This window comes from Nothobranchius furzeri, chromosome 9 (genome assembly GCF_043380555.1).
Source record: "Nothobranchius furzeri strain GRZ-AD chromosome 9, NfurGRZ-RIMD1, whole genome shotgun sequence".
Lineage (NCBI taxonomy): Eukaryota > Metazoa > Chordata > Actinopteri > Cyprinodontiformes > Nothobranchiidae > Nothobranchius > Nothobranchius furzeri.
In genome coordinates this window covers 38,068,551-38,212,729 of record NC_091749.1, presented here as the reverse complement: position 1 = coordinate 38,212,729, position 144,179 = coordinate 38,068,551, and the positions used below count along the sequence as shown (strand labels likewise).

Sequence of the window (144,179 nt, the reverse complement as noted above, 5' to 3'; positions counted from 1 at the left end):
GTTGCATATCCAATCCTATAAGGCGATAGACTCAAGTGTTTGGTTTTATATTTTTTTTATAAAGTATGCATTTTATATTACTCTTTATCCTAATTTAAGACCTTTTACTACAGGCCATGATAAGCTATTAAGTATTTTAAACCCAAGTAGTTCTTTGTATGAAGTTTTCCTCTAGGTGATCCAGAGAGGCTTGACCTTTGGGTAAGCAACCAAAGAAGAGAGTGCTGGACTCCCAATTCACACTCCCGCTTGTGCAGTGAACAGTTTGAGATTCATCACTTCACCACGGACTCCAGAGTACAAACACATTACTTCATATTTTGGTCAAGATTGAAAAAATTGAAGCATTAGTTGTATAATATACAGATGTTACATTGCTGTGTAACAAAAAAAAATCCCCCTCCCTTGAACTGTCTGTGACTGCTGTGACTGGGGCTGTTTAGATGGGGAAACAATCACATTATTAATTTCCATGTAATTCTATGGATATTTATTCTGATAAACAAATGAATTTTTTGTCAGTCTTTAATGTGTAACTTTATGAATGAATGATGAATGAAAAATATTCATTTTAAACAAAAACGTTAGGCTTTTTTTTTCTTCCGGCGCTGGTGGAACTGGCTGCTGATTGCAATGGCTCTCTCTGCTTTTCTTTCTTTATAGTATTTTATTTTTGCTTTCCTTTCTGTTTCAGTTAAATTTGTAAGTTGCTGATCGACATCTGGTGAATAATGCGCGTCTGTCTTCATGAGAATGTTAAATATAGTAGGGGGCAGCTGCTGGCGCTGTGCAGCGCTGTAGTTTTTCCTAGGGACAGGCATGAGATCGCCACGGGCGTCTTTTGGAATTCTAGGGTGACCAAGGAAGGCCCCGCCTTTCTCACCTCTGATTGGCTAGATGGGCTCTACTACGATTGGCTGAAAATTCGCGGGGGCGGCAGACAACCGTGGCCTTCGAAAGCTGAAAGCTAAGCAAGCAAAGCAACTGATGTGGATATCTGAGCAGGGGTAAATATGTCTTTAAGAGAAAGCTAACATTAGCTTTTCAAAAGCCACGTTAAAAATAATAGGCATGCCCTCAAATGTTCATCTAATCAATTTTTTGCTGATGACATAGCTGCCAGTTCAATATACTTATTCACACACACACACACACATACACACACACACACACACACACGCACACACACACACACACACACACACACACACACACACACACACACACACACACAGTTCTCTGGAGTACCAGTGAGTTTTTGAGATACAGAAATTGACCTTGTCTGATTTGTGTGTGTGTGTATATGTGAATCTCTTATTTTATGTTATTTATTTATTGTTTATTTTAGGGGAGACTTTGCCTGAAGGACACAGCTGTACCTACAATCTTCTCTTCCTTTAAGGTCAAAAAACATCTCCCAAGAAGGAAAGTACAGGCAAGTAGGAATGTCAAGTGACAACCCCATTTGTTTTGTAAATAGTTTTGAGAATGTTGCAGATGTAGACCTGTGCCAGCCTGGCTCTGGATGTGGCCTTGCTGAGTTAACTGTAGCAAGGGCTTGGCTGTCTGGGAGGTGGTCTGAGTTGGTTCTGTGCTCTGTGGTGGCTGCTGGTTTCTTGGTGCTTGGGGTGGTTCCAGAGTGCACCTGATCCTTGGAGGTCTCACAATTCATATCCCAGCGCACGCACAAACACATGCTTGTTGATGTTTGTTGTTCATGGTTTACATGTTTACATTTTCTTGATGATTCTTAGAAATGTTTCTTCACAGGTGCAGCAGCTGGTTGCTGTTTTTTATGTTGGTTTCCTAGTTGTTTTTATTTTCCTCTCTTACTTACTTGTTTGTCCTCTATCAACCCTCTTTATTCTTGATTGGTTCAGCATTTACATGCTAATGTGACGATACATAACCCAAACCAATATTACAATAGGGGAACCTCGTACACTAAAGGCTCCTCTTGATAGAGCAAATCTGTTCAGCACATTCTGACAGACAGACCACCATTCGTCTGTCATGTTGCTGTACATGACAATTTTAGAGTTTTTCTTTTTAAAGATAAATATTATTACATTTAAAGAGCAATACTTTCACATTATCATTTTCCCACACTTTCTGTATACCTGTATTTTGTTGTTTTTCAATAAAGAATGACACGTTATTTAAGTTTATGGGTATTTTTGCACACAAATATCTATCTGTAAAAAATATCTACAAAGCTAATACTTACTTGGATACATAACAAGTATGATTGGGTTTTGCAATACGGCAGCCTCTAAGGTTTGTTTTAGTAAGATTTTTAACCCCCAGAGACCCAAATTTAGAAAACAACTGCAAAATCTTTTTTTAACCTTTCACATGTTGTTCTAGGAGGCCAGATAAACGGGCCTATTTACACATTTTAACAGCCAATAGTGTTGCAGAACTGAACAATAGGACCTATTAGCAATGTAAATGTGGTTTTAAAAAGAAAAAAAATGGGGAAGGTTTAATTTTGTAGACTTAAATCTGATGTTGTATTATTACAACCGTGGGTCTCTGGGGGTTAAACCAAGTAAAGTTAGAAAAGAACACATTTCAATTGGCTGCTAAGAAACTGTTGGACTTAAAATGGGCCTGTTGTAGAAGTAACCTGGCATAAATGATTCTTCCCTCCTTTTTTGTCTTAGCCAAAGAAATTCCAGTAATTGAGCAAAAACATTTATTTTTTTACATCACATTTTATAAAATAAATGGACACAAAGTATCGGAACATTTAAAAAAAAAACTTACAATAATAAAAGGGGCCCAGACAGCTGCAGAGTGAGTGGAACATTGGGTTGTGAAGGAAGAACAGAGTTGTCAACAGTGTTATGGCTATAGATAAATTACATCAACAACAAATTAGCTGTAACAGTCAGGGATATGTTTATCCTGTTTGCCTGAAAATAAATCTGTCCTAAAGGCAAAATTCTAAAGCAGCGAGACTCCCACCTGGAAGTCTTTCACTGCTTTTGGAGCTGGCCATTAAGACAATCGGCAATATTAGTTAAAAAATATCATTTCCCCTATTTGTGAAGTTAACTTTGTCTGACAAAAATATCCCTGGACTGTCATGTCTTATGTGAGGATGCACACCAACTGCACCATTTAAGCTAGAAATAAATGTAGCATAACACTGTTGACAAATCTCCTGGCCTTCTCAATTTTAGCAGGTTTTACACCTGCCCTCCAGCTACACCTTTGGGTGATGGACGACGTGATGATCATCATATGAGGGTGTAGAAGGTAAAGCCGGTGCAGGTCCTCCTTCATCATGTTGACCAGCTTCACACTGCTGACCACCCCCATGTCATTGCCACCACAGTGGATGAGAAGGACATCAGGAGATGCTCTTCCTCACAGGGAGTGGAAAAAGAAGGGGAGAAGGTCTTTCCACCTCAGTCCGCCCCAACCGAACCAGGAGACACGGACGTCAGGGAGGCCAAGGTTGTCTCCGAGGGTCTCTGCAGCTCTCTGGGCACCACGCCTCACGTCGCTGTCTCCAATGATCCAAATGGCTATGGAGAAAAAAATAACAGGTTTGGCCTAGCTGTTTAAAGTACAAAACCATACACGAAGTGGTCAAGACAAGTATTTGGAACTTACATGCTGCGTTGTGTAGCTGATGTTGGAGACACAGGCTGCCATGGTGACCTTTTAACAGATATAAGAAAAAAAATGTAATAAAAGAATGAAACTTAAAAACTCCCAGACCTCATTTCATGATTGCTAATCAGCTATGGATGATTTATTGTTTGGATCACAGTGAGTTACACTAATTCGAATATATTTTGACTTCTATTATACATACATACTTTGTAATAATTATTTTCACATGACTGTTATCAGGCTCTCTTGTTCTGGTTCTTATGATAATTCTGTTTCTTACAGTAAGTCATCTTGTGCTTACTTCATCTGTATAATGTCTCTTTACTTTTGGTAAATTGTACTGAGTCCAGCATAAAGGCTACTTGGCTTTACAAGATACAAACAAGTATTACGTTTTAGAAATATATGAAATGTATCAAGTCACTTAACCTGCTAATTTCTCTCAAATACTAATAACTACGTTAAAAATATTCAAAACTTGCTCCAAGCAAAATATATTTTCAGTAAGGAAATAACTTACCGATTTAATACTTTTTTATTCACAGAAAGATAGTTTTCATGAAAAAGGCCACAAACCTCCACACAAACTCCATGTGAGCTTCAGGTCACTGGTATTCTACAGAGTTAGCTCCGGTTGTAGCTAGGTGGCTACCTCCATTAGTTTTGCTCCCACCTCCACATTAGCTTTGGGTTAGCTTGTAGCTACTTTAGCTTCAGTTCGACCCGGTGTCGTCATTTGATCCCAGCCTTACAGCCCCACCCTCAGCTCCACCTCTCTTCCCTTTTGTGGAATTGTCTGGGCTTGATGGAACCTGTGACACGGTCAAAATGGCGGTGGTGGCCAGCTCCCATTTTACCTCAAAAATGTATTATTGGAGCTATGGAAACCCATTGTCTATATATATATATATATATATATATATATATATATATATATATATATATATATATATATATATATATATATATATATATATATGTATATGTCGATGCTGCAGACGCAGCACCAATCCGCCTGTCGATCTCGCGCTCCATCTTTCCCTCACTCATGAACAAGACCCTTTGGATAAAGGGGCCTTCTGGTTATTAATGCACTAACATTATTAAAGAGGACCTTATTGTAAAATGTTACCAAAAATATCCAAATCATATAATAAATAATACTGCACTCCAGATAAACAAGCTGAAGCTCTCTCTGTTCATGAATGTTTCACTTTTACCTTCTCTGCTAGTCACAACTGGTTTAAGGTCGGACATTTTCACAAGAAGGGTTACATAATATAGGGTTCATAGCTGAACTTAACCCTCTCAGGCTCAAAATAAGTTTTGATAAAAGGACGAACAACTAAGTCCTTCAGGGGTATTTCTGAGTTAAAAAATGCTCAAGAAATACGTGTGTGGAGTAACCAGGTATATTTTAACTGTTGCAAATCTGCAACGCCTGCCTCCAGAGGGTTAATTAGCATTGAACAACACGGGTATGGGTTGATATTGTTTTGTGACATTGGTATGTGTTTAGGCGTCTTTGTCTAGAACCATTTGTGCAAAAGCTTTGGATTACTTCCAGACCTTTTATTTACTTCCAAAGAGACAGACTTTCTAAAGGTTGATAGTTCTTTTGGCTTTCAAAGTTCCTCTTTCTTTATAAAATAGTTTTGATTTTATATGTGTCAAACTGTGCTAGGTTTTCTATTTTTCATGGACTCTTAACAAAGAAATGGGAGCAACTAGTACCTTTGCAGCAAATAGCCCAAAGAGCCAAAATAAGCCTTTTTACCAAGTGTTCTGTTTGGACAACACACAGGTTAACCCTTTGCATTTGTGAGCCTTTTTATACCTGAAAAATATATTATGTATCAAAACGTGGTTGCTTAATACACACAAATACACAAGTATAACACTGGCTTATACTTATCAGCCAGTGTTTTACAGTGTTTTATTTGGACACCGGCTGCTTTTCTACTTAGAAAAGCAGCCGGTGTCCAGATAAAAATTTAAATTCATCCAGAAAACTAAAAGAACAGTTTAGTAAAAAGAAATTAAAACAAAACAAAAAAAAAAAAAAACACAATTATACAAAAATGTCTCCTTTAGTAAATTAGAAGCAGAATCAAGAGGTGACTCAGAACACTTAGGTACACATACAAAATGGCCAGGTCTAGTCCAGCAATGTATCAGTTAAATGCCAACCTTACTCCTACTTTAATGCAGTAGCAGTGGTCTTTAGTATGAATGAATACCTTTTAACTTGTTCTCTGGGGAAACAAAGCTCATGTGCACCTGTTTGGGGACAGAGAGATTAGCTGTAGGAGAACATGGCAACACCTGTATGGCGGGATTTGGAATCTTATTTCCTGATATTGGATATTGAACAGCAACGCGACTCTACCACTGACTTGCAACATTGATGTTTTATCTCCACAAAGAACACAAGCCTGAAGGAGTTCTGCTGTGTGGTGGAGTTGCTAATGCTAATGGGTAGCTTCCAGTAGCCAAGACGTTTTCCCCTAGACGCTAAAACAATAACAGCATTGATCGTTCTGAGTCAAGATGGGTGAGTCCATGAATGTTAAGTGATGGTGTGAGTCAGATCTGTCAGGCTTCTTTAATCCTAAAGTTTCACCACTTGTTTTCTATCAGAAGCTAATGTAGCAGATAGGTTTAGCAGGAGACTGTTTAATGTTCAGCTTGCATGGCAAACTCAGAGTGACCGATTCTAATCAGAAATAATATTAAAAAATGGGATTTTAGCTAAGTTGACCTTTAATAAAGCAGATGGCTTTGTTTATAGCATAAAACTAGCTTACTGGATCATTAGAGACACCTAACCTGTAGAACATGTTGATCAAACGGTTGTCCAAAGGGTTTTGTTGCTGCAGCAAAATATATCTACCAGAAATGTACAATATTCTTCTCAATCAGTTTTTAATTTTACTTTAGTGTCAACAGTGGATTCAGGTTATTTCTGATGCCGTTTTTAATGATATCCAAATTACAGCTTCATTCTGTAGACAGATACATCAAAAAGACGGGTGCAATGATTGATGTAACTGGGGCTCAGCTTGGTGCAACTCGAGCACTGTTAGAATCAGAAGAAATAAAGCTTTAATGTTTTATTACATTATCTGCACACAGAGTTGAAGAAGTTCAGTAATGGCCCACCACATCAGCTCCTTTTGTTCTCTTCAAAAGCAGGAGACTGTTTTCTAATGGGCAGGACGAAGAATGTAGGCCAGCTTCCTGGGAGAGAAAACTAAAGGCAAACAAGACTCGCGGGTCTCCGAAGGATTGCTGGCGATGGATGACTTTTCCTTCATGGCAAAATCTATTTCTTACCTAGTTACTCCCTTAAGATCCCTAAAATTGAGTCATGAAAATTACACCCTTTAGAGTTAGCATATGAATTGAGTGATTATTTGAATTTAAACAGTAAGCAGTGCAGAAAGGTATACAAGTAGCCATAGGCTCCTTTAAAAGTGTGTGGTTTTCTAAATGAATCTTAATGCATCTATCAAATAGAAGTTCTCTCTTCTTTCCTCTTTAATGCTTAATACCAAAATGTGAGCGTTATATCGCTTTCTTCTTGGTCGATCCTTGGCATTGACGGGAGATCAATACAACATGCTTTTCTCCTCTCATGGTGTTAGGAAATCATGTCAGGGTGGAGTGATGGATGGCAGAAGAACAGGCTTAGCAGTGGAGAAAAATGAGCTGGACGGGGAACAACAGGTCAACCAGGCTAATGATGTTGGCTGGGATTATTTGCAGGTATGAATGATTGTAGGTTAATCATTTAGGAGCAGCGCTTGAATGACAGAAGAGGAAAAATTGCAGTAATCAAACTGGAACTGTTTGCTCCATAAAACCTTTTTCTGCTATAGAACAACAGGACGCTAGAGTAAATAACACAGCTGTCCACTCTGCAATGTCTTCCATCAAGAAACCCTTTCATTGTCAGCCGTTTGTCAAAACACAATGGTAAACAAAGTCTAGTTGGCATTTACATGTCACTGACAGAAAATTAGTGACTGATATGTTTTTGTAGCCTGGGGAAAAACTTAAAGGTGGCCATAGCATTCCCTATGGTTGAGATCTTCAACTTATGTCTACTAGATAAAGAGTTGATTGAAATGTTTGTCTTTGTACCTGGTTACTTGCTGCTTGCACATTGATAAGATGGTAAATTGTGTTTGATGAGAAACCTGGTAGGGTTTACAACCCCCAAAGGTGCTTTACTAGTCATTCACTGGCACGCACATGCGCGCACACACACACACACACACACACACACACACACACACACACACACACACACACACACACACTGGTGTGGCCGAGCTACATTGTAGCCACAGTTGCCCTGGATGCGCCACTCTGTCATTTCAGTCCAGTTCAGCTCCAGTTGGGCTGCAGCAGCAATCCGCTCCTGACCTCTCCCACCCCTGCTTGCTGCTACCACAGTAACACTTTTAAAACCAGGGGAAACCCCGAATGTGTACTCACCAAGCAAATACTTTTCTGATGGTCACATATCAAGTTTTTCCTCCTGTCAGACATAAATAGTTCAACTGTTGTCGGTAACTTGTTCAAACAGCAACCGATTCTGGGCTCTGTTTTCTTTTCTCGCCTAGTCCGGCCCTTTCCATTTGCTGATCGTTCTCCCATCTTTTCTGTCTCATGATTAGATTTTTCTTACTGTCAATTTTCGTTATCATCTCTTAAGTCCTTTTTTTCAAGACACACCACACTGGCAAATCAGCATAATATCACTGCAGTTGTGTGTCTTATAAAAACGCCATGCCGGCATGGTATTGCGCAGATTTTGCCACATTCATTCTGCCTAACTTGGTAGTGATATTGCGGTAATTGTCTGTCTTGGAAACAGAGATTGCGCCTCGGCACAACAGAGGGAGGCATCACGATGACGTGGGGAGTTACTGCCGAGCTCTGGCCGGCCACTATATTGAAAATGAAAGTAAACACGGGCCGCAGGTTTTGCTTTTTGAAAAAATAAATAAATAAATAAATAAAGCTGAGACGGCAATCTGGAGTGCTGGAGCTTTTCTCTGTTAGAGCTGGAGCTCTTCATTGGCAAAAAAAAGCAAGTTATTTTCAAGATAAATGGAAGTCCGTGGCAGCACAGAGACCGCCCCCACACCCCCTTATGCTGCCATCGCCTAAGCTTTTATAAAAAGGAAATGAATGCAACACGTTACCGCCATGGTCTGACCACCTATAAAACCACCCAAGGCTCCATGATGCCGCCACACGTTGCAAGTTGACACCATTGTTTTGTAAAAATGCTTTTATTTGTCAATGAAAATGTCGATCAATAATGGTCATAATTTAGTCCCTGCAGACGTATATGTTTTAGCTTTTGTTTTGTTTGAGTCACGAAAAAAATGTTTTTGTCAACAAAATAAGGTGCATGGAATATCAAAATGTTTAACTTTGCCCAACATAGAGTATGTTTAATTTTAGCAGTGACCCAACACTTGTTGGTTAAAATATCTGTGTCCACAAACAAGTACAGATATACACATTTGTATGTAGAGTATCATGGACATGTCGTGTTCAGGTGCTGGACTGGACCAAAGCAGATTACCCAAGGCTCTGATAAGAGGAGATACATATATGTCATTAAGACACACTTGAGAGCCCTAGAAAGCAGCCGATATAGATTTATTGGCTCGGTTTAAATTGCATCTGCACGCACATCTAGAGCCAGATGTCTGTGTGATGCAATCAGCAGGGAATACAGCAGCGCGGAGAATAAGTGGGTGCAGTTCCAGAAGGGTAAACTTTGAGATTACAGCCTGGGTTAAATTTGTGTGTCTAAAACCTGTGTAAGGGTGCAAATTCTTGTATTTTTGGCAGCTTTGACAATACTCAGGATCTGTTTTAACACTGAGAGAAGAGTCCTGTTAAGGATGGTAGAAAGCAAGCATTTGGACTGATATTAATACTTAATAAAGCAGCACTCTCACACCTGCAGGTTTGTGTTGACAGGACTAGGAAGGAAGAAAATTCTGATATGGGGTTACTGTTTAATCCTGGACTTCACTGCATTTATGGTGTTCAATCAAAAATGGAGCAACAGCCGTAAATGCAGAGTGGTTGTGTACGATAATAAACAGCCAGAAGACTGGAGGCTGACTATGTGCAAGGACACAGGTATTCACACCCACTCACATGGAAGAATTCTTCAGCCTGCTGCCATGAGATCAACCTGCACATTATGCATATTTCGTTCGATACCCTTGAGAATCCCATGGTTTATGTTGCAAGCATCAATGGATAAATGGGAGATTGCCTAAGCCATACAAAGTACTCATTTATGTGATTTGTACTGCTTGTGCTGCATCATTGGAATGTTTGTAAATTAAGGATTGTGACAAGGTTTCTTTTTCATAAAACAGATATTTAATCACTCTTACAAGAGGCCTGCTTTTCCTGCCACTAGCCTGTCACTGGGGTAGCTGCACCCAGCGTGAGTCTTGAGCTGATCTATGAAGTGACCTCCCGCCGAGCTGTATGTCTTACACATTTGACACATATTCAACGGGGAAAAGTGGGATTATGAAGTTGAACCAATCACATGTTTCATTCAGTCAATCCCAACATGAGCTGGATGACTGAGCAGTCTGCTAATGGATAGGAAAATGAATCTGGAACAAAAAGGCAACATGCACAGCGAATAGCTGTCAGGGTGAAGAGCAGAAGACACTGCGCACGATGCTTAGTGAATGTGACAGAAGATAACATGTGATTCAGTGGGTAAAACTGATGTTACAGAGAATCTGTTAAAGTCTAACAAAGCCCTCACAGTCTAACCACATTTCACTATTTAAATTCCTCACATCAGTCATTCCATCAACAACAAAGCTTTGCAGGTTTTGTCCATTTTTGGCCATGCAGGCCTATTCACTGCCACCTCTAGTCACGAAGAGGAGTTGTACTTAGGTCTCAAAATGCAGGTGATAGCAGTCACAGGTTGCAGCTAAAAAACACAGATTTATTGAACAATAGCTGGTAGGATGGCACAACAGGAAGATAAGATTAGGATCTTACACAGACCAGCACAAACAGAGGGTTTAAATACACGAGGATAGTCAGGGAAACAGGTGAGTAAGGTAACGAGTAGGGATGAGCGAGTACACCACTATTTGTATCTGTTCAACCAACTATATTATCTGTATTTGTATCTGTACTCAGAGTGGGCGTGGTATAACCCGGAAGTTGGTGTAGTTTAACCGGAAGTGGGTGTGGTTTACATCAATATATTATTTTAAATCTGAAATTGAAACGAATTGATCAGAAGTTGCTATGTGTATTGTTTGTTTGAAAACTATTTACAGAACAGCCTTAGAATTGAGATTAAATATTTTTGATCACAATAGTGCAGGAACTATTACAGAACAAGTTTTTTTTAATAAAATTCGAACATTATTATTTAAGTGCATGGATTAATACATCTGAACTCATGCAGTAGGAACTAGGAAATATGAAATGCAAGAACCAGACACAACTTTATATATATATATTTATTTTAATTTGATTAAACTGTTCTTTCTTAACGTTCTTGGCATTTTCCCACACAAAGTTAAACAAAACAATGTTGATTAAGGTGTGTGTGTGTGTGTGTGTGTGTGTGTGTGTGTGTGTGTGCGCGCGTGTGTGTGTGTGTGTGTGTGTGTGTGTGTGTGTGTGTGTGTGTGTGTGTGTGTGTGTGAGAGAGAGAGAGAGAGAAATAGAGAGGGAGAGAGAGAGAGTAAAAGAAAATTTTAAAACCCAACCGGAGTGAAGGCAGTGACTGACATAGCATGTCAGCTCTGTCTTGTGAAATGTACCACGCAAGTTACGAAAAAAGTAACTTTAAATATTAAACCGAAAAAGAGGCGAGCTGAGGAAAACCTAGGGAAAACTGAAGAAACGTGAGCAACAGTGAAGCAAGCACAGCGAGATCTGCTACTCTCTGTGTGTGCGTGGATGGGCCGGACGGACTGAGCTCCCGGCTGCAGAGTTTTGTGTGTAGGGAGGGGTGAGCGCTCTATGTGACTGGCCAATCACAGAGTGTTAAGACAGTCAGTTAGCCAATGAGGATTTTCCTTCTGCACGATTACAGATATTTACGAGGTTTACTCGTTTCATGCTCGTATTCGTCAAAAATGCTTTATCTATACCGGATACTCGTCTGAAACGAGTATCCGGCTCATCCCTAGTAACGAGGGGCAAGTGAGTTCAATTAACACAAAAAAGGGAGCCGAGACACCATTTTTTTTTTATCTTTTATTTCATTCACAATGTATAAAATAAACACAAACAAATACAACATACATTAACATATTGAAAAAAAAAACATTTGAATGAAAAGGAGCAGATAGAAGAAAAAATCTTATGATTTCTGCCCCTTTTTACGAAATAAAATTATCCGCCAAACAAACACAGTGTAACCTCAGTCACTTTCTAATATTTTCACGTCTAATCTTTGACATTATAATTCTCCTTTTCATAATTACTAAATACATTAGATTTTATACATTTTTTAAATATTGCAAGTGTAGTTGATTCTTTAAATTCCTTGTTAATGGCATTCCACAATCTTACACCATTTACACAAATGTTACATTCCCTCACTTTGGTTCTGAATCTAGGTTTCTCAAAGACATCATTTCCTTTTAACATGTACCCACTTACTCTCTTATGAAAAATTTTCTGAATATTAGTTGGTAGATTACTCGTATTCGCTCTGTACATTATTTGCAATATTTTCCACTCTACCAAGTCAGGAAATTTCAGTATTTTGTATCTAATGAATAATTGATTAGTGTGAGCTCTATAGTTACTGTTATTAATGATTCTCAATGCTCTTTTTTGCAAAATGAACAATGGTTGTGTAAAAGTTTTGCAAGTGGCTCCCCAAATTTCTAAACAATAAAATAAATATGGTTCAATCAGTGAGTGATACAATGTTAACAACCCCGACAAATTTAGTAGAAACTTGACTCTATATAATACACCCATGGCTTTGGCGATTTTCCCCTTTATATAACCTACATGTGATTTCCACGTGAGACTCTCATCGAACATGACTCCAAGAAATTTGGTTTCTTTTACCCTTTGAATTTCCATTCCATCTATCATTAAAGATACATCACAGCTTCTTTTGTTATTAAACAGTATATAGTTTGTTTTGTTCAGGTTCAGTGACAGTCTATTTATATCAAACCTTTTTTTTAACTTTAATCAATTCACTGTTTATCACTTGAGTTACTTCATGTATATTTAATCCTGAATAAAACAATGTAGTATCATCCGCAAATAAAACTGTGCCAAGTAATTTCGACACATTTACCAGGTCATTAATAAACAATATGAACAGTTTAGGTCCGAGGACTGACCCTTGTGGCACACCATAATAAATATCTTTTAATTCAGATTTAGCATTATTTATTTGAACAAACTGTTTTCTATTGCATAAATAACTATTAACCCATTGATGCGCCACCCCTCTTATTCCATAGCGTTGTAATTTAAGAAGTAACCTTGAATGATCAATGACATCAAATGCCTTTTTTAAGTCAATAAAAACACTAATGAAATGGTTTTTATTGTCATTTGCTGATGAAATTTTATCTACTAAATCCATAACTGCCATTGCTGTTGAATGTTTGGTCCTAAAGCCATACTGTTCATGATTTAAAATTGAATTTTCATCAATGAATTTGTCCAACCTTAATGCAAACACTTTTTCTAATATTTTGGAAAACTGTGGAAGCAGTGACACTGGCCTGTAATTAGTGAAACTCTGTTTATCACCACTCTTAAATAATGGAACCACCTTGGCAATTTTCATTAAATCAGGGAAGACTCCTGTAGATAGTGACAGATTACAGATGTAAGTGAATGGTTCAATAACAGATTCAATTATAGCTTTAACAGTCACCATGTCTAGATCATCACAATCAGTTGATCTTTTGCTTCCCCAGTTTTTTACAATGTTTCTTATTTCTTGTTGATCTACTTTGTCAAGCAGAATACTTTTGACATTTCTAGGTATTGTATTCACCATAGGAGGCTACAGCAGATCCTGACACCTCTGACTGCTTTTGAAATAAAAATATTATTCTGCTAATGTTTATGAACATATGCAGTTTTATTTTTATCACTGAGGATGTAAGGTTTGACATCTGAAGTTGAAGCCTTGGATGTTATCTCACAACCTGCAGTCTAAAGGCAAGGAATGAACAAATACGTTTCTATTCAAATCAAGCCAAATGCTTCTAAAATATTGAATATAGTCACCAAATAAATAAATTAATTAATATGAGCAGGTTGTGCTTTCTCAGTGTTTCATACAAGTGGAGGACCAGTTATGGATTTGTTTTTACTACTATTACAGATGAATATAGTATATAGTAAGATCAAGGGAATGAACTGCCCCCTTCTTCCATAACAAGTCTCCTTTTTTGTATCTATGGACCCAACACAATGAGTGTATCTGTGGATAATAGCCATTTTTAAACAATATGCACCTCATTCATAGTTTATAGAACTATAACATATTTTTCAGATAAATATGTTTGTATATTTTGCTCATTTCTCTAAAGTAAAACATTTGTGCTCTAGAAGTAAAATCATCCAAAATATTTAATATGCATAAGTGAACGTTTGTTCTCATCTTCTAGTTTTAAAATACATTAAAGTCTAAACAAAGACAGCATCTCTCTCTCTCTCTCTCTCTCTCTCTCTCTCTCTCTCTCTCTCTCTCTCTCTCTCTCTCTCACACACACACACACACACACACACACACACACACACACACACACACACACACACACACACACAACTTTAAAACCAAGTTTTAAGGGGGTTTCCTTTGTGGGGATCGGTCAAATGTCCCCACAAGGTCAAAGTACCAAAATTGTCCCCAGAAGGTGAGGAATACACACACACACATACACACACACACACACACACACACACACACACACACACACACACACACACACACACACACACACACACACACACACACACACACACACACACACACACACACACACACACTTTTTGGCAGCTTATGCCTGGAACAACAATCAGACGTAACAAGTATTCTCATTAATTTCAGTGCATGTGCTTTGAAACTGTGCATCCTTCAAACACCTGAGATTTTTTCATAACTGTAGTCAGCCAAGGTCAAAGTGAAAAAAGGCTTGTGGAAGAAAAAAATAAAAGAAGTAGCTTGTTTGAATTTGCAGCTATCCTGACACTTCAACATCCCATGGTTCTGCTGTGCTGAATAATTTGTGAAGGCAGGCACACACAGGTAGTATCTCCGCTGCTTCTACAAGCAGGACGGACATTTTAACTTGGTGGCAGGTTGGAATGGACACACAATCAGTGGGCGTGGTCAGCGTTGACATCAGCCTTGACCTGTAATTTACCTATTGTCATTCATAATAAAGGCAGAGCACTCAACAGAATGGAACTACTGAAGACATATTTACTGAATGCAAGCACAGATGTCCTGACTGAATATACTGCAGCTTAATTAATGAGTTAGGTCAGGTGACATGTCAGATTTATTACACACACCGCTGCAATAACCAACGGAATGAATGAAACAAAAATACAAAGTCTTAATGGCAAAAAGTGATCAAATAAAATAAATAAATATTTGGTGTCAAATAAGGTTGAATACATTTAGTTAGGTCTGGATCCGAGTGTTACCCTCCTTCAGATGTTACAATAAAATAATTGCATTTGGGAAATTATTGTCTTTCGTTTTGATTATGATCATTTTAAAATCTAAGAGACCATTGTGTTGATTACAGGCATCAAATACACTCCATACACATTATTTCCTAATTAAAGGACCTGTTGTCGATTAAAAGACTTACTTTTGTCCCTAATTCTCATTTCAATAACGTCCTTGATGCCAAGCAGTTACAATAATTTTGTTTTGTTCAGTTGTTTAAAAATAATTCCAGCACAGAAAATAAAATCATTTTATGGGGCATGTAGAGAAATCTTTTTTATACCACATTATGTGTGTAGGAAGGGTGAACATTTTCTTTTGGGTGATTTTGCTCATTTCACAAGGATCAGAACACCATTATTTTGTACGATGTAACAAAATGTGTTAGAAAAATTCAAGAGCTATGATTTTTAGCATTTTTATAAAATATTCAAACCTTTGATGAAGAGTTGGCCGAGTTCAGAAATACAGCCATAAAACTCCATCACAGCTTATCGCTAAGTGACCCATTGGTTTAGTTTTTATTATTAGTTTAAAAAAGATCAGAGACTGAGGTTTTTTGTTTTTTCCTCCCACATATATTTAAAGGAGACATAACATGCTTTTAAGTTATTCCTTTTTACATCTAAATCCTTCAGTTGGGGGTCTAAATACAGTGGAACTGCAGTTCTTTGGTCTGATTTCCTCATTATTGTTGCTCTACAGACCCTCATCTACCCCTGTTCTGAGGAGAGTCTTGAGAACGAGCCGTTTTGGGGTACTGTCTCTTTAAACTGGAGGAGGAGCTGTAAACTCCGCCCCCCTCCATAGTGCAGTCCTGTACTCTCCTCCCCCAGTCGGACTTTGTAGTTCTATAGAGAAATCATTATTTAGCATAGCAGATTTAGCATAGCATATTAGCATTTTTAAAACACGTGGGGAGAGTAGTTCATCAAGCTGTTTCATGGCTGCTAACTCTCTCATGCATTTGTCTGTAGTCACTCACACACACCCGTCACGGCCGACGGAGGGACAAGCGAGCAGGCACACGCGCGCGCACACACACACACACACACAAGGAATGCTGCTTGCTTATTTCTGTAAAAAATGTTTAAAAAAATGATACAGCTCATTAAAACACCATTCAAAGAATATATTTTATTAAGATCTCTATCTATATACATACATATAATTATAAATAATTTTATAAGTAGTCTTATTTTATATTGGGTGTCTTAATGGCTGAAAATGGATAAAAAGCAGTTACATTTTAATTTAAAGATTTGAGATTCTAGTCAAAAATAAAGAACATTCCTCCAAGTGTTCTTTAATGTCATCATTATAATTCTAATGCTTACAACTTTGTTTTTATTGTCTGCAATGCGTAGCCTATATCTTTATTAAATGTGTTTAGCTGTAAAGTGGTAATTCTCTCTAATGTGTACAGAGAGGTGGACATCAGTGCTGCAGTGAAATTCCCAGGATCAGTCTGCTTTGCTAACAAATATAGTTAAATCTTACCTGCATTCTAAATAAATACTGTTAGGTGAAAACATCAGTAGGCATTGAGTTATTGATACAATCCCTAACAGCCAGAATGGAAGAAGAGCATGCTGGGTCATCCTGGACCTGAGCCTGTTCTGTGTATTTACCTACAGGATGCAATAAATGTCTACAAGGCTGAGTTTGGACCATTACATCTAAAAGAAAGCATACAATCAGTGATTTTTTTTATTGTTTACATTAATATACAAATTTTCTAAGTATTAACCTCACAGTAAATAAGTAGAACAATATAATAAACAGGCTTTAGTAGTTAAAACAGGCGTTGTGCACACAGGTGCTTTGTGTCTCGGTGCTGGTGGTGTCTAGGTCTCAGAGTTCCTGTCCTCCTGCCGTCTTCTGTTGTCCTCAGGATACGGATTGATGTTTCCTGATGATGAGGGAGGGGCAGTATGTGGGCTTCAAACTGGTCCTGGATAACAGTGGGAGACCTCCGTTGTCTGAATACTGAGACCAGAGAGTTGGTGAGATGCAGATCTTCTCTACCTCATCTAGAAACGGAGTTGGTTCAGGGAAAACTTTTCCAAAGACCAGTTCCATGATGTCATCGCCATATTCTGCAATGATAGACAATAACTTTAATGACATATTTTGTTTACAAGCAGCTTTAGGAAAGTTGTTTCTTTAGCTTTCATGTTTATAGTCACGTTTGTGTTTGTTCACAAGTTCACTTTGCTGCAGTGACTTCATATTTTCCTACAAATGTAATAAAATAGTGACACTAAAATTATACAAATGATTCCTTATGAAAGGAAGCTCATTAGAGAGCAGTGCAGACACTTACTACATGCTGCAGCTGTTTTTGTAGGCCAGCTGCTGCTGAATTTGGGGAAAGTTATTCTGCACACATCCAGATCAGATGGTCGATTACAGAAAATAATGTAATTCAATAATTTCTAAACAGACTAAACAAGTAAAACATCAAATAAATCACTCTGCTGTCATCAGACGGAGTGATTCAGGGGGTGAGGTGTTCTTAATGATGAGGGTGGCTGAGGTGTGTCATCACTCACTTTGGTCTGGTCCAGACCGTCTCTTTACTGGTGGGTCTCCTTCCTCAGTAGGTGACGTGAAACGCCAACATCTGAACGTTCTGTGTTCCTTAGAGGAGAAGAAAAGTAACATTAGCAAGCTGGCTAAATTATTTTTTACTAGCATCTCAAGGACTTGGAGAAGCAGATCTTCACTTACCTAAACATCACACCAGTTTGTCCCAGCTGAGCTCATCAGGGCGTTAGTCTGACAGCCTGTCAGTGAAACACGGCTCCAGTCTTCTGGATGTGGACTCTAAAAAGCAAAGGAACATTTTTACTTTGTTTTAATTATTTTACAGCCAATTTTATCAGCTTTCCGACGCTCACGCTCATACAGACGGTGAGCTTTGCTGCGTCTGACTGATGCAGAGTTAGTTTTTATATCTGCAGTGAGACAAAAAACTAACCTCACTTCACTTAGAGATCGTTCTTTAAAACTCTATTAAATCCACTGTGTTGACGCACTTTAATGACTTTGTCACGCTGCATTTTAGCTGATATGGGACTTTATTTACTGGATGCTAAGATTACATCACACTCATGTAGAATAACACACAGGCTCTCTGCTGTTACAATCAGTGGGAGGTTATCATCTGGTGTAAAAGAAGGCGTTGATCAGAAATCACGTTTTATTCCACGAAAATCAGCCAAATCCACATTAATCTGGGTGCTAACTTTACTAGCATACTGTGCTAGCGATAGCAAGCCGGATGCTAACGCTTTAGTGCTGCTAATGCCCGTAAATCTAAAGTAAAGTTTGTCGACATTTTAGAGTGATATGAAGCTTACCGCTCTGCTGCTGTGTCCCGGTGCTGCCAAATTCAGATGGAAATAACTCCTTTTAGATAGATGAAGCCCTCAGTACTTAGCCACTAGCCTGGAGACAGAACGAACGAACCACGCGCGCGCGCGCGCACGCACACACACACACACACAAACAAACAAACGCAAACACACTACTTTTTCTTCTGTGTTTTTTTTAGCAGTAGTGTCATCAGCTCCTGGGTTTAAATACTGCCACACCACCCTTCCTTAAAACGAGGAACAGTTTTGAGCTGTGTGTGGCTAAAATAACCAGACATTCTGCATTTTTCCAATAGGACTACAAAAAAATCTTAGCGAGAAGAAAAAATGGCGGATTGGCTCTGTGTTTAGCCAAGGGCCATTACCATATTTGGTAGTTATCCTCACTAAATTAATTACTGATGTAATAGATAATGTAAAAACTGAACGGGTGGACAAATATGCCCAAAACTTAATTATTAAATATCTAAATAGCAACTCCAGTGAATAATATAAGCCTTTTTGCTCACTTAGACACTTAAAATGTGAAACACACCGTGTTAATGGATAAAAAAGTGGGTTTTTCATGTTATGTCTCCTTTAAGGGTTTCAAGAAATGGCTGCACCTGTTGGAGACAAAATCACAGAAAATAGAGGTGAGCTATTTTCTAAAGTGCACTTTTAAGGCCTATTAAATATACGTCAAAACGGACAGTAAAAGAATGACTCAGGGTTTGTTTCAAGAAGAAAAAGTCTCAAAGCTGTATTTGAAAGACCAATCGAATGTCCGTGTGCTGTGTTTTTTTTTTGTATTAAGTATGAATCTTGATGCTAAAAGATAATAAAAAATTTGAAATGATTGAATTTCTCCACAAAGATCATGGAGGTGAAGTTTTAGCCTAAAGTTTAACACGATGTAAAACATACCGAGTCAATCCTGTAGGAGAGCCAGGATTGCAGGCAGGCATGTACCCCCCCCCCCCCCACACACACACACACACACACATACTCTAACTAATGAAAAGCTGTAAATGAGGAGGTTTGGGTGGTGTTTATCTACGTAGCTCTGAGGGGGCCAAGGTGCCCTCTCACACACAGCAGTGTGTGTTGGAGGCATAATGCTTCACACATCAGCTGCCTCTCACATATGGCTGTCCTCGGCCGGCCCCGGCTCCCGCCCCATCTGCCTTCCCACCTCCATCTCTGAAGTTGCTTCGTCCAGCCAACGACTGGCTGCCTCTGAGCCCTTTTCGTGTTGCCACATCACTTCCTGAGCCAGACATGGTGTGCTTCCATGTCCTCTTTTTGACAGCCGTGTGCACATAATAAGTCTGCTTCTTCTACATTCAGCTACCGCCACCTTATCTCCATAACCTTTCCCCTCGTCCCTCCCCTGAATCAGTGCCCTCACCCTGCCAGGCCTGGCGCAGGGTCACATCTGGAACAGAGAATTGCTGCTGCTGCTCCACACCAGCCCTGCTTTCTGCCTATCTGCAGATGGCCTGTTGATTTGAAGTTCTCCGCTGTATGCCGAGTGGAGCCCATTGGCAAAAGGTGGATGGTTAATTTAGAGGGAAGCCTACTGAGGGCTGAAATATTTCAACTATTTTTCAAACAACAGATGGAAGGACTATGAAATATTTCACACTTTATATTTAAACCAAAGTAATGACATCGTTTGTGACCATGGAAACTGGGCCCCGCTTGGCAAGGCAGACAAACACACTGTTATAGAATATCTGAGCAAGTCCAGGTTAAAATAAACTGGGCGGATGAAACCAAGTATGACCTATTTGGTTGGAAGGGTGATGGTAAACCTTATTTATGCACCGTATGTTGCATTTTTCAAAGATATGGGTTTGCTGCTCTTTATTTTGATGGTTATTGAGTACATCTTATCAAGTACATTGTAGTTCCAAACAGCTCTGTTTTCAAGCAGCTCTTATTAGGCTAAATGTTTATTGTTCAAAAAAAGAGAGTGATGCTTTATTTGTTTTCTGCTCGTAGTCGTGACTGCTTAATAACGTTGAAATAATACAAATGAATACCTGATTATTCTCAGATAGTTTCTACATTTAAAGCACAGTGAATTATTTTGTCTTGCTTTACATTTATTCTTGATGTTGAACTTTTGTAAACATCATTGTATTATTTGTGTTATTTTCATCTTTGCGCTACAGCAGCCCGAGGCTGGTATTTTCCATCCAATCAATTTACGTGCAGAAGAATCTTTGAGCAGCTGGTCGATGCTCTTAGTTGAGAAAGGCGTTTACATCTGCGGTGTTGCTGATTAAATAAAAAAAAACAACAGAGAAAAGTAGATCACAAGACTGGATATGATTTGTCTCATGCTTCTTTGAAGTGAAAACCAAACAAGAGTCAGAATCAGAAATACGTGCTTCAATTCTGACAGAACTTCCAAAACATTCCGGGGGAGGCGGGGGGCATTGAGTCCAAATGGCCCCTATTCCATGCCTCCATTGTTGAGGCGGCCGACGAGGGCTGCAGCCGCAGGGTCATTGGTGCCTGTCTTGGCGGTAACCCCCAAACCCACTGGTGGACACCGGCAGTTAGGGATGCTGTCAAGCTGAAGAAAGAGTTCTAGCAGGTCCTTTTGGCCTGTAGAACCCCAGTGGTGGCTGATTGGTACTGGCAATCCAAGTGGAATGTGGCTCGGGTGGTTGCAGAGGCAAAAACTCAGGCATGAGAGGAGTTTGGTGAGACCATGGAGCCAAGACTACCGCATGGCTTCGAGGAGATTCTGGTCCACCATCCAGTGCCTCAGGAGGGGAAAGCAGTGTGCTACCAACACTGTTTATAGTGGGGACGGTGAGCTGCTGACCTCTACCCAGGACGTTGTGGATCGATGGGCAGAATACTTCGAAGACCTCCTCAATCTCATTGACACGTTTTCCAGTGAGGAAGCAGAGTCCGGTGACTTTGGGTTGGACTCTGCAGTCTCTGGGCCTGAGGTCACTGAGATTGTCAAAAAGCTCTTTGTCAAGGCTCCGGATGTGGATGAAATCTTCCCGAAGTTCCTTAACGCTCTGGATTTCGTAGGGTTGTGTTGGCTAGCGCTGTTCTGCAATATTGCGTGGAAATCAGGGGCTGTTCCACTGTGCTTGCAGACTGGGGTGGTGATCCCCCTATTTATATAGGGGAACTGCAGGGTGTGTTCCAACTACAGAGGGATCACACTCCTGAGCTTCCTTGGTAAAGTTTATTCAGGGGTTCTGGAGAAGAGGGTCTGTCGGATTGTCAAACCTCAGATTCAGGAGGAGCTATGTGGCTCTTGTCCTGGCAGAGGAACACTGGCTCTCAATTTACTAGTCAATCTATGGTCCTACCCTCATGGTCATGAGCTTTGGGTAGTGACCAAAAGAATAAGATCACAGATACAAGCAGCCAAAATTAATTTTCTCTGCAGGGTGGTTGGGCTCCGCCTTAAAGATAGGGTGAGAAGCTCGGTCATCTGGGAGGAGCTCGGAGTAGATCCGCTGCTCCTTCAAATCGAGAAGAGCCAGTTGAGGTGGCTTGGGCATCTGGTTAGGATGCCTGCTGGACGCCTCCCTGGTGATGTTTTCCAGGCAGGTCCAATGGAGATGAGACCTAAAGGAAGACCCAGGACACACTAGAGGGACTATGTTTCTCGCTTGGTCAGGGAACACTTTGGGATTCCTGGCCCAAGTGGATGAGGAGAGGGATGTCTGGGCCTCTCAACTTAGGCTGCTGCCCTCGTGACCCGACTCCAGGATCTAGCATGTAGCATCTTTTAATATGTGAATAAAACCAAATGAACAACAATATACATTTTTCTTAACAATCTACATGTGATTCACACTTTATACTATTATTTACAGGAAGGTGAGACTGCTGCAGCTCCATCAACTTCCTGAAACTGCTTTGTGTGTTTGTAAGCAAGGGGACAGTCAGGAGAGGACAGAGACAAAAAGGAATGTCTTTTGGTGAGCTGAGGAGAAGAGATGTGCTTGACATATCTGAAAATTACAAACTTTACTTCAAATAAATGGTTTATAGAAGAAGAATATTTAAGTTTCAGATTCTGGAGAACAACTTTTCAACTAGGCGCTGTGTTTGCAGAGCTAAATTTGACACAAAGTTGCTTATGTGAATAAAGGCAGAGTTATTTATGCATCAGAAACAACAATGCAGATTTAAGGAGGTTCTATGAAGAATTGTTGTTATGTTTTTGCAAATGAACTTATGACCCTAAACAATAATACCTGCAAGAGCAAGATCTGTTTTTACACAGGAACCGGGGGACTTTTGATCTTTTTTTTTTGCTGTAGCTTCAAAAGGTAAGGGGGTTCCCTGCAAATGATAGATTGGTTTCTGTTTAATGACAACACCCCCCCCCCCCCCCGGACAAACAGGCGAATAGATGTGTTTTTGTTTTTTACTTCTTTTTTTTTTACTTAATAAATCCAAACTGAAATCTCAAGTGTTCAGAATTAAGCTTTGCCTTGCTGTTTATAGATATGAGTTTATTTGAAAATACCTGCGCCATATGCTGCTGCACACATCTATAGCCAACACACCATTACTTTAAAGTGCTCACAGCTGTTCTTGCTCATGGGTTTTCAAATGCAAATTGTTAAAGTCAGAGGGGTGATAGTGACACCAAAGAGGGACTTCCTGAGTGTGGTCAGTTTCCCTATAAGCTTTTTACCTGCTTGGTTAACAGAAAATAATACATTTGTTAATTTAAATAGGGTGAATTGATGTTAAAGCTGAGCAGGAATTTAAAAAATTACGAGACTGTGAAAGTGACAAAACTGGAAAATTTAATTAAATGACCTGGAACAGTTCACTTTGAAAACAATCACAGATGCTCTCTGTAAATAAATAAAACATTTAAAAAATAACAAAAAATATTTCATTAGCTGAAAGGTGACTGTCATTTATTGTTGGAGTGGAACAGATTCATATTTAATTAGTGCTTTTTTATTTTGAAGTGCTTTTATTTTAAACAAGTATGCGGTAGAACTGAGTGTACCTTTAAACAAGACATTTTAAAAAATCTTTATATTTTCTCTCACGTACAAATGATTCAATAGGAATTTCCACTGTGTCAAAGGTAGCAAGGCCCGTATATTTTTTGGTGGGGGAATTTATGACTGGAGAAAGGAAAACAGTCTCATTCCTTAAGTACCACCAAACTGAGACAAGGTGGCAAACACACAGAGTACAGAGTTGATAATAGAGGTGAAAACAAGATGTCTGATAAGGGGCGGTATTATTAGATGACATGTGGTTCTGTGTTTGCATTAAGCCAACTCTGCTTGCAGCTTTTAAGAGCACATTTAAATCCAAGCTCTTGGGTTGGTTGTGTCTAAAATCATGCTTGCCATCTTTCTCATAAAAGCTCTCCCCCTTCACCCCTGCTACTAGCTACAGAGATCTCCCACTTTGTCCCTCGCTGTATAAAGAGAATATTATGGTATTATTAAATGTAACCAGATTTGCTGCTACAACTTGGTGCTGATCTTTCTGGAGAGTTTCTACCTTGGAGGTGTCACAAACTCCTCAGGGAGTTTTCACACTCATTCATTTCCCAAACCTGCTTTATTGTTGTTAGAATCACAGGAAGCTGAAATAAATGGGAAAACCACACCTAACAGCCCCAACTGGGAACACTCATACTGTGAGGCAGCGGGGCTGACTCCCCTTGCCTCCGTGCCCCTGGGCCTTTCACAAGGTGGAAGAATATGTGACACTTACCACAGGTGCATTAAACTGAAGAAATAGTTTTAAATTGGCAGCATCTGACTAAACTGTGAGATTTATTAAAAAGAGGGAGAGGGCTTTTCTTTTCTTGTCTTTCAAAATTGTTGTTAATACCATCGAGACTGCAGTGAAAGAAAAAAATATTTAAAGGTCAACATTTTTTATACATTTGCAGTAGTTTATAGTAGGAATGAATGCCTTGTAAGACAAACTCTGGGGTAAAGACCTGAGGTCTGTTTGAGGACATACAATTCAGCTGCTCGTATGTTCAGACGGCAGGATTTTGAGTCTTAATCCCTGATGTTTTGACATCTAGCCTCTGATTGGCTAAGATCAACGTGACTCTTCTACAAACTGCAGTTGCTTTGCAACACTGATATTTTATCCCCACAGATAAACCTGAAGGTGTTCTGCTGTGTGGTGAAGGTACTAATGCTAATGGTTAGCTTCTACTAACTGAGACGTTCTCTTCTGTTTCCTGGAAGCTAAACCAACCACAGCCTTCCCCATCATGAGCCAATATAAATGAGTCCAAGCAACTGCTTGGCTCAGAGGGGTCAGGCTTTTCCAATCCTAGAGTTTATCTTTTCTTTCAGAAGCTAATGCAGGAAGTGTAGAAGATTATTTTCATGTTCTGCCTGCACGTTATAATCAGAAATAATAAAAAAATGGGTTTTCATGATGACTCATCCAAGTTCTGATAAAGGAAACAGTCGCTGGTTTTGATTAAAATCTCTACAGTTTGTGTGAGGGCTAAAGTAACCTTCTAACAGAGTGCCTGGGTGTTTTTAATTCTCTAGAAATGACCAATTCTATTTTGTGACTGTAGTTTACCCCCATGACATCATCTTCTTCAAAAACTTACTACATCATACATCAGTCATGCCTTCTGCACTCCAATGGAGAATATAAATGCTGCAGGTGGCAAGTGCCAGCTGTATTTATTTATTTATTTATTTATTTTTAATTGCACTGAAACAAGAAAGAATACATTTAAATACAAAATGACCAGATTGTTGTGTTAACCCCATTGTACCTTATTATTGCAAATGTGCATCAAACCTTTTAAAGCAGCCAGATGGAATTGCAAAACCTGCCACATCCAGTCTTGAACATGGTGGAGGATCAACAGGTGGCAAGGGTAAATTTAATTTCTTTATTATTGTTTAATGATGTCCCAATAAAATAAAACCTATTATTACAATTTTACAAAAGTTCTGTTTAAAAAAAAATCTGATTTTTGATCATTATTTTCTTATCATAATTTCGTAGTTCAGGCATAACATTTCTAAATGCTAATAAAGGGGTAAAGCTTTTTAAAAGATACATAAACCTAACATTCAACTGCATCCGCCTGCTGTGCTACAGCAAAGTGTAGCAATTAAAACATTAATTACCAATGAGATGCCATTATTCCATATAAATATGAAATATCAATCTTATTGATCTTTGAATGTTTAATCAGAAGATTCTAGGGTTCTTTGTGTCACAATGGGTGTAGCTAACCTCTGAGTTTTCCTGTTTGCAGGTGGGCGCGCCCGGAGAGCAGCTGCTGTGAATTCCCTCATCAGCTCGCGGGGGATTTAAGGAGCGGTGTGACAACTCACCATTGCCGGTTGATTACTCACATTGGGTAGTTTACACCAGCTTTAGACCTGTTTTCTAGTTGTTCTGCATCCTGTTCTACCTGTTTAAGCCTCGTCATCATTTGTCCCGTTCCTCCGTTCTCCCGCCCAGGTACTCTCATCATCTGCCTGTTACCAGCTCGTCAACCTGCACTCTCACCTGTTACTACAAGGAGCCTCTGGATCTCCTGTCCACCAGCCACACCGCTTCTCCTCTGGCCGCCTGCTCTCCTGCGCTCACCTGCCCGCTTTTGGAACCGGTGCTCAGCTCCCAGCCTCCTCCAGCAGCTACCACTCAGACCTGACACGCCCTCCTCTCCGCGCTCCACTACCTTACTGGAATCCAACGCTGCCAGAACCGTCCTCCTCCGACGTGTCCCCAGCCTCATCAAACTCAATAAATAATATATTATTTTTACTGACCTTGTCTCTTCGTGATTCTGCATGTCGTGGGTCAAAAGACTCGATCACAACATGACACTTTGCTTCTTTAGGGACCATAAACACACTTTGTATTAATTCAGACAGAGTCAGTATATAGTTCATAAAATTAATTTAATTATTTTTTCTAAACTAATAATTTATACATAACAAGACATGAATAATGAGATGTGATGTGAGGTGTTGTGATGGAAGCTAGATGTTGTAGCAACGGTTCTTTGTATCTGAGAGAAAATGTGAAATCTGGGTGTAAAATAATTTGTTTGTTATAAAGAGTTGTTTATCAAAAACAGCATCAGATGCAATCCGTCGTGCCAAGTCTACGCACCCTTGGGGTGGAGGTTCTCGTTTGATCCGGGGGTCGTGCTGGTCACTGCTGGTGGAGTGAACCTCTGATATCAGGAACCTGTAGACGGCTCCGATAGGACCTGTCCGGTCTGTGATCCCTCGAGGGGAAGGCAGGAAGCTGGAATGCTTATTTGCATCTAAAGTTGATGTTTGCTTAGCTCTTAGAGAGCCGGTTGTCTGGTATCAGCCGCAGTGTTGCATAGAGACTTTGACAGGAGGTCAAAGGAGAAGATGGTTTCAAAAATGCTTCTTTCCCAAATTGGCCGGTTCGAGGGTCAGCGAGAAACAGAATTAATCGGGCAGTAATTCTTGTTTTATCAAACTACTTTGTTTGGATTTCTGGCCAAGTTTGGCAAATCAGAATTTGACACGTTTCTGAGTATTTACCAACATCCCTCAGAAAGCCACTCCTTCCTTCAGATGCAAAAGGTTTTTAACACTGTGAATAAGAATCTTTAAAACTCTTATGTGAGGTGAATATTAACCTTAACGAGTATCTTATTGTGATGTGGATGAGTGTAAACAATGATTAACTTGTTAAATCAAACATTTACTGATTTGTGATACAAATGGATCATTGTAAGAATATTCATTTAAAATTAATTGATTCAAGCACAAGTTATTCAAACATTTCATTTAAACATCTTGTTCATTCATCATATATGATTATTGTAAGCTTATGAGTTGTAAAATCATGGAGTCTTCACTTATTCAGAGTGAAGAATGTTGAAGTCTGGCTTTCACGCAGAGTGTGTAGGACCTTGGAAGAGAATGTTTGTCTGGATGTTTTGTCTTCATGCATGCAAACGCACTGAGCAGAACCTTCTGGGTTTGGAAGACCAAACAGAAAGTGGATTTATTTTATTATGTTGGTCAATATATATGTGAAAATTGACCCTTTTGGACGTTACAAAAGTCAGCAAACCTTTAGCCTGCTGCTGTCCATGAATGAAATCGAGTATTTATTTATTTTTTTAATCATGACAGGCTGACTAATGTATTTTCACTATTGTAACTGGAGGTCAGAAGTGCTGATGTACTTCATAAAAAAGCTAAAATATAAAGGAAAATTGGTTTAATAAGCCAGGTCTCCATTATCCTTGCAGTGTCAATTCTACTAAATCCACCATAATGTCATGACTCTCATTTTTCAGCCTTCATTCAGCTCACCTGGTCCCTTCTTCTTCTTCTTCCTTTCCGGTTAAATGGCGGGTGGCAACCAACTTAAGGCGCATTACCGCCACCTACTGTGCAGGAGTGTGAGTCAGAGCGAGGAGAGAAAAATAAATAAATAAATAAATAAAAAAACAAAACAAAAAAAAATATATATATATATACATATATAAGCTCACCTGGTCCCCTCACCAAGCTCCTGACAAGCCCTGTTTCCCTGGCAACCACCATCAACTCCATTCATCTCACCTGTTCCTGTAATCAGCTTCATCCACTTCACCTGCTCCTGACTCCTCAGCTCATCTCACACACCTGCTTCCCCTGCTATAAAAGATCCATTCAGCTACCCAGTCTCTGCCAGATTATTGAAAACATTTGCCAGTAAATTCTCCAGCCATCCACCCTGCCTGATCTCTGCCTCCGGACCTTGTTTTTTCTCCTGACCCCTGCCTTGAACTCTGCCTGCCATCACGACCCTCGCCTGTCTTCCACCACGTCTCCAGCCTGCTCCCTGTACCTGCTTGTGCCGATCTGGTTTTGACTCACGCCTGCCCTCTGACTCTGTCTCCTGCCTCGCCCTCCTCTGGTAACTCCACAAAAAATAAAAGATTATTTTTATATACTTTGTGTTTGGCGTCATTACGGGTCTTCTGAGTTCTGTTCGTGACACATAAATTAGTAAGCTATTGACTGTCTTTGTTCCAGCCAGAAACATGAGGTCCAGGTCTCAGTCTCTTTATGTTATTCATAAGACTTGTTTAAAGTGAGAGTCAAGGCTTAGGTTGAGACGTATTTCAACCAGACTGTTAGAAAAATATCTAGAAAAAAGGCGCTGCCTGGAGGACCGAGAGAGCAGCACTGAGGCAATGACTGGCAGCAGCCCCTTTAACATCCCTCCCCGACAGATGTACGTCACACTCACATTCATGAGCTCACCCATCTTGGCTCGTGAAGAGGAACTCTGTTGTTGTTTTAGCATCCAGGAAACAGCAGAGAACGTCTTGGCTAGTAGAAGCTAACTGTTAGCGTTAGCAACTCCACCACATATAAGAACTCCTTCAGTTTCCGGTTAATCGTGAAAAAACAACACAAAAAAACATCAACGTTGCAAAGCAAACAGTTAGTGGTAAAGTTGTGTTGCTGTTATCCAATCAAGTATGTCCAAATATCAGGAAATAAGAGCGCACATCCAGCTGATCCTGGAAGTGATGCACCGGAGGCCCCCCCCCCCAGATTACGCCATACAAGGCATTCATTCCTACAAGAGACCACTGCAAATGTATTGATTGAATGAGTGTTCAATGCCTTTAGTCCTTCCCTTTTTGTTATATGTTCTAATCCTTTCTGGCTTTTATCTATTACTTTGTGTTTTATTATTACTGTGTTGCACTTTTGTATTACAGTTCCACAGTTTTACCTCATTTTATTGATTTAAGTTTTAATGTTTTAGTTTATTTTTCTGTGCAACCCTTGGAGGTAGCTTAAGTGGCTACAAACATGTTTTATAAATAAACTTGACCTTGACCTAAATTGAGGAATGACTTTTTGACAAACCTTTCACAATAAGAGCCCTATGCTAAAGCACATGCTGCATAACAAAACCAACAATAATGTTTCAACACATTGTCAGTTTTGATGTTGTTTTCATAACATGTTTTATTTAGCTTTAATTACATTTTATTTATTTATTTATTTTTGTTCAGGGTTGCCAGTTTTGCTGCTAGTGAGCAACTCCCCTGGAGACTAAACACAGCTGAAGAGTGGTCCTCAGAGTCTTCATAGTGTCCCTTCTTACACAAGCTGGCTCCTTTTTTAATGGAATCAACTGCCAGAGAAGTCAGGTCTGTGGGCACATTCCTGACCAGTTGTGACCTTGTGGTATGTGACATCATTGTACCATAAAAAAGAAAGATGGAGTCTTTATTCCAGTTAAAGAATGCGCCATCATGGTAAATGATATTGCTACCCTGCATGCCTCTGGAGTCACAATGAATCATGGTCTGTCAAGGAAACAATTTGGTAGTGTTAGAAGTTTATTGAATTTTTCAAAAATATGTTATGTATAAATATAAAGTATAGAATTCATATTTTCTAGAAAAATTGGATGTATCCCAACCTCCGAGACACCATCTATCTTTGGTGGTAGGTAAACTCCAGAATCCTCTCCCTACATCTGCAGGTGTCCTGTTCTCATCAGGAGTTAATTGTATTCAATTTTTGTATAGCTTGGAAATGGAAAAAAAAAAAGTCTTTTTATAATTGGCACACATACAGAAGAAAAACAAGTGAAAAACGGTGTTTCTGGTGTCCTTTTTATTTGTACCTTATGCAGCTTCTTGTTGTTTTTTTAATCAGGCCTATTAAAATAACACAAGGCTGGATCTGAACAGAAGATCGTGCAGTTTCTACAATGCTAAAGAGGCCAATGGAAGAATGTCGCTGGCCTAAATTTGTTTAATTGAAATGCTCGTGAATGCAAAATAACATGCAATGTTTTAAATTTAGTAGTTTAAAGAGGTCTCTTTAATGAAAAAAACAGGCTGAAAGGATGCTGCAGTGGAAAAAATGGTGATGAAAAGAAAAGAGGAAAACATTCTAATTAGAGCAGATGCATCGTAAACAAATAGTGCGTTTCAGCAGCAGAAATCCTACCTAAATCTAATTTTACTCAACATCTAAACAAAGTGAAACATTTGCGAAACACGCTTTGATGGCGTGAGAGAACTGTTTACACTCCACTTCAGTGGTGGTTAGGGAAACAGCAATCTGACTGAATATGCGTCAGAGTCTGAATGAACACAACCCTTTTCCTGAAAAGCCACAATCAGAGTGCAGTTGAGCAAGGCACTAAGCCATCAGCTGTTACACTTAGCTGACAGAAAAGAGCCATAATAACTGGGCTATAGTAGTCTGAGTGGGTGTTAGACTCTAGCTTTTAGATGCCTTTTGTAACTATTACACAAACCCATCCAGTTAAGTCAACATCAGAAAATCTGATAAAAAAAAAGAAAACTGTCTTTTTCTTGAATAATAGACTGTAACAATGAAAGAACATTTTGTTATTCACAAGATCACCTTGCTTCCTTCTTTTTTCTGGATGGAGGAGGATGTGAGCTGACTGCTGATTTGCCTTCATTTTGCCTTTTGAAAGTCACAGTGATTTGTGTTATTATGGCACTGTCAGGCTGATGGAGGCGGGATTGATGGGGCCACAGAACTTTTGCAGAACACGCCAATGAGAATGGAGGTTACAGTGTTTTTCTCATCAACACCTATGGCACAGCGACGAGTGGAGGCTTGTAGTTTTGACTGACAACTAAATGTGGAAGCTTGCTAGATACTTAAATATGGATAAGAGGCAGCATGTGACTAATTTTGGGTGGTGGTGGTGGTGGGGGGGCAATGAAAGAAAAACTCATTGCAATTCATGAGGAGTCAGAGATGAGGATCATGGTGAGAGAAAGAGTTGGAAGAGGAGACATAGAAGTGGAACAGAAGGATATAGTCTAACCCACTACTTCATCGGTGTTCTAGAATGTTCCTCCTTGTTACAGGGATGAATTATGCACAGGAAGAGCCGAAAGCCTAGCACTCATTGATGTATTGAAACTTGACTGCTGCTTTTCATGTCAGACAGTTATGCTAAGATCATCTTCGTAAAAACAGTTTTATAGAAAATTGTGGAATATCTTTTTTTAGTTCATTAAAAATGACAAGATCTCCTTTGCTTTTGGAATATGTTCTACGTGATTGAAATGTCGCTATATATCTGTAAAATCAACTAAGTTGTATCAATCGTGTGATGTTTCTAAAGTCAACTAACTGCATCTTGAATGGGGTTGCTCATCAGATCTTGAATAGAGTGGTTATCTTCTAGGTTTATTTAAAGACCAAGTCCACTCATTTTTTCAACACGTTTGCAGTGGTCTTAAGTGTACATGAATGCCTTGTAAGTTCATCTTTGTGTTAAAAAATAAACAAAGCTCTGGCGCTCCTGTTTCAGGAGCTAGAAATGAGGCAGAGGAGAAGTGAGCAGAACATGTCAGGATTGAGAGTGTATTTTACACTGAAAGCATCAGCGGTACGGAACGTCGCTGCTTCAAATTAAATCCATTTTATTCTACAGAGTGTTTCAAACCAGCGGCAATTTTCAGGTACGTCCCAAAAGTGGCGCCCCACTGCACCACCAAGCATCGGACTGGGTTTTATTTTTGCCACAAACCACTTCTGGGACACGTCAATTTGCCCAGTTAACATAGGGCTAGACAGGAAATCACACATGATTTCAGTGTAAAATCCCTGGTAATTTTCTAAATAAAAGCACTGCAGCAATGCAATTTCATTTGAAGCTTATGTGTGACCTATCGGCTTATGTACTCCCAAGTGCAGTGGTGTGTTTTTCATGGTTTTAATCCTGGCAGTGGAGAAGAACAACATCTTATCTTACATCAAACAGCAACATCAAACATGATTTCCTTCTTTTGGTTTAATAGTGGATTGCATAAACAAACCATGACCTTTGAAGTCTTGAGGGATCTTGTGAGTCAAGTGAGGAGGATGGTGAAGGTCTCGATGGAATTTGTGACCATGCGAGTCCAGCAAGGAAGCCGGCCAAGACTCTCCTGGTGTGTAACAGACCACACTGAAGCTTGTGGGTAAAATGTCCCACACCTCTTGGGTGGTTCCAGGGTGAAATCTGGGTTACTCGTCATTATTATTTCCTGATATTCTGACACCTCACCTCTGACTGGCTAACAGCAACACAACTACCAATGCCTCTGTTTTTTCTGCAACGTTGATGTTTTATCTCCACAAATACCACAAACCTGAATGAGTTCTGCCATGTGGTGGAGGTCCTAATGCTAATGGTTAGCTTCTACTAGCCTCAACTAAACTCAGCCTTTATTTATAAAGCACCTTACAGGCATGAGTGTGCCACCAAGGTGCTGTACAACTAAAGAATAAAACATATAAAAGCAACAGACACAATTAAAACCAACAAGTTAAACCTACAAGTTAAGAACACGTAAAGCAACAATAGCTAGCTCACAGCTTCTACATGCAGAGACATGCTCTGCTGTCTCCTAAACCATCAACAGCCCTCCTCATCACGAGTCATGATGGTTGTGTCCATGAATTGTATTTTTCAGCGTGACTTACTTCTGACTAGCTTATGTAATCCGAGCATTTCCCTGTCTGTCTTTAATCAGCAGCTAAAGCAGAAAATACAGGTAGAAGACTATTTTCACATTTAGCCTGCGTGTGAAACTCAGAGTGACTGATCATGTTTGAAAAATAATAAGTAAAAACCAGTTTCTCAGTGAACTTGGTCTTTAAAATCTGTCTGCTGGTTCATGAGGCATATTGGTAACAGACAAGCATGACTGACTTTAATGATTAATGGCAATAAATAGCTACATTTTGAGGAAATATGCTACACAATACATGGCACTCAGTGTATGTCAGCAAATTTTAGCTCATTTTCTGTAAAAATAGCAGATTTCGTTTTTTTTTTTTTTTTGGGTGAAATCGATTAGTTAGACACTAAACATTAATTAATTCAACATTTGTATCAAATAGTCTTTTTTTAAGTTTATTGAAATTTGACTACTTTATCTAAAACACATGCAGGGAGAGCAGAATTATTAGGCAAATGAGTATTTTGTCCACATCATCCTCTTCATGCATGTTGTCTTACTCCAAGCTGTATAGGCTGGAAAGCCTACTACCAATTAAGCATATTAGGTGATGTGCATCTCTGTAATGAGAAGGGGTGTGGTCTAATGACATCAGCACCCTATATCAGGTGTGCATAATTATTAGGCAACTTCCTTTCCTTTGGCAAAATGGGTCAAAAGAAGGACTTGACAGGCTCAGAAAAGTCAAAAACAGTGAGATACTTGCAGAGGGATGCAGCAGTCTTAAAATTGCAAAGCTTCTGAAGCGTGATCATCGAACAATCAAGTGTTTCATTCAAAATAGTCAACAGGGTCGCAAGAAGCGTGTGGACAAACCAAGGCGCAAAATAACTGCTCATGAACTGAGAAAAGTCAAGCGTGCAGCTGCCAAGATGCCACTTGCCACCAGTTTGGCCATATTTCAGAGCTGCAACATCACTGGAGTGCCCAAAAGCACAAGGTGTGCAATACTCAGAGACATGGCCAAGGTAAGAAAGGCTGAAAGACGACCACCACTGAACAAGACACACAAGCTGAAACGTCAAAACTGGGCCAAGAAATATCTCAAGACTGATTTTTCTAAGGTTTTATGGACTGATGAAATGAGAGTGAGTCTTGATGGGCCAGATGGATGGGCCCGTGGCTGGATTGGTAAAGGGCAGAGAGCTCCAGTCCGACTCAGACGCCAGCAAGGTGGAGGTGGAGTACTGGTTTGGGCTGGTATCATCAAAGATGAGCTTGTGGGGCCTTTTCGGGTTGAGGATGGAGTCAAGCTCAACTCCCAGTCCTACTGCCAGTTTCTGGAAGACACATTCTTCAAGCAGTGGTACAGGAAGAAGTCTGCATCCTTCAAGAAAAACATGATTTCCATGCAGGACAATGCTCCATCACACGCGTCCAAGTACTCCGCAGCATGGCTGGCAAGAAAGGGTATAGAAGAAGAAAAACTAATGACATGGCCTCCTTGTTCACCTGATCTGAACCCCATTGAGAACCTGTGGTCCATCATCAAATGTGAGATTTACAAGGAGGGAAAACGGTACACCTCTCTGAACAGTGTCTGGGAGGCTGTGGTTGCTGCTGCACGCAATGTTGATGGTGAACAGATCAAAACACTGACAGAATCCATGGATGGCAGGCCTTTGAGTGTCCTTGCAAAGAAAGGTGGCTTAATTGGTCGCTGATTTGTTTTTGAATGTCAGAAATGTATATTTGGGAATGTGGAGATGTTATAGTGGTTTCACTGGTAAAAATAAATAATTGAAATGGGTATATATTTGTTTTTTGTTAAGTTGCCTAATAATTATGCACAGTAATAGTCACCTGCACAAACAGATATCCCCCTAAAATAGCTCAAACTAAAAACTACTTCCAAAAACATTCAGCTTTGATATTAATGAGTTTTTTGGGTTAATTGAGAACATGGTTGTTGTTCAATAATAAAATTATTCCTCAAAAATACAAATTGCCTAATAATTCTGCACTCCCTGTACACACACATGCAAAAACATTATTGTCTACCTTTTACTTTTCTGTGATGGCTGCTTTTTGTATTAGCATAGCTTACTTAGGCAGTTGACATCGATGAGAAAAAACAGAGATGGACGATGAAAGTAAAAGAAAAAAGCAGGTGCTAGAAAGGTTTAATCCTTGTATGATCTGAAAAAAAACAGTGGTACATCAGTTAGTAACGTCCATGGAAAATTGGAGACTGTGGCACAAAAAGTGGCTACGTAAAAGCTAACAGCATGCCATTTTTTATTCTAAAGGAAAAAATGGGTAAAGGTTGAAGTTATTTACAGTCGCCACACCGGTTGTTAGCTATGTTGGTCATAAAAAGGAATTGCCAATTTTATAGAAAAAGGGTCCACAGTAGCTTGACCCCTTTCAATGTCGCTCTGTTCATCTGTTCCAGCATCTGTTCAGACAAAACTGCGAGGCAAGAAACAAGATTTGGGACTTGTGGAGTCCTCTGGTTGATTATCTGCCCTCTCACTCTCCCTATCCCTCCAATTTGTTTACATGGTGGGTTTGGGATGACCTCTGTGATTGCGATACAGTAAGATGCTTAATCCAACGAAAGAGGCAGAGGTTACACCAAAAAGCAAGACGGCATATGGTCAACATGATCCCATCACCCTTTAATCTCTTTGCCTCCCTCTCAGTGGAGTTCAGTCCTTTTGCATGGGTGCCTGTATCAACAGTGCCTTCTAAAGCCGACTTCAGCGGGTAGTTTATCTATCTCCACAGCCCTCCTTCATCACAACAGACCACCGGCTGTCAGAAAAGACATCCTTCCAGCCAGCACACTGAGAGGAGAAGAGTTCAGTCCAACTGAGCTGCTCGGGTACATCTGCAGCACATCAAGCCCTCCTAGGAAGTAGGAAGCAGCAGCAAAGGGAGCTTTGCCTCGCTCCCATGGCTCACGCTGTGCAAAGATAGTTATTATCAGCAGAAGGAGGTGAGGGAGCACCTCATGAGGCAATGAGGTGTCGGATGAATGCATTTCTTTCTTTTCTATCCTTTCTTTCCCGTTCTTTGTGTCTACCCTCGCTGTGCTTCTCTGTTCACCTTTCCTCTCTTAATGCCTCCTGCACTGCTCTCGCTGCACACAGCTGACACCAACATAGGTAATTCTGACTAATGTGACAAATAAACTCTTCTAATCTCAACAAAGCGGCTGTTGCTTTCTCCTGTGCATTCATCTGTGTTAAATCAAAGGTTTTATGCAAATGCGGCTTTCTTATGAGCCACTTCTCATCCACGTAAGCAGCTACACCAGGTTGTAAGCCGGACAGGTTTGAATTTACTACGTAAACAAGTGTCAGGCTTCATGTGGAAACGGAAAGAACCCTACCATTTGCCTGTCAAGATCAGAAGTTGTTTTTTTTTTTAAGTTACAGCCCTGCTAATGAAGAAGCAGCTACCAAAGCGACGTTTAAGTTTCCAAACAGGTGATTCACCTTCTTTGCTATTAAGACTGGTGTGACCTTAAACGGCTTAACGCGACATCACCACTTTCCACCACACAGTCTTAGTGTGCATGCAAAGCTTTATGCTGCCAGCTGTTTGGGGTAGATAAATAATACCTGTAAAGGTTGAAGCTCCGTGCATAGAGATGTCAATGTTTTAAGCGCTGTGGAGTCTGATCGGCCACATTCTAATTCCTATCTCCAGAAGTTTTACACTCGCGTTTTAATTTTTTATTTTTCCATTTCAACATCGCATGCTTGTGAGGAAGTACATTACTGGGTTTTTTAGTGAAATGGCAGTGAAAGCATTTAAACATTAACAACAATACATCAGAATATATGCGACCTGTCAGGCCGCATGCTTCGTGTTCGGCTCGGAAGCACATTGCCGAAGCACAGCTGTCTTGTAAGCGAAGTTGGGTTCAGTGCAGCAGAAAGACAAAGCGTCACTCTGCAGTATTTATGAACAGTTTTAGGGGGAGGTGCTGAGTGCTCTCCTTTGTACTCACCAGCAGACACATTCTGGCCTACATAACCTCAGTGCGACAACAAGCAGTTGTCTGTAGAGTGCAGTCTGTTCCCCAAGGGAAAGTCCTTGTAGTCTGTTTAATGTGCCAAAAAATATTTGGCACACAGGTGTGCAATAAAGGTTACAGCTAACGTCAGTTCAGCCACACAGCAAATAAACATAATTCCCACCTTTTAAATGTAGCCATGCAGATATTTTGGGATTGTGTGTGCCAAGAGTAGAGATCTCTGCCAGTGAGAATTATGCTGCCAGCCCCGTTGCTGTGCGGGTTGGTGGAGTTTCGTCGTGCCCACAGCACTGAGTTTACCTCTAAAAAATTTAACAGCACGGCTTTCCAGACGGTGTAGATTATTTTAGGTTGCAGGGTGCATCAATGTGTGTGACTCTGATATCGTTCTGATATCTGACTGTGGTTTCACGGTGGCACACTTGTGTTTTCCCTTAAATCAAGACGAAGGAATTTAAAATATAACAATATTAATATATTTTGGAAGTATTAGAAGCACTAATCTCCTCTGTTTGGTATTTTACAGGAACTAGACTTTTTGCTCCAGGATTTGCTCTGATTTGCCGTTGGGCATCGGCGCCCCTCTGGTCCTGAATGATGCCATCAGGACTGGATGTGGTCTACATACCACACAGGCTTCTCAGTAGCATGCCAGATGCAGCTTCGCCACCCGTGGCACCATCTCAACCTTTGAAATTTAACGGTTCATGTACATCAGGGCTGAACCATCTGGCTCTTTAAAGAGATTTTGCATGTCAAAATGACTTTGGGGTGATAAATGGATAATCTGAGCAGAGCAAATGTTTTTCATACATATTTTATGACATTCAGTCAAAATGTAGTTGTGCTGTATCATAAGTTAATGTGCAGTGCACTAAAAATAGTTTTAACCCCAAATAGAGATGACTTCTGATTGAGTTGTATTTGTTGCATATAAAGCTGTTAAAACACATCTACAGACCAAGCTCAGTCACGTAACGCTCACCCCTCGTCTCGGGTATCTTCCCTGAGACACTTCTGTGAGAACCAGAAACCGGACAAAACGAGACAGTGCTAAACACCAGTTTTCTAGGTCCAAACGGCTTTTGTTGTCCATAACTTCAAAATGTGTTTTTTATTTTTGGGACTCTAGACGTTTGTCTTGAAGTTGAGGTGGTAAGAGCCGCCTGTTACTCCTCTGATATTGAGCCATGAACCTCTCACAACAGTAGCAGATGGCGAGCACTATTAAAATAATGCAAAACGAAAAAGTCACTATAAGGTTAACAGTAACTTATCAACTATATAAAACACCTGGTTAAAACTTTATTAAAAGTTTTACCTAAACTGAAGGTGCTTTAAAAACACAACGAAGTTGATAAAAGTCTAAAAAGTAAAACAGAGTAAACTAAGTTGACATAAACTCAAAGATCCATGTGGATCACACAGAGTTAAAACTTGTGACAGTAAAAACTCTTTTAATCAAAGGGGTTGAAACCAAACGGAGGCCTGGAGGACAGCAAAACCCCTGCACTGCTGCCTCCCAGACTGCTGAAGGCACAGCCTTTTTATCCCAGGTGTGTGTCATCAGGAGGGTTCTGTGCTCCTCAGCAGCCTTAAAGAGAGGAGGAGGAGGGGCGTGTTGGGCTGATCACCAGGGCTGGGTGATCCCGGGTCCTGCATCCCAATGGCCAGGCTGGTAGCTGTAACATTCCTAACTACGTTTTGAGTGGAGGACCCAGGGGAGTGTGGCGAGACTGAGAATCAGATTGTCCAATGGCTGCTTTTGGCCTGAAACGTGTTATTAGTGGAGGCTTTTAGACAAATGTGAGAGAACCACTTCATTATTATTTTTTTTAATTTCTACAATATATGTTGTTAAGAGGCATGAAGAAAATGTTTTAAGCTGTTTTCCAAATTTGCCACTGCAGTTTTAAATGTTTCACATGAGCATGTTTGTGATAACTGGTAATGGATTTCTCACATCATTTTAGAGGTGTCTTGATTTGTGCTTACAGATATATTTTAATTTGCCCACATTGGAGGATTTTTCCAGTATGAAAGGTCTTTCTAGGGTTAAAGGTCAGACAGGCTCTCTGAAGGTTTTCTTGTAGAAAATTCATGTTTCCTCTAATAAGAGCAAGTCATTCAGGTCCTGACAGCAAAGCAGACCCAGATCACCACATCACACTACCACCTCCATGCTTTGACTGTGTCTTAAAGCAGCAATCTGGAGTTTTGCCCCTTTCAGAATTTATGTATGATTTATTTTTGAAAAATCATAAGAATGATAGTCCGACCCTTTACTATGATACAATGTAGGCAATATGTAATGTATGTATTTTTTGTTAGGCCTGTACCCTGCCCCATGTAATTTGAAATGACTAGCATTAGCCAAAAGCGTTAGACATCAACTTACGTACAGATGTCAATCACAGAGGATGCGTAAGGATGTAACTAGACTGATGCAGAGTTAGTGACCTTTCTCATGGACAATTACGTTTTTGAAATGTCTTCATGAATAAACAGCACAACTTGGAAAATAATAATTGTTAAAGAATGTGTTTTATTTTCCCGTTTTTGGACCAAACTTAGCATCGCTAGTGGAACTACATTTATTTATTTTTAAATACCTGGCTAGTAGCTGGTTACGTAATTATTTGAAACAAGGGCAATGCATTGAGCTAGGTCTGTCTGGATAGCTCGCTTCCCTTATTACAAGACTTTTAAAACTGTATTTTGTCTGATACTGAAATTTGTTTGATTTGAAACATTTAAACCAGACCAAAAAATGCAAAAACCCTAAACTGGAGCAAACTTGTTGTTACTGCCTGTGGTAATTTTGTACATGTCTGTGTAACTGAAAAAAAATAAAAATGTAACTATAACATCTGCTGCCTCTTGGCAAGGACTCCCTTGAAAACAGGACCTTCCTGGTTAGATAAAGAATAAATAAATAAAAACATTTTTCCTATCATTGTTTAGACAGCTGTTTAGCACCCCTCTTCCAAAAGCTTTAGATCCTCCAATATCATCATAGTGGCATAAATGCACAAGTACATCCTTCTCACTAAGAGTTTAAAACAAACTCCTTAGATTGTACATGCCCATACATCAGCAGCAGTGTGTTATTATTAATAGTAGTTTCATCCATGGGTTTATGATCTGCAGGGGAACAGTGCATTGTTGGATTTGCCTCCTTTGTGATATAAATCTACCTGCTTCTGGTAGTTGTGGGATAATGGGTCAGATGAATTTTGTGGAGTTGGTTGGAGGCGGGTGGAAACTGATGCAGAATAATAATGATGCTTTCCTGTGTTCTTATTGTTCGGGTGTCTCATTTTTAATGAATCTGCATGCCTGTCATTGGTCAATGAAATATTGATGCGTCTCAGTAGCTAAAGTCGAATAAAAACACATGGTTTTATGAGACCTGGTCTTGATCTTTTTATCAATAGAGTAATCAAGTGAGTAGATTGTTGGTTAAATTGATGCATCCATCCGTCAAGATTTACTGGCACAAAATGCGTCATTAGAGCAGAATAATTTGCCCTGGCACGTATCCCTCCATGCTCAACGTGACACCTCATTGTAAACTGGTGACAGGTACATTGTGTAACGCAGCAGATCTGAGACACCGTCCTTCTGCCAATCAACGGACACTTGAAAGCGGGGTGTTCAGATGTGCAGCGGGCTGTGACCTGAGCTGTAATACTAGCTGGGACGCTCGACACGTACGCAGTTACTCACTCACGTCACGTGCTGATCGTCTGGGTGGTCCACAGGAAGAGGAAGACAAAGAGGGACGGAAAGAGAGTGGTGTATCTGAAGAGTGAAACACTAGAAGGGCATCTCTAATGTTTCCCATTAAGGTAACAAAGATGTGACGCCAGGGATGTTTGACCAGATAAGAAGGGAACAAAACATAAATGGAAACGTACCACTGCTTTCTTTTCTTCTTCTTTCCTTTCTTCCTGCATCACCTCAGGCTAGCATGATTTAACTGTGACTTCAAATGTTTATCTTGAGGCGGTGCTTCAGTGTGAGGTTTGCTTACAACATAAAGATGCATTACTGCCCAAATACAGGTAAAGTATGCGCAGTGAATAATGTATGCTGTGTACCATATCTTGATTTAACATATACAACAGTTTTGTCGTGACACCTCAAACAGAGCAAGGGAGACGGCACATTGTAAAGCTAGAAAAGGGGAATTGTTAGAAGTCATTTCCAAGCTGACGGTTAAGTAAATGTCAGATAACACTGAAAGAAATCAAACACCCAAAGCAGGGAATCTTAGTGGGATATGGCACACATCTCAGGGGAGTGTCTGTTATTTACACCCTCTTATCCTTCCCGGGTTGGAGCCGTGTGGAAGCATCACATTCTCACTTTGTTGTAGATCAGCTTTAGACTGCTTTAACTGTCAGCTGCAGCCCTTTAAATCCCTCGAGGCCCATTTTTATTTGCGGTAGCCATTAGCTGAGGAGAAGACCTCCGCTATCCTACTTATTTAGCAGCTTTTGGTTTGTTTTTCCTCGCTCTGATGCGTGTGACCATTCTGTTTCTCACTCATCACTGAGACAAAAAAAATCATTTGGCGTTATTTAGAAGTTTGGGGAATAGTTGGAGATGACTGAAAGAGGTTTTAAACTCCAAAGGACGGCAGAATCGTAAGCAGGCAAACTGTCAGATGCTTTAATCGTCTTTGTGAGTCGTGTCTCTGAGTTCAAACCGGGGCTGGCGTCCCTTCATGACACCCGTTGCTGTGTTCATATTGCGGATCCATAAACTTTGAAAACAAAGGGTAGGAGGCAGAGGCTCAAAGCTTTGATCCACTAGAGGTTGCCAGTTGCCGTTGTTGCACATACTATATCATGCTAAAGCCAGCGTTTTGTCCACAACAGAGCCTTTGAAAAAATCCCAGCAGACTGTCTCACAGATTTCCACTGGTCAACCAAGTTCCAGGGCTCAAGTCTCCAATCATCAACGTAAAGCTTTTCCTGATCGGAAGCATCAACAAAAAGTGTTTTTTTAAATTAATAGTTATTTTATAAAACCATGAGAATCAAAATCACATCTCCATTTACGTTCACTTAGAACTCTCTGGATTTCTGCTGATGGTATGAGATGCTTTATTCTACAAACAGGAACAGGAACACTGTAACAGCAGCAGCTCTGAAACACCAGACAGCCTCCACTCCGGCACTACATCGTATAATTGCTTGGAAATGTCATTTGTGTTCTTATTATAAAGAAGTAAGCAAATATGATAGATAAAGAGGAAAAGCTATTACGATAAATGTAATAATTTGTCACACTCATTTATTTTTTCCCCTATCGCTGATTTATCATGCAGCCAAAAGTAATTAGCAAGCGTGAAGGCACCAGTAGTTCTCCGTCCCTCTTATATATATATATATATATATATATATATATATATATATATATATATATATATATATATAAACAGAACATGTTGACATGACTATTTGGTAGAGCTAATTTGCTGACGGTGGCTAATTGATGATATTGCATCAGTGGTGCAGCGCTGCTGAAGTCTACCAGCTTCAGTGGGAAGAACTTTGTCCCCAAAGTCATATTCTGTTACGGTACTAATGACCTTCCTGTTCCGTCCTCCCGTTCAGTCAAAAGCACATCCTGTTGTTATCATCTATTTAAGCTATCTGTCTTTTCTTTCACCCAGCACTTCCTTTCTGTGTTGTGGTTTGTGGTAAGCTAATAACAAGCTTTTACCAGCAAATTCTCATGTATTACTAAATATTTTATTCATCATACGTTGGGAGACTTTCCCTCCCAGTCTTCATTTTCATATATTGCAAGTGTTCCTAAACACGTTCAGTGTGTTATTTTTGCTATAAGCTTTGAGTGCTTTGGTAAAAAATCAGATTTTTTTTAATTATTATTTTTACCTTAAAGGGAAAATGTGCTTATGTTAAATTTTGTCAATGCCAAAGTAGATGTCCAAAAATGAAACAGCTATCAAGGAGGTAATCATAAAGAAGCAGTGAAGACACAATCAGCACTCAAGGCACCAAAATAAGTAAACGAATGACCAATTACAGGAGACAAAATAGTTGAATTAAACTGTTTTAAAAGTCTAGGTGGCATTTAGTGAAAGGTCCCCTTAGCACTCAAGTGTCTCACACACAAGACATCGGATATTTATGAATTGATTCGACAGTGTCAGTCAGTCCTGCACTTTGCCTGGGGCACTAATCCATGTGATGGAATTCATATGTCTACTTCATATTAAGTTTCCCGTGCTGCTTATTGACCTTTTCATCTAGTATTTTCCCCCACCGATGTGGACTGGTCCCTTCACAGAAGCTGTCTAGAGCCATTATTTGGTTGCTTTCGATTTTGCTCTGGGTGAAAAACACTTGAACACTCACCACAGTGGTAAGAAGGGCTTAAAAGTGAAAGAGCACTGGCAGTGTGGGACGTGGGTTGCAGCTACAATTGACTTAAATGGCTGTATCTTTTAAATGTGCTAATTTCTGTTCAAACTGTATTCGCCAAAAGACGAGAAAAAGGTCATCACTTTCTCGATAGCTCTTAGTTTTTGTGCCTCGGATGATGGGAGGAACGGCGAAGCGCTCGGTGCTCCGGTTGCCTGTACATGCAATTTAAATCTTACATTTGATTTAATCTGTATTAAATATGTGATATTTGTCAAGGACATCAGACAATAAACAGTTGATCCAAAAAACATAAAAATGAAAACAATAAATTAACTAAAAAATGATGCTGATGAAGACGAAACTGTTAAACACGCATTAAAGCACGATTGTCATGAATACCAGCCGGATTCCTGTTTGTTTTCTCCTTTTGTACACATCTTTGTCTCAATAAAAGGGAAAAAACTAGACTGTTTTTGTTGTGCTTCGCTGGCTAAAGGAAACTATGTTCTCCCAAAATTAAAGTGCAAGTTGGAAGGCTATTTTCAGCCAAAATATTAAATATTCTTCACAGCAGTTTAATAAAACTTTTCATTGCCTTTTCATGAGCTGAGACACAACGACTCCATCTCCGATCGCTCCACGGGATAAACCCTAACCCTAGCCGACGTGGGCTGCGGTGTGAGCAGCGAGGGCTCTGCTCTGTGCATCACTTGAGGTGACCACCAATGGTCGACTCTAGTGCAGGTCGTTTAAGTGTTTGGAGAAGCCTAATTCAGAAAACACTTCAGTTATATTGCAAAATATTTTCTAGAACACTTGCGTTTATCTTTCCAGCAGATTTCATGCCTCTGTCATGCAAACACACACACACACACACACACACACACACACACACACACACACACACACACACACACACACACACACACACACACACACACATACTCCCTGTCACAGTAATACGGCAGGTATCTAATTCGCACTACTTCCTGCACGCTCTCACAAGTGAAAGACAGATCCTCGTCCTTTAACAATGGAGTATGATGAATACCTTCTCCTCTTTATGGTGAAATGATCTTCCCTCCATTTGCCCTTTTAGCCAGCTCTATACAGAACAGTACTTGATTAAATCCCATCAGTGCAGCTATTTGGATCAAGGACCTTGATTAAAATGCTGAAATATGATTTTCCCATCTACCGTTAAGCTCAGATCTGCACCTCATTTTGCCAGAGACTCAACAACTTAACGTGGGATGGACTTATAGTTGTTTACATCCTGGAACTTCATGCAAAATTTGTATTTTCATGAATAAACATGCATACCGCATGCAGTGTTGTCATCATGATTACATCAGATCCTGTTTCATGTGTTTATTAGATTTATTCTCTGAAGTGGAGTGTGTGTGGGGGTGTCTCCCTGTGTGTGCTTTACCTCCTGTTCACATTATGCATTTGTTGCTTTTACCTACCTTGTAGTTCACCACATCTTTTTACTATTCTGCACTTTCTTGCAGTTTCCTTAATGAGTTGTGTGATCTGTAAAGTTCTTGATTGAGGGTGAAGGACACGTGCAGGAAGGCAGGCCGTTATTTGCTTGAAGGTATGCTGTGGGTTTATGAAAACCCTGACCAGCGGCCATAACGATTCAGCTGTGCACAAACCTGCTGCGCTTCTTGAAGTGCTGTTTTTATGTAAGCCTGCCTGGGCTATCTTTTTAATTAATATCTGCCTTGAGGGGACTAGTTGGATACAAACAGAAAAAAAGAAAAAAAACAACCCTGGTGCATACCAATAGTCTGCAAATCCAGCAAGGGGTAAAACATTCTCTCCGTGGTTGAAATAAAAATTTATTTCAAGGGGTTTTCTTCAAATTATAAATTATTCCATGAATAATTTGACTTGATATTGTTAAATGAGTGCCTTCGCCTCTGGATTTTGTTATTTTATACAGAAAGTATCAACTTTTGCAATTAATTTTAGTATATTACAACAACTCCAATACAAATATTAGTTATACAGATTTAAGTGGCACTAATATGTTACAAATCACTACAAGTTTTTGACTTTATTTCTTATCTAAAGTGATAGAGATTTAGAGGGTTATGTGCAGTGTTCAGTAGGTTTAAGCTCAGGTATGAGGCCCTGATTTTTACTGTTGTCTATTAGGTTTGTGTAACAGACACCGTTTAGAAAGAAAAGATCAAATTGATTCTGCAATCGTCCATCCATCCATTGTCTGACCTCGCTTGTCCACGTAGGGTCGTGCGGGGGGGTGGGGGTGTGCCTATCTCCAGCGGTCAGTGGGCAATCAGGCGGGGAACACCCTGGACAGATTGCTAGTCCATCGCAGGATTCTGCCATCATGTTTTTTAAATTTTTAAGAAAACTTTAAGTTTTAAAGCAAAATTATTCTGACTAATGCATGGCAGGTATGCATAGTTTATTTTATATGAGCTGAAAAAGGATACACATCCAGAAATGTTTCCCCTTTCTCTCCTGAGACCAAAGCCTTTGATGGTGTTTGGTTTTATTTTCATCTGGGATTAGGATTGTGATTGGCAGAACCTCATAAATGTAAATAAACCTTTTAAACATGAATTGATAAATTTAAACATGAAATGGTAATAACATTTACCTTAAAAGTACATGAAGTAAGAATGACATCATGTGGTCATTTGTGGGTACTGCTGTCCATGTAACAAACAAGTCCGCTCTGAGCAACTGCGGCCATTTAAGAAACAGCGCCAGCAGATTCTGAATGACGGGTGAAGATGATGGTGAAGACAGATAAATTTCACTTAAGATTAACTTAATGGTTATTGACGAAAAGCAGCGTAACATTGTTTTTGAGGTTAGCGTTAGCTTTGTTAGCTCAGTATTATTTTCTAGCCTGTTTCACCCGATGTTAGAGTAAAAAAATATATATGTCGTGGCTTCTTAGAGGTACAACAAATAACTGCTGGGTTACTTCTTTAATTGGCTAAGATCATTCCCACAACATCGCTGCTCTTTGCTGATCGATGTCAAAATACAAATGCTGGGGGATCGAAGTTTGCCGGGCCAGACTTGGGCACCCCGTGTCCTCCAATAAGTTTGGCTCTGGAACCAGGAAGTAAGGAGGCAGGACGCACTGTAAACAAAGACTACATCCCTCTTTGGCCTTTCAAAAGGAGAAAAACTGACAACCCCCCAGCCGGCCTAAGGAAATCTGTTTTAATGTAACATTCTTTCCAAAATAGTTCAGACATTAGACTATTTAGTGATTATTTCACCATAAAATGCCTACTTTGTGTACTTTTCTTCTATTTATTATCTTAAGTGTATGTGCTGTTGTTACAAGTCAATTTCCCCACTGTGGGATCAATAAAGTCTATTCTATTTTATTCGTAAATTAAATGAAACTTATTTTTGCCCTTAAAATTAGACCAGTAATTTGAACAGATCTAGGACAAATAAACTATTATAGACAGTAGATACTTGGTCTCAAAAACAACACAAACTCTCAAATAACAAAAGGAGAATTGAAGTAAATTATTTCTATTTGTGTATTTTTGGGCTTTCAAGTCTAACAAAAAAAGTCACAATATTTGTAAGTAGTGTAAAAACTGAATATGTAGAATAAGTTTTCACAAAAGGATATCAAATGTACTTGTTACTATTTTCATTTCACCAGTTTTATGTTCAAATGACACCCCATCAAGCACTTAAACATTGTCTAAAACTGTTTTTGTATATATTTGCATCATAATTAGGTCTGAAGTGCTTTTAAAGCCACTGTATTCTAATACTGGACATTCCTAAGGGTACATTAAACAATTATAATATTATTTCTTTTCCCTTTGGTAGTTTAGCTGAAAACTTTCCACTTTCCATCATTTTTCCCCTTTCAGCTTTAATGTCCAAACTGTGGAATTATATTTGGAGTTGAGGATAAACAAAATAAAGAAAACAACTTTATGCATAATTCTTCAATTAGGCAAAATGATCAAATTAACCTCCAACGTTTATGTCCATTAAATGTCATTATATTTGTAAGCTACACTAAAAAAGTAATTAGAAACTCATTTGAAAGCACCCGTCGTTGCTAAAAGTTAGTTTCCTCCTTCCTCTTGAGAAAAGAAACATTTCGAGGAAGGTCACACTCTGAGTGTCTTCCAGCGTTGAGCATCTACCACCTTTAAACATGAATTAAGCTTTAAAAAGAAGCCAGATTTGACTCAGCAGAGGCTCGAACACTCAAAGCTAAGTGTTGAAGAGACTTCAAATTGGCCTCTGAAAGGAAATCTTGCTAAAGGGTAAAATGCTAAATCTTATCTGGGAAGCATTAGCGCACATAATTTTAAACGCCAATTTATTTGTCTCTGAGCAATCAGAGAGAGAGAGGGGGAGAGAAAAGAGCAGCAATCTTTCGTGTGACGAAAATATAAACTAATGTGTTGAATAGAGAATCATTTGCCCAAAGCAGTGAATGTGTGTGTGTGTGTTTTCATCTGTGCATCTGCAACAGAAAACATTTCCAGTCATGCTTTTACCTCTTTAAACAGAAAACCCTGCCCTCAGAAAATCTACACACTCCTATACTGACGTGGATATTAGGAACACGAGGTCATCTCTCAAATGAAATCAAAGCCATGACTAAAGTGATGCTCGACCAACCCACACAAGGACAAGAGCAAACGTCATCAGTTATTTCCTTTTTATTTGATCTTTTGATGTTTTTATTTTTTCTTCAGATAGATCACAATGAACACAGCCTTTAGACAATAGCAGTTGAAATATTCATACAAATAAAAATGTCTGGTCTTTTCACCAGCTGCCCCGCGGTAGGGAGGAGCCCTATGCTGTCAGTGTGGGCCCGAGGGCAGAGAGACAACACTGACATCATCGGGTGCTTGTTTAAACCAACCAAAAAGGCATATTGTCCGTATAAATAGCATGTGTGTGTTTGAGTGTGTGTCGCAGTGACTGTCTTGAGTCTGTGTGCACTTGCATCAGTGTGAGTAATAGACCAGAGGTGGTTAGCCACATTCAACAAGGCCCTTTCCTAATAGCTTGGTAAAGCCAACAAGTCTCAAGTGGGCAAAAAAAAAAAATCACACTCTAGGCTTGAGTAGTGCACTGCCAACAGTGTGTGATGCCAGTGTTTAATTAGACAATAATGAGAGACCTCACATTATGCTCAATCTCTTAACTTCTGAGGCCAAACTATGTGTTGGCCTGAACAGTAGCCTCTGCTCTATTAAACAGCAAACAGCCTGAGAAAGGGGCCATGGCTTTAGAGAATTCCTTCTGTTGACTGGGCCCAGCTCATTTCCTTACCCTCAGTTTGAGAGCGTGCAGACGGCGGCCGGGCCCAGAGAACACCATTAGAGGGGACAGTGCTTTGAATCGTGACAGTGACCGTTTGTGGCATCCAGAATCAGAGTTTAGAAACAGAAAAAAATAAAATAAAATAAAAAAACACCAGAATGACCTTTGAACCTGGCTGTAAGTGATGACAAAAAATATCACAACAATAGAGGGTTCATTTAAGGTGGAATTGAAAGGTGACAGAAAGAAGAGAAAATATTCTATATTTTTGTCAAACAATAGGAGCATGAAAAGGAATTAAGTGACGACACACACACACACACACATGCACGCAGAGCAAAGCAAAGTGTCTATTCTAGCATGAAGACTGAGCAAAGTAAGATAAAAAGAAGAAAAATCCATGAAGACAAATATGGAGGAGCCACATTTGTCTTGGTGGTGTTTTGTCTTCTCTTTCAGCCTTTATTTTATTTTCAGAGGTTATGAATTTACATGAAAGGCAGAGCATTGCTTAAACGCATTGGTGTTTTTTTCATGAGCGTGTGCAACGGCATTTCTTTTAGGATCAAAGCAGAAGTGCTGCACTTTTTAACCGTTTGTGCTGTTTGCCTGATGTGAATGAGAAACCTTGCATGATTCATCCAGATATTTCACGATAAAACAAAAAAAACCCCCCTCTCATTTTAAAAAGGAACACAAATATTTTCCCTCCTCCGTCAGAGCCTCTAAGCCTCGTCTAAAAACAGATGCTGCCTTCTCCCACAGAACAAAACAAAACAAAACAAAAAAAAAATAGCGTAAATGTAAACCAAATACTTTTCAGATGAAAGAGCAACACTTACTTTGCCCCTTCGGAGAGAAAGCAAAGCGCTGAAGCAAAGAGATGTAGGCAATGCATAGCAAAATGCAAAACAAGTCAGAGGGATAGAAAAAGAAACTGATAAAACATCCAAACATGCAGCATGAGAAAAGAAGCCGGAAACACGTAAATGTGACAAAACTACATGAAAAAAAGCTGTTTAAATGCTTGTTGAGTCTTATCTAGGAGCCACACGGGTGCAAGTCACTGTTCCCTCTCATGGCTGCAGGTTATATACATTTGGTGATTGTGGTCACGTTTTCCCAAACAATACAAGAAGCCTACTGTTCTGTGTACTTTAACCCAAGGGATTGTTAGAAAAAGTCCCTCCCGCTAATATTTCAGAAAGTGGCCGAAACGTGCCAAAATTTTCAAAAATAAATCTTTTCTTTTCTTTTCATTTTTAATACTAAGAAATCCTGAATGCGAAGACACCTGGTTATAAACCGTGTACCTAGCCAGCTAAGACATCAACTCCAGCGCAACTTCAGAGAGAATTTCAGATGTCAGGTTTTTTTCTATTTTTTCACTGCAAAGTAAGAGACTTCTAACATGTATTGAGAAGGAGAACATACATAAACAACACGGACTGCTGCGAAAGAACCTCTTTTGGTCCTTTAGTAGAAAATGCACATTCTGGTGGACCGGGGCTTTTAGAAGCAGTCACAAAGCTCCACAGATACAACAAGCTCTCTGCAGAGACAGTAAGGCAGTTTCATGATCACCAAGGAAACCACTCCACTTTACATATGGCAGGTTTCTATTCTGTTCTTTTTTTTTGTTTTTGGGAAAAAAAAAGTAGAAACATAATGAACAGAAAATATGCAGACTAGTTATTGTTAAAGAAAATAGCTGCCTTATAAAATGTTTGCTCAGTAAAAATAGTCAAACTGTTTTTCTTGTGGTTGTTGCTTTTTGTAGTTGGTTTGAATTGTATTGTAGATCAGCTGGCTCATTGACGCTTCTTATTAACAGTTATTTGTATCTGATCCAGCTAGATCAGGGTTAAAAAGAGGCGACGTCTCAAAAGCACTGAAGCCAGCCTGCAAAGATGCAGAATTAGAGATTGGAGGGAAAAAAAAAACACCTAACGAAAACCCAAACTAAAGCAAACTCACAGAGTTCGACAGCTACTAAGGCAACTTTTGCCAAATACAATATAAGCCCATGTATATTGCAACACAACAATATATTAATTTAATAAAATACACAATATAGTTTTTGTACACATAACAATTTGGCTCAAATGCACAAAAATTGCAGTAAAATCAATAAAAAATATGTCAGTTTTTTGATGTAAACACATCTAAATTGGATACATATACACACACATAATGATATTATGTATAGTGATAATGTGAAGGGACATTTTCTCGTTTATTCATAGATTTGGATATATTTCTCATCGAAACAATGGCAGTGTCCTTTTGAAGTTCTTTGTCCTCCAGCCACAGGACGCTTTCTGCTGAGATGCCTCATTTCCTCACGTTTAAAACATTTTTTTTTATAAAATGTATAAATATTCTGTTGATATTTGGGCACTATACATGAATTCTTACATACAGTCATCTATATCGTCATATCGATATTGTCTTTTTCACAGTTGAGGAAAAAAATGTCCCTTTTTATACAACTTTTGATCGCCTTACAGCATAGTCACACACATGATAGTTCACTGTACACAAGGGACTAAAAGCTGATGATGTGCATGTAGAAGACGGTTCCACAGATGGGTAGCTGAGTGTTTGTGATGTGTGTGTGTGCGGTGCATGTAAATGCAACACCGTGTGTTTCCGCTAAAGTGTAGTGCACGTGTGTAACGTCGGTGCGTGCGACTACATTGCTCAGCAACATTTAAATAGGGGTGTGAGACAGACACAGCTTACACATGTAGTTACATATGACAGGTGAAACATAATTACACTGTTAGTAATTCTCCTGCAGCAGAGAACCGAAGCAGCTCCAGGTCCGTAACAACCCCGCCCCCACGAGAACACGCCCCCCGATCACGTTTCCTCCGGTACAGCTCTGGTTCCACGCTACACCTACAGTACATTAAACTCAAAACAAGATAAAGGTTTATTGTGTATTTCGGTCTTTCGCTGTCCCGAACAGATTAACCTTTTGTTTCTCTTCATCCGCATCGATTGTCATGTCTGACCAGAAATAGTCCTTTTTCGTTCACTTTCAGTGTCCAGCACACAAGAAACAGATATCCACCTACACACACGTAGATATGCAGGATTTCACGAGAGACTATGAACAACACACGTATGAGCTGGTGGGCACTTAGATAAGAGCTTTGTGAGGTGCCAGAGGCGTAAACCTCTGCCATTTGCTTAACAAAAAGTCTATAAATTCACAAAAAGTCAAGACGTCAGTTCCGTATTTTTGTCTCTTGGTGGTTTGAGCACCAGAGCTGGTGCTACATGACTGACATAATAAAAGTTTTTATTAATTTATTTTTTGGTCCAGTGTTTTTTAGTTTTCTACAACAATTACAGTGACAACGGCCCCCGATCACAGGAGCAATTCAGCCTTCTGAATGTGTTTTGGTGAGAGTTTTGGCATGAAAGCCCTTCGAATGGCGACAAACTCCGCTCTTCACTTCCTCACGATGAGTTCAACTCTGTCACTTTCTGAGCGTGCCAGTGGCCTCGCTGTCTCTGCAATCCTGCAATAGTTTGTCGATGTCTCTCACCACCTGGTCAGCGTCCATTCCATCGCGGCTCGAATCTGGCTCCACCTGCTCCAGGACACACTCCATTTCACCTGCGGCCTCCTGGCTGATCCTGGAGCGGGCCTCTGCGAGCACCTTGGCCACCGGGTCTGAAGAGGGCAAGGGTGGATAGACCCCTTGGTCTCTGGTTTGTTTGGTAGGTGACAGGTACTGACCAACAGGAGGCCCGTAGTGGCCAGAGCAGCTGGCTAGAGGAGGTTTGCCTTCAGCCCCGTCTGCTGGGCCTTTGACTGCAGAGCAGGAAGGCATTGTGGAGCAGCCCTTGGTGGGACTGCTAGAGGCTGAGGGAACCTCTTGGAGCAGCGGGCTGAGGGCGCGTTTTGCTTTTAAGTAGGGCTTGACGTTGGCGACCAGGATGGTGTGATCACGCCTCTCTTTGCCAAAGGTACAGAAGGTTTTCTTGCCATTGGGATTGACAGTCTCATAAGTCTCTGTCTCAGGTACCGTCTCCATCCCGGCTGGCACAAACATGTTGTTACGGTAGTCAACACCTTCTGCCTGGTTTCCACCTGCAGGGAACTGAGGCATCCAGCAACGGTCAGAGTGACCCAGTACTCTGCACTCCTCTGTGCAATTTACACAATCCTCATCTGTAAACAGAAACAAAGGAGGAGGGATGGATAGGGAAGACAGTGATATTAATACCAGCAGTGCCTAAAATAGATTAAAATCACACAGAGAGAGGGTAATGAAGCAATACTGCTTTTGTAAAACTGCAGTGAAGTCAAGAAAGAGTGTAAAGCTTATGTTAGAGAAGTACTGTAAAGAAGAGTAAGTAAAGCATGTCTCTTTCTTAGCACACATAGAAGCAAACGCACATGAGCACACAAACGGGCACACAGCTTTCCAAGGGGAATGGGGGACACCTGCTTGCATTTTCCAAAGCTCTGATCAAGGAGATGGCAGAGCACATGGAAATATGGGAAGGGAGTGAGAAAAAAAAACACAAAAAAGGCAAAAGAAAAAAAAAACCTCAACAACGGTTGAGGTTTGGCAAAGGCATAGTGCCGTTATCATAAATTCATGTCAGTGGGCTTTGAAGCCCTCCCTAGATAGAGACGCTGTGCCAAATGGCTTGTGCTTCTTCCCAGTGTGTTTGTGCCTGTTTCTTTGTGCATGCCTTGTTGTTGACTCCCGTGCACACACACACACACACACACACACACACACACACACACACACACACACACACACACACACACACACACACACACACATACACACACACACTTATGTGTGTTCTTCTCTTTCATCTCTATTCAGAAGGATGCAAACCCTGGCTGATTATGGGAGTGTTCACGCCTGTGTCAAACGGATCCAGAACTTGGTTTAAAAAAATAAATAAAGATAGTACAGAAAACATAAAATAAAAACAGAAGCTGATTTTTCTCCCCCTTCCACTTGGAGGTAAAGTAAAAAACTGTGGGGCATTAAAAAATAAAGGCATCTGCTGTCTGATGGATGCAGAGACAAGATTCTTACGGACAATAAGAAATGACTGCAATTAGTGTGTTGTTTGCACCCCTGTTAACACACACCTAACAGGCTGTAAGCTGTTGGTTAAAATGAACCTTTTTTTAGAAGAAGTGTTAAACCACTGATCTTTTTTCAATGACTTAATAGAAGTTTTGCAACACGACTGAGTTCAAGTCAGGCTAAAATCCCCATTTAATTTATTTATATAGTGCCTATTCACAACAAGACTCGTCTCAAGGCACTTCACAAATTAAACACTCTAATTGAACCTACATATCAGTGCACACTGTTCAGTTCATTATGTCAATTAGTTAATAAGGAAATCCTGCAGATTGCATTTGTCTCTTGGAAAACAATGGCGCCAATTTGTCTCAACGCTGAGCAGACATCAAGATATTTTAGGTAAGTGGTCAGATCGTGGTGGTAATGTGGAGCAATCCTGTCGTTCCTTTTTTTTTTTTACAAAAGATTACACAATATCGGTATACGGGGGTATGGGGATCTGCCACGGACTTATCTTGGATATAAGTTGTTTTTTATTGCGATCGTTATGTTTTTTGACAGGCTGCTCCTAAAGGTGTGTGTTCTGCACAGTCCCCTTGAACTGTGCTGAACTAAGAGTCGGCTCTAATGCGGAGAAGCGACTGGAGCTCTGCATCGTTCCAGTTCATCATCTCAGCTGATTCTGTTTACAAAAGCAAAATTTACTGCCAGTGTTTACTTTCATCTTCAATATAGACAGCCAGAGCTCTGCAGTAACTCCCCACGTCACCATGACACCAACTTCTGTTGCGCCAAGGCAAGTCCGGCATTGCAACAATATTACTATCAAGTGTGGTGCTGTTAATGCCGCAAAATTCCTGCATCGTCATGCCGCTACGGCTCGTTCATGGGACACAGCGTGGCGACATTATTACGCTAATTTGCTGGCATTGTGTCTTCTAAAAGGGCCTACAGAGTCACTGACTTGTTGTGTCTGTAACTTTACAGCTAAGCAAGCACGTAGCGACAGTGGAGAGGAAAACTCCCCTTTTACAGGAACAGAACCTGACTCAGTATGAGCAGCCATCTGCCGCGGCTCCCTTTGAAGCACCAGTTTTATTTTCTAGAAAAAAGAAATACACATTTGTCATAGTGCAGCTGAACCTGAGACAGAAGTGAAGTTACAGCAACAGCAGTGCTATTTCTGTCTGTGAAGCCCTGCAAGAGCAGGTGGCTCACCATTTCACAACAATCTTTTAAGAGATGCATCCATATGTCTTTGCTATGTTCATCACAGTTAGTCCCCCCGCCAACACACACACACACACACACGCCCTCTGATGCCCATTTTGAATAACTTACTTATTGTAATTCTGAACCTAAACCAAAAGTTGCCATTTTGTGGAATTTGTTAACAAAGATTTCAATTATTTCTTCCGCTCTGCTTTGATGGTAACTTTTATTCAAGCGGCGAAGCACTTCTGCGAGCATTCTCAACTAAATGTGGGAGGACAAAATTGCTGTTAGGAGCTGTAAAGCGACCCCCATCAATCCCATTATGCAATGCACGAAGCTCTATCACGTGGTGAGAGTGCAGCTTTAAAGACCACAAACCTGGGACTAATACAATCTCTCGTTGATGCGAATGAGCAAGCAGAGTGGATGTGCTTGAGTGCACTTGGTCTGGCTGTCTTCGCCGTGTTGCGGGTCAGCAGCCTAGAATCCTGAGAGACTGCCCTCCTAAGCTGTAGAGATGAGCTTAACACTTCACAAATGTTTGAAGAAGCCAAAAAGCGCTGGCGAGAGCAGCCTGATATTTCCTGTGTCAAGGCAGTCACCTGAAGAGGAAATGGGGTGAGCTGGAAGAGGGAATGCTAGACCAATATGAATGGACTACATTTAAATGAGTGAATGCATCTTCACACACTGAGGTGTGTGTGTGTGTGTGTGTGTGTGTGTGTGTGTGTGTGTGTGTGTGTGTTTCTGTGTGCCAAAGGGATCTGGGATTTGAGTAAGAAGATATAAGAAACACTTCAAAGCCCAAAGATCGATGATTTGTTAAAAAAAATTGCTCGTAAAAAAAAAACATAAACCTGAATACAATTTCAAACCAGAGAACACTATTACAGTAATCCATCACTGGGACTCAGAATACAGAACCGACATCCAACAATGCGCTCTGGTTGACAAACAGCGCGGCGCACACCCACACGCAGCAGCTCTGCACAAATTCCACACACAAACAATTAACTTTGCCCCTGCGATGTCTTCATGCTCTCGGAGGTGATTGTCCATTCACCATATTAAAGCATAAATAATCCATGCAGACATATTTCTCTCTATTTAGTCGTAAGAAACCTCTGATAGATTATTCATGTCTCTGCTGCACGTACAACCTTGAGGCGTTCTCATATCTATGGCTAACAATATGACATATGAGAGCAAGGGTGACATTCATCTCCCTCTCTCTCTCTCCTTGATTCTTCGCCGGGGCTCCACCAGCTCTCTGGGATGGGCAGCAAAGGCCTCCACCAAGGACACGTTTGCCCATGATGATTTGGTTATTAGGGGCACGCTCTGTTTCGACTTCTCCCGTTCTCCTGCACTGTGCTGTGCACGTCATCTAAACTAATCTGAGTTGATAGATTTACTAAAGCGTCACGATCGTTTGCCAACACTTGATCCACCTTTCATTTAATGATCTGTTTAAATGCAACAATAAGTCACATTTTAGCAAAGTTATTTTAGAGATCTTAGTTATCTACCTGCTAATGGTGGAAGTCTTTTGGGCTTTTCATATCCTCTGCTCCCAAGCAGTGTCCATCCTCCGTCGGGGTAACAAACCATAAAAGGAAACCCTGTGCATGTGCAAAGAGCTCATCCGCGGTACTCATCCCTGTGTGCCACTGGCTGTACAGAGAAACAACAGAGAGGTGTTTCGCTACATTTGTCACAGTGTTTTTATTTTTTATTTTTAAGAAAATGGAGTCTGAAAAGACAAAGCTGCTAAGTTGGCAGTAACGAGGGGAACTGAAGTGTGACGCAGGCTGTTGTGAGAGCGACTTCAAGCAAAAAGCAAAACCGGCAAATAACATCAACATTCTTTAAAGCTGTAATTCAGGGTTTTCTTTAAAAAGATGAAAATTATTTAATGCTCCTTGTTTATTTATTATCAAATGTGAACTGCTTTGCGCTTTTCAGACAATTTAAAGGCACACTTGTCAGTTTTGCCCACTTTTAGCACCCCCTAGTGTCCGTTAATAATTCTCTGTGGTCAAACCGTAAATGAAATCCATCTCCTCGTTGTGCGTTTGTCTTTTTATCACCTTAATCTAACAGCTGACATGTCTCCCAGCTAGGGCTGGGCAATATGGCCTAAAATCAGTATCACAACACATTGAGGATTTCACCTCAATAACAATAAATGGACGATAACTACAGGAATGCGCAGAAACAAAAGTAGTCCACTAGATGGAGCTGTCACATGTATTACGTGACTCAAGGTGGTACAGCTTCTTAAAGGGACAGGAACGTTCCCAACCCACACACATCTTTTAAATTTTTTATTATCAAATTTATTGACATGGGAAAAAAAATCTCAATAATCAATTTTTGATTTGCTGCCCAGCCCTACTCCCAGCCTACATTAGTGTCTACAGAAGTGATTCGTCACTAAATTAAACCAATCAGCTGTGTTCATGATCTAAAACATGCAGGAAACGTGCTGGAAGCAGACTGCAGCGCCAGGTATGTCAGCTCCATTATTTAAAGTTCAACCGGTGGCAGCCCGCTCATTCTGAAGTTGTAAACACGGTACTCTGGGGGTCTGAGTGACATTTCAATAACCTTGTAATGGGTAATTTTAGCACATACTAGCTCAAGAAAGTGAAAAGGTTGCATAGTGTTTAAAAATCATGTGTTTAATGTTCAGGGTGCATTTAAACCTCAAAAATGACATCCTGCAACTTCTTATCAGAAACAGAAAAAACAGAAGCTTTGCTTTCAGATTACGCTGATTGAATCCCTGATCTGGAATCAAGAACTATCGATGCTTACATCCTGCAGTTTTACCAAAGACACTTGACCTGAATCTCTGATTGAAACTAAATATTACTCCTCCTGTGTCAACAAAAAGGTTTAATTAAACTCCATGCACTCCTCTGTGCGTGATGCTTTCCTCACAACAAGCAGCTATGGTTATCTTACATCCTCAGGTAGGGTTAATTGCCTTGCTTTGGGCCAGATTTTCAGGGCTGTGTAACACAACTTTGATAAGATATATCGGCTGGAAGTACAAATTGCAATAAAAGCTTATTAACCCAATATTGAAGTAGAAAATAATCTTTGCCTGATATTTAAAAGACCCAAAGTGCAAGTGAAACCTTGATTAGTTTAGTATGTAAATAATCATTACTGTTCTTGTCAGAAGCACAATGTACTGTGGGTTATACACAAAGACTGTTTGACTGATGGAGACGTCCCACCCATGTACTTCAGTTAAATGCATTTAAAATTATAAAATAATATGAAGTTTACTCAACACCTAAGTAGATGACCTGAAATGCAGGGCTTCAAATCTTTACTGCAGCCAACCACTAGAGGGCTGTTTGGTTTGTTTTGGCAATAACCTCCACATCACTTCTTTGTGTCTTATTATTATTATTATTATTATTATTATTATGGCTGTACACAGAACTCAGTGTTTTTTAAATGAGTGAAAGGAGCTGTATTATTAAAGGGAGACTAGCTTGGGCTTGCCTTTAGCACCCCCTAGTGTCCGTTTAGTAGAACCAAAAGCTGAGCATTTCTCTTTTAACACCTTTATCTGAAAGCTGAAACATCTCCCCAACCTTCATTAGTGTCTACAGGGGCGGTTCATCACTAAATAAAACAAATCAGCTGTGTTCATGATCTAAAACATGCAGAAAACGTGCTGGAAGCAGACTGCAATGCCAGGTATGTCAGCTCAACAGACTGGACCAGTACTCTGAAGTTGCAAATGCAGAATTCTAGCCACAGGGGAAGTGGGGGTCTGATTGGCATTTCATTAACTTGGTTAAGGGTCATTTTTGCACATACTGGGTCAAGTAAATAATCTAAATTATGAAAAGGTTGCCTAGTATCCCTTTAAGTCAAATACATAATCAGTTTAAAAAATGTCAATCTGTAAACGTTATTAATATCCCGATTGCATAGTTTCAATGACAATTTCCATTTTAAAGTAGAGCACAGCCTTAGAAACATATCGTTTCACTGATGTCATAACAACAGAAGGTGACAAAAGGGAGGCAGCAGAGAATGGCATCTGTTGTGCATTGAAACAGCATATAATAAATCTTAAAATGCTTTTTTCCCGCTGGATTCATGATTGTAAATGTGCGTGTAAATTCCTCTCTGGCCCACCAACAAATAGGATAAAAAAACAAACACAATAAAACATTAAAATACAGAGATTTACAATTCATCTGTTTTCATCTGGCTTCTTCCCGTGGGACTAGAGTGATGTAAATTGGGTCTGTGCTCATGATGGACTTAAAAGAACCCAACACAAAACAAGGCCAATGCCTCCTTTTACAGCACCGAGTGAATGCAGAAGGAAGGAAGGACATTTACTACAAAAATTTAGAAGTCCAAGCAGATTTGCACAACTAAACTCATAAAACCTAATTTTGCACAACCAGTTGGTTCATTTCTAAGTACTCAATTTAAAATGTCATTACAATGATTTACAAATAAAATCTCCCATAACTCAAACATGTTGGAAATAAATTCTGAAGGGAATAAAATGTTTAAATTAAAACCTAGTGGACTACTAATCCGTGGCTCAAGTAATTGCTCAGCAAGTAATCATGTGCATCCACCCCACATTTTATCACCATCGGACACAGTGAGTTATTAGTTCATGAAAACTTCACTCACCATGTCATTACCACAGCAACAGCAAATGCTTTACGTTATTACACTGGATAATGAAATCACCTGCTTTCCTTTACTAAATTCTTCATTTGTGACCTAAAAGAAAACCACATGACATCAAGTGTGAGAGGTCACGAAACCCAGTTACCGACCAACTGGAAGCTGCTGGTCATTTTTTACGAAATTACAAGCTGTTTATTTATTTATTTTTTTACTTGAGGGGTGAAGGTCTACAGTATCTTTGAGTGTAAACGTGCTCCTGTGTATCCGTGTGTGTCATAAAGCATGGTGTGATTTCCCTAAACAGCTTTTTCCCCCCCTCCAGACGCCTGCCCCACTGGCCCTACATGCCCACCCCTCCTCGCTTTATTACCCGGCCCGGTGATTAATGTCCCACTGTCACATGCTACGGTTCCCAAGGAGGAAGGGATGAACATACGAGAGAGCCGCACTCATTCGCTAATGCTAGCAAACCAAACACCAACCAAACCAATTGTGAGTTGAAAACCAAAGTAAGTGACTTCAAACTGATAACTGTGGTGCTGAACCATTCCAATGTAACACACACCTGGGAGGTCATTAGAACACTCTATGAGACACTAACGTCAACAATGAGGCTGGCGAATGATCACAGATGATGTGTGTGTGTGTGTTGGCGTGGTTGAGGTGTTGCGGTAAATATCTCCCAACCCGCCCAAGGTGGGCAGGAGGAGTGGCAGCTGACGAATTGAGCAGGGCATCTGTGACAGACCATGACTGCACCTGTTCACCTGAGGGAGCGCGCAGTGTGTGTTTATGTGTGCAAGAGTGTGTGAGCATTACTGTGCTTTTAATCCCCTCACCTACTGCTACCCAGCCCAGCTGAACCATGTAACCCCCCACACTCCTCAGCCTCCTAGCGTTCTAAGCCAATCAGGTTACATAAATATTTGAACTGCACAGATGAGAGAGTCTGACTGCACCTAATGTTTAACAAGCATCTTGTGACGTCTCAGGTAGCCACTCTTGCAAACATTTCAGACTCTGAATACCAGTGAAACAAAGGATCTCCACAAATCTTTTGCGCCCTTTTCAAAAAATAGAGCAAGTGGAACTCCAAAGGAAACATGTGAATGGGATTCTCGAAATGTGTGTAAAACTATATTTTACGTTATTTATATGTAAGTTTTATTTTGAAGGAGAAGCTGTTGGTTGTTTTTAGTTGTATTACATGAGTATAAAGTTGTGTTAGGAAAGTCTTCACATCTGATTGCTTTGTTTTGGCAACATATCTTCAAAGGTGACCTTTCTGTAAAATCTACGTTTATGATAGTTTACAACAACGGTTCCTAAACTTCTCGGCTTCCTACCCACATGCTCATACCAGCATACACTCATGACCCTAGATATCACTGGTTGAAGTCCAAACATTGTAAATAATACAGTTAATCAAAATCCAACTGGAAATTCAAACACAGTTAAAGATACAATGTGTAGTTTTTACCGTTAGTCTCTGGAAGTTTCCATCAAAATTTTGTTGAAAATGAATTAAATGATGTGCAGTTGTTGAAAAATATTGGCGGCTTTGTAACATATAACCATGAAAATTGGATCTAAAACATAAGGGAGTGAGTCAAATCTCTGGGCGACACCTTATTGGACGCCATGTTTCCTTATACAGGAGCCCGTGAGGACAAAATGCATTTACTGATTTGTAAAAAGTGGTTACAAACCTTTTGCCATTCATGAACGTTGTTATTTTACCTCTTTGCTCGTTTCCAGTGATTGTGCTGGAGGTTTCACTACCAGGGATTTTTTTTTACCCTAATGGCCATCCGTTGGTGGGTCTTACTCAAACACAAAGATACTGCTTGCGTGCAATGATTTAGGTATGTACTGCCCCCTATCACCAGGGAAAATACACACCGTCACTTTAAAAGACAATGTTTTATCCATTAATTACAATCATTTTCATAATAATTTTAATAATTTTGATGAAAATATGTTTAACAGTTTGTAATTATGAAAATCATTTCAGGGCCCTTCACTTAAAGACCAATGATGGGACCGTGACCCAAACTTTGGAAACCACTAGTGTAAGTATGAAACCTGAAAATAATGAGTTAAGTTCATTATATGACTTAAATCAATTGAAAGCCCACGCGTTTTCTCCACTGTTACCAAGTTCTGGTGAGCAGACTCAATTTGAATCAGATCTCTCCTTCATTTAGGTCTAAAACAAATATTAATTATTAATAAGCACTCAAAAGTGAATTGAATTTTCTACTGTGAGTGGGGAGAGTGAGTTCGAATTGTTTTGTGGAGTAGGTGGCTCAGTAAAATGAAAAGGATACTTCTCTCTAGTGTAAGAGATTTTATCACAGAGGGAGGCAGAAGAATACCGATGCTTAGCAGGAAATGCTTGGCAGGAGCGGTGGGGAGAACTGCTGGCTGGAAATGCAGACTCTGAATCAAGGACGCATATCTTCAGATCAAACATGTCCTCTCTTCCCCCACAAACCTCAAGTCCTCCTGTCAGCTAATGCCTATAACTAAGTTGCTCAGAGAATGCCCTAAAGAGACGGTGTTTATGCAAAGGAAGGAAGAAGGACAGGAAAAAAGCAAAAGGGTGAGCTCATACTCAAGCAAAAACAAACATGCACAATGCCAAATCAATGATGAGCAAGCATAGCTGTGTGCTGGGGGTAGAACGAGGGCTCTGAGGGTTGTAGAGGTGAGCCGCATCTGGGTTGATGTTCTCAAATAACACTACACAGTTTACACAAAGCTGCAACAAGGACACTGAAATGCAGACTCTGCTTATTAAAGAAGACAGTTTTTTCCGAATGACACCTGCCTTGTTATTTGGGGTGGTGGTGGTGGTGGGGGGGGGGGTGTATTTTGAACCTGTGTGTCTATAAAAACTTCAGTCTTTTAGTCTGAATGGACGGTCAAATTAGTTGGATTTTGAATGGCTTTTGTTTATATTCATGAAGTTAAATGCTCACATACATTTTTTGTGTTTTCACAAATCTTTTGAACTTCCACCGCAAAGTCAGCAGCCGCCATCATATCACCGATTAACGATTATACCAACTTTAACTGCTCAGCCGTGAGACAATGGTGGGAAAAAAAGACCTTTTTCCTCTTATCTGTTGGCAATCTGATGTGCAAACTCACCAAACAGGTTCCACGGTAACAAACGGCCATGGGAACTCATCCAAGACCACAAAGTGCCGAGTGGAGAAAAACTAATGTTTAACATTAGCCACATTTGTGATGTGTGACAACATTCCAGCTGCTGCTTGAGCAACTAATTCTGCCAATTTAAGTGTTTTTCTTTCAGGTGTTTCCATTCTTTACTACAGATGAACAATGCTGAGAAAAATCAGCACAAAATAAACAAGAGTATGAAAAAACATATGTTTTTTGTGTGTGTGTGTGTGTGTGTGTGTACAGGGAGAAGCTGGGCCTTCACCGTTGACAGCAGTTAGAGGCACTCAATAAATATTGCAAGGTCAGTCAAGGAAGATCCTTGCTTGAGCCAATCAAAATACCCGAGCAGCTTTTCCGACCTGTGACCTTCTATACTTCACATTTCCTCCATGTACAGACCGCTGGTTCTTTCGCCTTAAAGTGTTTTAACGCCAGAGCGTTTGCAGGAGAGCAGCCACAGGCGAGCTTTTAGACATAGAAGTCTGAGAAAACAAGCCTTTGCATCTCTCCTGCAGCCATCAGGCTGTTTTTTAACCTTGCGAGCATTTAAAAGCTCTAATTTTGAAAAAAATGATCAAATATAGTTTAACAATATGGTATGCCACACATACACATTTGTATGATAAACTCAACAAGCACGGATGTATGGGGTCTAATAGATCTTTGTTTTTAAATCAGTTATTAATTGTCCTAAGCCCCGTAGTTCCTGTCTTGTCATGTAATCCCACATTGGCGTAACGAGACCAGAGCTTTCTAGGGTCCAAGGCATCTGTTGCAGGCTTCCTTGTTCTTCTGCTGGAGATGGATCTGTTTGACTCTGGCTGCGTGACTGGGGTCACTGCATGTTGCAGACTGAACCAGGGACCAATTAGATGCCTGCCTGATGGTGTTGCATAAGCGTTATGAATTTAGGCATTTCAAGTGACTGCATTTAAACAGTGCATCCAGTAAAGTTACGCTATGAATAAAGCCTTCTCAATCTGGTCAGAAATGATAGGAGGGGATGGTTTAGAGACAAGGGAGTGAAGTCCTGTGCTGCTAGTGTAAACAGACTGAATGTGCAGCTAAAATAGGGGAAAGCAAGCAACACAAGCCTGCTGCACAGCCACCTTTCTAAAAAGGATTTAGTTGTTGCTGTGTGAGGCAGACGTGTTAGCAACAAGGAACAAAGAAAGACAGAAAGTCACAGGTCAATAACACCTTGCTACTTTTACCTGGAGAGAGACGTGGAGGGTTGCACAAAGGGTGGAAGGAAACAAGAACAAGACTTAGAAGATGAGGCGAGAAGCGTGGTGAATTGGTGGCTAATCCTCCGTTTCCTCTAAGCCTGTGTAATTAGGACATGGGGGATTGCACCAATAACAGGGGATGCTTCTGGACCGCCTTTTTCTCTTTTCCTTGCTTTTGTTTATTTTTTCCCCCTTTAGCCTGGGTTTATGGCACTTTGTCATCTAAATATAGTCCGCTTGAGTGTTCCCTGTCTTCATTGTGTGTGTGTGCATCACAGCTTGTTCACTCATAAGCAAACACAAACAGACACAGCATGCCTGCACCATGTTTTACTTCTGCTCACTACTATTTACTGTTTACAGATGTGAGCCCAACACACTCGTTTTTTTATCTCTGCTGTGGTTGCGGCGTGACATTATTAGATTATGTTTGGTCATATTTGTGGAAATCCGGCGGGCTTTTTCAGTCAAACAGCACTTCTTCCAGCCGCACACGCACGCAAACAAACACATTGTATTTGAAGGATGTTAAAGTGCCTTAGGAGGAAGAGAGTCCACAACATGTCTGAGACATTAGATCAGAGACCAAGGAAGCCGATCAGCATCCTTCTGCCACTTAATAGCCTTTATCTACATCCTGGCCCCAGTAGATGGCAAAGGAAGTTGCCTTGGCCCATTTAGAGAGAGACTAAGCACAAGGAATGGAGTGAGAAAGAGAAGGAGGAGAAAGAAAAGGGGGGAGGGGAAGAGACTTAAAAAATTAAGCTGAGAGAATCTATGACTCACAAGCTCATTACAGAAATCCTGTTTCTATCCAAGGAGAAAACAGGTTTAAACACCCTATTAAAGAAAGAATGAAGGGAAACGTATTGTTGCTAATTCAGAGAGCCTCCCTTCACCAGATTTAAAACTCAGCCATGCTACTTTAATGATGCTGTTTCCAGTGCCCTTAAAGGAAAGTCACTGGTTTTACCCAGACCAACAGACTCGAGCGCTCCGTCCTGACATCAAACTGGCCAAAAGCAAAGAGAACTGTGGAATATTCAGACAACCCATCCAACAATAAGATCAAGCGTACAATGCCGTCACATTTACTGAATTAAAATACTCTTTTTATTGCCTCCCTCTCTTTGTTTGTTGCTCTGATTGGAACAAATGGATTTGAGCAACTCCGGGTGTCATGGCTTTGTGCAAGTGCTCACTCCCATGTGTGCTGCTTTAGCAGGATTAGGGAGAGTGCCTCTGACTCTCTCGCTCTCTTAACACGGCACTAGGAGGCAACACATATATCTGAATGGTATTGAATGGTTCGCTTTCATTTAAATGGCAGCTTCTGTGGATCATATAGTATTGTTAAACTGTGTGCTTTTCTAGATTTGTGAATTAAGCATCTTTCTACTTTTTTCATTTAGCGACTTATTGTAGGAAATTAGTTTTGCTGAGGTAGAAAACATGTTTTCTATCATTTAGAAGAGCTTCTTCCCATTAGGTAGATGTGCAGTTTGCATATAACATTAAGCTTTTCTTTGGAACGACTTTGCTGCCAGAAGTGTAAAGCCTGGAGCACACGGGAGGAGGACGCGCTGCGCCAGCGCCGCCAGTTTAAATAGAAGCAATTATAGTTAATGAGAGAGGGCACACGGGGAGCAACGCGCCGAGGCGCTGAAGATAGGCACCCGTTCTATCTCAAGTGGCACCATGGCTGTTTACAACATTGTGGAGTACTTTACAACAGACATTACAACGCGGTACGGCTTTACGTTACAAACTCAGCCACCGGCACAAAACCAGTTTTGATAACTTTGAAGTACTACTGATCCTAAAATATTCTAATAAATAGCACTTACCCATGTTTAATGAATTCAAGTCGTACAAAACACGACAGCAAGTCTCATCACGTATAAACAATAGAGTCGCTTCCCGCTATCTTCTGCGGGATGTTGTGACTATCGCGCGACTCTCCAAGAAGCGCTCAGCGACGCGGCCTGTGTGACCACTTGATTTCTCAAACTCTCGGGCGTGACGCAGCGCGGCCGCCTCCGGTGTGCTCCAGGCTTAAAGGCACCCGGTACCAGGACCCCTCAGGTTTGATAGGTTAAAGTAGATTTATGTGGAAACATAAATAGCAGCCTACATATCTGCACCATCCAGAACTGGGGTACGCATTTAACCTCTAACCTTTGGGTTAACAGTGATCCCCTAACTCCCTTTCCTGACGGCTGGTATCCAGCATGTTTTAGTTGTTTCCCTAATCCAACACACTTGATTGACCTGTTCGGCAGCTCATCCAGCTCTGCAGAAACCTGTTATCACCTGCTGATTAAAACCAGGTGTGTTGAAGCAGGTAAAAACAGTAAAACAGGCTGGATACCGGCCCTCGAGAAGAGAGTCGGGGATCGCTGGGTTACATGGCGACCACTCGTGATCTATAACAAAGACAAAACACTGCTGTTCCGGTTTTCGAAGTCCAGTTTTCTGTTCTGTTCTGGTAAATGGTGTTATGTTTGGGAAGATGAGCAGCACAGTCGTGAGAGAAAAGTAGCAACAGGAAAATAAGCTTGACTTAGTAACAAAAACGTCTAAACTGTACAAAGATAAGGTACGCAGGATGAATGCTGACAAGCTTGGCAACCAAGCCTAATGTAATCCAAGATGAAGAAAAAAAGCAGGAATAAATTAGTCATCACTGGTGCCTTTTTATAGATTTGAAATGAGAGAAAAAACCAGCTCTGTTACACGTTCAACAAGACATAAAGTTTAAAATCATATTTGGATTTCTCATCGCTAAAAAACCTAGAATACCTCCTCGTACCCCTATAAGAAATCCTGTTAATGTATCACTGAATAATGACATCATTTACTTAATGCGTTGCTGGTTTATAGCCAAACTTGGTTCTGCAGAGTAAAGAAAAATATTTAGAAAAACTGCAGAATTTTCTTCCCGTCTGCCATTTGTGAGAATCTGCTGTAATATTCAGCATTAATTCAGTTCAACCAACAAGCTCTGCACAAATATCGTCACTTTAAGCGCATCGCTAATTTGACACAAGTCAGATGTTTTTAAAAATGCCTAACCAGAATCACCGGGCCTGTTTATAAGCTGCATGAATATATTTCAATGTTTTCTTGCAGTCTGACCCAAACTTTAGTAAGAAAGACATTTTCTGTATTCATGTTCTGTTGCTCCTCAAGAACGATTTAGAAATGTTCTCTGTTTAGCTGCAAACTGACAAGTACATGTTACATCCACGTCTTCAGTGATTTCCAGTGTGATTCTTTAAAACGGCACATTTAGGTAGTCGCACAACCATAAAGGTGTTGGGAAGGGAAGTGAATATTTAGTGTACCACCACAGTCCTCTAAAATAACGTGCACTCATGAGACTAATAAGTGCAATGAAAAAAAAAGTACACTTTAGCATGAAGGCATTTGATCAATCGTGCCAATGAACAGCAGTGTAACTCCCCCAAGGATATTGGCGGGTGTTGAACAGAGGCTAAGTGGAAAGGTGGAGTGAGGTGGGCTGAGTCGATGGTGTTGGCTTTCTCAGCCCTGGGGCCTAACGCACTTAAAGAGCTAACTGACACACTTTGGATGGTGAGCTCTGCCAGCCTTTCCTCCATTTCTGCTGCACCACCTCCTCCCGCTATCACCGTCTGTCTGATGCTACAACCTCCCTTCCGTGCAAAGACTGAAGGACATGCCTAGTGTTTCACCGGCATTGCTTTAGCATTGACGTTCCTCCATGTTCCAGCCAAATTGGTGTTTGCCGTCTAGACGCTGGTTGGCCGTGTCTCCGTATGGATAAATATGCGCACGCACACAAACACTATCACTCATCTGTTCATAAGCATGATTAGATTAAAAGAAACTGACGGAAATGCAATAACAGTTTATTAGTATACCCGTCAGTAGGGATAATCGTTTCAAATAGAAATGCATTTTCCATCTCTCTATCTAATTTATACTTTCTTTGCCTCTCCATCTACTTTACTCCCGAGGCTGGTGAGTTATGAGTAAAGGGCTTCAAAATAGCCCAGGTTCAAGTTCAGGCTCCGGCAATAAAGCATAAATAAATATAAATATAAAGCAATAGGCACACTCTGATAGAAAACCCAAAGGCTCAAGGACCTGAGCTCTATGTGACAATTGTATGCATTGGATTTGAAGGTGAGAAAAACAACTCTCCTCAATCCACACTGGCCCATTCTATTCAGCGGTTTAAGATTAGGGTCAAAGATTAGAAGGCTTACACAAGATAAGAATGGGATTAAAAGGGCTCAGAGATGTAAAATTACAGATCAGAGAACTGGCGAAAACACACCTGAATTGTAAACAACACGGCAGCCACCTGTCTTGCTGGACGGTGCCGACATCACGGTGGGAAAACAAAAGAAGGCATTCCTGACGAGAAACAGGAAAAGCCAGGCTGCTTCCAACATTCCAGCGAGGGATTCAGCCCACATCAAAGGCTGCTTCTGCAGTATGTCTCTTAGATTTGGGATTAATGGACTCCAGAGGGGCCTGGACACACACACACACACACACACACACACACACACACACACACACACACACACACACACACACACACACACACACACACACACACACAATCCACCACAACTCTGCCTGATAAGATTCACAACTCAGCTAGCAGCACTGCAGAGCAGGATGAGTATCCATGCTAGCACCTCTCCACGGCAGGCTCTCTATTGCAGCGTGATGCATCGTAACAACAAGTTAAAAGTCAGCAAAGGCAGTTTGTGTAATTTCTTAACATTCCTGTTAATCTAGGACAACACGTGCTTTAACCGCCGGGTCATTTGAGGGCGAGGGGTTTTCCAGCAATAGGTCGGATGAGGTTTTGATTTTGCTCGTCAGACTGCATACCCAGACACACAAGCACTCCTTCATGCACATGTGCACACACAACCGTAAGTTGCCTCCGAGCTCCAATGACTTCATGCAAATTACAAACATGCAAATACAGGTGGTGATGCTCAGCTGTCCTGTGATGTGTTCTGAAGAAAACATAACAAAAAGAGGGAAACACTATGAATCTATTTCCTTTAATCTCCACAGACAAGAGGGGCAGCCTAATCCCAACTCTGACTGCCTTTCCACCCCAGTGCCTAGATCCTCCGCATTCTGCAACCCCCTCCTTGCCCCCCCCCCCCTGCCCCCAGGGTTAAAACCACAGGTGCAGGAAGATGCAAACCACTGGGTGGAAAATGCTCGTTGACAGCATTCTGGTGTGTTTGCGATTGGTCAGTGAACAATGAGGGAGTTTCCTGAACCACTTGTCGTGCTGATGGAACAGCTGGACATCAACACCAGACACGGATCAGGGTGGGAAGAGATCATGCGGAACAACAGGGAACTTAAGAATAAAATGGGATTGAGCTGAGCTTAAGCTCGCTGTCATTTCACAAACGGAGTGACTAAAGATGAAAAAACAAGACAGGAAACAGAGTCACGTCAGTCATTTAAATGAATTCTCTTTAGAACACAACAAATACTTTTCAAGTAAACAGAGTGTGGAAAGAAGTAAGTAAATCTAATGAAAGGTAATTGTCTTTCCATCAGGTCTTAAAAAGTTAACACTCAAAAAACAGGCTGATCATGCTCAGGGAATTAAGTTCATTAGTTTTGTAGTACGTCTATTCCATGCTCTGATGTCTGCATGGCTGTTATGTTTGAAAACACAACCATCACCATCACCTAGTGAACCTAAATCCTGTTAGTCTGACTTTTTGTGGTGAGGCCAGTAACTCACTGAGCTGTGACTGCTGCACAAAGCATTCAAGAGGGTGTTTTGAAATTGTCTTATTTGAATTACCTTGCAAAAGTTGCAGAACATTCAACACGCTCATAAAATGTTTGCAAATGCTTTCTTTAAAACTGCTCAGGGTTAGCCTAGAAATCTAGACACACCATAGCCAAAGCGACATTATTTTACTCTGCATGCCGGACTAGTCATGCTCTGCGTGTCTTGTTGTTAAACGTATGGCCATCTATTGTTTTACTGCTTGTTAATAGTGTCTTATGAGCCCGTGGGGCTGGGCACATGTTGTGCATGACACTTAAATAAAAATTTCATTCATTCATGCTCCTCAACCGAGATCTGTTTATGGGTTGTGTCCATACTACTCACATATAGGATGGCTTGCCAGGCTAACTCAGGGTCACTGAAAGCACAAACTAGGACACTTTGCAACAAGAAAGACTTGTTCAATTACTATGGAAATGACATCATGTGCCCCACATGATGAAAGCATTAAAAGTATCATAAATATCAGGGGTATTCATATCCGGGCCTGGTGAGCCGGTATCCGGCATGCTATTCTGATTTAAAAAGCTTCATACCATCCTGCAGTTTCTAGACTTGAGATCAGGGAAAAAGTTTAAGGGACGTTTTGCAAATAGCCCCATTTTCTTTGACTTCATTGCAAATTCTAACCAGATGATAAATCCAATCCTGTTCATCTTCCAAACCGAGTTTAGTCAATTCTTCACTTGAATCGTAATTTGCTTGGGCTCTTTACTTTCTGTTCACATTCACAGCTATGCCCTTCATTGCTCATACATGAACACGCTGTGTGCAGATGAATTTTCCCCATGGGTGAGGGAGTTTTGCTGTCTGCTCCGAGTAGGGCTTCATGAGAATGTGACAGAAACTAAACCCTCGCTGAACTAAATGTGGACGACTAAAACATGACTGTGAAACAAGTATTCTAGACAGCAATGCTGTAATTAAAGAGGTTTATCTATGAATAATATGTGACATATAGTATCATCACTCACCTTTACACAATAAAACAACTAAACTCATTTATTTTCATAATTTGAACACATAAGGTTTAGAAGCAATCGCTAAATTGGTTCCAATGTAAAATGTTTGTCCCAAGTTTTGAGCACTGAGTCCTACAGGGAAAGGTGAGACATCACTGACATTTATACTTAAACCTTATCCTAATATCTAAAATCTGTTGTTTGTAAAAGCTTGCTAAGGCCTTTGAAAAAAAGAGCACAGATGGCAATGATTCTGTCTAAAAAGACCTTCACATTAGTTTAAAAAAAAAGTAATTTATCTGTAAAAAACATCATCTGGGCATGTTTCTATCCCCATTTATTTACTGTCCTTCTCACCAGATAAAGCCAGAGAGCAAATCCTCCCATGGCCTTTTTCATGCATCCAGGTAACGACGTTTGCTGACGGCGCTGACGTGCACGAGGAAACAAGGAGCAGTTTAAATGATAAATAAAACAACAACATTCTACAAAGGAGACCACATCTTTTTGAAGACGAATCCTTGCATGTACGACTGTGGGGACAGACATTCGGGGCAGGTCACAGAAGGCTCTTCAGGAGAAGAACCTCACACCAAGCATTAAGCATGAAGCAAATGTTCTGGTTGCTTCACTGCCTCTGGGACGGGGCAGCTTGCAGTCACTGATCCAACTATGAATTCTGCATCATATCAAAGAGTGCTAGAAGATAATGTGAGGCCATCTGGCCCAAAGTTGAAATTGAACTGGAAGTGGACATTTCAGGAGGATAATCACCCCTTGCAAATGTGCAAATTCACCAAGGAATGATTCAAAAGAGAAGAAACGTAGAGTAATGGAAAGGTCAGGTTACTGCCCAGATTTGAATCCTATTGAAATGTTGCAGCAGCAGTAGCAAGCAGACCCTTAAAACATCATGTAAGAGAGAAGATGTCAGCATAAAGGAGCAGCAAGACTTTAATAAGCTGATGCCAGGCTAGAGGACAATCATGCAAATGTTCTAACTTCTCAGCCCTCGGGTTTACCTCCTTTACTACTTTATATTAATTCTATTAAGTTATTCATAGAATTACAAGAAAATCCTAATTATGTGAATTACTTTTATGTGCAGTTTTTGTATCCAGATGATTAGATATTTGCCAACACTTCCAAATATATCTATTGACATTTTATTTTAGTCTCACAGATATAGAATGGTATAGGAGAAACACTAAATCTAAATCTAGATTCATTAATTTAAACTTAACCTATCAGCTCAAAGCTAGGAAACAAAGGGAAGTAGTGGCTATCACCTGTTGTGATGCTGTAACATGCTACACACTCTGCAGTGGTTGCCTGGCTACAAGCCTCAGAAAGAATGCTATTTTCCATGTGCCTAAGTGTACTATTTCAATGCTTCACCCAGCTATTGTCTGCCTTTTCTCTTTTGAGCACCAACACTCAGACGAGTGCATGCAAGTATAAATTCACAGTCACAAGCACGCCCGGACCCGCTCTCATCCACACGATCAACCTGAGCAGCATTATCACAATCTAGGGAACTAGATTATCCCTAGGCTCTAAACTTCATCCTCTTTGATCCGTACTTGGGAGGGGATAAGAAGCAGCACAGGGGACCATTACCCGGATTTCCAACTTGCTAATCAAGGTAGATTTTGATCACCTTCAGGGACAGATGGACTAGAGTTAGCAAGACATGACCAAAGAACAGACACTAGGCTGTCAAGTAACTGTCTCTGAGCAATCTGTGATGCCAAAGCTCCGAAATGCTCTCATATTTACTTAATCTATAACCAGCGGTAGAGCTGAGGAAAATAATCAAATAATCGATGCATCGGGATGCGGACATAAATGATTCTGCATCGTAGAAGAGTACGCTGTAATCGATTATAGTAGAATGTGGTTTTGTTTTTTTAACAGTGTCACCAGCGCCGCATCCAAAGCTGTCAGTGAGCGTCCTCCACATTTACCAAGTGGTTCCGCCTTAATGTGCTACTGCAGGGCTGAGTGCTGGAGTTGTAACCTGAGACCGAACCGGAACCGAATCAGCCCGACCTGTTCTGTTGAAGTTGGGCCGTGAATTAAGTTAATTGAGCGGGTTGTCGTGCAGCGCTCTCCGCTCTCTCGCACAGCAACTGAGAGAGGGAGAGAGAGAGAGAGAGAGAGAGAGAGAGAGAGAGAGAGAGAGAGAGAGAGAGAGAGAGAGAGAGAGAGACATTGTCTGCTCACACAAGAGAGAGGATCGGAGGACGCTCCTCCAAACCGATGCTCCAAACACGCATCATTATTTTCATAATTTAATTATTATTTCTCCTCGAAGCGCTCTGTCAGACCGGGTGTTGTGATTCTGGGAGATCCGGTCTCAGGGAAGAGGCGGGGTCAGTGACAGCAGCAGCAGCGTAATCATCTGTCTCTTTTATTTAGAGACACGGGGGAGATAAAAAGAGAGAGAAATAGAAGATAGAAGTTTTTGTTCCACTTTATTCTTTTGTTTCATGATGATAAACTGATGTTAAATTCAATAAAAAAAAACTGTGAGGAAGCTTTGGTTCATTTTAGGTTACAGGAGGTCTGTCTCCTATCTGCTCCTCCAGAGACAGCATGGACATGAGGGTTAAAGGGTGAGGGTCCCACAGGACAGGTTAGTGGAAAGGTTTGTAGTTAGCTGGTTAGTGAAGGAGATCCATCAGCTGGGTAATTTAATCCTAATCCAGCCCACAGCCTTCTGCTGGTGTTATAATCAGCAAGAATATAACGCACATCTTAAATATTATTGGAAGTGTAGAATTTGTTTTATGTTTTATTATTTTCTGCATCAAACAGAACTTGATTCATTCTCCAACATTTCAGAAATGAACCACTGGGTTCAAATAAAATAACAAACTAAGTCAAACATTTCATTTGGTGTTATTCTGACACCCTTCAACTGCGGCATAAATATTGGACTCTAAAGCTGCTCAGAGACATTAAACACTCATATGAACCCATTCTGTATTTTATTATTACATTATGTGTCCTGTAGGTTTTCAGTACTTTTTTAGATTTTGTGAGATTTTGTAAAGCGTGTTTTTCTCAGCCTGAGGCGTGGTGTTGAACGAGGAAACAGATTGTTTTACTTTGTTAAATCTTCTTAAATGTTTAAAATGTTTTGTCCTAACCTGCTGTGAATGGAGAGCTTTTGAGGAATGGCAGGTTGTGTCAATTATATTTTTGATATAAAAAAAATAAAATAAAAAGTAATTATCTGAAATCTTCTATTTATTGATGAAAACAAATCAATATGAAATAATTGTGACAGATCGGGATATCGAATCAAATTGAATCGTTGACCCAACAATCGTAATCGAATCGGGAGACAAGTGAAGATTCACACCTCTAACCAGTGGACCATTATTCTAATCATGGAATCTTAAAGGTGTGGAACATCTAAAAAACATTTTTTAAATCTTACCTCTGATTATAATCGGTCACTTTAAGTTTTTCATCCAGGTTGAACATGATAGAAAATAGACGGTGAAACTCTAGGAACTGAAAAGCCTGACATATCTACATCACACTGTCACTTCACTGTCATCTTGACTCGTGACGGGGAAGGCTGTTGTTGGTTTAGCGTCCAGGAAACAACAGAGAACATCTTGGCTAGTAGAAGCTAACTGTTAGCATCAGCAATTCCACCACATAGAAGAAGCTCCTCCAGGCTTGCGTAACTTGAAGAGATAAAACATCAGCGTTGCAAGTCAGTGGTAGAGTCGCATTGCTGTTGTCCAATCCGAGATGTCCAAACACGACTCCACGACCTGTCATCTGAAGCTCAGCTGTGACGTGGCTCACTTTTTGTCACGAACTCCTCCAGCTGACTGCATTCCATTCATTCCTGCCACCAACGTGGCGACTGACGTCATCACGCCGGCACTACTTAAGGAAGTGCCGGCGTTTCATTCATTGCTCAGTCATCGTTTCTCACCAGACTTTGTATCGAGTCTCCAGGCTTACCAGCCCTCAAAACACTCAAACTACACCTACAGGAGATAACCACGCCGGCTATCTCCGTCTCTCCGCGTCTGGGCAACAGAACTCTCAGTCACGCTTCAGATCTGCCAACGAACCTGACAGGATGACTGAGCCCCAAGTTGACCCAGCGGAGTTCGCGCGTTTGCGTGCCGAAGTGGCTCAACAGCGCGCAATCTTGGATCAGCAGACAGCAGACATGAACCAGCTCCGTGCCATAGCTGATCGCCAAGCCACAAAGATTGAGTCACTCACCGAGCTAGTACTCCAGCTGACCACCGCTCTGCAACGTCAGACCGCAGCTGTTCCTGACAGGATGGAACCACGCCTCAGCCTTCCAGAGAAGTGGGACGGAACCAGGGGATCCCCGGAGGGCATGTTGGCGACCCTGGCCATGACTTTCGAGTGCCAGCCGGCACGCTACCCCACATCCTGCTCTCGTGTCGCTCTGCTGACCTCACTGCTGACAGGTCGAGCCGGTGAATGGGCGGCGGCTCTTTACAATCAGAAATCTCCTGCCTGCAATGACTATGAGACTTTTGTAAAGGAGATGAAAAAGACTTTTGTGCACCCCAGCAGCGAGGTCTCGGACGAGACGCGGCTGCTTCAGCTTCGCCAGGGCTCCCAGACGGCGGCTCAGTACACCTCTCGCTTCCGGACGACAGCAGCTCGGTTGAGGTGGGATGACGCCGCCCTAAAGGCCGTTTACCTGGAGGGACTGTCACCGAGAATCCGGGAGGGCATGATCGGGCACGAGGTCCCAACCTCCCTGGACCTGGCAGTGGATCTGGCTCTGCAACTGGACCGCTGCATCCTGAACCGGCCGAGCACCATGTCAGCCCCCGTACACACCAGGACGTCACCCCGCCGGCCGGCTCACCAACCGACGGAGGAGCCGATGCAGCTGGGACATCTTCCCCCTGAGGAACGGGCACGGCGCTACCAGGAGGGGAGATGCGCTTACTGTGGGGATTTGGGTCACCACCGTGGCACGTGCCCAAAACGACCGGGAAAAGGTCCCTCCGGGTCGGAGTAGGAGCTGTCCCGCCCGGAGTCTCCACTTTTCCGGCTCCACACCGAACCACTCTCCCGGTCTCCCTCCACCTGGACCAAGGCCCGACCAGACTGGAGGCACTTTTAGACACTGGGGCTGCGGAGTGTTTTATCGACCACGGACTGGTTACTCGGCTCAAGATACCCCTCACCGCCCTCGACCGACCCATTCCCGTGACCTCTGTGGACGGCCGGCCCATCATGCCGTACCCTCTCACCCACCGAACTCAGGGTCTCCACATGACTATTGACCAACACCGGGAGACCCTCCACTTCCTGGTCATCCAGGCTCCGGCTACGCCTCTCATCCTAGGTCATTCCTGGTTCTGCCGCCATGAGCCTCACATATCCTGGTCCACCAGTAAAGTCCTGGCCTGGGGCACGGGTTGCCATAACCACCGGGACTCCCCTGCACCTCGGGCAGCAGCAGCTCCTCCCAAAGACGTAGACCTGACGCTCATCCCTCCTCAATACCACGACCTCGCTCAGGTCTTCGCTAAAGAACCCACTACCAGGTTACCTCCTCACCGACCCTACGACCTGGAGATCAGGCTCCAGCCCGGCACCACCCCCCCTCGGGGTCGCCTGTTCTCCCTCTCTCCGGCGGAAACCCGGGCTATGGACAATTACATAACTGATGCCCTGCAGAAGGGATTCATCCGTCCCTCAACGTCCCCCGGGGCCGCGGGGTTTTTCTTTGTTAAAAAGAAGGAGGGGGATCTCCGGCCCTGCATAGACTATCGAGGGTTAAATAAAATAACGATCCGGGACCGCCACCCTCTCCCTCTCATGGGCACCGCTCTGGACGCCATCACACAAGCCGCAGTGTTCACTAAACTGGATCTGCGCAGCGCCTATAACCTCATCCGTATTAAGGAAGGTGAGGAGTGGAAGACCGCTTTTATCACGCCCACTGGCCACTATGAATATTTGGTGATGCCTTTTGGACTCTGCAACAGCCCCGCCGTCTTCCAGCGGTTCATTACAGATGTGCTGAGAGACATGTTGGGCCGCTGGGTCTTTGTTTATCTAGATGACATTCTCATCTACTCCCGCACGGCCGAAGAGCACATCCGTCATGTTCGAGCTGTTCTGTCCCGCCTCCTGGATCATGGACTTTACTGCAAACTGGAGAAGTGTGCGTTTCACCAGGAGTCCACCTCCTTCCTGGGTTTTACCATCTCCTCCCAGGGCCTGAAGATGGACCCCCAGAAGGTTCAGGCCGTAGCTCAGTGGCCTCTACCCACGACCCTGAAGCAGCTGCAAAGCTTCCTGGGTTTCTCGAACTTTTACCGGAGGTTTATACGCAACTTCAGTTCCCTCGCAGCACCTCTGACCTCACTCACCAAAACCACCGATCAGCCTCGCCCTTTTCGCCTTACTCCAGAGGCTGTCAGTGCTTTCCATGAGCTGGTCGGACGTTTCACTAAGGAACCCATCCTCCTCCACCCGGACCAGACCCGGCCCTTCGTCGTGGAGGTGGACGCCTCAGATGTGGGAGCGGGGGCCGTTCTCTCGCAACGGGGTCCAGACTCTAAGCTCCACCCATGTGCCTACTTCTCCCGGAAGTTTTCCCCCACACAGCAGAACTACGGGGTCGGCGACAGAGAGCTGCTGGCAATAAAGTGGGCGCTGGAGGAATGGAGGCAGTGGCTCCTGGGGACCACCGATCCCTTTCTGATCTGGACCGACCACCAGAATCTCATTCATCTACAGACTGCCCGCCAGCTCAACCCTCGTCAGGCTCGGTGGGCCCTCTTTTTCGAGCCGTACCACTTCCATATCGCCTACCGGCCCGGCTCCAAGAACCTCAAGGCGGACGCTCTCTCTCGGCGTTTCGCACCAGATGCCGGCCCCCCGGAGCCTCGGACCATTCTACCGGCTCAACGCTTCCTGGCCTCCATCCAATGGCCGTTGGAGCAGTCCATACAGGCGGCACTTCCTGGCGATCCAGCGCCGCCGGAGACCCCACCGAACCGCCTCTACGTTCCCGCCTCCTGCCGGCAAGAGGCGCTCACGTGGGGGCACTGTTCACGGCTCGCGGGACATCAAGGGCAAGCCCGTACCCTCCAGTTCCTCCGTCGGGCTCTCTGGTGGCCGTCCATGAGGAGGGACGTCCGCGAGTTCACAGCTGCATGTGATGTGTGTGCTCGCTCCAAGTCCTCCAACCGACCCGGCGCTGGAGAGTTGCAGCCTCTCCCTGTGCCCAAGCGGCCGTGGTCACACATCGGGCTGGACTTTGTCACGGGACTGCCGGCGGTCGACCACCTGGACACTATATTGACTATCACGGACCGTTTCTCCAAGGCCGTGCACTTAGTGGCCCTGGCCGGCCTCCCCACGGCCAAGAGGACGGCCGAACTGCTCCTGGAACAGGTGGTGCGGCTCCATGGTTTCCCTCAGGACGTGGTTTCCGACCGAGGACCCCAGTTCGTCTCACGCTTCTGGAAAGCGTTCTGTCGCCTGGTCGGTGCTTCCACCAGTCTGTCCTCTGGATACCATCCGCAGACAAACGGTCAAACAGAGAGAGCTAATCAGCAGCTTGGACGCTACCTGCGCTGCTTCGCTTCGTCCCAGCCGACCACCTGGCCCCGCTTTCTCCTGTGGGCGGAGCTGTCACACAACCTCCAGACCTCCTCAGCCACGAGTCTGTCTCCCTTCGAGACCTGTTACGGTTATCAGCCACCTCTGTTTGATCATCAGGTGCCCGAGGTGGAGGTCCCTGCTGCCCAGACGCTGGTCCGCCGCTGTCGGCTCGCCTGGATCCGGGCCCGTGCGGCCATCACCCGGGCCAACACGGAGTATGCCCGTCAGCATCGCCGCCGCCACCGGCCTGGCCCCGTCTTCCGGTCTGGCGACCAGGTGTGGCTCTCCTCCGCTAACCTGAGGATGCCGGCTGGCTCCCGGAAGCTCACTCCTCGCTTCCTGGGTCCGTTCCCCGTCCTTAAGGTCATCAATCCTGTCACCTGCCGTCTGCGCCTCCCGGCTACTCTCCGGATCCACCCGGTCTTTCACGTCTCCCAGCTTAAGCCGGTGATCTCCTCTCCTCTCCACCCTCCACCGGTCCGGGTGCCTCCGCCCCGCGGTGTTGAGGCGGATCGCACCTACACGGTCCGCAGGATTCTGGACGCTCGCCGCCGGGGACGAGGTTGGCAGTACCTCGTGGATTGGGAGGGGTACGGGCCTGAGGAACGCTCTTGGGAGCCCACGAGCTCGTTTGTCGACCCTACCCTGCTGACTGACTTCTGGGCCCGCCGTCCTGGGACTTCGGGAGCCGTCCCTCGAGGGGGGGTCCTGTCACGAACTCCTCCAGCTGACTGCATTCCATTCATTCCTGCCACCAACGTGGCGACTGACGTCATCACGCCGGCACTACTTAAGGAAGTGCCGGCGTTTCATTCATTGCTCAGTCATCGTTTCTCACCAGACTTTGTATCGAGTCTCCAGGCTTACCAGCCCTCAAAACACTCAAACTACACCTACAGGAGATAACCACGCCGGCTATCTCCGTCTCTCCGCGTCTGGGCAACAGAACTCTCAGTCACGCTTCAGATCTGCCAACGAACCTGACACTTTTAGTTCCTGGAAATGGTGCACTGGTGTTTGTTGCCCTCCAAGTGCAACTTACAAGCTATTACTGGAGATCATTGCAAATGTATTGATTAAAGAGTTTTCTACACCTTTAAATGGACCAAACCACAGGTAGAAGCATGCATTTGCAGGTTTTTGTTTTGTTTTTGCAGAAAGATACACATCTGCTAGCCTGTTCTGCTCATTCTGTTTAATTCTGCACAGAGAACGAGTCTGGTAACTCACAGGGAGAGAGGCACATGAGGGGCGGGACTAGCCAGCTCAAAAATAACCAATCAGAAAAAAGACGGAAATGCCGTCTGTACCACGCAACGCTGTAGTTTTTTAGCTGTAGTCAAAAATAGCGCCTGGCAATGGCGCAAACATCTTTTTTTTTTTTTTTTTTACATTTTTTTTAGAAGAAATGCTTTTAGCGCTTCTACTTGTTGTCATTTTAAAGGCGTGTTCAAGTCATTTAGAACAGAGGAAAGAGCCGCAGCGAACTCCGCTTCAGTCTCCATGTTTATGGCAAACTCGGCGTTGTGGTGTGTGACGTACAATGCTCAGCGCTGACTGGCTCAGTTAGAATTCTCACGGGGTGGGCTTATTTGAATAGGAGAGTTCCCAGGCCCTCTCTCTGTGCAGAATTAAACAGAGGAGGAGTCTGATAGGCCAGGCTACACATCTGCAATGCATCTATATGCTGACATCTCAATGGTCTGAATTGTAATGAAGAAGCTGAACGAAGAGATAAAGTTGAAACACACACACACACACACACACACACACACACACACACACACACACACACACACACGCTGTACAATAGTCCAATAAGTCTCTGTTGTTTACGCTGAAACCACACCAAATCTCCATAATAGATCTCTAGCTGTGGTTTGAGGTGGGATGGTGAGGTCAGCTGCTAATTGGCTGTTGGTAATTACAGATGCCTCTTCAGCTTGCTGAAATGGTCCATTGGGCTTTGCAGACGCGTGCAACGAAGTCGCTGCAGAAACAACTACAATATGTGTGAAATTATCCAACCCCCGTTACTGCACATTTAGGCGGCAGGGACAACTGTTGTTGAATTCAATCTAGTTTGGCCTGTTTCTGTTAATTATTGGGTGTATAATGCAATAGGTGGCAAAACTATACTAGATCAAGTGGTGAGCTGCTTTTTCTTACATTTGAGATCTGCTTACTTGCATTATTCCTCCCCTTCTTCTTTAAATCAGTCATTTTTGTTATTCCTAAGCTCTTTTATCCTTCACCAGCAGCTCTTGGTGTGCTTTTCCCCTCTGTGGGGCTGCTTCCTACAGAAGGGAGGCAAAACAGGGACAATAGCAGCCACCCAATTAAAGCTGTGTTGGCCTCACAATTCCTCAAGGTATTGCCATGTGACAGTTTAATTAACCAAGCCTGTTATCTTAATTTAGCAGGATTAAAAAGCAACAAACTGAGGTTATCCAGGAAAAATACTTCTAGCCGCCACTCTCGCATACTCACAGAGACACACGCATGTCGATGCTCTCGATCTCCGACAGGGAAAAGACTCAGTGTCACAAAAGAAACTGATATTTCAAGAAATTCCTTCAGCCTCCTTGGTCAAGCCTTTTCTTGGCTATGAAGCATTTGAGGCACAAATAATTCCCTATATGTCTAGTAGATAAATTATGTATGAATTAGGGTTGTCACGGTAACCGGTATAGCGGTAAACCCCGGTAAAAAAGTTGACAATAAAAATAACCGTCCAGTTTTTAAAAAACTAAATTATCTCGGTGGGTTTACCGTGGCCGCGGTTTCAGCGCGGTGACCCTTACCAGCCACCGTCGCTTCAGCTGAAGTTCCCGCGGCGCGCACACGCACTTTTTAGTTTGCAACGTTACCAAAACTTTGAAGCTGAAATAACGGCCGAAGGAGGAGACGGCAGCACCCAGGACATCCATCAGCCCTCAAAGAAGACTAACTCGGAAGTATGGGCATATTTTGGATTTCTGAAAAACGCTGAGGGACAGTTAATAGAAGACTGCTATCCCGTTTGCAGAACGTGCAGGAAACAAGTGACTGCAAAAGGCAGCAACACTTCGAATCTAATGGCACATCTGCGTGACCATCACCCACGTCTCTACAGCCAGTGCAAGGTAAGATAACATTAGCATTTTAGCTTAAATGCATGACGCGAGGACTTTTGGTTGACGGAGAATGCAACGAGTCACTACATACTGCAGCTGCAGCGTCCTCTGCCAGCATTTAAACCGTGTCACGGACACCCTGTTGCTGGATGAAGCATCTTATTTGTTGATGATGAAGAGAAATACACAATTAGTTCCTTGTCATTGATTTGTTTACTTATTCAATGCCATTTATACTTGGACATTTGGATTTGATTACATAGTGTAGTAGTTATTTTAGTAATTTGTTTAAAGTGGCTATTTATTTTAAATACATATTTTTTAAGGTTGACTTGTACAGTGCTCAAGTCAAGTGTGGACTGGAGTTTTAGATTTTCAGTTTGATAATGAAGAAAACAAGTATATGAGAAAACAAGTGGTGTTTCTTTGATTTGTTTACATATTGTTTATGTTTTGAATGTTTGGATTTGTATAATTTAAACCTGCACTGACTACTGTAACACGTTCCAGAAAAAGAAGCTATTTGTTCCTTTACTTGTGAAAAGTTGCACTTTTGCTAAGGCTTTGTGTTATTTTAGGTTCAATAAACACTGTTAAACCTTTTCAAAACTATTTCAGTTTGTGTAGAACAGGACTATCAATGCTTTCTGAACATATGCAACACCGTTTAAAAAATACCGCGATAATACCGAAAACCGTGATAATTTTGGTCACAATAACCGTGAGGTAAAATTTTCATACCGTGACAACCCTAGTATGAATGAACTTGATGTTTTTTATTTGTCAGTGCAGGTGTCCCTTCAAAAAGGCCTGATACATGTCTTAGGAGGACATGTTTACTTCATGAGGGTATTTTGTGTATTTAAACTGGTGGATTGTGAACTGCTGGGTGCCAGACACCATGCTACGTAAGCCCTTCACCCACAGAGCCAGCCTGCTGCACTGCTCATCTTCATCTATCCACCCATACAGCCATGAGCTTTGTCACACACATCATCTGACTGAGGTTTTATCTTTCCGATCCACTTCTGAGGCCGGATGCGTTTCACACACGCAAATATCTGTGCTACCGCTTTTCAGGCTTTCACATATCCCCACTGTCTCCTCTTCCAGGACCTCTGATCGTCCCATCCGCCGCCATCTGATAAACCGCATTGGCCCTCTTTGTTTTAGCGTCTCCTCTTCTTCAAAAACTCCATTATCTACAGCACTGCAGGCAGTGGATGAAAGGACATTAGTAGTTATGGTTGAACAGAGGAGAAATCCTGATGCCTTGGACAGGCCGGGGCCATTTGTCTCTCTGGTTCCTGATGCAGTGTAATATGGGGAAACAATGCCCCAGGGCATCACAAATATATTCACTCACATCAGCCATGAAAACAACTCAGACTGAGAGGCCCCCCCGATTGTGTCTTACTGACTGGAGTTGTGCTGATTTTGTTGTCTGGGGACATTTTTTGCAGGCAGTTTATTTTTACATAATCAAAGCTGAACAGTTTCTCCAGTTTGCAGCTGACTGCACAGAACGGATGGAGCGATTTGTCATTGGTGTTAGTGTAATTAGAAATGTCGAAGAATTCAATCTAAAATAACTCAGCACATGTAGTCAGTATAGCAGAGCCAGCATGTGGCTACTCCCAACAAATCCACATCACAATAAAACAATATTAATAGTTGACATCTCTGAGTTGGATTTAGGTCACAGAAGAATATATTATTAAAAGTGGCGATGAGTTTAATTCAAATGGCCTTATTAGGTAATAACTAGAGTGCTATTCACGTTGGAACAATGAAACTGTATTTTTGACATCAGGTTTAAAAGGGGGAAAATCCTAAAACATCACCTTTACATTTTCATGTAGACGGCCACATTGCATTGTTTTGAAAACCGATGTCCAACCTCCACCTCGAACCTTTCTTTTTAATGTGTCGCTGTGTGAGCTCTGTGCAAATGTGCAATGCCTGCTTTCCTGCTTTGGGTGAATTCTTATGGCAGTATCACAACTCTACATAGGTTCTTGGGTCATTCTGGTGTGGATGAAAACATTTCTAGGAACAATGTCACTACAGGTTTTTTAGAAGAAAAAAAACTTGCGCAAGGCCTGAAAGTCTTCTAATTGTGTATGCTTCTTTTTATAATCAGAACAGATTCCTGAGGTGTGTGTACAGGGATGTAAACATAGATCTGTATAGCCTTGCTGGGTTTGTTTTGGATTATTATTATTTTATTTGTTTTCTTGTGAATAAAGGTTTACCGGTGTGTGTAACCCTAACCCGCTTCATCTAACTTGGGGAATTTCTGGAGATAGTGCTAAAAGTAATTTAAAGTTCAAGTCAGTCAGGTTCATTTTGTTCCTGTTCCAAGCTAACAAAACAAAAAAGTATTTGAAAAAAAAAACAACAACAAAAAAACATGGAATGCAGTTAAATTGTGTTTTATTAACATCCAGATCCCTTTAAATTAATTTCTTGAGTGTAAAGTTAAAGTATGAACAAAACCTAATTCAAAATAAAATTACTGAGCTGATTCAGTCACTAATTAACCTTTTCTTATATTTCATTTTTCATCTCTTTTATTAACTTCCTCACCAATAATTATCTTTTTGCAAAGGAAACTCCATCTTAGAGTTGTAATGCATCCTCAAAAGCTGCAGTTCAACCTGAGCCTCTTAGACTAGATACCCAAAAAAGGGAAGGGCATGATTTCTCCTTTCACATTCTGAGCATGTAGAATCCTTAACATTACCTGAAGGTATTGCTACAGGTCACAGACTGTGATGGGTCAAAGAGGTGCTTTAACATCAGTTGTCCGTTGAGCTGCAGCAGTGATTCATATTAAAAGGTCATTAATGAAGTGATAGGGAGTCATCATTTCCATACTTGTGGCAAATTTTGCACTTAGGTGGAATCAAATCTACACTCAGGAACATGTGTTCATTCAGTCAGTGTGGCCACAGAACTTTCACAAGCATGAAACTCTACATTAAAACTAGAAAATGCAATACTATAGAAACGTCTTTAAAGTGAAATTAATTTGTTTCTAGACAATTTATCAAATAATTATCACCCAATAGAAGATTGAAAATGGCAACCAGAATTTAGTTATTTAATGTATTCTTATGTGGCTCTACAGTTGAGGCCGACCGATATGGGTCTTTTTTTAAGGCTGATACTGATAATTTTGTTACCGATGGCCAATATCTAAAGCTGATTATTAAAGCCGATATATATATACGTTTTGGCAGCACATTGATTGCGAAATACAACTGAACACTCACTGTGTGCAATTTCAATTAAATAAGTCAACAAATCTCTTAATATTTATTGACATTCAAATATAAAACAAACTCAAAGCATTTAAAAATGATGTGCTGGGGTCATTCGGGTCCTTTCAACAGTCTAGTAGTTGCAGGAGTTGGCCACACCGGTGCCTGATTTATTTTTTCTATTGGCTTTAAAAATAATTTTGTCCGATGGCTTATATAGAAATAATTGAATATGTCGACTATCTACTCTGCAGTTTGGGGATAACCAATGGCAATGAGGGAAATTCATAAAAAAAAATCTACACCTTAGCAAAATCTTAAAGCAAATCAGAAAAGTGTGAGCTGGTAGGGATGAAAACCATCATATTAATGATGGAAAAACAATAGGGTGGAAGTAGAAGAGGCTATCAAAGCATATGTAAAACAGTCTGGTTAATGTTTAGAATTACATCTAACACACACACACAAACACAGATATACAAATGCAGAAATGCCTGGCTGTACACGGACGGGGGACAGATGGCTGTGGAGTGGCTCTGATCCAGAAAGTGACGATGTTCTGTATCATTATAATCTGCTCCCTAGCATCCTCCCCGCTGCTGTGCAGGGCAACATGGTTCACCCACTGAGAGCACCAACCAGAACAATCCCACCGTTGCTCTTAAACAACTACTCCTCCAGAGGTCACACGATAACAAACCAAACTGGTGCTGCGACTGCTCTTTTGATTTGTTTCCACCAAGTTGAAGGAAATAAAAAAGAACAGACAAATTTTAGGATTATTTTGAGGTTCAGAATTAAGAGCCATGCATTTTATGGATGCAAAAAAGGAAACAAAAATTGCGTTGAGCCTTTGATTCAGATACATTTCACTGATACAACAGTTTGTCTGATTTCAAAGGTTTATTTGCATTTAATGTCTGAATGTCTGTATTTACAAAAAAAAAAAAAAAAAAAGGAAATCAGCTTTGAAGTTTCTCATTACTAACTATTCAGGATGTCTTTTTACAAACTTAGAAAGGCTGCCAAGTATGAGGTTAAACAAAAGAAAAGTAAAAGTAGGCTGCAGTGCCATGGGGCTTAGCCACACAAAGTTAATTAATTTCATTTGTAGCACAGATACCACACCTAGGAGGTTGTTGATCATGTGATTACAACGAGAGGAACTGGGAGCAGAAACTTGTCTATCACAATGATGGAGCTGATAAATATACCAGATTGTCTCTCTTCAGCCCGCTCCTTAGAGGAATCTATGTAGGAACAAGTTTGGCAGAGTTTTTATCTTTTTGATTTTATTGTTTTTTGGTTTTTTTGTTTTTTTTTTTTCCCAGCAGAGTTCAGTGCTATCCTCTGCATAACAATGTGGGCTATTACTGTGTTTACAGCAAGCAGGCGAGCCAGGGAGCATGTACAAACTGTAAACATAAAATATGCAAACTAATCAAACCACCTTGGCTCAGTTTCTAAGTTCTTGCGAGCAAATGAGGCATTAAAACAAACACATTCAAATTTGTCCACCAGGTGAGGCCTCTGATAAGAACAATGGCAAATAAATCAGTAGCTAGAGAGCCGCAGATGAAAGCGTGTCCATCACAGCACATGTAAATCTCTTTTTTTAAATGAAAGGCTGACTGACAAAAAGAAAAATGAACAATAGCACTGGAGTTTTACTGGACCTCACAGTGGATGAAGCTTTAACAATATGGCTGAAGAGCGATTACCTTTTAATCTCTGTGACTCTGGACTAATCCTCATACTTAGCAGACGTACATTTTTTTTTCCATTGGGCTCTGAATAACATTCCTGATGTAATACAATGGCTTTATGTGTTTTTGGTGTAAGACAAGTATCTGCACTCTTGGAATAATATCCTGTCATGTTCCTATTAGCACAAATTTGGTGGGAAGCTGGAGGTTTGGGAACTTTCAGGGCCGGTAGCTCCTACTACTCGGTGGAAAATATACTCAAATATTAGGGATGCACGTTATATCAGCATCGGTATCAGTCTGATAAGTAAAACTGGGCCAACTGATATAGTTTTTTTCCTTTTGTGTCTGCTTGAGGGTGAGGGTGGTGATGATGTGTAATTGTTTAGTCAAATTACATATTGGTGCATGCCTATCAGTTATATACGTAGGCTGTATGTAAGTCTGTATATGTTGGGTTATGAAAAAAAAGGCATGTTTTCAATCCCGTCTGTAAACATGATGTAATTATTCACTACAGTAACTAGAATTAAGGGGATAATGTCACAGATTTAGAGTCCAAGTGGTAAGAGTCAGAGATATTCATCAATCCTCTCACACACCCGGGCGCTACAGTGTCGGAGTTAGGCTGCTCTAGCTGGATGAGGATTGAGGGTGATCCTCTGTGCAGGCGGGCTGAGGTGTAGATCTCACCCTGCATCCAGCGCAACCTGGAATAACAGCCGCCGAGCACAAGAGGAAGGACGTAAGAGTGGACATTACCCTTCACAAGCCACTTTCATAACAATAGAGTTTATTAAAACTTTGTGAGGTAAAGAAAATAGACTAATCCCTTTAAATCTTTTATAATGAGATGGAAGAAATCCTCAGACTGTGATAGTTCCCCTCTCTTCACCCCATAAGATTTTAGGCTTTCAACAGGATTCCACTAGCTTAGCCACAAATCGCCTCACTGCTGTGCGATGCTGCCACATCCTCTAAGAATAGGGTGAGACAGGCGATCTGGCACAAGTGTACGGGCACAAAAACACTCACAAATCTTATTTGACTTTGACTGATGTGTCCTGGAGAACTCCATGGATTGTTGATGGTTTTTATATTCCCCACCAGAAAAGTAAGCTGGTGATGTTGCAATGAATCAGACTATCAGCCCGACCAGGGACAGGCCACGGAACGCCGAAGAGATGAGGGGCAGGAAAAAGATGATAAGTCTCAGAAACAAATCCTCTCTGCCCAACGACTCCTCATAAACCGGCAGAAGAAGCACGAGTATCTGGCTGCTGTTTCCAGAAGATGCTTGTTTTATTTCTAATCTACTCCCCAAGGCCACACTGCAGACTTTTAAGAAAGAATCTTAAGTGGCTTTGATATCAAATCACAACAGACACTTTATAAGGAGAAGCTAAAACTGATCCCAATTTTTACATTAATGATTACTGATGAAAAGTGCTGGCAGGCAGAGAGGAGCTCCGTAGCACATCGAGTGGCGCTCACGCTGGTACGAGAGAGCTCGCTGGAATGATGCACTTCCATGTCTCTGTTGGAACAACGGATGTAAACACACCCCGATGGCCTACATTAATCATGTTTAAACAGACGGATGCTATGGCATCACATGAAACTATGACTCCTCCATATGCTACCTGTTCAGTATAATGTTTGAAAACCGACTAATTACCATGCTCTCGGATGAAGCCTCTCTCTTAGCAGCTGTTTCTCCATTAACCTTCAAAACAATCATTATAACATGTGAAGCACCACACATTAACACTGCCCACTCCCCAATAGAAAAAATCCCATCCTGACAGCATTAAGATTAGCCTTTTATTGACATTAATTGGTCATTAATATGTAGAAAGTAAAATTGATACAAAGTCATTTCGGTCATATAGGTCTCACCCACTGTACTGAACTCAATATTTAAGAGAAGCCAAAAAAAAGTATGAAAGATATGAATATAACATGTCATAGTGTCACATGTGGCATAAACCGATCAAAGGTGTGAAAGATGCATTAATCGCAATAAGAAACTTTTATTACATGTCACTGAGCCGTCACTTTCTGGACCCTCATGGCAGCTGCAACTGTTGCATTCCAACTTTTCATTTGATGAGTAAATGTCAAAAACTCAGCTTACCCGTCCACATGACGTGACTGAATCACATTCCGGCAGGGCCACAGCTTCATCACAACTCTATTTTGGATTCAAAGCTCACTGGAAATGTTTCAGAAAATGTGCGACTGAGAGCAGCCGGATTCGGTGATGTGTTCATTTGTTCGTTATCGTTCACCGATAAAAGCACAAAAGGCGGGAGAGGATTTTCAATGGTCTGATTCGAATTAAAACAAATCTGCAAAACATGCTAGCTTAATTGTTTTTCATGTCTCCTAACAACATTTGAAGAAATGAATGAAGTGGTTCTCATGCATTTCTCTAACAACCAGGGCTGCACAATATTAGAAAAACCTGCAATGCATGATAACAGTGACTAATATTGCGATGACGATATGACTTGCAGTAAATAAATAAATACCTAATTCAAGAACAAAAAAAAATCTAAAATAAAGAAATTTTAAAAATGACTTTAAATATCATAAAAGATGGGAAATGCAAAAAATGTGAGGAAAGGGAAAAGAAGAATAACAAGAAAAGGCAATCAGTGGATACTGGGAAAGAGCAGAATGAAGCTAACTCAGGTGTTTGCTAACCATTTAAATTAAATGCCGTTTGCCTAGGGGGCGGGCATCTAACCAATAAGAACTCACCCAATTGGACAAATGGATGAAGCACTTTATTTGATTAGTCAAAAACTTCATGCTTCTGTTTCATTGACAAAATGCATTATGTGTAGCAAACATTTGAGCTGACCATTCATTGCTGGGTTTTTTTCTGTTCTTTGCGATATGCGTATTGTGCATGCATATGTCGCGATGACGATACACAAGCAATGTATCCAGCCCTACTAAAAACCTTAACCGAAACCGCAGCTCAATCTGAAACCAATTATTAGACCATTCGAATGTCAGTCTCGACCGGCGCACGCCCACGTTTTCCTGGGTCGTCCACTTATTACTCGCCCGCGCATTTTGCTACATAACAGCACTGGTGTGAGAGGTTCTCCACTCAATAATATCACAGAAGGAGAAACAGCCAGATGCTACCAGTCCAACTTTAGGGCAAACTACTAGAGTCCCAAAAAAAAAAATACAATTTGTAGTCACAGACAACAAAAGAAGTTTGAACCTAGAAAACGACAACTGGTGTTTAGCGCTCTCTCGCATTCTTGTATTCGGCCGACGTGGCCTAGGGATGATACTGGATGGGAGTCATGAGTGTTTCATGCTTGTGTTTTTGCTTAAAACCTAGCTAGTTTTGCAGATTTGCGATCACTGCTTTAAAATATCAGAATGATCTTCATTGGACGTACATCTACAGCTGATTGGGGTCAACCCAATTCAAGATGACTGCTATGGCTAAAATACCTCAGCAAAGAAGAGATGACCATGACTAAGCTAAAAATCTGATGCGGTAGAAGCTAAGAGTCTTTGACCATGCATGAGATTGTGCCTAATTTTACTATTAAGTTTTACTCCATCCTTTCCCAACATAATAAAACCGTAGTTCAAAACTCAGGAAGGAATATGCATTGTTTGAGGAATGCTAGACTTTTTTATTCATTACTTTTTGGAATTTGCTTAGAAAAGTCTGAATTGTCCTTTTTATCTCCCTCAGTTCATCTCTGTCATTTTTAAACTGAAAACCAAAATATGCCCACGCTGAATAGATTAGAAACCTAAGAACCCACCCATCATGAAACATTACTGACACATTTAAAATGCAGCAACTGCTGCCCTTTATGCAAATAAGTATAGATCTTGATGATTGGTGAGCTATGATGGAAGCACTTCATATTTATGCTAGACTACAAAGGGCAAATATGTCAGAATTACAAACACCTGCAGTATTACATGTGACCAATATTGTAATTTGTGCTTCCGGGCACCCCGAGTGAACTATTTGTATATCAAAAAGGTGCATGTTAATAATAAATTCATGAAACGCTGATTGGGAAGCTTTTTTAATATCAGTTCAGAAGCATTCAAATAAAAGATGTAACACGTACCTCCACACCCTGAGAAAAATGTGTCTGCAATAATCTGTCCATGAAATATGAATGATGTTCAATAGAATGCACTTTTCAAAGAGTCTGATAACGGTTTATTGAAGGCCAGAGTGAGAAGGATAGAGGTTGCCATGGCTACATGTGTGAAAAGGGCATCTGATCTGACTTCTGACCAGTCAATTAATCTTGCAACTGCATTTTTTTATCAAAGGTTCACCTATAATTCAAAATTATTTGCTCTGAATACAAAGAGGGGAAAAAAAGGAAAGATGGAGATTATGAGAACCCAATATGCTTCAGAAAAGTCAAGTAATATAGGAGTCTTAAGATTAAAACTGCCACAAGGGAAGGGGGTTAATATTTAAGATGGATTAAAATCTGAATGTTTAGTCTGTTTGGTCTGAGACAGGTTTAAAAAAAAAGGCAATGCCTTATTAAAGAAAGTATCTTCATTTTCCCATCATTTTCATATCAAGACATGTAAATTTGCCCTTTCTTATCAACTTAAATATGCCACAATGTAACAGTCAGGACTCATGATTTTAAATATTGCAATGATCTTATTTGAAGCTGCACTAACCAGATGAACATTTTAATGTTGAAATTTAAAGCAATGACAAGTAAATGAATGAAAAAAAAAATCATATACAAAATGACTTAAAAGGAATACATACCAAAATCATATACTTTGTCATTCTTGCACTAGGTTTTGATATGACATGCCTAATTTATGAGGTAACAAGTACAAATGTTTTATTGTTCTCTAAAAATTTAAGACTGCATGGAAAAATGTGAAAAAAGTAAGGTACACAAAAGAGATTAAGAGCCATGTGGTATCAAAGGCTCAGTGATGCCAGTATCATGTTACGTAGTAGCGTGTCACTCTAACGGAATAAAGTCATTTGTCCAAACCGCTGTTTGTTACTATTTTACTATTTTTGTGATTATTTTAAGCAGAAAGATATTGCAGCGTCTGTTGAGCCAAAATCGGGGCTGGTCAAAGCAGATGCTAGCAGCGAACAAGAATATGTATACTAAATCGAGGAAAAGCAATGACCTACTTTCCTGACTGAACGGCACCGCAGTCCCATTTCTTGGAATGTGACCCTTACTCATGGTGCAAAATTAGCACCAACAAAGGTAGCACATTCAAAACACTGAATAAAAGACTAACAACATCCACCACAACCCTGGCAATGAAGCCCCACCACAACACACCAAAATAGAACAAACAAGTGGAAACATGGATACCCACAATGCACCTTGCCTGCTGATTGTTCCGACAGGGGGCGGGGTCATGACAATAAGTTTGCTTTTTTTCCTGCATCTCAGGAGTGACATGTATGTGACAGGTCTATCACTTTTTAGAAAAAAAAACTATTTACATTAAGTGAAGTCGAGAAAGACTATTTAATGTTCATACAAACATGTATTTCTGTCAGGAAATTTCAGGAGATACATTGTTGACAATCCTGTTGAGATGCACTTCCAATAAAGTGAGTATTGGTTTTATGTTGAGGCAGTGGGGAGTGTTATGGGCAACTTCTGAAAGTAACTAATAAAGTAACTTGTGAGGTAACTTAGTTACTTTGAAAACAAAGTAATCAGTAAAGTAACGTTACTTTTGGGAGGAGTAATAGGTAGTCAGTAATCAGATTACTATTTCAAGGTAACTGTGTCATCACTGAAAAGGATGAACTAAATAAGTTTATTTTAAAGTTGCAGTATGTAGTTTCCTGGCACTAGGGGGCAGTACATACACTTCAGGGCAGTTTTACACCATATCACTCTGTCGCTAGTTTAAAAAACATTACGGTAAATGTTGTTACCTGTGGAGCAGAAAGCATGCAACCTCGGCGTTACTCCTCAGACTTTGATGTTCCTTCAGTTAAGTCCATCAAGAGAATGCAGTGCCGATTGTAGTTTTCTGTGATCTGCTCGGGATCCTGTGCCTGCCGATGATGTCATCATACTACATACTACAGCAATACCGCTCAGCCAAAATGTATTGCATCTCTTTTTCGATTCTGTTCTTTCATGGTGACGTAACTTCAGGAAGTCGTGCATCCAGCCTATCACCTAGTGTGACATCATCAACATGCACAGGACCCCGAGCCAACCAGAAGCAAACATGGCGTCTAATATGGTGTCCCCCCAAATATGCTAGATCTGTTCCCTATGTATTTTGTGGTCCCTAATGGGCCATTCCCATCTGTACCGGGTCGGCCCGGGCCGGGTAGCCCCAGTCGGCCCCAGCCTGGCCCGGTTGATTCCACACATCCTTGTCTTAAGCTCATGTGGGCTGATTCTACCCACCAATCAGAGGCTTGCTCTAATGGAAGGTGTGAATGGGCTGATTCTACCCACCAATCAGAGGCTTGCTCTAATGGAAGGTGTGAATTTGCTGTCAGCAGTGGGCGTGTTGGCCCTGGTCGGCCTGAAGCAGTACCCCTTGGGAAGAGGGCCGAGAATGAGCCTTGGTTGGCCCGGGAAAATTCCAGGCCACCCAGATATGTAAACAACCTACGCTACCCGGCCCGGGCCGACCCGGTACAGGTGGGAATGGGGCTTATGATTTTTATGGTTACATGGTACGAAGCTGCCAATATTTTTCAACAACGATGGATATTTCCAGAGATTAACAGTAAAAACACACATTGTCTCTTTAACTCTAATGTTCCTTTAATCTGTTAAACAAAGAGCTAAACTGAAGACTACATACTTAATTCAGAAGCGTCTTTCTAAAGCTCGCATATTTATTATATAACCTCAATCCCAGGTCCAACACCGGCCCAAAAAAATCAGGCGTATGTATGATTCTTTGAGTAAGGACTAAATATAATGCCATGCTTATCTATCATTTATGAACTACATACTGTATGTGACAGTGTGTTCATTTACATCACTGCTAGTGTGTTTCTGTGTGTGTGAGAACAATTGACCAAGTATGACACTTCCCTTATTTAAGCTGGTGGAAAATGTGCGGGAGGGAATTTCCATCACCGAGCCATAAATAACAGAGAAAACTCAATTCCATCACCTTCCACCATGCTGTCATAGGAACACATCTCACGCTGTCGCCTCACAATATCCACACTGTCCTTGTAGTATCACATTATCCTCCCACCTCCCTCCCCCTCTCCTCTGTCCCTCTCATCCCTCCCTTTTCTAAAACAAAGCTGGAGGCGGTTTGATTATTCTAATCCAGTTGCAGCTAATTAGGATAGGTCAGGTGGTACACTCAAACGGCATTCATCCCACTCCCTGCTCTTCCTGCACCCCCCGCCTCCCCGTCCATTTGCTCGGACAGCCCTATCAGTGGGTAACATCTCCCTACAGCACTACCGCCTGTATGTTCATGATAGCGGCCGTGGCAGTCATCTCCACAGAGGCGAGCGATGTGCTGCCAGCCTCTCCAGCAGATAGAGACAAGACCGTATTAATGTCTGCTGCAGGCGTGTTGGAGCATCAATTAATCGCTGTTTGAAACTGGCAAAAATGCATTTAATATACTTAAGCTTAATTAATACATTGCTACCAATTTTACAAGACTAATCAATCAATTTGAGACTGATCTGTGGTGCTAAGATATCCAGATTATGCTATGTGGAGGCGAATTACACAATTTTTTTTGTTTTTTAACTAAATACGTTACTCATGAGAGAATAAATCCAGGAAGTTAGGAGGAAGAAAATTAGGAACACAAAGAAAAATGAGTGTACACAATACGTTACAAGTTAGGAGCATTAAAGCTAAGAACTGAGGCTGAGGTGAGGACTGATTGGGACTTGAACTACATGCTTTGTGCACTTGTAGTTCTGGTTGTACTGAAGCAGTGAAAGAGGCCACAGTGTGCTGGCAGGAAAGCAGAGAGCTACAGAGTAATTGGGAGGGCTTTGCTTAGAGCAACACAGAGGACTTAAGATAGGATAAAGAAAGGAAGGTGGGGGAAGGGGGTGGTGGTAAGGAAAGACCCATGAACTAGATGCTAAGTGCTGAGATGTAAAGCAAATAAGCCTGTAAGAAAATAACCTCTGGGACACTGAGCACTGACCAGTGACAAGCCTCATTTTCTGTTCTCCCCTGAGGAAATAGACCTGAGAGTGTTTCGATGTACAAGCCCGTGTCAGGCTGCCAGGTTCATCTAAAGATAGCTTTACCTAACTGCAGAGCAGCGCTTTAAGCCATTCTTCCATTAACAGCTCATGTTGCCATTTCCTGTTTTAATATTTGTTTTTAGCAAAGCTCATTAAACGGTTAGCGCAGTTCCTTTACCTGTTCAACTCAGACAATGTAGCAAGAAGGAGAAACGTTGAGAATAGTAGCCCAAAAAAGCACATTTCGTCATATTTGAGCTTGCACAGGACATTTTGACAAGATTTTAAATCTTCTCGTGTAAAATCCACGTTGAGCACTCAGCTGGTTTTTGTAAAGGTTAATAAAAGGTTCAGTAACAGAATAATGCTCTCATCATCACTACTTTTGCAACACGTCTCAGCCTACTGCCTCCGTCCTCCCCCACAGCGCTGCTAAACCCGTATGTTATTGGCTAAACACAGGCAGCTGCAGTCAGTTAACTGTCTAATCTCACATTAGTTGGTTTCCCCAAACAGAGAGAGGTGCAAGTGGAGCAAAAGTCATTCGGCGGGTGTAAAAACAACAATGAAAAAAAAGGACACTTTTTCCACTGAGATACAACCACTTTCAGACTTTTGTGTCCGAAGGTTTTTACCGGTTGCGCTCAAGGACCACACATGGAGAAGTGGATGGTATTCCGGCTGTAGTTGGCACTAGAGCCAAAAGAAGGAGCAACTATCCAATCGCATTATTGTACCGGGGCAGTTGTTGCCCACTGCCCAACACACTCATCGTCCCCCTTGTTGTGCACTAAGTGATCCTCTTGGTCCCTCACGGACAATTAAATGAGAACATTTTCAAAATGAGAAACATATGGAGTCTTTTAATTGGCTAATTTTTCTTGCAAACGTGTGTGGCTTTTTTTCATCCTAAAACTGATGAAAGGGAAAGGAAAAAGCGCTATCTCGTCAGACATGCATATTGCAGCACAGTGTTGCACACATTTTCATTGTCCTTCCGTAAGGAGTAAAACAGCCCTTCTGTTCCCTGGATTAATAGCACCATTACTGAGAATCCATGTTCAGTATACAAGACCATCTTTCAGGATCCTGTCAGTGAGACACAAACTTCTTCCTGTAGATCTTTTAGTAAATTTGCATCTTGTGCTGAGCAAGTAACGGTGAGCATGTTTTTGTTTTTACTTGTCTACACGTATAATCTTGACTTACTTGCTTCCCCCTAACGCCACACTTGCTGGGGGTGACTGTATAAACTCCTATCTGGGGAGTTATTGTTCTACACATGTCCTGTGTAATCTGCCCAACCCACAGCGCTTTGAATAATTATTCATATTTAATCACCAAACTACAAGTATACATCGTCTGCCGCTTGCTAAGTCATTTTCCATGTTCCATTATCAAAGTTTCAGAGATGGCTGCTCAGGGAAGGGGGACTAAATGGAGAAGCTGAAGTAGTTGGGCTTATAAAAACATAATGGGCTTGTCTGCTTTGATAAACTGAAGACGTGTATAGAATACACACACGGTCACACCCCCACTCACACACACACTGACACACACACACACACCACATGGACTTTAAATGAGAAAAGTGCAGAGCATAAAGTAGGTGAAATGAAGTTGCTAAGTATGGTTTCACATTGTAAGCATTCAGGCAAATAAAAAAGGATTCAATCATTAATAGAAGGTAATGCGTCACACAAAATTAAGCGGAGTTTGATTTTTGTCCAAGTGCATCGGCTCTTCGGTTTCTCATTTCTTTTAGCTTTCCATCAAAGGCTCACCTTGCTCCAAAGGTGGTGGTTTCACACCTGAAGCCTTTAACTTGAGAGCTTCTTTTGCAGACATATCACAGCAGGAACCTTTGTTGGTGTCCTGGTCGCTGTCTGCCTGGTCGCTGTCACCATGACCGCTGTCCCTGAGGCTCGCTCGCTCCGGGTCTTTGAATGTTGAACTACTGGATGAACAAACCCCAAAAAAATAATAATATTAAAACACGTGCATGTGAAAAACCAGAAGATTCTGCATGAAGCATACTGATTCCACTCCTTCTATCTTATTATCTAGTAAATTTAACATGAAAGGAGCATGTCAGTCACTTTGAGGTATGTTTTCTGTAAAAAGTGATGTGTGAATTCTATCTTACTTGTTGAAAACCACCCCTGTTCAGGGAAATAAGGGTTTCCCTCTATTAGGGCAAGCTATTTCTCTGAGCAGAGGCCATTCAGTAAACTGTTTAACAGGTATAGCAATAGTTTAAAAGTTTTACTCTGAAATACACTTCAAAATGGCTGAAAATCCCTTTAGGTGTAGTTACTCTTGCTTTAGTGCTGTGTGCAGAATATTGGAGAAACAAAGCTCTGACATGCGGCGATTGGTTATAGATTCCGACTCTTACCTTTGAACAAACTGTTGTCTGCTACCCATATAATTAGGCTCAGTGGGGAAATTGTCCGTCTGTGGAGGAGTGAGAAGAAAGTATGCTGTAAGCTTTACAGAAACCAGGCTCGCTGTAAAACATGAATTCCTTGTGACTTATGATGAATTATGCAGAACAATAAGGCAGAAAACAGATCAGACTATAAAGCAGAGGAAGAAAGCTCTTTATTAACAAGATTTGAGGATTTTGCAAACCATCTAATTAGCCATTAGAGAGTGAAGCACAAAGTTAAGTATAAGGTCTGGCAGGCATCGGATAATCAATGAGGGCTGGGACAGTAGTCTTGATGAAAATAGAAAACTCTGCGATTGCTATGTCGAACACTTGGCTAGACATCCATTAACTAGATTACAGTGTGACTTGTACGGAAATTAAAATGCAGTTTGCTCCTTGTTCCTGTTAGGAACTTAACTCACTGAAACTCAACACCTTGGTTTTTTTTTCTGTCCTATTTTCCATATAAACAAATTGGGACTTGTGTGTGGCGACCTGTGCTACGTTTATTTGATATGGGCGTCCAGATCACACATAAGAATCTTTGCCTCATGTAGATCAATAAGCAAATAGGTAGAAATTCAAACATAGATTCTTTAAGATGCCAATATTACAGTGGAACCTCATCTGTGCTGTACAGTCGCATTAAGAATCATTTTGCATTGAAAAACAGGTTTAAACCAACCGTACGACTGGTAAAGTCTCAAGAATGGAAGCCGCTTCGCCTTAAAGACTGAATCAATCATATCGGGTGTGGGGCACTTTATCTTGCTCCCAATCTCCCTCACTCTCTTTAAAAACATGTCAATATTTAGTGTAATGCGGTTTTAAATCATGTTAAAGAAGTTAAAAGGTCACAAAGACCAGACATTTGCAAAAATGCAAGCCCATTATCACAAAAGTTACAATATTAAGAGAGATGATCTACAACTCTTCCTAATATTTTTCCTCTGGTCTCTAGTAGGAATTAATGCCTCGTAAGTTGTTCTCTGGGCAAGAAAATCACTGGTGCACCATTTTCAGGAACTAAAAGTGAGCCACATCACAGCTGTGCTTCGGATGGCATGATTTGGAGTCTTATTTTCTGATATTTGAACATCTATCCTTGGATTGGATAACAGCAATGTAACTCTAACACTGACTTGCAATGCTGATGTTTTGTCACCACAAATAACACAAGCCTGGAGGAGTTCTGCAGTGTGGTGGAGCTGCTAACAGCTAGCTTCTACTAATCAAGACATTACGCTAAACCAACAACAGCCTCCCCCGTCATGAGTCAAGTTGGATGAGTCCATGAATAATAAGTGACAGTGTGATGTAAATCTGTCTGAATTTTCTAATTCTAGAGTTTCATTGTCTCTTATCTATCAAAAACTAATGCAGGAGATAGGTGTAGGAGACTACTTTCATGTTCACTCACATGAAAACTCAGAATGACCCATTATAATCAGAAATAATCATTAAAAATATTTTTTCTGTGTTCTACGCCTTTAAGAAAAGAGTTTACCGGCATAAAAACAATGAGGAGGAGGGTCGGGTAATTTTGGGTTAAGATTATAACAGGAATCCAATCAGTGTCCCTGTTCTGTCAAAGCTGGAATGATTGAAACAAATGTCTTAAAGAAAAACTTCTTCCATGCTGCTGTGGCTGTATTCATCACAGCCACACAAATAATTACACAACATTGTGCACAACGCTCTGCCTCGAATTCATAGCGGTAAAATGTCATGTTTGGTGAGTAATGTGCTGTTGCGCCAGGCTTTTTCACATGCACAGCTTGACTCACAGTCAATAGAGTATTTCAATGTCATCCATGCACTGCAGTGGCTCTGTATGAAAAAGGGTGTGTGAAGGTCAGACGGGCCACCTCGGTACTTTGACCTTCCATGCTTTCGCTAACACCTTTATCTCCTCCTAAACACTTTATTCCACTTCAGCCTTCACCAATATTAAAAGAAAACACTCACAGAATATATCAAAGGCTGGAATCTGATCGTAAAGTAAGAGAAGGAATTTCTTAAATTGTTTGGCAATGAAATGATAACAGATGCTGAAAAGAGATTCAAAAGAGCGAAGAAGAAAGAGAAGAAAAGGAGGCGGACGTATTTTTACTGATGTGCCCCAGCTGTACTTTTATGACCAGAAAACCAACCTTGGGCAGATTTTCAATCAACTCTGCTCTACTTGTACTGAATCCGATCACAAGGAAAGGACATTAACAGAAAATGTTTTTCTGATTGTTACCTTGCCTAATCTTATTTTTGCACCTGTGTACAAATTTCTCTTTTGTGATGCCCTTTTAGAGGTCTACCTTGTATAAAATAACCTAAAGTGACAAGGTTCTACCCTGCAGGAGCTAATTGCACAAGCTGCTTCGGAAATGTCAAAAGGAAATACTCAATCTCACTGGATCTTATTCACTTTCCCTCGATAAAATAAAAAATACTGATAACGTCACACATAAAGCAGCATGCCTCTCACCCTGCACAGGCCAATAAAAAACACATTACGCCACTTCATGAAATCCTTTTTCCTGTCAGTTAAGAGTTCAGGTTGATCTTAAGCTTCCATCTCTTCCTGTCTGACGATACTGCCCAGCCCTTTCGCAACAACGGGCCACTTTCCAATTAATGGGTCGATAACGGGCAGCATGCACTGCTCCGACCTGAGCTAGGCAGAGCCCACAATAAATACCAGATCATTTTAGGGAGATTTACCAGGTATATCCTACAATGCATTCACTTATTAACCACCCCAAAAATGAGAAAAATACAGTTCATGTGTTGCTGCAAAGTTGAATCTTCATGAGTTAACTGAACAGCAGTCTTTAATATTTACAGATATGCAGGCCATATTCAATAAAAGGTTCAAGCCACTATGTCAACTTGCTGTGTGCAGGTATACGCCCAGGCTCTTTTGTTTGGAGTGTGGGTGCATTTTCCAAAAGCACGCTGCTGAAGTGCAGTAACTGATGTGTTATATCTAGTTCATGAAGCAAGGCCGCAAAGGTCACCGAGGCACTGAATACAGCAAGGCTGAGTAAGTGTAAAAAGCTGCACTTTATTTCGTATTCCCATTGAGGCCCTAAGACTGACCGTTCAGACAGCGGGCCGATTGAGACAAATGGGACAAGAATATCGGAGTGCTATTCTACTCTTGGGGCATGCCGGTGGATTCTGGGGCAGTGCTCGCTTCTACATGCTCACACTTGTGTTTGTATCGGTGTGTTTTTGAAATCTTCTGCAGGGATGGTGATGAGGGAAAATAGCCACTTTTGTTTCACACACCACTGGACAGCTCTCTTTTATTCAAACCAACAACAGGACACACACTAACACCACCTATTCCAATAGGTATGACGCATGCATTTCTCCTTCTCTGTCTTCCAGGAGACACACATAACTCTGCTCTATGCACGTGAGTACACGTATTTCCTCAAGTCAATTTGTAGGAGCGATTTCTAATAGACCGTTTCATTGGCAGTAAGCCAAAGAGTGTTCCATTTGAGAAATACTAAATTTTATGGTGCATTTGTGAGATAAAAGGAGGTGCAAAAAGCTCTAAAAGTAGATCAGCAACAGCCAGGTAGAAATAACGAGTAAACAGAGAGAGTTCAGGAGAAATAAAAAAACCTTCGGGAGAGCGAGAATAGAAAAAAAGCTAAAAATAATAAAATATATTAAAAGTAAACAAAAAATGTGGCAAAACAACAAAGTGAGAGGATGATAAAGGGACTAGGGTGGAGTAACAAGACAATCAAAGGGCAAGATTGATTATCTGATGGCTGAGGAGCAATTGTAAGTGATCAGATTTAATTAGTATTGAAACTCTTCCGTGAGATAAGAGACTATTACATCAATGGACTTAAGTGAACTTAAAGCCAACACAATGCCTGCAAAGTATCTTTCTTTATCTCCCAAAACTGCAAGGAAAACGGCTTCAAAGGACTTTTTGACAAGTTAAACACTTCTGCTGATAAAACAAAAGACCATTTAAAACGTGGCTATGAGTTAGCTATTTAAATGGGAGACTACATGTCAGATTCACAGCCATAGCTAACCCTAAAACTGTGTTGAAATCAAAGATGAGCTTCGTTTTGAGGCATCTCAATTGTTTGACCCCTGTTGAATGTGTTGATTCGTTTTCAGAAAACCAAATCAAGGTCATCATAAATAAAGATTCTCAAACCATCAGCTGATTGGTGTGTTTTACACTGGCCTATCTAGTTTTGCTTCCAATTAAGACTTACTACTACTTTGTTTACCTTTTAATGTTCCTCCATTCAGTCCATCCTGGTACTGTGTCACAAGTACTAAATATTTTAGGATGTAATCAAGGATTGAACTTTCACATTCAGTCAGATTCATGGAAGCCAGGACATGTTCTGAAGGGGTTTTGGTTTCAAGTACAGCTTGTTGCATCTCAGAGTCAGCACCTGAGGTAGTCAAACTGTCAGACACGGTTCTGATACTTTCTACTCCTAACAAGCTGGCATGTTCCATAAAAGCAAATCTTACCATTTTGCAAGGATGCAGGAAGTTTGGTCAGAGTGGACGGCGTGTAAATGGGAACTCCGATGGAAGGTTTCAATGTAAAATGTTGTTTCTATAGTAAATGAACTGATTAATTCATGACGTGTGTTTGTAACACAGTCTTTATTATTTGAACAGTCAAAACTAGTGTAAAACCAAGAAATAAACAAAAGAATCCTATGTAGTATGTGTTTCAAGTAAAATCTAAAACTGTGCTCTGTAATATTCTGCAGGTCTCCCTTCTATTACATATCAGCAAAACTCAAACACAACCTGGAGCTTAATTTCAAGGGGCTGGGTTGTTGACTAAGGTCTAAAATAGCACTTTAACTGGTATCTCCCAAGTGTGAAAAGGTGCAGCTACACAAATGACACTTGGCATTGCTAAAAATCTAGCATGCATGCTCAGCAAAGCCTTTGGTGCAGTTAGGAAAACACCTGGTCTGCTGGGTTTATACAACAGAACTTTCTTTTTCTCTCTTGTGTCAATATTTTCTGTCTGCTCTGACTGTAAACCCTGAAAATGTTAATAGTCTGTCCATTTCATAAAGCATTTTTACATCAGAGTTTAACTGCATCAAAGGCTTAGTGGCTGTTTTCTCCATGTTGCTACGCTAGTTACAAACAAAAGAACATTTTGATCTGCCGAAAGAAAATGCCGTGAATGAAAATGAAACACATCCTAGTATATCATAGAATATTTGTAGAGTCTGGAACAAAAAATGTTGATTTTTTTCTTCACTTAAAGTCTTTCAAAGGATCTGTTTTACAACCTCGTCCCTGATCTCTAATGTTTATGAACTTGAAATCAGGACAACAAATTAAACTCAAATCATGCTGAATAAATATGTCTTCATCATGCATTTGTTAACGTTACAGCTGCTTTGAAGCACTGTGACTGTGTTTGTTGTAAGAGAACTACACTGGGCTTTTTGGTAAAGTTGCTGGTTTATCACAGGATCACACTCCAGTCTAAACTAAAGAGTCAGCTTTTGAACCTCAGAACACGAAGAAACCTGTTTTCTTTAAATGCATTATTCATTTTCAAATGTTTTGCATGTTTGCTCTGAGAAAAATGTATTTTTGGGTAATTTAAAACTAAGTAGCACTCAAAACTTTTTGGTGGATATGTATGAGAGCACGACTGCTCCGGATTGATAAAAAATAATAATAATATGCAAATAATTTCAGTTTCCATGACACATCATTAAAGCTCCTCAGACCTTACTGTTAGCAAGGTTGATTGCATATGGTTTATTGCAATCAGTCTAAACCGGGACATACTTGAGGCCCGGACCACACTGCGTTTCGGCTGTGCTAGACAAATCTCTTATTGTGAACAAAATCATGACAAAAAACAATAAACGTGAGGGTTATTTGCAGGTCTGTGGCCGTCCACTGTGACTGGCTTTACGACAGTTTATTGAGCACCCTCACGACCAAAGTCAGCCTCCAACAGTCTTCAAGCACTGCTTGGAAACCTGCGACTCTCGCCTGCAATCAACCAATGAAAATGCACCTGGGGAACGACATGGACAACTAGCAACGAGGATGCAATACGAGAGTAGAACTGGCAATGTTAGAAAAAGTGGAAGCTACACGCAGGAACAAATGGACCTCTCCTTTTTTAGAGTTTGGTTTAAAGTCTAATTAAAGACACGTTATGGGTGGAGTTTTTTTCTCTTTTCATTGTTGTTGCCTTGGGTATCTGTTGGGTTTTACTGAGGTATGCTTTACAGCGAGTATTCTTGTGACGTTAGCATGACCTGCTAAAGCGGGAAGTTGTGCAGTTTGACAAACTGAAATCTTGGACCGTACAGTGTGCCACCTCTCTAGAGTCCTCACAGTGTGACATGACGCAGTCCTGTGTGTCAGCCGAAGAACATACATCGTGGTCTGGGCTTTAGAAAGATACAGTGGTAAAGACACATTTCTCTAAATTCATTGCTACTAGGGACGCTCAATTTTGGCTTGTTTACCGATATCTGATATATCGATACTGTCTGGCTCTTAAAATCCAATGCCGATATAACCCAGAACAATATATGCTGTCTCCCCTTTCATTAAAAAAAAAAAAAAAAAAAAAAAAACACTAAAACAGTTTAGGCTACAAACAGCAACTATCTCCTTTCATGCATGCCCACATTTTTTAAAAGTTCCTGTGCAAAACAAAAACTACTTCAGTTTAAGTTACGGTTATGCTTATCGTACAATAAAGAACAACATTACCAATAAATCATAGTTTTGTCCAGAATCCACTTGGGTAAAGATTACAATAAGCTACCACATCAGAAACCAACAGCCCCACACATATGGCAAACTGTCAAGGAAAGTAGAGCAAATGAAAGCATTCTGACTGACACAGTAGTTGTAGGAAATTGAATAAATCTAATTTAAGATGAGTGCTTTGGACAGCACAGTAAAAATACAGATATGTGACAATATAAAAGACTGCCACATGTGACCAGGCTTTGGTTTTTTACCACAGAAATATTTCAATTGAAAACACTTTCAAAGATGCATTAATTTTCTTTCAAAGAGCAAGATGGAAACTCAACATGCTAGCTGGAAGTATGAATGAGTGCCAAGTCTCTGGACTGTGAAAGTCACAACAGTGGTCATATTAGAGTAGATGTGGATAAGTGTTCTCCACAGGATGCCATGGTTAAACAGCCTAGAAATCTAGGCCGTCAGTTGCTAAAGCTGAATGATTTTGTTCTGCATGTCGGTCTAGTCAGACTCCACTGGAACCTCCACAGCCGCAGACGGTCTGGTGCCAGTCCAATCACAGCACTTTATTGGTTTGGTGAGCCAATCACAGTGCTCTGTTTGTTGAAGGGATCTTACTGTGAATTAACAATAAATAAACAAATAAAACGTTGGTGGCGGCTCATTTGAAATGGCTTTGGCATCAACTTTGAACTATTTAGACTTGGGTTTTTCTATGAGTCAAGAACAGATAGAGGTACTTAAGTTCTTTATTTAGAAAAGGGATGTGCTTTTCTCTAATTTCCCTCTGGGATTAATAAAGTATTTTTGAATTGAACTGAAGTTTGCTTTGACAGTGTTTGTTGTCCAATAGCACGCGGACATAATATGAAAGACAACTGTAGATCCCGCCCCACGACTGAGCCATCAATGGGTCATGGCCAGACTTTATATCCACATATTTAGGATGGCTTGCCAGACTAACAGTATTTTTATTTTTTTTTAATCTTTTTAGAGAGAAAATTTGTATTATTTTACTCATAAAAAATAATAATGCAATAACCTCATATGCCAACTCCTCCAACTCTGACCCTAACCCGTTAGCCAAAATAATGTCTTTTAACTCATAACTGTCTTAAATGAAAAAAATGGGCCATTTGGGCTAATAAGACTGATCAAAGCAACAGTATCTAGTTTAAGAATGCTTCTTATATCCGAGTTTTTGGGACATGGTGGACAATAAATACTTTTATTCATTCCAAGGCATTTTTCTCTTACCTACAACTATGACTGGAACAATTTCATGTTTTCTTTATGTAGTAGAAATGACAGAATTAACATCACAGTTAAAATAATTATATCTTTGTAAACGTTTAGATTTAAAGGAAAACTGTGTTCTCTTGGTTTAGTGTGACTCCCTTTAGGATGAACAAAAAACATAAAGACAGGTGTGTGATTGGGCACTGAGTGGGGAAGGCTTCTGCCAGACAAAGGTGGCTTATGTGATACACTAATAACATACCAGTGACTACAGGACAGCCAAAGTGGACAGTTTGGACCTTCTGTATCAAGCAATAGGAATGTAATATTTCAGACAAAAGCTCATATGTATAACTCAATTGGAACAACAGAGCAACCCAAAACCAATGTCATTTTGGAATTTAATAAAATGCATCAGTTAAAGCTTTGTTACATTTACTCTGTGTTTTCTATTTGATTTGATTTTTTGTGACTCCATTATACACTGAGCAAAAAGAGCTTGTTTTTTCCGTTTCAGCATCCACTGCCGCAGATGTTGGTGGCGTCACTTTACACATGGGACATGGTCCTCCACGGAGAAGGCACGGGCAGTAGAGGGCGATATCGTCCTCTGTGGTTGCTCTGACAAAGGCGGCAGTAGACGCCGAAACATGTTGGCAAAGGTAAAAACAAGCTGTTTTTGCTCTGTGTATAATGAAGAACCACAAAAAATGAAATCAGTTAAAGCTATTATAGCAAATCCGCAAGCAAGCTAGGCTTTGAACGCACAGAACACACTCCTCCCCTTTGGTATCATCCCTGAGACACTTCTGCCAGAACTAGGAACCCACATTGACAGAGGAAACTAGAAAGTGCTAAACACCAGTCGCTGTTTTCTAGGTTCAAACATATTTGGTTGTCCATGACTTTGAATTGTCATTTTCTTTTTGGGACTCTGGAAGTTTGTCCTAAAGTGTAAGTGGTAGTAGCCGACTGTTTCTCCTTCTCTGGTGTTATTGAGCCGAGAACCTCTAACACCAGTGGTGTTCTGTTGGTAAATACATGAGTGTGTGATGAGTGGATTTCTCAGAGAATTGTGACGGTCTGGTATTATTATTTTATCTCCACAGTATATTTATAGCTATACTATGTTGAAACGTTAAGAGGCATGAAAAAAATGTTTTAAGATAACTTGTTTTCCAAATGTGCCATTGTAGCTTTAATTGAATGTTTATATATTTAACAATTGTATAAAATTTTTGCAGAAGAAAAATTTCAGGCATCTACTTAAAGATCAAAATGTAAAAAAAAATGTAGATACATTTTTACATGAACAAAGCAAAACATGCGCACAACTCTTCATTTAGTTACATTCTCAAAAATGTATTGTTATCGAAATTTCTGACTCTTATCGAGATAATTGTTCTTATGTCAATAAATTTGATAATAAAAAAATTAAAAGATGTGTGTAAGTTGGCAACATTCATATTCCTTTTAAGAAGCTGTACCACCTTGAGTCTCGTAAAAATTTGACTCAACGTCATGCACGTGACAGCCCCACCTTGTGGACAACCTTTGTTTCTACACATACCTGTAGTTATCGTCCATTTATCATCATCACGGTGAAATCCTCAATATATCGTGATATTGATTTTAGACCATATTGCCCAGCCCTAATTCTCACTGTGGTATTTTCTAATTAGCATCTTCTACCGTATAAGGGGAGAACTGCAGCAGAGCTGATAAAAATGGCAACATATATTATATTACATTATATTATAATATGATATTTGTATTATATTATATTAGATTACATTATATCATAATATAATATATGTATTATATATTATACTATATTGCATTACATTACATTATATTATATTATAATATAATATATTATATTGTTGACTAACTTTAACTTCATGAACTGGTATTCCAGAATAGTAAGAAATTCTAAACTTATAAAAAAATGATCTCTACTTATTAGTGAGTTACTGAAAAAGTGTTTAATGCATCTGCTAGCTCAAAAATTGTATTTATTTTATATTCAGCATGCCTTGTTTTGTTTATAGTTTGTTAATTGTGAGTCAACGTTCTTGAAAGAGTTTTTCATTTTTAAATGAGTAGTTTGTGACCAGTCATTTACTTTAATTAGGCAGTATTGAAAGAATTATTCCTTGGCTTTATCATAATACACTGCAATAAGACTAAAGCTGTATTATGTTACATAAAATCCCTTATTGAAGTATGTTGCATTGTGATTAATGTCTGAATCATATTGAATTATGTTTTGCTGCTCATGCATATTCAATTATGTTGTCAGTATATTGCATTGTATCGGCCACACACTAGATATGCACAACTCAATTTGCAGCCCATCTTTTTTTCTGCTGGGCCTCTGTCTGACAGTGTGAGGATATCCACTACCACCTGGACATCTTGTTCTATTTCCAGTTCACCACAGCAGGTCTTCTGCTCACATTTAGTAATGTCAAACAGCTGATTTAACTAAGAAGAGTTCTGAGGATTAAATGGATTTAACAATTCAATGTGTATAGAGAAGACATGAGATTCCAATCCTATAAATTCATTGGTGGAAACATGAACTTGGTGACTTTTTATACACAAGCCTCACACCCTGCTTGCCTCATCTCAAAGTGAGAAAACAAGCTTTCCTGCAAGGTATAGAGCTAAAACAGGCAAAACCCACAGATGGGTAAATTCCCTCATCACAACACTGAACACACAACAAACAGAAAGAAAAACACAAGCAGTGAATCCAGCTAAAGAGAGCTAAACGTTGTTCCACTGATAACTAGACATGCTTTCACATGTAAATTGAACCTGTAGAAGTGGTTCGAAGTCACAAACAACAATTCTTTACCACGTCTCCTAAAAAAGCTGTTGATTTTTAGCCAATCTGAAAAATATGTTTGACTGAACTAACAGGACTTTATTTTCAGTGAATAGAAATTACCACGAAAAGGCAGAGTGCATTTTATTTTGAAAGCTTGATTATATTGAGTCAGAATAATTAGGACATTTGTGGATGACACATACTGTGCATGTATGCTTCAAGGCAGCTTCTTTCTGATAAAACACAGAATAAAACCGTTTTGTAATTTTGGTAAGTAGTCTAGGTGGGAATTGTTCACTTGTTTGGCTATTTTCTCTCTGTCACTACAGAACATTAGCCTTTCAGCTCACTAGACCAAGTGGGTTCTCCTCTTTATAGCAAACCAAAATGTATTCTGGATTGTTTTAGTAATTGATTTACATTTAAATGACAGAAAAATGAATTGTTAATTCAATGGTTTTTGATTTGCATAAAAAAGAGGATAGAAAATTGGAAAAATGCACTGCCTGACAAGCTGTTGTACATTTGTCTTTAGGCAAGATAGCGTTGGGAACACCAGAATGCCATGTGAGTGGGATATTCAAGCAGAAAAATTAATTCCAGTTTCATCTGGGTGGCATTGGCACAATTCATAGCCTAACAAGCTGCAAACTAAATTCAAATTGAGTGAATTCATATGACTGACCCTGGGGTTTTGGAACTGAGTGAGAAGTCATAATCCTCTTCTACCAGACCGGGGAATTGGTGTCTACATGTGTGAGCGGATCTGGTGTGTGTGTGTGTGTGTGTGTGTGTGTGTGTGTGTGTGTGTGTGTGTGTGTGTGTGTGTGTGTCTGTACGTCTATTATTCATGTTGTGGGGACAAAAATCTGTTTACACAGTCTCGTTGTGTGGGCCTACTTTTCCTTAGGAACACAAAAGGAAGTAAACAAAACAGAGATGATTAAATTTTAGGGTGAGGACTTCTTTAAAGGACAGGCCAGGGGTAAGGTTAGGGTTAAGAACTAGGGTGAAGTTTAGGGCGGGCTTCTTGACAGTAAATTCAGCCAATTTTTGCAAGTGCCTTGTGGTTATTAGAAGTGGAATATTTTTTAAATCTTTAAAAAGAGAGCTGCTCGGGTCAAGCAGGCTGCTTCATGCGTGTTCACGCTCAGGCATAGCCCGTAGCATTTGCTATAAGTAGCTTTAGCAGCAGAGAGTGAGGTAGTGCAAACTCAGCGACTTTGTCGCTGTTCCTAACGCCTAGTGATGAACTTAGCTACATTTCTGAGGACCCTTAGCTACTTTCTTCTAGATATTTCCTGCAAATTAGCAACAAAATAGCCATTTTCGCTTCGAACCGTTCTCCAAATGTTGTTTCAGCTGTCATCAAGTATATAAAAGCTACAGATACAGAAGCCGTTACGGGCACTTTAGTTCACCTGGTAAGACGACGGACTTCCATGCGGAAGATCTGGGTTTGATTCTAGATGTGAACAAAATTTATTTAGTGTTTATTTTTTACATTAATGGTATTTTTTTTTACAGTAAGATGCCCACATTTTTATTTGAGACTCGTCAAACGGCATTGAATTCACAGATAAAAAAGATGTGGGTTCAACTTTCATTTTGGAACAATTTTTCAAGCAAGGGAGGGGAAGCTCTGTGAAGCTGACGGACTGACCCATCTTAAACCTTTGCCGGCTGTGCTGAAGAGAAAGGTACAGAACCAAATTATTTAATTAATTAGCTGTGCGTTCTCCTGTCCTCTGTCCTCCGGGCCACACACACACACGGAGCTGACTGTTTCAGCTGTTATTTTCGTTGAGTGTGCACGTACTGCATGCGCGCCTCGTGCACGAGCCTACTATTGAAGCTGCCGTTACGCTTTTGGCCTGAGGGGGCAATCGCGAGCATAAAAATTCAAAACTCCATAAAGTCCCTTTAAATGAAGTGAGAGACAGACATGAAAATTTCTAAAAAATTCTGAAAAACCTAAGTGAACAAACAGAAAACCCTGATCCAAAATGCAGAAGATGCCCGAATACTATCTGAGAGCAGTACACAACCCGTACAAGTGCGTCGTCAAAGTCATGACTTATTAAATCATGAACAAATTAACACAAAGTAGAAGATTGAGCAAGACCGGTGTTGTGCGATAAAGTGTCCATCCTCTGTTGTGAACACACACTTCGGTTTGGTAAACTAAAAAAAATGTTTTTGCTCACAAATGCTTTTTTTTTAATGTCTACAATTTTCTAAGTTTTGTCTGTTTAACTTTTAAAATGTGTGTCAAAGAATGAGTTGTTTGTGAAAGTCTGTCTTTAAGTGTTGAGTTTTTGCTAAAACTGACAGTTTATGTGCCTGCAAAGGGTTAGAGCAATAAAAACAAAGTTGGGTTTTTCATTTATTTATTCCGTGTGAGCAGGTGTGTTTGTTTTCGGAAAATGTAATTAAACAAAACAAAGAAGTCTTAACAGTTTTTGAGTCATAACTAGTTTGAGGGAGCTAAAGGCTTTGTTGCTGCTGAACTTGTAATTAATAATATTTTTTTGTCCAGCAGTGTAAATCTTTTTATTCGTAGTTTATTTTAGTATCAGTTTGTTTACATCAGTGCTAGCTCATTGCTAGCGCTAGCTACAACAGGCTGCATCAGGGTTGTTTACGACAGTTGTAATTCCACTTTAAACTAGTAGGGAAGAGAAGCAGGAAACTCTTCAGTTTTACTTTAAATGCGGAAAGCATTGTTATTTTAGTTTTAGTATTTTACTGAAGGATCTACTACTCATTGCTCTGATTGAAAAGAACGGTGATGGCAAATACTACAAGTAGTCACAAAGAAGGGTGAGGAAGGCAGAGAGGTGCATCAAGATTCATCAACAATTGTTTCATAATCACATTGCAGGCCTCTAAAATGTATTCAAACCGTGATATGCTTAATGATGTCCACCCTAATGTTTATCTGTGCCTTGATGAAAGGATATACTTATTATTAATATTAAGTAAGTGGACTGAATCACCAAAAATCACTTTAATATATCGTTTGATTGTGTTAATCTATTCCAAAAGTATTTTACACATTTATTGTCACTGGTAAACATGTGAGAAGCTAATTTTATTACATACAACTGCAAGATGAAAGTGCTGAGGTGACACTGGAGGTGTTCAGGAAGTAGCTAAATCACACACGTGCATGCAAAAAAACTAAATAATTGCAATGTTGAAAAGTCCACAAAACATTCTTTACCCAAATAATTCTTAAGGCACAGAGAACTTTTAAGGTTTGTTTTGTTTCTGTAAAAATGAGTTCTGCACATCTTCAGTTCCTGCAAGCACACCCGTTCATGAATACTACAATAATGACAAAAATTCAGCAGCCAAATGAATATCAGCTCCCATCTCTGGAGCCTGTTCAGAGGAAACTTTTCTGCTTAGAAGAAGGAGGAATGACACAATGCAGAATGTTAGCGCTCCTATCAGCACAATACACATCAGAGGCATTTTCGCCTCAAGAGAAAATGATAAATGTGGCTTTTAGCATGGATATTTATTCATCATTACACAAGAAAAGAAAAGAAAAGAAGCCAACACAGCAGTTTGCCTAGGCACTAAAATAGCATTGCAGTTTTCTCCAGCTACTCGAGACGGTTTGAACAGACACATTTCACTAGTTCACCTTAGTGGGACCGATTTTATAAAAGGATATTTTAAATAATATTTTGAGGAAATTGGGAATGACTTTGATTTATGCTAATTTTACTATATTCAAGAAAATCTTCATGGAAAACCTAAAATAAATGAAAAGTGTCAGTGTTTGATCTTCGTGTCCAGGGTTTCCCCAGCACTTTATAAGCCTGGTGGGCTGCCAGGCTTTGCTTGCCCACCCACCAGGTTAAGCGTCATGCCCTGCCCCCCATCCCGACCCTACCGTGTCGGCTGTCACGAACGGCGCAACGAAACTAGAGCCCTCAGCTGATACTGGTGAGAAACAGGAGTGGAACGTGTGCAACCCCCCACCCCCCGCTCTCATGGAGGAGCGTTGCGGGACGGAGCACGCAACCCCGCAACCCCAGAATTTGACACGTTTCTGAGTATTTACCAACATCCCTCAGAAAGCCACGCCTTCCTTCAGAAACAAAAGTCTTAACCTTAATGTGTATCTTATTGTAATGTGTATGAGTGTAAACAATGATTAACTTGTTAAATCAAACACATAGTGATTTGTGATATAAATGGATCATTGTAAGAACAATATTTCAAATTCATTGATTTAAGCACAGATTATTCAAACAATTGATTTAAACATCTTGTTCATTCATCACATATGATTATTTAACTCATAACTAGGGATGAGCAAGTACACAACTATCTGTATCTGTCCTCGGAGTGGGTGTGGTCTAACCTGGAAGTTGGTGTAGTTTAACCAGAAGTGGGTGTGGTTTACATCAATACATTATTTTAAGTCTGAAATTGATATGGATTGATCAGAAGTTGCTATGTGTATTGTTTATTTGAAAACTATTTGAGCACCCTCAGAATTAAGAATAAATATTTTTGATCACAATAGTAAAGGAACTGTTACAGAACAAGTGTTTCAATAAAATCAGAACACTAATATTTAAGTGCATTTATTAATACATCTGAACTAGGGCTGGGCGATATGACGATTTTAGACCGTTTTACGATCTACACATCTGACGGTCTGTCATTTTTGAGAGACCTTTTTATCACGATTCACAGCTCTGCAGTTGAATTTCTGCCTCTGAATGAAAAGGGAACTTACCTCAGGCGAATGACACGCCTTTGTTTGAACCTTAACCAATCAGAGTGAGTCATAGTAATATATTAGTGCCCCGCTTGTTTTCATTTGTGTGTGAACAAACATGGCTTCGGCCGCGGCTGAGCGACAACGAGGTTTTTGTTCCGAAGAGGAACGCAGGGTTTCCTTAGCGCGCGGCGCTAACAACTTAGTGACGTGACATGTCTCGGAGAAAGCGTAAAAACACGTTGGACGCTTCTTCTGAAGCAGGAAAATAACACCGCTTCTTAAGCAGAGCACGACGCCGCCTCGGCTCGTCCACCCTCTGCCGAGCCGGTGTCGGTACCGGACTGAGCTCGGTCACTGGGTCGTTGGAGCTGCACCGTGACTGCCTGATGGAAAACCAGTGGGTTTCATCAGACTCGTAGTTTCTTGTTTTTGTTGGGGACCCCCTGTATTTTACCGCTCCCTCCTGCAGTCTTCCCCTATTACAATTTAAAATGATTCTGTAAATCCGTGTATCAATAGAAACAATCTCTGCCTCTGCCAGCTGCAGTAAATGTAGTTTCCAAATAATAAGAGGTGCATTCATCTGTGTATCTCCTTTGATCCGCATTAGTGATATTTTCAGCACCAGAACAGTGAAGCAAAGAAAGATTCCTGAGTTTGTTAGTAATTTTATTTATTAGGTGCATCTAACCTGTTCTATTTTTCTCTGAAATGAGATCAAATCAGTGCTTTTATGGGTTGTCTCCAATCTGCACTGGAAAATGTTACTTTATTTAGAGACTTGTTGCAGAAAATATTCAGAATGCGCAGTTTTTTGCTACCACAAGCGATCTCTGGTCCAGCCGCACATCAGAGCCATATTTGAGCTTAACTATCCACTACATGAGCAACTGGGAGCTACATAGTATTTTGAACAAGTTAATGTTTGCACAATACGTTTGCAATTGACATGTTTGCACTTTAAATATGTTTACAATTTTAATGTATGCTAAGTTACTTGAAAAACGAGAAAAACTGATTTTTGTAATTGTTTCTCTCAGGGCTTTTATCATCTCTGGTGTGGGTTTAAAATATAAGTGTGTTAGCACTGTGCTGATTATCCCTAATATGAATAAATGTTTATTTATTCAATGTTTCTCTTCTTTAATACGCAATTGAAGTTATGCTATTCATGGATAAAAAATCGTGATAAAATCGAAATCGTGATAAAATATTGGAAAAATAGTGATATTCTATTTTTGCCATATCGCCCAGCCCTAATCTGAACTCATGCAGTAGGAACTAGGAAATATGAAATGCTAGAACCAGATAAAACTTTTTTTATTTGATTATTTAAATTATAAATCATTTGATTCAGTCTCAGCTGAAGTACCCTCTGTATCACTCATTGTATGAGAGAGAGAGAGAGAGGGAGAGAGAGAGAGAGAGAGAGAGGGAGAGAGAGAGAGAGAGAGAGAGAGAGAGAGAGAGAGAGAGAGAGAGAGAGAGAAACGGAGGCAGTGTCCGACACGAGCCGTTTTCAGCTCTGTCTTGTCAAATGCGCCACGTACGTTACAAAAAAACTTACTTAAATATTAAACCGAGCTGAAGAAAACCTAGGGAGTACTGAAGAAACGTGAGCAACAGTGAAGCAAGCACAGAGAGATCCGTTACTGTCTGTGTGTGTGCGTGGATGGGCCGGACGGACTGAGCTACCGGCTGCAGAGTTTTGTGTGTAGGGAGGGGCAGGTGCTCTATGTGACTGGCCAATCACAGAGCTTGGACAGTCAGTTACCCAATGAGGATTTTCCTTCAGCACGATTACAGATATTTATGAGTTGTAATCGTTTCATGCTCGTATTCGTCAAAAATGCTTTATCCGTACCGGATACTCATCTGAAACGAGTATCCGGCTCATCCCTAGTCATAACTATAACATTGTGGATTCTTCACTTATTCAGAGTGAAGAATGTTGATGTCTGGCGTTCACACAGTGAGTGCAAGAACCTTGGGTGAGATTGTTTGATTGAATGTTTTGTCTTCATGGAATGTCAACATGTGTTGAACAGAACCTTCTGGATTTAGAAGGCCAAATAGAAAGTGGATTTAGTTCTGTAGATGAAAGGTTATTATGTTGATCAATATGTTTATGTTTATGTATTTAGCAGACGCTTTTGTCCAAAGCGACTTACAAGTGATAATCGGCATGTTGCCCTTGAGGCTAACGACAACAACAACAACAACAACTTGACATCAGTCATGGAGAGTAGGGAACAAAGAGTGGACAGTAGAGAGGGGGGACGGGTGCAGGCAGGGTGCTAGTTTAGAAGATGCTCTCTGAAGAGCAGGGTCTTCAGGAGTTTCTTGAAAATTGAAAAGGAAGCTCCTGTTCTGGTAGAGCTTGGAAGGTCATTCCACATTTGTGGAACAATGCATGAGAAAAGTCTGGATTGTCCTGAGCGTGGTGTAGGCACTGCTAGCCGACAATCCTGTGATGACCAGAGCGGCCGGGCCGAGACGTAAGCCTTTGCAAGAGGTTTCAGGTAGATGGGAGCCTAACCATCTCGGACTTTGTATGCTAGTGTTAGCAATTTGAATTTGATGCATGCTGCTAGCAGTAGCAAGTGGAGCTCAATGAACAGAGGGGTGACGTGTGCTCTTTTTGGCTGATTGAAGACCAGACGCGCCGCTGTGTTCTGGACCATTTGAAGAGGTCTCACAGTACAGCCTGGAAGACCAGTTAGAAGGGTATTGCAGTAATCGAGACGGGAGATGACAGTAGATTGCACCAGGAGCTGGGTGGCATGTTGTGTTAGGTATGGTCTGATATTTCGTATGTTATACAGCGCAAAGCGGCATGAACGAGCAACAGAGGCAACATGATCTTTAAAGCTCAGGTGTTCATCAATCACAACACCCAGATTTCGAACTGCCTTTGAAGGAGCCAGAGATAGGAAGTCATTTTGGATTGAGATATTGTGCTGTATGGATGGTTTTGCTGGGATGACAAGTAGTTCAGTTTTAGAGGGGTTGAGTTGGAGATGGTGGGATTTCATCCATTTTGATATGTCAGAGAGACAGTTTGATATTTGTGCAGACAGTTTGGTCGTCCGGTGGAAATGACAGATAGAGCTGGGTGTAGTCTGCATAGCAGTGGTAGGAGAAGCCATGTGATCGAATGATCTCACCCAGTGAGGTAGTGTATATGGCAAAGAGAAGAAGTCCTAGTACAGAGCCCTGGGGGACTCCTGTGGCAAGAAGGTGCACGGTAGAGGACTGCCCAAGCCAAGATACACTGAATGATCGTCTTGTGAGGTACGATTCAAACCAGGCGTGTGCTTTCTCTGTGATGCCCATGCTAGAGTGTGTGGACAAAAGGAAGCCATGGTTGACAGTGTCAAATGCAGCCGATAAGTCGAACAGGATAAGCACTGAGGATTTGCCTGTCACTCTAGCTTCTTTTAAGGATTCAGTCACTGCTAACAGAGCAGTTTCAGTGGAGTGGCCCCTTTTGAACCCAGATTGGTAAGGGTCAAGCAGACAGTTTTGTGAGAGGTATTCTGTGACCTGCTTGAAAGCCACCCTTTCAATGATTTTGGACAGAAAAGGGAGGAGAGAGATTGTCGGTAGTTCTCCACATGATTTGGAGGAAGAGATGGTTTTTTTTAGCAGCGGTTTAACCTGAGCATGCTTGAGAGAGTTGGGAAATGTACCGGATGTCAGTGAAGCGTTGATCACATGTGTGACTGCTGCAGCTACTGTAGGAGCAATAGCTTGGAGCAGCTTAGTCGGAAAGGGGTCGAGTGGGCATGTAGTAGGGCGGCTGCACGTGAGAAGCTTGGACACACAGTTCTCAGTGAGAGGGGAAAAAGAGGAAAATGAAGCAGTAGGGCTTGAGATGGTTGGGCTGGAAAGAGTTTGTGGTAGCGAAAGTTCAGGAGTGGCCAGTTGAGTAAACTGTTTGCTTATAGCTGGCACTTTGTCAGTGAAAAATGAGGCAAAGGTGTCAGCTGATAGATTGTTGGTAAGAGGTGGAGATGGAGGGTTGAGCAGAGTTTTGAAAGTTGAAAATAGTTTCTGAGAGTCAATAGAGCTGAAAATTTTGTCAGTGTAGAAAGCTTTCTTAGCATCAGTGATGCTGGCAGAGAAACAGTAATTCATGAAATTTCAATTGATCACCAGGATCTTTTGTTTTGCGCCATTTCTGTTCCGCAGCTCTAAGGTTGGTGCGTAGAGACCGGAGGGTATCATTTAGCCAAGGGTGCGACTGAGAGGATCTAGCAGGTCTAGCGGCTAAAGGGCACAAGTTGTTAAGACAAGAGCAGAGTGTGGAGCAGAATGACTTGGTGGCTTCATTCACTTCATAAGCAGAGAATGTGCTGGGAGAAGGAAGAGTGGAGGCAACAAGTGAGGAGTGGTTGGGTGCCAGATTGCGGAGGTTGCGGAGGAATGAGACCACTGGGGAGGAAGCAGTGGACCTCCCTTGTAAAGTCGTGCTGAAATGGATGAAGTAATGATCCAAAAGATGCAACGGTGTGACAGAGATTGTGTCTATGGCACAGTTTCGGGTGAAAATGAGGTCGAGTTCTTTTCCAGCTTTGTGAGTTGGAGGACTTTGTACTAGTTTTAAATCAAATGATGACATTAGTGATAGGAAGCCTGATGAGCTGGGATTGTCCAGGTGAATATTCATGTCTCCAAGGACCATTGTGGGACAGTCGTGCTCAGGGATGGAGGAAAGCAGGGTGTCAAGTTCATCAAGAAAGTCTCTGAGTTGACCTGGTTGTCGATATATGACAACCAAAAAAGTTTATCGGTGGATGGCATGGTATTCAAATATCTAGGAGAAAATTCACCCTTTTGGGCGTTACACGTGTATAACTAAGGGTTCTACCAGCTTTGTGTCCTTTGACTTGGTGAATCAGATCATTACTTTGGAGAGAAGGCTAATGGGCTCGACACACAGGAGAGATCAGCGAAACTCATTGCTTTTGCTTTGATCATCTGATTTACGGGGGGACGACTTGCGGCAGCAGACAGCGGCAAAAGCCAGCAACACGCTCTGTTCCAGGGTGAAAAGCGAGTCTTCTGTTGTTTTGACTGGCCATCAGATTGGAGGGAACGTTGGGTTATTAAAGCAGTTGAGTTGAAAAAGCAGTAGATATGAAATCTCACAAAGTTTTGCTAGATTTAGGTGAAGTCTTACTTCTGACTTACAAAATTGTTACAAAAATGTTTGCATTCGTAAGGTAAGCTCACCTGATGTAATAATTCTAGAACCAACTTCCTATATTCTTCTGTAGAAATGTAAAGCTCACAAAATTTCACATGCATTTTTCGTGTTCCGCTTAGCAGGAAGGAGACCCGAGATTTTTGCTGTGTCGCACATGTCTCATTGAAAAAGAATAGAGGGGAAGTGATGTCGCCTCCTGTGTGTCGAGCCGATGATGAGGACAACCACCATCCCAAACCCATAACCCTCACATCAGCCTTCTTCTACCATCTTGGCTGCTCAGATGGTAAAATAATGCAGTATGGTGGTATTGAAGTATGGTTTCATAGTATCAAATAGGGGCAGATTGATATATTGGTCAGCCAAAATATCAGGTGGATCTTTAACGTTATTTATTAGGGATGACCCAATCAGGGTTTTTATGCCCTTGAGTCATAGTCATTTGATTTTGAGAATCTGCCGATACCAAGTCCCGATTCGATATTTTCGATACATAAAAAAAGAATAAAGAAAGAGAAGAAACAGATCCAGATCCTAATTTTTTATTTAATTTACTTTATTTTGACATTTAACAACTCTGTTAACAGAGCACTTCTGTGAGATAGCTTGAACAATGAAGTAATAAATAACAAAACATCTTCACTTTTGGACTTAATTGCAAAAATAAAAAGTCTAATTTAAAAACAATAAACACCTCAACTTAAAATACCTGGCAGGGGTTGATTTTGCCTTGTTCCCCAAAATACCTTCATACGGCCCTAGGTGTGGGACTGAGTTTTGAAGGTGATATGAATTGTATCAAATATATAAATATTACATGCGGATGAACTATTGCTTTATAAAGGTAAAAAGGCGTAGTGGGGAAAAATCTACCTACATTTTATTTTTCAAGAACTTTGTCTTGTTTTCTTGGATTTTATTTTCCTATCTTCCTGTTCTCTCTGTCTCTGATCTTCCTGCCTCTGCTGACAGTCCTCCAGAAAAGCTGCTACCAGACGTCCCACTTTTTAACCTCACGAGTTACCTTTTAACTAAGCAGATCAAATGGATCTACTGACCGCAAAAATAGCGGAGTGTGTGCTGCACCAGTGACATGAACTCACCTGAGTACAGGTGTCAGGAGCGTATAAAAGGCAGAAATTACCAGAGAATATGAATAAACATGAATGTGTGTCAGTGACTTGATGCAATCTGCTGGGTTCCTTATATAGGAAACTTTTTTCTGATTGGCTTAATGAACTGACCTGTGTTGGAATGATTATTATGTGAAGTGTCTTGAGACGACTCGTCGTGATTTGGCGCTATATAAATAAACTTGAATTGAATTGAATGATCACGTGTTAATTATACATTTTTTAGATGGTACTACTTTAAAAATGTTACTGTGGCCGTGTGTAGGACGCAGCTGCCTGGAGTGCATGAGTTATCAGCACTCTTATGCTCTCTGCGTCTCCGCTCAAAAGACTCCCTGCTACTCTGAGAGTCCACATAAATAAAGTAATATAGGCAGTGTTGGCAACTGTTTTTGACGGAAAGTAGCTGAAGTTCCCCCCAAAAGTCGCTAGATGTCGCCAGGTGATGTCACGTGTTAATTTACGTATTGATGATGTCATCACGCCACATTGGCGTTCATTTTCCATATATAGGACTAAAAGGGAGGAAAATAACAAAAACGATGTTATGTGTTAAAGTTATTAATTAGTATGATAAAAATGGCCCAAATTGCTTTGATATGTAAAATAAATTCCAAAAGTATCAATAAAGTCACATAAAGACAGATATGGTGTGGTGATCCAAACAGTTCTGTTGTAGGATATAACTCAGACCTCCTGCTCTCCTCATTCTCACAGCCATTTTCCTAAAAAGCTGTGTGTGTGTGTGTGTGTGTGTGTGTGTGGGGGGGGGGGGGGGGGGGGGGGGCTTACACCTCATAGTTTCACAACTTCTCTGTTGTATTTTCTCTCCATCGTGATAATAACGGTGCACCAAGCAACAGGGAGTGGGTGTCTCATAGTATAACCATCCATGTGTCACTGAAGGAAATTCAGATGAGCCACAGAGCTGCGTGTGTAAACGGGACGGTAGTTGAAACTCCCGTTGACTTTACTTGTCAAATGCAGGAAAAGCCAAAGTGTCTGACGGCTGCAGAACCAGAGATCGCAGGCTGACGCCCGCGCCGTCTCTAGTAGAAGCGTGAGCCTGCAGCAGCAGCAGACGTACGTCGGCGGTCTCCAGCTCTGCAACTGTACCTTGTCTTCGGCGAATTGGCCCGGCCGAAAACGGTTTATGATTGGTCAGTCCTCGTGCACATGTGCAGATTATCGTTCTCTTTTCTTACTCCCGGAAGAACGGTTCAGAGTGCAAATGGTTTCTTTGTTGCTAATCTGTAGGGAATATCTACATGAAAGTTCTACAGAAAGTAGCAACGGGTCCTGAGAAATGTCGCTAGGTTTGTCACTAGGCGCTTTTGGGAAAATAAGGTTGTTGAGGGGGGTCAAAAAGTCGTTAGGAACAGCGACAAAGTCACTGAGTTGGCAACACTGAATATAGGTAGAAACTGGATCTTTTGTTGGTCTCCTGGTGTGTACGTTGATGGCTTTGGGGGAGCCTGACAACCTTTCTGGAGAACCGGGTTCCCCTTAGCTCTCCTTTAACTTGAACCCTGCATCCGAGTCTGGATTGGGAAGTAACGACCGATCCTGATCCGAGTCTGAATCTACGTGATCGGGACCGATTTCCAATCACATGATCGGATTTGGACATTCCTATTATTTATACATTGACATCGGCCGATATGTGTCCGTCAAAAAGCCAATTTAAAGTCAGGCACATCCTCGGTCAGTTGTAGAATTTAATTTAAGCATATATTTTACGTTCACTAGTAACGTCTGCATAATAAACACGCTAAATTGACTTTATTTAGGTGTCTGACTTTAACACTAAGTTATGAGTTGAATTCCGAGTTAAAAACTGATTCAGCTTCAGAAATTTTGTGCATCAACTGATCTTATTTTAGCATGAAAATAAGGTGAAAATTTTGTAGATACAGGCCATGAAAATCGGCAGCACATATCAGCCCTCAGCTGACCATGTCTCCACTTCGGTATTGGCAATAGAAAAACCAATATCAGTCGAGTCTAGTATGAAAGAATATGCAATATTTACTGTTTGCATAATATTCCCAGCTTTTTTTAATTGATGCATAACATTTTCCACCTACATGGGACTTGAGGCTAACCTGCCAAGCTACAAACTGACATTCCACAGAAACAGTCTAAACTTTAAATAAATGACCATCACAACTGTTAGGATGTTGCTTATAAATTAAAAAGAACCAAGTGGAATCCTCGTGTTCAGCATTTCTTTATCTTTGTCTTGTTTGTTTTCTCCAGACAGCAGGCATGTGTAAATGGTGTGTTCAGTTAACCCTAAGGGCAACAGAGATCAAAACTGTTAGTCACAGCATGCTGCAGTCATCGTTTTTTCCTTCGTGATGTCAGTTGAATGTAACATGGAGTTCTATTGTAATTGATAAAGCCTTCAAGAGGCCATTTATAAAGCTGCAGTATCTGGTCCTTTTTTGGCTTTGTCTTTCCTGTCAGGGTCACATGTCTCACCAGATCTCAAAACAAGTTATTTTCAGTCAATATTAGAGGAAACAAATCATGGTATTTGCATAATAAAGCTTTTTTTTATTAAAGAGAAAATCTTATTGATGTCAGCTCCAGGGGTTAGAAGTAATGCTTGCCAAAATACAGACTTTGCTTTTCTAATTATGCTTTGCTGTGCTCACAATCAAAATGAATGAATACTTTGGATATAGTAAAAGCAGCAATTACTATGTGAAATTGTATTTTAAGAAAAACGATCTCATTCTTTGGTTTTCTCTACATTATCACCTTCTTCATAGGATGTAATAAGGCAGTGAGTAAAACTGATGATATGAAAGATAGCAGGGCACAAAGTGCCATCAAGAAATTTATTGTATTATTTAGAATGATAGCATGTTTGAACTCTGTATTTGATTTGGGTATGAAGAAATTATTATAATAATTATAGTATTAGGTCCTGCCCTTAAATTTACCATTTGTTTCTGTGAAACAGAATACATTTAGAACAAGCACAAATGTTGGGCTTCTTTATGAGCTGACTTAAAAACATTTAATTATTACATTTGAACTGATTTTGAGGAAGTGAACCGTTTTAGATATTCCCTGGAACCAAGGCAAGATGCAGATAACACAACAGAAACACAGACACTGACTGAATGCATGTTTGGGATATAAACAGGTGAGCACACACCTGGGTTCTCCCACTCTCTCTTTGAACACGCAAGCATACACAAAGCAGACGGACTATATATCTTATCAAGGTGACTTATCAACAGTATAGTTCCCGGGTCAATGGGGGTGAGGTATCTTAGCAAAGGATGAGCCGGTAAAAGACGGAAAGAAAAGAGAAGAAGGAAAGTATCTATACACCTGGGTAAAGGCTGACAAAACAGGCTTTAAGATAATGCTCCAGTGTCAAAGTGCTGGGCGCCAGTTCCTCTTGGTTTCTTTTAAGTGTCTCTATGGTGCATTAAGAATCTGTCAGAGCAGCTTTAGCATTAATCAGCTTGCCCGTAGAAGAAACAATCACACATAATCTCAGGCTCTAAATCCTGCTGACCTTCTCTTCAAATGCATAGATGAACTGCACATCAAACCTCAATCTTTCAAAGACACACATTGAGACAAAGACACAGTGGTGTTGGGTACTTGTTTTTCCCCCTCCCCTGTGGTCCATCTGATTGGTTCAGCCCACAGTGGCACCCATGTCTGTCCACCTCCGACACATTGGCTCAGCGTGTCAACATGACCTTATAAAGGAGAGGAAGGAAAATGAGGGGGAGAATAGAGACAGGAGGATGAAAAAATACCAAACAAAAAAAAAACAAGTGGGAAAAATGAGAATGTTCCATCCATCATCTCAGCAGCATTGAGAGTGTATAAATAGCAAGATGTGTTCGGAGTTATCACTGAGCCAACTCTTCCATCGTGGTACTTCATTTATAAGGACTTGGTGCAGATCAATATGGCAGACATATACACCCCGCACTGTTGACAAGATAATCTCATCATTATGAATTTGGCTTGGGTCGTCAGGAACATGAGCAATTGCAACACTTATCTAAAATGACAAGAGCTGAAAGAAAGATGGGGAGACCTAAAAAGGAGAGCAAAAGCCAAGACGAGCGTTTGGTCTTTAGATTTTTTTTCTTCCTCTTCTTTACTTAACAATGCTCAGAGCGCCAGATAATGAAAAACAGTATTTCAGTACCAAACAGAACAAAGATCAATAAGAAACAGAGCAAACCGGCAATTGATCTGAATGCTAAAGGAGCCAGAAACAGATTTCTCTCAAAGACATAAACCCAGCGAGGGACCAATCGAGTACATCTGCGTAGCACAATGGACGTAGATGAGACTTTTCAAATATATCACTTCCAATAAGCCATTAGTACTCAACATTGACACTGCTACCACTAAGAACAAACACGGTCAACATCTCACAGTAAATCTTGTGTGCCCACCACTTAGTGGGCCTTTTGTTTAGGCAAAAACGTTTGAGAATACCGAACCACTCGGCTGTGTTGCCACAAACACAAAAACAGCCACAGCAAAACACGCTACCTGTCAATTCGCCCTCAGACACACTCACGGCTTCAGACTGGGGTCAGATTTCAAACTGTGCTACAGACATAAGACGGGGGTGGTGTGTGTTTGTGTGGTGGTGGTGGTGGGGGGGGGGGGGGGGGTGTCAGGGTCACTCCCATCAGACTCTGCACAAATTAAAATAGGATTGCACACAAACTGTGAAGGAAATTATAATTTTCCATTTGCAGCCTGACAGTAATGTACTCTAGCAATTGTACGAAAGAGAAGAAGTCATTTGATAACAAACTGCTTGTTTTGACATGTAGTTAGGTGAAATTATAGCAAATGAGATGGTATGCATGATATATGCCTCCAACCAATTAATCACATTACTGATGAAGCTGAAGAAGTGCTGAACTGTAAAAGGCAAGGACAAGGGGAGAGGAAGAGAGAGAGAGAGCGAGAGAGAGAGAGAGAGAGAGAGAGAGAGAGAGACTCGGGCAGAGAGGGGGGTAAATCATCTCCCTTATACTAATGAGATAGAAGGTGAGAACAGATTCACATAACTCATTCTTTGAGCTGCGTGTTGTTTCTACAGCACATGCCTAGGGGCCACGGTGAAAGAAGATGTGGCAGAAATAAAAGCTCTCCCAGGCTGGACTGGTGCCAAGACACAGCCGAGCGAGCTCTACTTTGTTTGACTTTGAGAGTGTTTGATTTACAGCAAGGAGACTCAGCTGCTGGAAGTTCAAAGAATACATCACTGTGCCATGTACACCTGTGTGACCTTTTGTGAGCTGTGCATTTCGCTGCATGTTAATGTGTGGTCACTCCTATCAGTACGCATCTCATGTTTCATTTAACCCTCTGGAGGCAGGCATTGCAGATTTGGAACAGTTAAAACCTACCTACCTGGTTACTTCACATATAGATTTCATGAGCATTTTTTAACTCTGAAGTACCTCTGAAGGACTTAGTTGTTCATCCTTTTATCAAAACTTATTCTGAGCCTGAGAGGGTTAATGCAGCCTGCCTGTTAAAATGTTAAGTCTCCAGGAAGGATCCGAAGCCTTCAGGGGACAGCCAGCCCCAACGGTGAGGACCATTTCTGTCTGAGGAAATCAGAAAGGTCTGTACTTCATAGCACAGTTGGTGGTAGCACAGGTGCAGGTTTCCATGCACACATATGTGCACACTGAAAGACACGTAGACACAAGGCAGCTGCATCATAGAATTCTTCACTGTAAAGGTTAGATTTTGTTCTCTTGTTTTTGCAGCCTCTGTTAATGAAAGGTTGGCTTCCTGTGCCAGACTTGTTTTGTGCACAACGCCAGCAGCACCAAGGTAACATGCAGATCTCTTCTGTCACAAATCTTCTTTTTCCGCCGAGAAATATCACACATTGAAGTGGCTTTATATAAATAATGCATTACATCAGGAAAAAAATGCACAAATCTGTCTTGTGTAGGTGTGCACCTGAACCGTAACAGAAATATGGGCAACTGGTGGTATCAACAAGGTCAGAAAAACAAGACACGCTGTCAGACATGACAACAGCCATAAAAACATGGAAGAAAACGACAGTTGCCAAAAGTATTAGCAGTTGTGCTTTCAGAATACGAAAATAATCATTAAATCGCATAAAGTCTTCCAGCCTGTCTGCAGAGAGCAGACCCATTAAATCAGCAGAGAAGTCTAAAGCACAAAAAGACATGATATTTTCAACTCAGGCGTCAGTGAATCAGACATAAGAGTCCTGATCATCCACTTCTCCTCCATCACAAACACACAATAATGTGAGTGAATGTCGACTAAGACACAGTCTCTCTATCATCCCCATGTCATCTCCAATCGAGTGCTTCCTACCGAGCCAAGAAAATTAGCTAATACGTCCAGTCAATACGGTTATCACGAAGGTCAACTTGTGATCTCATTTCCTGTCTCATTCTCTGCTCTTGCAAAAAAATAAAAATGTCTTTGTTGCCCTACATTGCTAGCCTGGGAGGTCTGTTAAACTAATAAAATTATGCAGCATCGCTAAGTGCTACGTTCATACAGACATCGATGCCTGAATAGATATCTCAAAGGTCACCAATAAGGCCAATCCATGACTGTCTAGAGTCTGAGGCTGGTGAAGTTTGTTTTAAGTCATAAAAGGGGGAAATTGTGAGTGGTGGTGAGTACAGTCTGGAGGCTGTGTATCAATTATTAAGCAGGGTTACTTGGATTTTTGAACACTTGCAATAAATAAAACATTTATTTTCACAGCTGCTTGAAATTTCAAGCAAATATTCTGGGTACTCATAATATCTATATATGTAATAAACTATTAATCATAGATCTGTGAACAACAGCAGTTTTTAGCCCCAGTCTGTTGAATATGTTTTCGCACAAAATACTGGCCAATGAAAATATTAGAAATAAATGAGAAGATTAAAGCTGTTGGTTTTGTGAAATGCAATCAGACCCAATTTCTTTCACTTATCTGTTAATACTTATAATTAGGGATGTCCCGATCAGCATTTTAGGCTACCGACCCAATCTTTTAACTTCAAATCCGATCTGATTTCGGGGTTTTGGTCCGATAGTTTGCCTTTACCACTGAAATTTATAAAGCTGAAATATATTTTTTGCAAGTGACTCGAGTTAACTTTTTAAGATGAATTTCATTAATAAGCATTACCATTGTTGATGGAAATCCCATGAAAACAAAATTGTATAGAAAAAGGTCACAAGGCTATGTGCTGGTGTGCTCAATTGTGCCCTCTATTGTCATAGGATCAGAATCACTCTTTTATTTTTGAGTAAAGACCAGGGTGGCAGGAAAATCTATCATGCTGTCAATAGACCCTGTGCAGGAGAAAATGCTAACTTCCTGTTTTGAGACCGTGTGTAGAGTGGTATACTTCCGGTAGCATTTTGCGGTGAATTGCTACTGTGAAGATGGACTCCAAAGTATGAAAAAGGAAAGATTGCGTTCGGTTACAAAGAACACGGGGTGGGCGTAACAGCAGCTCTTGCTTTGCTACTCTTTTTTTTTCTTTCCTTTTTCTACTGTGTGTGTTTTATCTAATTTTATCTAATTTATCTAAATCTAATGAAGACTGAGGAAACATTTCAGCAGTTAGATTAAGTTGTTAAAATGACAAATGCACATTAGTTTTGCTTTCAGTTTTAATTAATGGACACTAGGGGGTGCTAAAAGCGAGCCAAAACTGCCTAGTATTCCTTTAAGCCACCCTTGCTTGCTTGTGTTCAGATCTATTTAGCCAGGACCCTCAAATGTTTACTGTGACTGACATCTTCCACTTTCCTTCTGATTTGTTAAACATTATAATCTATTAATATACGAGATTACAAAATATGCTTTAGTCGTCAGCTTACGGCTTTAAGACACAGGAATTCAGCCAAATGAAGACAAGTCTCTCTTATTTAGAGCGCAAACAAAACACCAGTGAAGGTAGCAAATGCAAAAACACACTCCACCGAAATGTCTGTGTTCTGTTTAAATAGAGATAAAACAATTTACTGTTATTCCCTGAAGCAACTCTCTGTGGTCTGTCTTCACTTCCTCTCAGTTGCATCTATCATATCAGCTTTTTTTTTTTGGGGGGGGGGGGGGGGGGGGGATTAATAATTTAAGATTTCATCGTGTTGTGTTATGTACAGTAGGGGCAGGTTTATTTGAAGAAAAAGAAAAATACACCCTGAGGCGAGATAATATTTCTTTATGTGCTGGTGAGCTCTATAAACAAATCTGGCCCAGTGACTCAGAAGCTCCAGAAGGAAACCAGTGAACACAAATTACAGCAGGTTTCTTGACCTGTCTCTCATTATTTTGAGTGACTGTTTATGCATCTGCTTGGTGAACATCAAAATTATGTCTGCAGCCAGCTCTAACGCATGCTTGTTTACCCAACCTATTCCATAGGAAGCTCCAGACAAAAGCAGTTATTCAAAGATGAAGGGAAATAAATGAACTGAAGAATGTTTTTTTTATTTTTTATTTATTGGCTCAGTGGTCACTGAAGTGTGGGAGCAATTTCAATACAATATATGCAGGAAAGGTTTGGATTAGACTTTTGGGTGGGTTCCTTAAAAAACAACCAACATGTGCATCTTTGTGCTTATTTGCACGTGTGTGTGTGTGTGTGTGTGTGTGTGTGTGTGTGTGTGTGTGTGTGTGTGTGTGTGTGCGTGAGTGCGCACACACATTTTTCAGAGGAAGGGTGTTTCAAGGTTCGGACAAACGCAAGATTGTCACGCTCATAAAAGAGAGGGGCTCTGTCACAGAGCCTGCCAGCTAAAGGCTTAAATCACATGCCTGGAATACACAATGACATTACACCCACCCACCCACACACACACACACACACACACACACACACACACACTCCCCCAAATTATGCAGCGTAAGACCATCCCTCCAAGCACCCGTTCCCCACATCTGCTCAAGCTAAAATGTTGGCGTACAGATTCTGAACCTAAACAGATCAAAAGAGGGAGAAATCCGCAATATGGTAAACACTCTGCCTAAATGATCACAGCCACCTTTCTGAGCAGCTTCTTCTCCCAACCAATCTTCCGTCTCACTGAAAAAGATTATATTCATCATTCGGCCTTTGAAAATTACAAACCCTTGCTTTTTCCTAAGTTGTTTTCTCTCATTTATACTTGGCTTGTATGGATTCAATGTCACTGTAAATTCTGATTGTCAAAGAAAAATAGGGAAAACAAAATGATTTAAAAGATGTTGTTCTGGGAAATGGCACTGCGTTTTCTGCTTCCATGTTTGGCATGTTTCAGTAAAGCAGAAGAGGCCCCCTTTTGACAAAATGACAAGTGACAATGCCAGATCAGCAGGAGCCCCGTTTCCTTGCCCGCCTCGTGTGATTGTCACCCCACACAAGGCAGAATGCCGCCACCTACAGGCAGCTTTTATAGCCTTTTAGACACCCCATTTTTCACTGAACCACTTGTGCCTTATTAACACAGGCATAACCCCCACAAGGTGGATTCTGTTTCATATGATAAAAGTATACAGCAAACTTATACGCTATTATTGACTAATATAATAATAAAAAAATTAAATAATTGTCCTTGCATTTGGCTGCTGTAAAATGTATACTAAAAATAAAAAGTTTTAACACCATGAAGGTAAGGTTGTGCACAGGCAAGACAAAACATAAGCAGAGCTAATGAACCAACCAGTCATCAATCAAGCTATCTGAGTCAAGTTAGGTACGGCTTCCCCTTTCAAGCAAAAACACTTTGGCTTTTTATGTTTTGTTTTTATCCACAATGCTTTGAATATTGATTCCACACTGAGTAATCCCCTTCAATGCCTTAAGCGGAATAAGACATCATTACATATCACTCATCTCCTCATTCCAACAATTCTCTATTCAGATGAAATAAAGCTCTCCGCTGAGCAGGGTCCTGGCACAGCGGTGACAACGATAAGACCAGTGGAGCTCTGCTGATTTGTTTATATCTTCCCACTCTCCGAGCTAAAGACCAAGCTCAGCCTATCCTCCAGTGCACCACTATAAAACATCGTTAGAGCATCCCAGCTGTACGGAGGACGACTACAACTTGCAGACAGCTGCAGTTGCTGCACAACACACAGTTCAAGACAGCAGCACAAAGGTGCCCTTCCGAAATGGGCAGAGCAAACTGACCAGGAGATATGCTCCCCGACATTATCCATCTATTTATTTATTTTTCCCATTTAGCCTCACTGCTGTGGCAACTGTAGTGACAGATGGGCTGAGAGGCCTTGGGATCGATGGAAGGGGAATTCTGTCTTTGTTTCCTGACATTTTTCCCATACCCACTCTTCTGACTCGGGTTACTTACTGTCCACACGAGTGGAGAGAATGGGAAGGTGCAGAGAGGAGGGAGAAAAGGGATAGGTTTCTGTACAGCTTCTGAAGAAACTTAATGCCTCGGGCCATCTCCCTCAACACAGGTTCCTATTGAATAATACAATAAAGCAGCCTTGCACGCTTGATGCTTTGAGGGGACCCTGTGTAAATAAGACACTATGGTTTGTGTTTCTCTGACTTGGCAGACAAAAAGCAAGAATGCTTATGAAATGTGTGTGGCAGCCTAGCAGAGTCCAATTCATCATCACAAGATTAGCAGAGAAACCGCCTGTGAAATGGACCAGCATTTCTTTCCTCCCTCACAGCCTTTATGGTCTTTGTGCTGACCTCTGCCCTATGCAGCTGGTTCATAATAAAAGGAGGCCAGCGAATAGGAGGGAGAACAACAGGCATTTGCCTCCCTCCCTGATGGGAATCCATCACATCTGATCACAATCATTGTCACAACCACTGCCAGTAAAACTAGTGAGGTACAAATAACAGCAGACAGCTTAACGTAGACACTAATAGGTGAAGTCCATCAGGATGTAAATGGAAAGAGTGCGTGCTTATAGATCTGAACTGGAGCAGATTATTTTTTTCCATGCAGTTTCCTTAGATTAAGTTTGACAGGAGCGATACAAAAACACTCAATTCATTAGAGTAAAAAAAAATAAAATCCCTTAAAATTGGTAGAGGCATCCTTCTAAAGTCTGCCTTAAATACAACAAGAGGTAAACATTGTAAGAGTTAGCATTCCTGTGACTGTCCATTACATGTGGTGTTATACAGCACTGTCTTAAGCAGAGTTTAATCCTTGTCTGCCACGACAGACTTTTAATGGGCTTATGGCCAAAGACAGAGAAGTTATCACGTTAGAGGCTTAAGCACCCTAGTACTCTGCACAAAGACGTATAAAGTAGCCGTGAAAATAAGTGCAATCTCTTAATCTCTAGGAATTTAAACCAGGGGGAAAAACACCCTCAGAAAGAAGTAGACTGGTATGGCATACCAAATGCATAGTATTCTCTGTGTGTAGCAAGTTTAATCTTACAGGTAGCTACTTAATTTACCATGTAGGTGTTTTATACAGCGATTTAAAATGGCATAAAAATGCATATAATTATTGTCATCAAAATGTCTTTTGAGATGTTGTTTCGTTTTAAAATTGTTGCAAAAAATTAAAAAAATCTCTTTCTGTATATTAAAGTTGCAAAATATTTGTGTTGGTGTCACAGGTTCTCTTCTACGAGAACACCAGAATGGCTGTTTAATCCTTCTAATGCTCACCCCTCCCTCACTTGTTTTTTCTCTCAGTGCTCCCGGTCCCTCTGCCACTGCCTGTCCTTGTCATCTTTTCCCTTCATTTTACAAAACAAGAGGCAAATGCTGATGAGGGAAATGGGAGCTTAGTGATGGTGGTGGTGTGAAGAAAGTGGTGTGGAAGAGAAGAATGCTATTTCTCTTACCTGTATGATGGACATGCGGTTAGTAGGGGTGTCTGTAGTGCTGGTGACTGGGCCTGTGAAGCTGGTGTGGCATCCCACGTGGCTTTGGGGAACGCTGAGGTTATTGGCAGTGGGTTTGAGGTACATGACCTCTGACCTTGGTGAGCTGAGTGGCAGGCGTGTCTGATAGTCAAAGTACATGGGAGAGGTGGCAAGTGAAGGGCTGCTTACCACATTCATCACATTCATGGCATCCCGCTCCTCCACCTCGCTCTGCACCAGCATGATGTCGTTCTTGTTGATCTTCTTCTTCTTGCCTTTCCCCAGCTGAGGGTGAGAATACTCTGCAATGCGACAGTTATAAGTACGAATCTCCTTGTTTTCCCGCTTGCACTTGATTGCTATCGTCACCATGGCAGCTAGAAGCATGATAGATATGATGCTTAGAGTTACTATAAGAGGCAGTGACATGTCCCAGTTTTGATTGTCTTTAATGTGTGGCAGTCCATCAGGAGGTCGCCCATTGGAAGCCTTGATGATGATTCTGGCGGCAGCAGTCAGAGTTGGCTTGCCATGGTCCGATACACGAATGATCAGCTCTACGATGGGACTGACATCATCCCAAAATGGGTGGGCTGTTCGAACTTCCCCTGTTATTGGATCTATCTCAAAGAGATGCTCTTCGTTGCCATCTGAGATTTCGTAGGTGAGCCTCCCACTTTCACCATAGTCATTGTCCACAGCTCTGACTGTGGTAACAATATAGCCCACACCAACATTCCGTGGAACGTGAATCTCAGCTGTATCGTTCAGGAGAAGTGGCAAAACAATGACAGGGATGTTGTCATTGACATCCAGAACACTGATACGCACTGTAGCATTGCTCTCTAGGTGTGGGGATCCTGCATCCTTAGCAAGAACTTTAAAGTCAAAATACTTAATTTGCTCATAGTTAAAAGATCTGACAGCATAGATGGCTCCGTTTGCTGCATTTACGTTAACATAAGTGTTCACATCACCCCCACTTACATTAGAGTTAATAATGCTGTAATAAACTGTGCCATTCTGGCCCAGGTCCGGGTCGTGTGCCAGAACTGAACCAAGGTACTCCCCAGGGATGTTGTTTTCAGGAATCTGAAGTAGGTAGACTGACTTAGTGAAGCGGGGAACATTGTCATTCTCATCAAGAATCTTGACAGTGAAAGATTTTGTGGAGTTCAGAGGAGGAATGCCATTGTCTTTGGCTACAATGGTGACGTTAAACTCGTCCTGCACCTCCCTATCCAGGGGCCTGTCTGTCACTACAGTGTAAAAGTTATCATAGTTTTCCTCAAGTTTAAAAGGGACATTGCCCAGCACTCTGCATTGAAGCTGTCCATTCCTGCCTGAGTCCTTGTCTGTGACACGAACCAGAGCAATGACAGTGCCTGGGGGTGCTGCTTCACTGATGGCTCCCTGTCTCACAGACACGAAGCCTACAGATGGCCAGTTATCATTCCTGTCGAGCACTTTGACGGTGACTTTACAATGGCCTGGGATGGGATTGGGACCCAGATCTTTTGCCTGAACGTCAATCTCAATAACTGGACTCTCTTCATAGTCAATTTCACCCTGAATCTTTATGACGCCTGTTCTTGAATCTATAGAGAAAAGCTCACGGATTCTCTCTGGAGCATAACCACTGAAAGAGTAGACCACTTGGCCATTGTTTCCCTCATCAGGATCTGTTGCATTCAAATCAATCAGAACTTTTCCAGGAGGCGAATTTTCAGGAATTTCCACAACATATGAGGGCTGATCAAACACTGGGCTGTTGTCATTGGAATCAATAACTTTTACATTTATTTGCATGGTGCCTGATCTAGGATACTCTCCACCATCTGTGGCAGACAAAATAAGAGTGTGATGGCTTCTTTCTTCTCGGTCCAGCGGTCGTTGAATAACTAATTCTGGGAATTTGGTCCCGTCCCCTCGGGATTTTACCTCTAAAGAAAAGAGATTGTAGTCATCGCGTGTTATTTGATAGGTTTTCAGGCCATTTTCTCCTGCATCAGGGTCATGTGCACTCGTCAGAGGAAAGCGTGTCCCTGGGACAGCATTTTCCGAAATGTCAATATCGATCTGATCTGAAGGGAATGCAGGTGAGTTATCATTGATGTCCTGAATATCTATTTTTATCATACATATCTCCTTGTCATTTGCAAACACCTCCATGGAAAGCTGGCACTTGGGGTTTCTCTTACACAATGTTTCTCTGTCAATGCGCTGCTTTGTGTACAGGAGTCCGCTTTGGGGGTCCACATCAATAAGATGCGGGGCCGAGTTCTCCAGCACCCTGAAGTTGGCTTTTTTACCCTGCCCTCCCTGCCCAGTCTGTTCGAGTCCAAGCCTGGCATCTTTGGCAATGTTCCCAATCACCGTCCCCGGACCTTGCTCCTCTGGGACAGAGTAATTCAAGTTTTTCAATGTCAGGGCTTGAGCCCACAAGAGGAGGAAAAAGAAAACAGAAAGATGCATCTCCGCTCAGTAACAGCTGCTTAAATCTGCGCAGAGGCTTTTCTTTTTACGACCTGTTGATATTCCGTTTGGATTTAGTATTCCTAATATTACAGATAAAATAAAGAGTCCTGGTCATCATGTGATGTCTTGACATTTGTAGATTGTCTTTGATGCGTTGCTTTCCTCCTCTCCAAGAAATCGGTGGAACTGAACGCCTAATTTATATTCAGCTGAGCACCCAGACTCATCTGAACAAAAAATCGAGATCCAGTTTCCAAACAGAACAGTCTTTGCAAGTGTTCACTCATAACACCTAAAAAGGAAAAAAGAGAGAGAGAGAGGGGGGGGGGGGGGGTGGTGGTGGTTACAAACGTTAAAATGAATCAATTAGCAAATCGAGCAAAAAACAGAAGGAGCTAATCAAGCTACCCCGCCAGAAAGAAATCAGATCTACTGCCAAGCCCAAAATGAAACGAGGCTCATGTGTAATTCATTTGCACAATTATGAGGAAAGCTTGTCAATTAGTTAACCTTGGAAAGACACTCGGCAGCTCAGATACACGGGCAAACAGCAGCCCTGGGGGAGATTTTATAGCCTATATGTTAGAAATCCAACACTCTGGGCGCAGTTTTAATTTGCCTCTGATCGACGCACTGGCTGACCCTACACAGAGACCCTAGCCCGTGCACATGTCGAGGATGCTGACCGAAACTGTAACAGGGCAACTTTAATAACGTGGTTTAACACCACAGGCGTAAAACTGAGCGTGCCCTGGCTATTGTGGCGGCTATTTGAATGAAATGAGCCTTTCACACGCATTAACAAATCCGCATTAATCCCGATGTTTAAAACGAGTCTTATAAAAACTCAGAAATGAGCTGCCAACGTCTCGGCACAGCCGTGTAATTCCCTCCGTCTACGCTCTCTCTCTCTCTTTCTCTCTGGGAAGCTGTTGCATCCGCATGCGTAAAGGAGCGCCACTGCTCTGGAAATGAGCAACAGACAAGAGCTTCAGGTGGAAAATCCACCTATAGCAGAGGGGACATGGGGATAATAACAAAAAAAAAACGCATCCTTACCTGGAGATAAACTGCTCCTTTAGTTGAAAATAATAAGATTAAAAAGAGCCATTTCCAGCGGGGGTTGGAGTTTTATTTCCTAACCACTTCAGCATAGGTACCACCCGGATCCCGATTCGCACCAGGAGAAAAGCCACAAGCCTCCGACGCACACGCGCTCTACAGTGCAGCGCGCTGAGAATAAGAGGGGGGAGAAGAAAAAAAAGTGCTCCAAAGTATGACTGTAATGTCAATGAGCTGAAGTCCTCTCCGCTGTCTGATTAAGATGCAGCGGCTCGTCTTCTGCCTGCAGTGAGTCACCGTTCTCCAGGATGGAAAACTGTTAGAAATGCTGTGTGAAGAGGGAGAAAATCCAAATGTGTGAGGAGGTAAATCCAAAGTGGTCACTTTGAAGGATATTCAGTGTTTTCTTCCTTCGGCCGAGACAGGACAGAGTTCTGGTTTCCGTAGTGGCATTTTGTCCTTGTCCATCGTCCCCCAGCCAAATCAAAGTCCCGACAGCTGCCGTGAAGGTGGTCAGCAACAATGCAGCATTCTGACTCAAATGTCCCTCCTGCTGTCAGGTGAAAAAAATAATTAAAAAAATTAAGAATGTTATTGAACAACACACGCAGAGTCGGTGCTTGCTATTTTCAGCACGTAGGACAGCCCTGAGCTCTCGGAGCGCTTCCTCTCACTGACTGGACTCCGGACACCGCATGGTGCATTAAACATTGTCGCTTCTCCGGTGGCAGCCAATGAGTTTGAAGAGGTGGGAAGAGGAGGAGGGATTCAAAAGCCGCTGTGGGTGCAGACTACAAATGATTGGTGGGTCTGAGTTCACCGGTGGCGGAGCTGGCTTTTTTCAAAAATCACACTTCATTGTTGCGCAGGGCTACAATAAAAGGAAACGGTGCGTTGAGCACGGTCACCAACGGATGTGCTGAGGCCAAAACACGAGTGGTTTGAATTTTCAAATAGACTTAAAAGAAAACAACTGATCTTCCACTCCTATTATGGAGTCTATTTACTGGCCAAGTCTAATTACACAGTTTTGCCCAATGAAGCAACAGAAAACAGTTTTGTACATACTTATGAATGTGGTTACTAGTAATGAATAGTTAGTAAATATTAACAGCGTAGAAATCTAATTTTATTTTGGATTGTTGATACAAAAACGAATTATCTGTAGTATTCGTGATGTTTTTTATTGTAAATAAGTAAAACTACACAAAAAATTAAAGATTACACAAACATCTTAATGTTGATGAGCGGCTGGAAGACAAATGATGAGTCTGTCAGGTGGAAATTCTTTGTTTAATGAGTCAATTGGTGGAAATGCTTAAATAATTCAGATTGCATGTACAAGATTAAGTGACATCAACACATCAATGATAATATATTTTTAAAAAACATAAAACATTTTTCCCCTCCATAGGCTATCTGATGGGGCGGAGTCCCAGTGCTGCTATAAGACACACATACTTAGCTGTGTTGCTCATTTCACAAAATAAATGTTTTAATAAGTCACCCTTTATTGTTAAAGAGCAAGTCACCCCCAAACCAACTATTTTTTTCAGATAAACTATATAAATGCGTGTCTAATCGTGCTGCAGACACGTGTAGTCAGTAGTTTTGCACTTTAGTGCATTTTAGTTAAAATTTAAATTTTCTGCCTGAAACTGTCAGTGTTGTGCCGTTGTCAGGTAAAAACTCTTCACTGCATTTGAATTTAAATCTGCCACCGCTATTGGCTAAGAGGTATACTATGATGTAAACTGGTACATTATGATGTCACAATGTTGTGAGTGTGTGTATTTGTTAGTGGCTCCACCCTCTCGGTCTGCTAGGCAACAGCATTTGTTGCATTTTTGAAATATGAAGTGGGAGTGAGGTACGCTTCTTGTAAGGGGTGACTTTCTCTTTAAGGTGAATAGTCAGGCTCTCAGTCACCCATTATCTGAACCGCTTAGTTTTCAGTAGGGTTGAGGGGAGCAGGTGCCTATCTCCAGCATTTATCAGGCGAGAGGTGGAAGACACCCTGGACAGGTTTCCAGAAAAAAAAACTGCCACACATGCATTAACACCTAGGCACAACTTGGAGTCACCATGACCTAGCCTGCAGGTTTTTGGACTGTGGGGAAAAGCCAGAGGAGAACACCCCTGCATGCACAAGGAGAACATACAAACTCTGCACAAGGTCCCAGTCAGGATTCTACCACCTGAGCTATCAGGTGATCAGAAGTAGCTCAGGAGGTGGAGCAGGCTGTCCAGTAATCGAAAGGTTGCAGGATCTATTCCAGCTCCCGGCAGAGAATGCTGCTGTGGTGTTGTTGGGCGAGACACTCAACCCACATATACTGCTGGTGGTGGTTGGAGGGACTCATGGTGCGAGTGCTTGGCTGCCTCGCCTCTGTCAGTGCACCCCAGGGCAGCTGTGGCTATATTGTAGCTCATCAATACCTTGTGTGAAGGTATTTACAATGTAAAGCATCTTGGGGGGTAGGCCTCTAGAAGGCACTATATCAAATGCAAGGCATTTACTGTTCAAACCTGAAACCTTCTGGCTACAGGGCAACCACCATGCAGCCAGACTAATCAGACTTTATTATAAAATAGAAAAACACCAAATGGTTTGATTAAAGGAGAGAAATGACTATCCATAATAAACTTTTCAACTACTTTTATACTGTACTTAAAGGTGTTGCATCATGCTATTTTACACCTTCCAAAGAAGAAGAAGAAAAGATCTTTTCTATAGCGCCTCTCAAGATGAAAATCATGAGGCGCTTCACAAAAACCAAAAATGTAAACTATAAAAAATAATTTGGAAAATGATTAAAAATATATTTAAAATGAGCAAAAATAGACCATTGTGATTAAAAAATGTAAAGAAAAAGAGAGAGTGAATAGGAAGGAGGGAAATCAGTGGATCCTGAGGAAGGTGGAATAGGTGGGGAGAGAAGAACAGTGATGAAGCGAAGAAGGTCATACAAAAGCCAGCTAGAACAGGTGAGTTTTCAGCTGCTTTTTAAAGGAGACCACTGAGTCCACTGATCTCAGGCTCAAGGGGAGAGAGTTCTAGAGTCTGGTGGCCACAGCAGCAAATGATCTGTCACCTTTGGTCTTTAGCCTGGTGTGCTGCACTACCAGCGCACCAGGCACCAAAGAAACAGTAGGCACAATATATGATAAAATATTATCATTGGCACTATTGAGATGTCATTTTTTTTTTTCCAAAGTATCAGCTTTTTTGTCACACAGCCTTCTCGGAAACGCTGAAATCTCTGAGAATGTGGGTGGGACAAAAGACACGCTAAGAAGCCCGTAGTGTCCCCGTTAAGTTGATAAACCAAGGCTGTCACGGTCTGTGGTGAGCTCCCTGCACATAACCAGCTTTTCTGAACATTGTTTGCAGGTGGGCGTGTCTGAGAGTCTCCAGCTGCAGCTAATCCTGTCATCACGGTCCAGGGGATTTAAGGAGCAGTGTGACTCTTCACTTCGCCGGATGATTGCTCAATTTGGGTAGCTCTAGCCTCTGACCAGTTTTTTGATCCTGTGTTCCTGCTGGTTACCAGAATAATTCGCTAGATTTCTTCAACCTGAAAAGACCCTGACTTCTCTTCCCTGCTCTACTCCAGGTTTCACTCCACACTCCACCATCTCAACACCAGCTCGGATCCCTGCACTTCATGTCACGCTGTCTCCTCCCCTGGCCGCCCGCTCTCAGCCGCTCACCTGCACTCACCAAGCCTCTACTCCTACCTCCTCTCCGATCCAAGAGCTCCTCCTCCTTCTGGACCCCTCCTGCTCACCCGGACCTGACCAATCCCTCCGGAAGTTCTCACCACTACTACAATCAGTAAGCTCCACTCCCAATATCATTCTCCATCATTCCCTCCATATATTCACTCTGTCTCCCTCCTCAGAGTTCCATCCTGAAATCTTGCTGCCAGCCTGCCCGTCGTCTGTTCCCGTCATTGCTCTCCAGTATATAATAAAGTCGTTTTACTTACTTACCGGTTCCTGTGTGGTGATTCTGCATGTCGTGGGTCAAAAGACTGCCACCTGCCATGACAGAATCATCCGGCCATAACGATCCCATTGCAGAATCCAACCCGTCCGCTAATGCTCCGCTCGCTGTTTCTGAGGTTCTCACACGTCATGAACACGCCATCCATGGTTTACTGGAGCAAGTCTCCGATTCCCGGCAACGTTTACTCCAGATAGACACAATGTTGCGTAATCTCACTACTCGCTTAACTCCCCCGGAACCTTCAGTTCAGCAGCCTCCAGTTTCTCTCCCGTCCGCACTTCCGGTTCCGCCTCCCACTGTAAACTTCCGGATACCAAACTCTCCTCCTTCAGAGACCTATTCCGGTGAGTTCGGCAAGTGCCGTGGTTTTCTATTTAATTGTCAATTAGCTTTCGAAAGATCGCCTGAAGCTTTCATGTTAGATTCGGTCAAGATCTCTTATATTATCGGGCTACTCCGTGGTAAAGCTTTAGATTGGGCTGAAGCCAGGAGCCATGACATCGGGTTTCTGCGCGGTCCGCTCTCATTATTTCTTGCCGAATTCAAGCAAACTTTTGACCACTCGGAGTCCCCAGCTGAGGTAGCTAAAAGAGTGTGGAATCTCCGTCAGGGAAATCGATCTGTAGCCGATTTTGCCATAGAATTCCGCACGCTGGCAGCAACTTCATCCCTCGATCGTGGCTCATTACTGGGAGCTTTTACTCAGGGATTAAATGATCGCCTCCAGGATCAGTTGGCGTTGTGCCAAGAACCCCCCGACCTAGAAGCCCTGATCTCCTTGGCTATAAAGATCGAAAAACGTCTCAAGGAGCGTTCTAAGGGTTCTAGATTGTTGTTTCCACCGCCAACTCAAAACAGAACACCTCTGTCACCAGTCTCATCTTCCTTGGGAGATGAGCCCATGCAGATTGGCAGAACCCAGCTGAGCCAGGAGGAGCGGCAACGTCGTTTCTCCGCTAACCTTTGCTTCTACTGTGGTCAATCCGGGCACAGAATCTCTAGTTGTGGCTTACGTTTAAAAGGTCAAGCCCACCAGTAGTTCCGGGATTACTGGTGGGTGGTGATGGTGGCCTAAACTCCCGATGTTTGCTTTCATGTACTGTGGTGTTTAATCAGAGAAGTCGTGTGTTGAAGGCATTACTGGACTCCGGATGTGAACGTAACATGCTGGACCTATCAGTCGTTCAAGCTCTGGACATTCCCACTGTTCCCCTTCCGACTCCTCTACGAGCATCATCCCTGGATGGAAACACCCTCACTACCATAACCCACCAGACCGTGCCAGTCAGCTTATTGGTGTCAGGAAACCACCAGGAAAGTATATCTTTCTTTGTTTTTCCTTCTCCTCACTCCCCCGTAGTCCTTGGATATGATTGGCTCATGACTCATAACCCACAAATAAACTGGAAAACATCCCAAGTCACTGTTTGGAGCTCTCACTGCCTAACTAATTGCCTTCGTTCTGCTTCACCTGTCTGTTCAGCACCAACAGCCGATTCACCTGTTCCCCCCGACCTGTCAGGAGTGCCGGAGGAGTATCATGACCTCTCCCTTGTGTTCAGCAAAGACCGAGCCTCTTCCCTACCTCCTCACCGACCTTATGACTGTGCCATCGATCTCCTGCCAGGCGCCACGCTTCCATCTAGCAGGTTGTTTAGCCTTTCCAAACCCGAACAGCTCAGCATGTCCACCTACATTAATGAATCACTTGCATCTGGTATCATCAGACCATCCACTTCACCACTGGGAGCAGGGTTCTTTTTTGTTACCAAGAAGGATGGTTCACTTAGGCCATGCATTGATTACAGAGGGCTAAACCAAATTACGGTCAAGAACAAGTATCCTCTTCCGTTATTATCATCCACATTTGAACCTGTTCAAGACGCCACCATTTTCACTAAGCTTGACCTACGCAATGCTTATCATCTCGTCCGAATCAGGGAGGGCGATGAATGGAAGACTGCTTTCAAAACTCCCCTTGGTCATTTTGAATATTTAGTCATGCCTTTCGGTCTCACTAATGCCCCAGCAGTTTTCCAATCCCTGGTCAATTCTGTTCTTGGCGATTACCTGAACCAGTTTGTCACCGTCTATCTGGATGACATTCTGATTTTTTCCAGATCCCCAGCTGAACACCGTCGACATGTCAGATGCGTACTCCAACGTCTACTGGAAAATAGGCTCTATGTAAAAGCAGAGAAGTGTGAGTTTCACGTACCCTCAGTTAAGTTCCTCGGCTTCATCCTCGAGAGCGGGCGGTTGAAGACCGATCCGGAAAAAATCAAGTCAGTTCTCTCCTGGCCTACTCCCACCACACGCAAACAGCTTCAACGCTTCTTAGGTTTTGCAAACTTTTATCGTCGTTTCATTAAAAACTACAGCCAAACTGCCACCCCTCTCACTCAGCTCACATCCATTAACAAACCCTTTATCTGGTCCCCCTCTGCTGAAGAAGCTTTCCAAGCCCTGAAGAACAAGTTCACCCAAGCACCCATCCTGACCCGTCCTGACACTTCTGCCCAGTTCACCCTGGAAGTTGATGCCTCAGATTCTGGTGTTGGTGCAGTTCTGTCACAGGTTTCCCCCTCAGATCACCGTCTCCACCCATGTGCCTTCTTCTCTCGCCGTCTCTCCCCAGCTGAGCGCAACTACGATGTCGGGGATCGGGAACTGTTGGCCATTAAGCTGGCACTGGAGGAATGGCGACACTGGCTGGAGGGGGCTGAACATCCTGTCATCATATGGACTGACCATAAAAACCTGGCATACTTAAAGGAGGCTAAAAGGTTGAATCCTCGACAGTCCCGCTGGTCCCTGTTTTTCTCCCGTTTCCACTTTATCATCTCTTTCAGACCCGGTTCCAAAAACACGAAACCTGACGCCCTGTCCAGACTGTACTCCTCCGACAAGGACCCCGAATCAGCTCCTATTCTGCCACCATCCTGCATCGTGGGCGCTGTGGACTGGGACATCACTAAAAAGGTTCAAGAGGCCCAGCAGACTGAACCCGATCCAGGTACCGGTCCACCACAGAAGGTTTATGTCCCTACCCGTGTACGTGGTGATCTTATACACTGGGCCCACACAGCTAAGTTCTCACTCCATCCCGGGGTTGGCCGCACACTGGCTTTAATCCGTAGGACCTTCTGGTGGCCCTCCATGTATAAAGACGTCCGTGAATATATCAGTGCCTGTTCCATCTGTGCCAGAAACAAAAACAGTAATCAACCTCCAGCTGGTCTTCTCAACCCTCTTCCTATACCCACTCGCCCATGGTCCCACATAGCTTTGGATTTTGTTACCGGTTTGCCCTCTTCTAATGGTTTTTCTGTAATCCTCACCATCGTTGATCGTTTTTCTAAGTCCTGTCACCTGGTCCCTCTCAAGTCTCTCCCTACTTCTGCCGAAACAGCCAGCCTACTCATCAAACATGTCTTCCGTCTCCACGGTATTCCTGTTGAGATCTTGTCCGACCGTGGTCCCCAGTTCCTGTCCCGTGTTTGGAAGGACTTCGCCAACCACCTGGGGGCCCGTGTTGCCCTGAGCTCCGGATTCCATCCCCAGACGAACGGACAATGCGAGAGGATGAATCAGGAGCTCGAAGCCATGTTGAGATGTGTGTGTTCTTCCAACCCCTCTGGATGGAGTTCCCAACTGCCCTGGGTGGAATACGCACACAACGCTCACACCTCTGCATCTACAGGTTTGTCCCCATTCGAAACCGTTCTGGGTTACCAGCCTCCTCTATTTCCATCCATTCAGGACCCTCCTACCTCAGCCCCCCAGTTCATTCACCGTGCCAGGCGCACTTGGGCTCAGACCACGGCGGCCCTTCAAAGGACGGCTGAACGCAACCGCCGCCTGGCAGATCGCCACAGACGACCCGCTCCTGTGTATGTCCCTGGGCAGAAGGTCTGGCTCTCAACCAGGGACATCCGGCTGCGGGACACCAGCAGGAAACTGGCTCCGCGGTTCATTGGCCCATATCCGATCACTGACGTCATTAGTCCCTCCACTGTCCGCCTGGCCCTGCCTCCGTCCATGCGTGTCCACCCTGTGTTCCATGTATCCCTGCTGAAACCTGTTCTGTCCAGTCCCTTGTGTCCTGCCCCTGCTCCTCCTCCACCTGCCCGGCTTGTCGGCGGTGGCCTGGTTTACCCGGTCCGCCGTCTCCTCGACGTCCGTCCCCGAGGCAGGGGCCTCCAGTACCTGGTGGACTGGGAGGGGTATGGTCCGGAGGATCGTTCATGGGTGCCTCGCTCCTTCATCACTGATCCGGATCTCATCAGGGACTTCGAGGCCTCTCGGGCTTCCTCCTCCTCCGCCTCCTCCTCCTCTGCTCGGCCGCCAGGTGGCGCCCGTTGAGGGGGGGGTACTGTCACGGTCTGTGGTGAGCTCCCTGCACATAACCAGCTTTTCTGAACATTGTTTGCAGGTGGGCGTGTCTGAGAGTCTCCAGCTGCAGCTAATCCTGTCATCACGGTCCAGGGGATTTAAGGAGCAGTGTGACTCTTCACTTCGCCGGATGATTGCTCAATTTGGGTAGCTCTAGCCTCTGACCAGTTTTTTGATCCTGTGTTCCTGCTGGTTACCAGAATAATTCGCTAGATTTCTTCAACCTGAAAAGACCCTGACTTCTCTTCCCTGCTCTACTCCAGGTTTCACTCCACACTCCACCATCTCAACACCAGCTCGGATCCCTGCACTTCATGTCACGCTGTCTCCTCCCCTGGCCGCCCGCTCTCAGCCGCTCACCTGCACTCACCAAGCCTCTACTCCTACCTCCTCTCCGATCCAAGAGCTCCTCCTCCTTCTGGACCCCTCCTGCTCACCCGGACCTGACCAATCCCTCCGGAAGTTCTCACCACTACTACAATCAGTAAGCTCCACTCCCAATATCATTCTCCATCATTCCCTCCATATATTCACTCTGTCTCCCTCCTCAGAGTTCCATCCTGAAATCTTGCTGCCAGCCTGCCCGTCGTCTGTTCCCGTCATTGCTCTCCAGTATATAATAAAGTCGTTTTACTTACTTACCGGTTCCTGTGTGGTGATTCTGCATGTCGTGGGTCAAAAGACTGCCACCTGCCATGACAAAGGCGGCTGTGAACAGTGTTGCTTTTGGAGACTCAGACTCTGCTATAGCTTTATGCTCCCTTTCCCAGTGAGACTGCGGTGTGCACCTCACAGCAGTTTGTGCTTGCACTGCCACGACTGGAGCAGAAGTTCCCAGCTGCAGTCGAAGATGTTTACTCCCCAGCATTCAGAGAGATA

The 144,179-nt window shown here is 41.6% G+C and overlaps 1 protein-coding gene and 1 long non-coding RNA gene across 3 annotated transcripts; both read right to left on the bottom strand.

Moving 5' to 3' along the window:
• Nucleotides 1-16,439: 16,439 nt before the first annotated feature.
• Nucleotides 16,440-19,211, bottom strand: LOC139071775 (uncharacterized). Its single transcript, XR_011521596.1, has 3 exons — nucleotides 18,754-19,211; nucleotides 17,944-18,217; nucleotides 16,440-17,487 (listed from the first exon to the last, which is right to left on the bottom strand). It is a non-coding gene; the product is annotated as an uncharacterized lncRNA (long non-coding RNA).
• A 29,143-nt stretch (nucleotides 19,212-48,354) lies between these two features.
• Nucleotides 48,355-135,747, bottom strand: pcdh17 (protocadherin 17). 2 transcript variants are annotated; one of them, XM_070554827.1, is made up of 5 exons: nucleotides 134,891-135,747; nucleotides 131,543-134,123; nucleotides 97,526-97,584; nucleotides 96,912-97,084; nucleotides 48,355-53,171 (listed from the first exon to the last, which is right to left on the bottom strand). In XM_070554827.1, exons 2-5 carry the CDS (start codon nucleotides 133,826-133,828, stop codon nucleotides 52,474-52,476), a joined length of 3,216 nt encoding a protein of 1,071 aa, XP_070410928.1. In that variant the 5' UTR covers nucleotides 133,829-134,123; nucleotides 134,891-135,747; the 3' UTR covers nucleotides 48,355-52,473. The 2 variants fall into 2 exon arrangements, with proteins under 2 accessions (XP_070410928.1, XP_015808896.3); XM_015953410.3 differs by having other exon boundaries at nucleotides 131,333-134,123; nucleotides 134,891-135,737.
• Between the last annotated feature and the right edge of the window lie 8,432 nt (nucleotides 135,748-144,179).

Excerpts from the sequence above, each read along its gene's own strand:
- pcdh17 (XM_015953410.3), bottom strand. The coding sequence starts at position 133,828 with ATGCATCTTTCTGTTTTCTTTTTCCTCCTCTTGTGGGCTCAAGCCCTG. Across the intron at positions 97,085-97,525 it reads AGACAACAGTTTGTTCAAAG|TAGTTCAACATTCAAAGACC; the intron begins GTAAGAGTCGGA and ends TTGTTCATCCAG. Across the intron at positions 53,172-96,911 it reads ACCACCACCTTTGGAGCAAG|ATGAGGATTGTGTAAATTGC; the intron begins GTGAGCCTTTGA and ends TTCTGTTTACAG.